Below are 144,179 nucleotides of genomic sequence, written 5' to 3' on the forward strand. Positions count from 1 at the left end.
AAAATTAAAAAAAATTGTCAAATATAGCAGCTTTAGTGAAGTGTTCTGCAAATGTGTAAAATTTATCAGAATGCAACAAATAATGTTCTATTGTGACAGCAATTAGCAAGCAGATTGATTTTATGTATTGCGGACCCCTATGAGCAAATAAAAAACTCTGTACTTCAGGGAAACTATGTAGCTTTAAGTGCCACTTCAAGATCACATTTTCCATTTCAAAAATCATATATGTTTGTTTATGCAAGTCCATCTACAGACCTGCCATTGGGGGTATGGTAGTTAGTAACTGAGCTCCCAGGAACACCTGGGCTTGGACTCTGTTATCAGTGCTATTTATTATTAGATGCTATGTCCAGCTTATACAGTATGTACTATAGATAATTTGCGTCACTTAAAACGACACCGTTTCCCTGAAGTACACAGAGCTAAATTTCTTTTGATTTGCTCCATATCGGTAAGTTTCTGGCCGATATCGATATTTCAGAAATTCCAAATATTGGCCCTAAAAATTCCGATATATCGGTCTATCCCTAATGTTGTGTCTATTTATTTTGTTGTCAAACATTTAGTCCAAACCTTGTGGTTCTGAGGATTGCAATCACCGAAGTCAATGAAGTTTGTGCACTGTATGGATGGAATTTCCTACATCCAATCCCATATTTTTCCAATAAATTTTTTTTGTTATTGATTGAATTATTATTGTCAAAAAGCTTTATCGAGAGCCAAAAAACAGAGGATAAACGCAACTGGCAAGATTACAATCAACTCTATAGTTATATGCGAGCAAAATAATAAAATGCCTTAAGGCCCTATATCTATACCTTTTGAAAATCCATTTGTTTGTGCATACTCACTTCACATGATAATAAACACAATAGTTTCCAAGTTTAATCCCTTAACGACCACGACATACCCTGCTATTATACCCTCCCTCCTGCTGGCCACCGCAAATAGCGCGGTCTCGCCACTGGTAGGGAGACCATGCTATTAAAAATTCAACCTCCACAGAAAGACCAGTGACATACAGGGTATGTCGCTGGTCGGGTTAGTAAACACCAAAAATGTTATTGTTTAAAAAGATAGATAATCCCTTTATTTAACATTCCCCAGTCAGTTTTGCAAAACCAAAACTGTTGGAGAAATATACTTTTAACTTCTGTAATAACCTTGTATCTAAGCTTCTGCAGACTGCCCCCTTATTTCAGTTTTCAGACTTGCATTTCAGGCAATTAGTGCCGACTTTGAAAGTGAAGGTAAAGTTTTAGAAATCTGTACACACTAATGAGTTAGTCATATTCTAAATAACTCAGTAACTAACCCCCCCCCCAAAGGATTAAATAAATATCTAATAAATTACTTTTATTTTTCCCTAAGGGTTTCGTCCCTGACTCCTCCCAACAGCCATTTCCTTGTTTTAGAGACAATGACGCATAGAGCGGTCCCACCCGCTCTATACATGTCAACAATGCGCATTCACGAGGATCCAACGAACTGCGCATGCGCATATTGTCTAATACTTAGCAATGCGCATGCGATATTACTCTAACCAGTTTCCAATGCGCAGGCGTCATTTTTCTCTGCAACGCAGGAGCACGCTGGTGTCACACTGAACAACCGCAAATTATGAACGCATGCGCATATCATATGAGAGGCGGATGACGTTGGTGGACGGCCACCTAAAGGCCAGCATTTCAATAGGCTGAAAATAAAACGTGAACATAGAAGAAAAAAAAAAAATTACGAGTTGAATTTGACGATCTAAAAATTGTGTGTAAAAATGCTAATAACTGTCTTTATAATTAGAATTTCAAAAAGTGATGAATGAAACTCATATTAAATGTGGGGGACAAGTGTTAGTATATTGTGAGATATAGTTAACTTTAATATAAAAAGAGATAGAGACGCACTCAACTGAGACAGAACAAAAGCTAGAAAAACTTCTGTGCTTGTCCACAAGGCCAGTGCCACTCAGGGTGAAGTCTATTTTAGCACACTATGCCTTTCCACAGAGAAAAAATATCCTGTAGCATATCAGTCTGATCCTGCCCAATGACAGTCCAGCGCCGAAATACCAGGCAATTCTTCTCTGAACAAGAGAACCAACAACCCCAGACGATAGTTTCATTTGGACTTTGCTATCCCTTTAAGGGGTTAATAAAAAGTTAAATACATAAGTCAAATCATACCTTCAGACTAAGACTTGTACACAACTATAAAACAGACCATAAAATTGATAGTTGCAGTGAACATTCAAAATACTAATTATAAGTTTTGTGACATTGTGAATTGCACCTGGCAGAAACTGATATTGCTGATTGAAAAAAAACCCTGCAAAAACTTAAGTGTCATCAATCTATCATCAATATTTAATTGGTTAGCTATCACGTTTTGCCTTTGAGACATTTTGTTTTCTTCTGTGCATATCTTTGAAAACTATTGCTACAAAACCACTTGAAAAGCTTATGAAATTACTTTGGGCCCAATGATCTAAAGCTGTCAGCTCTGACGAGAATACCTAAGAGGCATTTGTCAGTACTGTGAGATTCCTCTGTTTTGGAACAGTAATTATTAGCTTGATAGCTGTTTATCTAACGATGCAGTGTTCTGAACAGGTATGTGCATATTTTTGTTTGCAGTATTCTTTTAGTGAAACAAATGCAGAAAATGGCTGTGGTTGTTATTTTCTGTGCCAGATTTATGAAGTGTAAAGTAATAGAAAATACAAAGCACAAAGTGTAAATGCAGCACAACTATTGCATTGGGCTTCACATACAGAAAAGCAGGGAATGCCTCTTGGAGAAGGCCTTTTTCTTATAGGTTTTTGTAAGATAAAACAGATCTACTTGTTATTTTGGACACACAATTTGAGTTTTTACTATTCAAACTACACTTTTTCTAATGGATTGAAATGGTTTAGAAAATGAAGCCACAACAACAAAAAAAAATCCCCCCCCCCCCCTCCATCCCCAATCTTAGTGTTATTGTGTAAAAATTCTAATGGACTGAAACATTTGTAGGTGTTTCCCTACTGCATATGTGTTAAACCAAACCAGTTATTCCCTGCAAGTTGTGAGCTTGCATCCATAGAAAGCATTGAAGCTCACTAAAGTGCAGATTCTTGCAGGGAAGAGTGAATGTGATAGGGTGCACCTGGCATTGAAAGCAACATTTTTTTGAAGCCCATACAAATCAAATTACGCTGCAGTTTCCGTATTGCAGGGTCACTAATTTTATCATTTGCCGAATATTATGGCCCTTTAATTTTACATTTATGATAGTAAACAGTAAATGGTGTACAAATTATATATAGCATATTATAATGCCTATCAGGCCTAGTAGAACTATAACCTCAAGGCCCGCTAGATGAGCTCACTTTGTAAGTAATCAGGGGAGATACGTATTGAAATCCTAACTAATAATCTATATGTACATACACGGCACGGCAGCAGCATGCAGTTCATTTTATATATTATGAACATGAAGCCAAACTACCCCCATAGCGCTCTCAGACAAACCCAGTAGGCGTGGCTATATTATAACCAGCGGGCTGGCCTGGCATCCTGTCAGTTTGAAGGCGCTCACGCTTATTTGAGCTTTTGTAGGTGGGCGGGATCATAATATTTGAGGTTTCATTGGTTGAACCCGGGATGCGGAAGTGGCGTAAAAAACTGTTTACTTTCAATGGCGTAAATACATGCGACGACATTTAATTCTATAGTTGGTAGAGGAACCGTCATGTGTTCTAAAGAGGATTTAGAGAAGATTGATGCGATATTGGCCCTTGTCCGGGCAGTAGCGGCGAAGCGTGGCCCGCAGTGGCTCATAGAGCTCTTTGGGTCGCATATAACTGGACTTCAAGTTGGCAGACACGGTACTCCAGTCACCGGAGTACAGGATGATGAGACACTGTGCCAAGAAGCAGAACAGCGAGGCGGGGATACCGGTCAGCTGGTGGTTAGGGCTTTTGATAGTACCACAAAATGTCTGTAAAGCAAACACACGAACCCTGCGTCATTATACACATTTATAAAGCTTTGCAAAGGGATGCAAGCAGTCACATACAACTATGAACATTTGGTTTTATATTTGGCTTTCTACACATCCATCTAAAAAAAATAAAAAAAAATACTTGCAGACAGGCTGTTGTATGGGCGAGGGGGTACTTTGGACCATTCATTTCTAAAAAAAAAAAAACCCAAAAAACTAGATGACTATATTGATCGGGGTTTATTCTAGGATCCTAGGTTAAAGGCATTTTGAATGAAACATTTTTAAATGTGTGTTTTTTTTTTTTTATCAATATACTTCCAATACAAAAATGCTTCTAGTAAACCCCCCCAGCAGCATACACATGTATGCTGTGAGTATATGTGCAGCAGTATTCAAACACCATGACTGCTCAGAGAGCTGGTGGTGGTATCTATTGTGTCTATGCTATTGCCGACTCTGTGCAGATGTAGGGTTTTAACACTGGTGCATGGTCCCTCACAGCATATGTTGCTGATAAACAAGAATACCTTTTTTACTAGAAGAGTGTTTGCCAATGAAAGTATATTGCAAATCAAAATGCACCCAAGCACATTTTAGTTTTGACTTTTTTTTTTTTTTTTATCCGTTTAAGCAATCAAACTGTATATCTCAACGATAAAGCAAATCACATGAACGTTGAAATGAACTGCCAAACTGAAATATTTAATACAGGAGCCTATTACAAAGTGTTTCTTGTATATAGATTACCATCCTGCATAGTAGGAGCTCTTTTCTATCTGGGTCCTATTTGGCAGAGAAACATCCTGTAGAGACATTTTTTTTAAATTGTACAAACAAGCGGGCATGTCTAAAAGACCATGAAATACAGTAGAATTGCATAATAAAAAGACAACACAATAGTACTTACCCTGAATTTTAAATGATCAGTAGAATTTTCCTGACAAATTTCAAAATGTATTTAAATTTGCCAGCCCCCTGTATCATGTGGCAGCCATCGGCCAATCGGAAACATATGTATACATTGTGAACTCTTGCACATGCTCAGTAGTAGCTGATGCCTCATAAAGTGTGCATATAAAGACTGAGCACAATTTGATAATGGAAGTAAATTGGAAAGTCTTAAAATTGCATTTTCAATCTGAATCCTGAAAGTTTAATTTTGACTTCTATAGTGTCCCTTTCAGATTTCTTGCATTGCAGTTTTTAATTTATGCCATTTGTTTACTTTTACCTTAAAATGATTTCTGGCTTTTCAACCCATTCATGTACTTACAAAAGACAGCCACAAACCGGCAACTGATTGGAATCCTATACATTCCCTGCTATAATTTCTAGTTTGCTGTAGCGGAGAAGTATACAATAAAGTGAATGAGTATGTGATTGCTTCACAGGGTGACGGCTACCATAGCTGGCCTTGTCATTATTGCTGCTACTAACCACTTTGGTCACTGTACCCAAAACCTCTCTTTTATGCATCCAACATTTCACAATTGGGGTTTACAAATCTAAAATACTTTATCGAAAACTATGAAGTTGGTTTCTAGTAGGGATGTGCATTTTTTACATTGGAGCTGATCCGAATACTGAAAATGATGGCTGCAAATCACATTCGACAATTTTCGGAGCCAGATTTATTCTGGTGTAATTGCAACACACTAAGATCTGTGCAAGTCCATATCTTAGTGCGTTGCACATTAATAAGAATAAATCTGGATCAGAAAACTTCCAAAGCGGCTTGAAGCTGCCATCTCCGGCATCCAGATCAGTTCTAATGTCACAAATGCACATGCCTAGTTTGTAGGTTTTAAAATTGTTTTGCAAAAATAAAAGGTCCGCAAAAAAAACAAACACTTTTTAATTTCTTAGTTCAATATGTATATCAACTTAGAGGGCATTTTTTTCCTTTTACGTTTTTAATACTTTGCTATAATAATAATATACAGCATGCAATTTTAAACAACTTTCTAATTTACTCCAATTTTTCTTTGTTTTCTTGGTATCTTTATTTGAAAAAGCAAGAATGTAAGCATAGAACCCAGCCCATCTTTGGTTCAGCACCTGAGTAGCGCTTGCTGATTGGTGGCTACATTTAGAAACCAATCCGAAAGTGCTACCCAGGTGCTAAACCAAAAATGGGCCGGCTCCTAGGCTTTAATTTTTGCTTTTATTAAATAAAGATACCAAGAGAACAAAGGAAAATTGATAATAGGAGTAAATTAGAGCAGGCAATTTTAAGCAACTTTCTATCTGAATGATGAAAGTTTAATTTTGACTAGACTATTCTTTAATGAATTCCGAATATGTCGGTGACCTTTGCTTATTTCCCCCCCCCAGATCTTTGTGTGTTGCCCTTTCACACTAATATATCCGGTGCTAAATGCCACTGTCTGCATCCATATTCAACATTCTTTTAGTACAAATGCCAAATCAACGCCCATGCCTAATTTAAACAATTCAGATAGAGCACACTATTTGAAACAGCTTTCCATTTTACTTCTATTATCTAATTTGCTTTTTTCTTTTGGGATTCTTTGTTGAGAAGCATACCTAGGTAGGTTAAGGAACAGTATTATACTACTAAGAGCTAGCTGCTTATTGGTTGCTCCACGTATATTTATATATATATGCCTTTTGTCATGGGCTGACCAAATCAGCTAGCTCCCAGTTGTGCATTGCTGCTCATACATAATGGAAGTAAATGGGAAAGTTTAAAATGGCATGCTCTATCTGAATCCCGGAAGAAAAAAAAATGGTTTTCATGTCCCTTTAAAGGGACACTGAACCCAAATGTTTTATTTCGTGATTCAGATAGAGCATGACATTTTAAGCAACTTTCTAAATTACTCCTATTATCACATTTTCTTTATTCTCTTGGTATCTTCATTTGAAATGCAAGAATTTAAGTTTAGATGCCGGCCCATTTTTTGGGAACAACCTGGGTTGTCCTTGCTGATTGGTGGATACATTCATCCACCAATAAAAAAGTGCTGTCCAGAGTCCTAAACCAAGAAAAAGGCTTAGATGTCTTCTTTTTCAAATAAAGATAGCAAGAGAACAAAGAAAAATTGATAATAGGAGTAAATTAGAAAGTTGCTTAAAATTGCATGCTCTATCTGAATCACAAAAGAAAAAAATTGGGTTCAGTGTCCCTTTAAGATAGTAAAACTTGTTCTAAAAATTCTATTATTTAACATAGATAACATGGTACAATCGCTCATGCAGATTTTCTACCATAGAATTGTAATTGTTTTAAAAGATAGATAATCCCTTTATTACCCATTCCCCAGTTTTGCATAACCAACAGTTATATTAATATACTTTTTACCTCTGTGATTACCTTGTATCTAGGAACCTTCTTCCAGCCCCCTGATCACTTGACTGTGACTGTTTCTTATCTATTGTCTTAAATTTAGCATTGTTTTGTACTAAATCTTAAATAACCCCCTGTGCCTGAACACAGTGTTATCTATATGGCCCATGTGTACTTTCTGTCTCTTTGTGTTGAAAAGAGATTTAAAAAGCATGTGATTAGAGGCAACCCTCAAAAGATTAGACATTAGCATATGAGCCTACCTATGTTTAGTTTAAACTAAGAATACCAAGAGAAAAAAAGCAAATTTGATGATAAAAGTAAATTGGAAAGTTGATTAAAATTAAAATTCCTATCTGAATAACAAAAGTTTAATTTATACTAGACTGTCCTTTTAAATAGACATTACAACTCCATTTTATATTCTTAGTAAACTTGTTCAGATAAAGGTTTAACAACTACAATCTTATACAACAAATGTGTGTGTAAGTGAACAATATATATACATGTAAACCATAATTTGCTAGCTATCCATTTGCTTTATCATAGTGAATCCTAATAATCTAGTGTCTATAAACATATATTATAAAACTGCACATACACCCACTCCTGTCCCAACTGAGTAAATTATCAAATCGGTTTGTATGCAACTGATTTTCCTTGAGCAGACAGATTGCTGTTACGAATTTATGATGAATATTCACTTATTTCTTCTGTAAAGATTATGGGCGTCAATCACAATCCTTCAGCAAAGCTTATCAAATTATTTATTACAAAAAACCTCTATAGACTATAATGGTAAATTTTGTAGAGCATTCATAAGATAACAAATTGTGATGGACCCATTTTTTTTTTTTTATAGTTGCATATAAAAATGTTTGATGGACTAGAGCAAACCCTTAAAACTGTACTTGACAAACTTATTTCAATTTCATTGAGGAGGCAGCTACAGATTTTATGGCACAGTCAATATTTGTCTAGATATTTGTAGCATATTCTTTAAATAAAAATTGGTGCCAGGAGTTTAGTTACGAGTTGTGGCTCTTGTAATTTTTCAAACTATCTCATGGAAGTACCTGCATAATTATCATGAAGAGAAAACTGCTGTTTTAATTCTGGTGTAGCTCACATTATTATTATTATTTTTGCAGTGGAAGATGATAATGTGGACAAATCTAAAAAGATAGACAGTGAAGGTGAATTTGCAACGGAGGAGATAACCATCACCCATGATATTGATTTGAATCTCAGCAAGAAAGTACTGGAGGATCAACAAACAGACATAACTGAAGGAACAGGACATTCTAGCCTTCAATGCAAAGATACATCTGACTGTATACATGGATCAAAAGAACAGATTAGCTCAGGGTTGATCAGTGAATGTGAAAGGAAAAGTTCTGTCCGAAAGCGTTCTGTAATCTCCTCCTCTAGCTCCAGCAGCAGTGGTCCCAGACGCTCAGTAAAGAAGGGTCAATATTATTCCAGAAATGACAGGAAGTGTTCTCGCAGTAGAAGGCGTTCTCGCAGTAGAAGGCGTTCTTGCAGTAGAAGACGTTCCCGCAGTAGAAGGCGTTCCAGCAGTAGAAGGATTTCACGCAGTAGAAGGCGTTCTTGCAGTAGAAGGCGTTCTGGCAGTAGAAGGCGCTCACGCAGTAGAAGGCGTTCCCGCAGTAGAAATCATTCTCTCAGCAGACGGCGTTCTCACAGCAGATGTAGATCAGACAGCAGAAAAGCCCACAGCAGGTCTAACCAGAGACATTCTGTCAGAACGAGGAATCAGAGATCTTCCAGCAGTTGGAGTTCTTCAAGAAGTCGATCTTGTAGCAGTCAGAGTTCTCGTGGAAGAGATGGTAAGAGAGCACGTGGTAGGACTAAGGGTCTCCATCTGGAGACGCAGAATAGCAAATCATCAGAGAGCAAAACATCACGATCTCTGCTTTTGAACCAGACGGTTAATGCCAAGAAACCACAAATAGAAGAAGATGTGGCTGCAAAAGAAGCACAACAACATGCAATTTTGCAAGATTTTGGTTACTCGCCTATTATTTATCATTCAGAACAGCTAGCTGAAATCAGAGCATCACATAATGCAAATGATGTGGCTTCAAAAGATAGCCTGACTGGTTTGGCTTTAAGAGAACCAGATGGGAAAAAAAAGATGTTGGTGAACTTTGAAGCTCTGTTCCGGAAGTTATGTGCAGCTGCTTGGGCCAAAGGTAAGCAGATTTGTATACAAACTTTTTCAGTACTTGCTACCATCTAAATCTGACCTTATATTTCACTTTATATAACACTGTAAATTGAAATCAGATTCCATAGTGAGGTGGTTAGATTGTGTGATAGATGCCCTAAAGACTGATACAAAAGTTAGATATATATCAATATCTCCGAGTCTTGCAGTCCAGTAAGTTTCCAGTACATTATAAAAGGTGCCTTTTTGTACAAGTTTTTAGAAATTTGTAATAGTGGTTTCAGTGTAATAGAAATGAAGAAGAAAGGAAATTTGTAGACTACCTGCAGTAATTACATTTTATTTCTGATCCATATTATAGTGTTCACTAAGTGTGAATGGCTATGTCCTTGATGTAAGTGCAGTTTATCCGACCACTTCTCCCATCTTAAAGGGCCATGATACCCAAATGTTGAAACACTTTAAAGTGATGCAGTATAGCTGTTAAAAGCTGACTAGAAAATATCACCTGAACATCTCTATGTAAAAAAGAAAGATATTTCAGCTTAAAAGTTTCTCAGTAGCCACATCCCATTGTAACGGACTTCTAAGCAACAAATCAGTATGTCTGTCCCGGGACAGCGGAAGGAGCGAGCTTTCGTGCACGCTCATCTTATTTCCTTATTCAGTGTAAGGAAGTTTACAATGAAATCTCATGAGAGTTAAGTGAAATCTCGTGAGATCACAGTAAAAGAGTTCATGACCTCAGCACTGTTAATGCTGATTGGCTGCTGTTCATTTCTTCATTTTTTTTTTTACCTGCAGCTGGGCTGCAGCTGAGTATAACTTTTTACACAGAACTTACTCTGCTAAGCTGAGGAAATTGTGAGGTAAAATATCTTCCTTTTTTACATAGAGATGCTCAGGTGATATTTTCCTGTCAGCTTTTTACAGTTATGCTGCATCAGTTTCAAGTGATTTAGCATATGAGTATTATGTCCCTTTAAGTCTTAACTGAAATACAATAATTCCTGATAGTACATGTTTTGATTAAAGGAATATAAACATGCAAAAAGAAAATGCTCTTATATGTTTTTATATAACTGTGTGTTTAACATTCCTGATAGTACATGTTTTGATTAAAGGAATATAAACATGCAAAAAGAAAATGCTCTTATATGTTTTTATATAACTGTGTGTTTAACATTCCTGATAGTACATGTTTTGATTAAAGGAATATAAACATGCAAAAAGAAAATGCTCTAATATGTTTTTATATAACTGTGTGTTTAACCCCTGCAAAGGTTTTTAACACATACGGCTAGATTTAGAGTTTTGTCGGTAAAGACCCGCGTAGCTAACGCTGCTTTTTTTCCCAGCGCACCCTTAAGACAACGCTGGTATTTAGAGTTGTCTGAGTGGCTGCGTTAGGCTCAGAAAAGGGAGCGTTGAGCAGAATTTACCTTCCCTTTAACTCTCAATACCAGCGTTGCCTACGGTAGCGGTAAGCTGGAAAAACGTGCTCGTGCACAATATCCCCATAGGAAACAATGGGGCTGAGCTGGCTGGGAAAAAACCTAACACCTGCAAAAAAGCAGCGTTCAGCTCCTAACGCAGCCCCATTGTTTCCTATGGGGAAACACTCTCTAAGTCTGCACCTAACACCCTAACATGAACCCCGAGTCTAAACACCCCTAACTTTACACTTATTAACCCCTAATCTGCCGCCCCTGCTATCGCTGACACTTGCATTTTATTACTAACCCCTAATCTTCCGACCGGACACCGCCGTCACCTACATTATCCCTATGAACCCCTAATCTGCTGTCCCTAACACCGCTGAACCCTACATTATATTTATTAACCCCTAATCTGCCCCCCCCCCCAACGTCGCCGCAACCCAACTACAAGTATTAACCCCTAATCTGCCGACCGGACCTCGCTGCCACTATAATAAATGTATTAACCTTTAAACCGCCGCACACCCGCCTCGCAAACACTAATAATAATAATAAATTGTATTAACCCCTAATCTGCCCTCCCTAACATCGCCGCCACCTACCTACAATTATTAACCCCTAATCTCCCGCCCGCAACGTCGCCGCTACTATAATAAATGTATTAACCCCTAAACCTAAGTCTAACCCTAACACCCCCCTGACATAAATATAATTTAAATTAAACGAAATAATATTCCTCTAATTAAATAAATTATTCCTATTTAAAACTAAATACTTACCTATAAAATAAACCCTAATATAGCTACAATATAACTAATAGTTACATTTTCTCCAACATTGGTGTGTCCGGTCCACGGCGTCATCCATAACTTGTGGGAATATTCTCTTCCCCAACAGGAAATGGCAAAGAGCACAGCAAAAGCTGTCCATATAGTCCCTCCTAGGCTCCGCCCACCCCAGTCATTTTCTTTGCCGTTGCACAGGCAACATCTCCACGGAGATGGTGAAGAGTATGTGGTGTTTAGTTGTAGTTTTTTTATTCTACTATCAAGAGTTTGTTATTTTAAAATAGTGCTGGTATGTACTATTTACTCTGAAACAGAAAAGGATGAAGAGTTCTGTTTGTGAGAGGAATATGATTTTAGCAGCAGTAACTAAAATCGTTTGCTGTTTCCACATAGGACTGTTGAGATGAGATAACTTCAGTTGGGGGAAACAGTTAGCAGATTTCTCTGCTTAAGGTATGACTAGCCATATTTCTAACAAGACTGTGTAATGCTGGAAGGCTGTCATTTTTCCCCTCATGGGGACCGGTAAGCCATTTTCTTAGTCTCAAACAGAATAAAGGACTTAATATGGGCTATAAAACTGGTAGACACTTTTATGGGCTAGATCGATTGCTTTATTTGGGCATTTTATACAGCTTGAGGTTAAAATTCACACTTTATAACTTTGGGGAACGTTATTTTCACGGCAGGCACTGGCTTAGACACCTTCCCAGTCAGGAAGGGCCTTCTTTGTAGTAGGCAGAGCCTCATTTTTGCGCCATTACTGCGCAGTTACTTTTGAGAGCAGGACATGCAGATGCATGTGTATGGGTCTGGAAGTAGTTGAAAAGGTCCCTAGAAGGCTTCATTTGGTATTGTATACCCCCCTGGGTTTGGTAAAGTCGCAGCAAAGGCTGTAGCTGGGACTGTCGAGGGGTTAAAACTATAAACGGTTTTGTCATTTTAAGGGTTAAAGGTCTGAAATTTGGGGTGCAATGCTTTGAGTGCTTTAAGACACTGTGGTAAAAATTTGATTAAGATTGAACAATTCCTTCATATTTTTTAACATATTCAGTAAAAAAGTGTGACCTGTTTAAAATTTAAAGAGACAGTAACGGTTTTATTTTAAAACGGTTTTTGTACTTTATTGACAAGTTTAAGCCTGTTTAACATGTCTGTGCCTTCAGATAAACTATGTTCTGTATGTATGGAAGCCAATGTGTCTCCCCCTTCAAAATTGTGTGATAATTGTGCCATAACGTCCAAACAAAGTAAGGACAGTACTGCCACAGATAGTAATGTTGCACAAGATGATTCATCAGATGAAGGGAGTAGACATAGTTCTACATCATCTCCTTCTGTGTCTATACCAGTTATGCCCGCGCAGGCGACCCCTAGTTCTTCTAGCGCGCCAATGCTTGTTACTATGCAACAATTGACGGCAGTAATGGATAACTCCATAGCAAATATTTTATCCAAAATGCCTGCATTTCAGAGAAAGCGTGATTGCTCTGTTTTAAACACTGTAGAGCAGGAGGGCGCTGATGATAATTACTCTGTCATACCCTCACACCAATCTGAAGTGGCCATGAGAGAGGTTTTGTCAGATGGGGAAATTTCTGATTCAGGTAGAATTTCTCAACAGGCAGAACCTGATGTTGTGACATTTAAATTTAAATTAGAGCATCTCCGCACACTGCTTAAGGAGGTGCTATCTACTCTGGATGATTGTGACAACCTGGTCATTCCAGAAAAATTGTGCAAGATGGACAAGTTCCTAGAGGTTCCGGTGCACCCCGACGCTTTTCCTATACCCAAGCGGGTGGCGGACATAGTGAATAAGGAGTGGGAAAAGCCCGGTATACCCTTTGTTCCCCCTCCTATATTTAAGAAATTATTTCCTATGGTCGACCCCAGAAAGGACTTATGGCAGACAGTCCCTAAGGTCGAGGGGGCAGTTTCTACACTAGCCAAGCGCACTACTATTCCTATCGAGGATAATTGTGCTTTCAAAGATCCTATGGATAAAAAATTGGAGGGTTTGCTTAAAAAGATTTTTGTACAGCAAGGTTACCTCCTGCAACCTATTTCGTGCATTATTCCTGTCACTACAGCAGCGTGGTTCTGGTTCGAGGAACTAGAAAAGTCGCTCAGTAGAGAGACTCCGTATGAGGAGGTTATGGACAGAATTCACGCACTTAAGTTAGCTAATTCATTTATTTTAGATGCCGATTTGCAGTTAGCTAGATTAGCAGCGAAAAATTCAGGGTTTGCAATTGTGGCGCGCAGAGCGCTCTGGCTAAAGTCTTGGTCAGCGGATGTATCTTCCAAGACAAAATTGCTTAATATCCCTTTCAAGGGCAAAACCCTTTTTGGGCCAGAATTGAAAGAGATTATCTCAGACATCACTGGGGGTAAGGACCATGCCCTCCCACAAGATAGGCCTTTCAAGGCCAAGAATAAGTCTAATTTTCGTTCCTTTCGCAATTTCAGGAACGGACCGGCCTCCAACTCTGCAGCCTCTAGACAAGAGGGTAATGCTTCACAAACCAAACCAGCTTGGAAACCGATGCAAGGCTGGAACAAGGGTAAGCAGGCCAAGAAGCCTGCTGCTGCTACCAAAACAGCATGAAGGAGTAGCCCCCGATCCGGGACCGGATATAGTAGGGGGCAGACTCTCTCTCTTCGCTCAGGCTTGGCCAAGAGATGTTCAGGATCCCTGGGCACTAGAAATAGTTTCTCAGAGTTATCTTCTGGAATTCAAGGAACTACCCCCAAGGGGAAGGTTCCACATATCTCACTTATCTTCAAAACAAATGAGACAGGCATTTTTCCATTTTGTAGAAGACCTGTTAAAAATGGGAGTGATACACCCAGTCCCAAATGTGGAACAAGGACTGGGGTTTTTACTCAGATCTGTTTGTAGTTCCCAAAAAAGAGGGAACCTTCAGACCAATTCTGGATTTAAAGATTCTAAACAAATTTCTCAGAGTGCCATCGTTCAAAATGGAAACTATTCGAATGATTTTACCTACAATCCAGTAGGGTCAATTTATGACTACCGTGGATCTAAAGGATGCGTATCTACATATTCCTATCCACACAGATCATCATCAGTTCCTAAGGTTCGCCTTTCTGAACAAACATTACCAGTTTGTGGCTCTCCCATTCGGGCTAGCCACTGCTCTCGGGTCCCTTCTAGCGGTTCTAAGACCAAGGGGCATTGCAGTGGCACCTTATTTGGACGACATTCTGATACAAGCGTCGTCTCTGTCAAAGGCAAAGGCTCACACAGACATCGTTCTGGCCTTTCTCAGATCTCACGGGTGGAAGGTGAACATAGAAAAAAGTTCCCTGTCTCCGTCGACAAGAGTTCCTTCCTTGGGGACAATAATAGATTCTTTAGAAATGAAGATTTTCCTGACAGATGTCAGAAAGTCAAAACTTCTAAACGCTTGTCAAGTTTCTTCACTCTGTTCCACGTCCTTCCATAGCTCAGTGCATGGAAGTAGTAGGGTTGATGGTTGCAGCAATGGACATAGTTCCTGTTGCGCGAATTCATCTAAGACCATTACAACTGTGCATGCTGAAACAGTGGAATGGGGACTTTACAGACTTGTCTCCAGTGATTTAGAAGACCAGAGATTCACTCCGTTGGTGGCTAACCCAGGATCACCTGTCCCAGGGAATGAGCTTCCGCAGACCAGAGTGGGTCATTGTCACGACCGACGCCAGTCTAGTGAGCTGGGGCGCGGTCTGGGACTCCCTGAAAGCTCAGGGTCTATGGTCTCGGGAAGAGTCTCCTCTCCCGATAAACATTCTGGCAACATGACGACTGTTGCTTACATCAACCATCAGGGGGGAACAAGGAGTTCCCTGGCGATGAGCGAAGTGACCAAAATCATAAAATGGGCGGAGGATCACTCCTGCCACCTATCTGCAATCCACATCCCAGGAGTGGAAAACTGGGAGGCCGATTATCTGAGTCGTCAGACATTCCATCAGGGGGAGTGGGAACTCCACCCGGAGATATTTGCCCAGTTGACCCAATTATGGGGCATTCCAGACATGGATTTAATGGCGTCTCGTCAGAACTTCAAGGTTCCTTGCTACGGGTCCAGATCCAGGGATCCCAAGGCGACTCTAGGGGATGCATTAGTAGCGCCCTGGACCTTCAACCTAGCTTATGTGTTTCCACCGTTTCCTCTCATTCCCAGGCTGGTAGCCAGGATCAAACAGGAGAGGGCCTCTGTGATTTTGATAGCTCCTGCGTGGCCACGCAGGACTTGGTATGCAGACCTGGTGAATATGTCATCGGCTCCACCATGGAAGCTACCTTTGAGACAGGATCTTCTAGTACAGGGTCCATTCGAACATCCAAATCTAGTCTCTCTCCAGCTGACGGCTTGGAAATTGAACGCTTGATTTTATCTAAGCGTGGGTTTTCGGATTCTGTGATAGATACTCTGGTACAAGCCAGAAAACCTGTAACTAGAAAAATTTACCATAAAATATGGAAAAGTTATATCTGTTGGTGTGAATCCAAGGGATTCTCATGGAGTAAGATTAAAATTCCTAGGATCCTTTCCTTTCTCCAAGAAGGTTTGGATAAGGGATTATCAGTGAGTTCTCTAATAGGACAGATTTCTGCTTTATCTGTCTTGTTACACAAACGACTGGCAGCTGTGCCAGATGTTCAAGCTTTTGTTCAGGCTTTGGTCAGGATCAAGCCTGTTTACAGACCTTTGACTCCTCCCTGGAGTCTGAATTTAGTTCTTTCAGTTCTTCAAGGGGTTCCGTTTGAACCTCTACATTCCATAGATATCAAGATATTATCTTGGAAAGTTCTGTTTTTGGTTGCTATTTCTTCTGCTAGAAGAGTTTTCTGAGTTATGTGCTCTGCAGTGTAATCCGCCCTATCTGGTGTTCCATTCAGATAAGGTTGTTTTGCGTACTAAACCTGGTTTCCTTCCAAAGGTTGTTTCTAACAAAAATATTAACCAGGAAATAGTTGTGCCTTCTTTGTGTCCGAATCCAGTTTCAAAGAAGGAACGTTTGTTACATAAATTTAGATGTAGTACGTGCTTTAAAGTTCTATTTAGAAGCAACAAAGGTTTTCAGACAAACGTCTTCTCTGTTTGTCGTTTATTCTGGCAAGAGGAGAGGTCAAAAGGTTACTGCTACCTCTATTTCCTTTTGGCTGAATAGCATCATCCGATTGGCTTACGAGACTGCCGGACGGCAGCCTCCCGAACGAATCACAGCTCACTCTACTAGGGCTGTGGCTTCCACATGGGCCTTCAAGAACGAGGCTTCTGTTGATCAGATATGTAAGGCAGCGACTTGGTCTTCCCTGCACACTTTTGCCAAATTCTACAAATTTGATACTTTTGCTTCTTCGGAGGCTATTTTTGGGAGAAAGGTTTTGCAAGCCGTGGTGCCTTCCGTTTAGGTAACCTGATTGGCTCCCTCCCTTCATCCGTGTCCTAAAGCTTTGGTATTGGTTCCCACAAGTTATGGATGACGCCGTGGACCGGACACACCAATGTTGGAGAAAACAGAATTTATGCTTACATGATAAATTACTTTCTCCAACGGTGTGTCCGGTCCATGGCCCGCCCTGGTTTTTTAATCAGGTTTGATGAATTTCTTTCTTTAACTACAGTCACCACGGCACCCTATAGTTTCTCCTGTGTTTTTCTCCTGTCCGTCGGTCGAATGACTGGGGTGGGCGGAGCCTAGGAGGGACTATATGGACAGCTTTTGCTGTGCTCTTTGCCATTTCCTGTTGGGGAAGAGAATATTCCCACAAGTTATGGATGACGCCGTGGACCGGACACACCGTTGGAGAAAGTAATTTATCAGGTAAGCATAAATTCTGTTGTTTCTATTTTAGGATTTATTTTACAGGCAACTTTGTATTTATTTTAACGAGGTACAATAGCTATTAAATAGTTAATAACTATTTAATAGCTACCTAGTTAAAATAATTACAAAATTACATGTAAAATAAATCCTAACCTAAGTTACAATTAAACCTAACACTACACTATCATTAAATTAATTAAATAAATTACCTACAATTAGCTAAACTAAAATACAATTAAATAAACTAATCTATAATACAAAAACAAACACTAAATTACAAAAAATAAAAAAATATTACGAGAATTTTAATCTAATTACACCTAATCTAAGCCCCCTAATAAAATAAAAAAGCCCCCCAAAATAAAAAAAATCCCTACCCTATTCTAAATTACAAAAGTAATCAGCTCTTTTACCAGCCCTTAAAAGGGCTTTTTGCGGGGCATTGCCCCAAAGTAATCAGCTCTTTTACCTGTAAAAGAAAATACAATACCCCCCCAACATTACAACCCACCACCCACATACCCCTACTCTAACCCACCCAAACCCCCCCTTAAAAAAAACTAACACAAACCCCCTGAAGATCTCCCTACCTTGAGTCGTCTTCACTCAGCCGAGCCGAAGTCTTCATCCAATCAGGGCGATGTGGTCCTCCATCCAGTAGAAGTCTTGATCCCCGGCTAGGTGCCAGATGCGGTAACTAACCTTTCCATTTTTGCTTTTAAATCTTAGCTGAGAGCTTGTAAGTGAGTGCTGGACTTTCTCTGTGTGTTGTATTAATTTGTTTTGTAATTTTCCCTATAGTTCTTGTACCCAGACCTGTCTGGGGTTAAATGCCTGTGACTCTGGGGACAGCACAGCTTCCTGTGAGTGCCGGTGAGCACCCAGGGCTGAGCATGTTGCAGGGTAATGGGATGTGTACCCGGTCCGGTATGAGAGTGCAGTCCCCTTCCGTGTTTTGTATATGTCTAGGGTGATTACATAAGCCTGTGCACCCTTCCCTTGTTCCCAGTTTGTTTGGATTTGAGAGCTTGCATTGTGTGGCTGTTTTAGAGTCCCAGGTATTGGAAAGGACCTTGACGGGGTACCTGGGCTTGTCCCATTTGGCCAGATGCGGTAACTAACCTTTCCATTTTTGGTTTTAAATCTTGGCTGAGAGCTTGTAAGTGAGTGCTGGACTTTCTCTGTGTGTTATATATATATATATATATATATATATATATATATATATATATATATATAAATAATCCAGTCAAATGCACTCTCAGGTCTTTTCAATGGGTTCTTTAATGGAACGTTTTCGGGGTTCACAACCCCTTCATCAGCATATATATATGTGTGTGTGTGTACATTTGTGTTTATGTATTTAAAGAAATATATACACATATAAACACAAATATATATGTGTGCTTGTGTATGTATTGGAGCCCTTTGCAGTCAAGAAGATGAAAACATGAAAAATCTTATTTTGGAAAGTTGTTTAAAATTGTATTGTCTATTTAAATCATGAAAGAAATATTTTGGGTTTTATGTCCCTTTCATTCTTGGTTAAATAACTGGTGCAGGGAAAGAGGATTTTGTTTTATTGACCATTATAGCTCGGTTTGGCAAGATACTAGGCTTGCATTTGGATGCTAAAGGAACAGAATATCTGGGAGAGGAGTTCAAACGGTTTATGAGTAGTCATTTAAACTAGTAAAGGGGGTAGTATTAATATATTCACCTGCCCACAAAGCATGCCAAAACTGTTTGTCCAAGTTACAGAAATTATAGTGGAAAAGTTCTACAATCCATAAACACAAATGCTTGCAGCTTAGGAAATAAATTACCTGGACTAACTTCAATAATGACCAGAGACAACTTGAATTTAGTAGCTATAACAAAATTCTGGTACAATGATTCTCATGACTGGGACATAGTCATACATGGATACAAGTTATTTGAAAAATATAGGATCAAATGGTGGAGGAGTTGCTCTGTATGTAAAAGAAAATATAAAGGTAAAAAACAGTAGAATACAAAAAAACCTAAAAGGTACGCTAAAGAATGACAGAAAGTCAAGATAATAAATGGTATAGTTGTCAAAGTCCCAAATCGGAAACTCCAGATCCGTGGAGCAGGCAATGGTCCAAGCAAAAGCTGGTCACATAACAAGTCCTGTAAAACAGAAACACCTCATGGTAACGTTATTCCAAACAATAAACATATAAGGAAAGCAACAAATATACATTCACAAGAGTCGTAGCACACACAGTGGTATAACAGGCAGGCCAAGGCTTCGGAGCCGCCCGGCAGACTCTCTTCTGGAACAATTTGGCCGGTCACAACACAGGGAATCCACCAATCAGAGGTTACTTTGCTGATTGCATCAGAAATAGTGTCAAAGGACGTCCTCCAATCATCCAACCCAGATGGAAGGTGTGTGGCAACCAGGGATTTCACCCAGGAAATATGACTCAAAAGCAGAGTTGGAGGTATATTAAAACACTTTAATAAAAACATTAAAAGACAGCAACACGTTTCTTGGCTCAAACGCCGTTTCATCAGGATGTTAATACACCATTTTCCCTCGCTCTTTTTAAAAACCTTTCAACCAATCCTTAGTGGGCATGACTAGACATCTCTCTCAAGATCCTGCTCCTAACATAATTAGTATCTGTCACACTTGGTGTTGGGTCTGGGGAGTGAAGCTCATTAGCAGAGGCATATTCGGTTACAAGCTCTAGTTTATCCACTGGGGCTAATGTAGCCTTCTTACTTTTAGGCATAATGACAGATTAGGAATACAGGAGGTGGTATCACAGCACGGAACATGGTTTCAGGCAAGCAATAGGTTAACACAGGTCTTGGCAGTTCAGGCAAGAGAGAGGTTAACACAGGTCTTGGCAGTTCAGGCAAGCAAGAGGTTTAAACAGGTATTGGCAGTTCAGACAAGCAAGAGGTTAACACAGGTCCTGGCAGTTCATGCAAGCAAGAGGTTTAAACAGGTCTTGGCAGTTCAGGCAAGCAAGAGGTTAACACAGGTCCTGGCAGTTCAGGCAAGCAAGAGGGTAACAAAGCTCCTGGTAGTTCTGGCAAGCAAAAGGGTAACAGAGGTCCTGGCAGTTCTGGCAAGCAAAAGGGTAACAGAGGTCCTGACAGTTCTGGCAAGCAAGAGGTTAACACAGGTCCTGGCAGTTCAGGCAAGCAAGAGGGTAACAGAGGGTCCTGGCAGTTCAGGCAAGCAAGAGGGTAACAGAGCTCCTGGCAGTTCAGGCAAGCAAAAGGGTAACAGAGGTCCTAGCAGTTCAGGCAAGCAAGAGGTTAACACAGGTCTTGGCAGTTCAGGCAAGCAAGAGGGTAACATAGGTCCTGGCAGTTCAGGCAAGCAAGAGGTTAACACAGGTCTTGGCAGTTCAGGCAAGCAAGAGGGTAACAGAGGTCCTGGCAGTTCAGGCAAGCAAGAGGGTAACAGAGGTCCTGGCAGTTCAGGCAAGCAAGAGGGTAACACAGGTCTTGGCAGTTCAGGCAAGCAAGAGGGTAACAAAGGTCCTGGCAGTTCAGGCAAGCAAGAGGGTAACGGAGCTCCTGGCAGTTCAGGCAAGCAAGAGGGTAACAGAGGTCCTGGCAGTTCAGGCAAGCAAGAGGTTAACACAGGTCTTGGCAGTTCAGGCAAGCAAGAGGGTAACAGAGGTCCTGGCAGTTCAGGCAAGCAAGAGGGTAACAGAGGTCCTGGCAGTTCAGGCAAGCAAGAGGGTAACACAGGTCTTGGCAGTTCAGGCAAGCAAGAGGGTAACAAAGGTCCTGGCAGTTCAGGCAAGCAAGAGGGTAACGGAGCTCCTGGCAGTTCAGGCAAGCAAGAGGGTAACAGAGGTCCTGGCAGTTCAGGCAAGCAAGAGGGTAACAGAGGTCCTGGCAGTTCAGGCAAGCAAGAGGGTAACAGGTCCTGGCAGTTCAGGCAGGCAGAGGTTAAGCACAGGCCTTGGCAGTCCAGGCAGGCAGAGGTTAAGCGCAGGCCTTAGAAATCCAGGCAGGCAGAGGTTAAGCGCAGGCCTTGGCAATCCAGGCAGGCAGAGGTTAAGCACAGGCCTTGGCAATTCAGGCAGGCAGAAGTTAAGCACAGGCCTTGGCAATCCAGGCAGGCAGAGGTTAGAAAACAGGCAAGTAAGAAAATCCAGCAGGTAAGTCAAAATCAGGCTTTAAGGCAAAAGGATTCTTCTTTCACAAACAAAGGCACAGACTGAGTAGACTCAATGTCAGGGCAAAGACTGAATAGCCAGGCAGGTTTAAATAGTCTGTTGGTAATTGCACATCACCAACAGCTGACATGAGGTGGAGCCAGTTAGCCTGAGAGAGAAAGCAGAAAACAAAAAGGAATGCATCCACAACTAGAAGCCCACAGGTGGCTCAGTGATAAGTCACTGGGATACAACCTGAGAGACCAGAGTTCCTTATATGTTTGTTGTTTGGAATAACGTTACCACACCATGAGGCACCTCCTTTTCTGTTTTACAGGACTTATGAAAATATAAAGGTTACTGAAATTGTAGGAACTAATGATGATGTGGAAAGTATTTGGGTGATTGTGGAAACTGGGGATAAAAATGTGTTTAGAATAGGGGTTACATATAGGTCTCCATTGCAAGAAAGACTGGACTATTTGTTGTTAGAAGAAATAACCAAAATTACCATGAAGAGTAAGGTTATAGTAATGGGGGACTTTAATTTGCCAGATATAGACTGGAAGATTCCCTGTGCTAGATTATATAGAAGCAGGTATATTCTAGAAGCCTTGCAAGGGGAATCACTTGAGCAATTGGTTAAGGAACAAACTCAAAAGGAAGCTATATTAGATTTAATACTTTCAAACAGTATCAGATGTGTCTGTATGTGAGAACTTAGGGTCCAGTGGTCATCAATCCTGTTTGGTTTAGTATTCATGTACAGGCACTGTCCACCCATACATGGATGAATACCTAAACAAATATTTAGAAGGGCAAACTCTTATTACGGGGATCAAGTGAGAATTTTTGAAGGGTACCATTTTAGATGCAACCACACACTGTATTAGAACGTGTCTATAAAAGTAAAAGAAAGAGGAAACCAATATGGATTCCCAAATAAGTAGCACATGCTGTAAAAATAAAAAAGATGGCTTATAAAATATTAAATCACAGACTTACAGTCAGATGATGATATGCACATATGGAGACTCCAACAAAAAAAGAAAAAAGCATCTAATTAGGAAGCCTAAAGCTCATGCGGAAGAGAAAATAGCACAGTCAGTAAAACATGATGATAAAACCTTTAGATATATCATTGAAAGAGTTGATGGTAGAATAGTAGAAGGAGATAAGCAAATTGCAGACTGTCTCAATGATTACTTCTGTCTTCACAAAAGATTGTGAAGATAGAATGTCTACATTAACATATGCTACAAAAAATAGAAATGAGCTTAGCACTAATCTTTTTACAGATGATGAGGTTTTATTGGCATTATCAAAAATAAATGTAAAAAAATCAGTCCTGATTATATTCATCCAATGGTTTAAAAGGAACTTTGCTAACTGCCTTATTAACTGATCTGTTTGATCAGTCGCTATTGACAGGAGTTGTTCCAGTTGATTGGAGAATAGCTAATGCAGTACCTCTTCATAAACAGGACAGAAGAGAAGAATCTGGTAACTATAGGCCAGTTAGTTTAACTTTAGTAGTAGAGAAATAATGTAAAGTCTCTAAAAAAAAAAAAGAATTATAACTTACATAAAGATAAACAATTTACAGGACAAAAATCAGAATGGTTTTACTTCAGGGAGATATTGTCAGACTAATTTAATTGACTTCTTTGATTAGGTAACAAAAGTATTAGACCAGGGTGGAGCAGTTGATGTTACATATCTTGATTTCAGCAAAGCATTTGACACTGTCCCACACAACAAACTATTTCACAAACTGGCTTAATAGAACACAGTGTCTTAGTAAATGGAGTACATTCAGCAGACTGGGCAGTTAATAGTGGTGTTCCTCAGGGTCAGTTCTGGGGCCTGTTTTGTTTAACATATTTATCAGTTATATCAGCAAAGGGCTAGAGAGGAAAATATGTCTGTTTGCAGATGATACAAACATTTGTAATAGAGTAGATGTTCCAGAGGGTTAGACAAAATGAGAAGTGATATGCAAAAACTGGAGGATTAGACAAATGACTGGGAACTAAAAACTCTGCAAAGTGCAAGGATATGTATTTAAGGATGAAAAATCTAAACATTCATTACAGACTCAATGACACTTTACTTACTGTTACAAATGAGGAATTGGACTTTGGAGTTATTATTTCAGATGATTTAAAATTTAGTAAACAATGTAGCTAGAGCTGCAACAACTAATCGTCATAATCGATAATAATCAATTATAAAAATAGTTGTCAACTAATCTCATAATCGATTAGTTGGTTTGCAATTAGTTGGTCTGTGCACAACACCAGCTGCTTCACTCCACTGAGCTCCTGCACATGGTATTGTGTTTTATGGTTATGTCCTTAGCCTAAATGACGTCTACAGACGTTTACATTTCACTTTTTCAGGACAGCTTACAACTACCTCTGACTTATGTGCAACCCAGATATAATAGTCATCATTTGGATTGTTTATATTAAATCAGGTGATTTGGAACTATGCTTTGCATGATATAGTGCTGAGCTTGTTGTTTACACCTTGCCCCTAGATTGATGGGAGTTATTTGAATTATTGTGCACTTTTATCAGTTTGCACAATTATTAGCGGATTGCTTGCTATTGCTGATTATATGTACTGTAATGTTATTGATATATAGTTATTAGCGCTTTTGATTTGTTTTTTATTGTTGTTTTATATTTTTAATCAATTGTGAAAATATTTACCAGGTTCAGACTTTATAAGTATAAATTTGTTATTTTTAGAGCGGGCTAGATATTTTCCCCTAACCTTATAGCTGGTTATTTACCATTGCATATAGATGTTCAAGATATTTTTTATGTTAGAATGAAGTCAAGGGTTACTTTATTGAGAGGCCCCTTGCCAAGGTGGACGGTCTACCTCTTTTCAAACTGTTTTTGGTTTTGTTTAATTATAAAACTGTGCTCTGCTGCTTAAAAATTGGACAAACAGTTGTGTTAATGTAAAGTTTTAGTCTGAAGTTTATATTTGTAACACTCAGTATGTGGATTCTATTTAAAATATAGGAAACAATTATTAATTATTTTTTTAGTCGATTAATCGAAAAAATAGTCGGCCGATTAATCGATTATGAAAATAATCGTTAGTTGCAGCTCTTAATGTAGCATTGCAGCAATTAAGGCCAGTAGAATGCTTGGTTTTATTGGTAGAGGTATTTGCAGCAGAAATAGTAATTTTCTTATGCCACTTTACAGAATATTACGGCTGGATTTAGAGTTTTGTCGGTAACGACCCGCGTAGCTAACGCTGGCTTTTTTCTGGCCGCACCTTTAAAATAACTCTGGTATTGAGAGTCCACAGAATGGCTGCGTTAGGCTCCAAAAAAGGAGCGTAGAGCATATTTAACGCCACTGCAACTCTCAATACCAGTGGTGCTTACGGACGCGGCCAGCCTCAAAAACGTGCTCGTGCACGATTCCCCCATAGGAAACAATGGGGCTGTTTGAGCTGAAAAAAAACCTAACACCTGCAAAAAAGCCGCTTTCAGCTCCTAACGCAGCCCCATTGTTTGCTATGGGGAAACACTTCCTACGTCTGCACCTAACACCCTAACATGTACCCCGAGTCTAAACACCCCTAACCTTACACTTATTAACCCCTATTCTGCCGCCCCCGCTATCGCTGACCCCTGCATATTATTATTAACCCCTAATCTGCCGCTCCGTAAACCGCCGCTACTTACATTATCGATATGTACCCCTAATCTGCTGTCCCTACACTGCCGACCCCTATATTATATTTATTAACCCCTAATCTGCCCCCCACAACGTCGCCTCCACCTGCCTACACTTATTAACCCCTAATCCGCCTCACTAACCCTATAATAAATAGTATTAACCCCTAATCTGCCCTCCCTAACATCGCCGACACCTAACTTCAAACATTAACCCCTAATCTGCCGACTGGAGCTCACCGCTATTCTAATAAATTTATTAACCCCTAAAGCTAAGTCTAACCCTAACACTAACACCCCCCTAAATTAAATATAATTTAAATCTAACGAAATTAATTAACTCTTATTAAATAAATTATTCCTATTTAAAGCTAAATACTTATCTGTAAAATAAATCCTAATATAGCTACAATATAAATTATAATTATATTATAGCTATTTTTGGATTTATATTTATTTTACAGGTAACTTTGTATTTATTTTAACCAATAGCTAAAATAGTTAAAATAATTACAAAATTACCTGTAAAATAAATCCTAACCTAAGTTACAATTAAACCTAACACTACACTATCAATAAATTAATTAAATAAAATACCTACAATTACACCTAACACTACACTATCAATACATTAATTAAATACAATATCTACAAATAAATACAATGAAATAAACTAAAGTACAAAAAAGTACAAAAAATAAAAAAATATTTACAAACATCAGAAAAATATTACAACAATTTTAAACTAATTACACCTACTCTAAGCCCCCTAATAAAATAACAAAGACCCCCAAAATAAAAAAATGCCCTACCCTATTCTAAATTACTAAAGTTCAAAGCTCTTTTACCTTACCAGCCCTGAACAGGGCCCTTTGCGGGGCATGCCCCAAAGAATTCAGCTCTTTTTCCTGTAAAAAAAAACATACAATACCCCCCCAACATTACAACCCACCACCCACATACCCCTAATCTAACCCAAACCCCCCTTAAATAAACCTAACACTAAGCCCCTGAAGATCTTCCTACCTTATCTTCACCATACCAGGTTCACCGATCGATCCAGAAGAGCTCCTCCGATGTCCTGATCCAAGCCCAAGCAGGGGGCTGAAGATGTCCATGATCCGGCTGAAGTCATCATCCAAGCGGGAGCTGAAGAGGTCCATGATCCGGCTGAAGTCTTCTATCAACGGCATCTTCAATCTTCTTTCTTCCGGATCCATCTTGTAGACCTCCGACGCGGAACATCCTGCTGGCCCGACGGACTACCGACGAATGAAGGCTCCTTTAAGGGACGTCATCCAAGATGGCGTCCCTCGAATTCCGATTGGCTGATAGGATTCTATCAGCCAATCGGAATTAAGGTAGGAAAATTCTGATTGGCTGATGGAATTCGAGGGACGCCATCTTGGATGACGTCCCTTAAAGGAGCCTTCATTCGTCGGTAGTCCGTCGGGCCAGCAGGATGTTCCGCGTCGGAGGTCTCCAAGATGGATCCGGAAGAAAGAATATTGAAGATGCCGTTGATAGAAGACTTCAGCCGGATCATGGACCTCTTCAGCTCCCGCTTGGATGATGACTTCAGCCGGATCATGGACCTCTTCAGCTCCCGCTTGGATGATGACTTCAGCCGGATCATGGACATCTTCAGCCCCCTGCTTGGGCTTGGATCAGGACATCGGAGGAGCTCTTCTGGATCGATCGGTGAACCTGGTATGGTGAAGATAAGGTAGGAAGATCTTCAGGGGCTTAGTGTTAGGTTTATTTAAGGGGGGTTTGGGTTAGATTAGGGGTATGTGGGTGGTGGGTTGTAATGTGGGGGGGGTATTGTATGTGTTTTTTTTTACAGAAAAAAGAGCTGAATTTCTTGGGGCATGCCCAGCAAAGGGCCCTGTTCAGGGCTGGTAAGGTAAAAGAGCTTTGAACTTTTGTAATTTAGAATAGGGTAGGGCATTTTTTATTTTGGGGGGCTTTGTTATTTTATTAGGGGGCTTAGAGTAGGTGTAATTAGTTTAAAATTGTTGTAATATTTTTCTTATGTTTGTAAATATTTTTTTATTTTTTTGTAACTTAGTTCTTTTTTATTTTTTGTACTTTAGTTAGTTTATTTCATTGTATTTATTTGTAGATATTGTATTTAATTCATTTATTAATAGTGTAGTGTTAGGTGTAATTGTAGGTAATTGTAGGTATTTTATTTAATTAATTTATTGATAGTGTAGTGTTAGGTTTAATTGTAACTTAGGTTAGGATTTATTTTACAGGTAATTTTGTAATTATTTTAACTATTTTAGCTATTAAATAGTTCTTAACTATTTAATAGCTATTGTACCTGGTTAAAATAAATACAAAGTTAACTGTAAAATAAATATAAATACTAAAATAGCTATAATATAATTATAATTTATATTGTAGCTATATTAGGATTTATTTTACAGGTAAGTATTTAGCTTTAAATAGGAATAATTTATTTAATAAGAGTTAATTAATTTTGTTAGATTTAAATTATATTTAATTTAGGGGGGTGTTAGGGTTAGACTTAGCTTTAGGGGTTAATACATTTATTAGAATAGTGGTGAGCTCCAGTCGGCAGATTAGGGGTTAATGTTTGAAGTTAGGTGTCGGTGATGTTAGGGAGGGCAGATTAGGGTTTAATACTATTTATTATAGGGTTAGTGAGGCGGATTAGGGATTAATAACTTTATTATAGTAGCGGTGCGGTCCGCTCGGCAGATTAGGGGTTAATAAGTGTAGGCAGGTGGAGGCGACGTTGAGGGGGGCAGATTAGGGGTTAATAAATATAATATAGGGGTCGGCGGTGTTAGGGGCAGCAGATTAGGGGTACATAAGTATAACGTAGGTGGCGGTCGGCAGATTAGGGGTTAATTATTGTATGTAGCTGGTGGCGACGTTGTGGGGGGCAGGTTAGGGGTTAATAAATATAATATAGGGGTCGGCGGTCTTAGGGGCAGCAGATTAGGGGTACATAAGGATAACGTAGGTGGCGGTCGGCAGATTAGGGGTTAAAAACATTTAATCGAGTGTCGGCGATGTGGGGGGGCCTCGGTTTAGGGGTACATAGGTAGTTTATGGGTGTTAGTGTACTTTAGGGCACAGTAGTTAAGAGCTTTATGAACCGGCGTTAGCCCAGAAAGCTCTTAACTACTGACTTTTTTGTGCGGCTGGAGTCTTGTCGTTAGATTTCTAACGCTCACTTCAGCCACGACTCTAAATACCGGAGTTAGAAAGATCCCATTGAAAAGATAGGATACGCAATTGACGTAAGGGGATCTGCGGTATGGAAAAGTCGCGGCTGAAAAGTGAGCGTTAGACCCTTTTTTGAATGACTCCAAATACCGGCGGTAGCCTAAAACCAGCGTTAGGAGCCTCTAACGCTGGTTTTCACGGCTACCGCCAAACTCCAAATCTAGGCCTCAGTTAGGCCTCATCTTGAGTATTGTGCAGTTCTGGAGGCCATATCTCCAAAAGGATATAATCAAACTGGAATATGTGTAAAGGAGGGATACTAAAATGGTACATGGTCTAAAAAAATAAAACTTACCATGAGAGGCTCAATGACCTAAATATGCATAGCTTATGGGAGAGAAGGAAAAAAGTCGATATGATAGTAACTTTCAAGTTTATTAAGGAGCGTAGTAAATCTTAATATGAGAAGAGTCCACGGCTTCATTCATTACTTGTGGGAATACAGAACCTGGCCACCAGGAGGAGGCAAAGACACGCCAGCCAAAGACTTAAATACTTCCCCCACTCCCCTCATCCCCCAGTCATTCTTTGCCTTTCGTCACAGGAGGAGCAGAGAAGTGTTGGAAGATTCGGAGTAGTCTCTTATGGAGGGTAGTACTCTTCGGAAAGGGTTGGAGTTTTAAGTAGTCTTGTCAGCGTCTCAGTGAGAGCATTGACGAATGTTAGGGTCTGGAGATGCAGGGAGAGTCTTTCTGCGATACCATCCAGACTTGTATTAACAGCTCCTTAATCAATCAGTGTTGACGAGTTTCACTGCCTGCTTCTACCACTCAAGTCCATGTCAGGAACGATGCCACAACACTGTCTCAGGAGCGATGCCACAACACTGTCTCACTTGAGAGGCCGTGTTCCTGTTCCACGGCATTGATTCTGGTAAGATCATTTCATTTTTTATATATATGTAATAACGCAAGAAGACAGGGTCAAAGTGTGACTCCTTTTATCTGTATAGAATCAAGGGTTAATATCTCCGGAAGGGGATTATTGAACAGGGGGGGATTTATACATGATTACTTTATTGTGTTTTTTGCTGCGAAATGTGTGAGATGTGGCTCTGGCAATGTGTGAACAGTCAGGTTTACTTTCGTTTTGATTAACTGCGCAGCTTGTTTAGTTTGGCGCTTTTTTTCTCGGCTGCAGGGGCGGTCCTGCACGGCACTCCATGTGACCGGGTGTGGTCTCATTATCTTCCTTTTTCCTGAATGTCGGTTGCAGGAGACAAAGCGGTTTCTCTGTGATCCTGGGTCATAGGAGGTGGTGAGTCTCCCGGCCATTGGGGTTTAAAGGTGCCATTTATTTTTTCTATAGTCCATATTAAAGGTGCAAGCTATTGTGGACTCTGATGCATTAGAGGTCACTCCCTCTTTGGCTAAATCTAATGCCTGTGTATATTGTGAGAACGAATAAAAAATGATAATAAGAGTAAATTAGAAAGTTGCTTAAAATTGCATGCTGTATCTGAATCACGAAAGAAAAAATTTGGGTTCAGTGTCTCTTTAAAGGACGCTTACCTTTATGTGCCAATACACAAGGATCACTTCAAGTTCCTAAGATTTGCATTTTTGGACCAGCACTTCCAGTTTGTAGCTCTTCCCTTCGGTCTGGCTACTGCTCCAAGAGTCTTTACCCATTAGGGGGGGACGAGAAGCTCCATAGCCATGAGGGAAGGATCTTGGATTCTGGAATGGGTGGAGACTCACAACTGTTCGCTTTCAGCGATCCACATTCCGGGTGTGGACAACTGGGAAGCGGATTTTCTCAGCAGACAATCGATTCATCCGGGGAAATGGTCTCTCCATCCTGAGGTGTTTGTGGAGCTTTGCAACAGATGGGGGACACTGGAGACTCAATTTCAAGCTACCCAGATACGGGTCGCGGTCCAGGGATCCCTAGGCAGCTCTGATGGATGCCTTTGCAGTGCCTTGGGGGTTCTACCTAGTCTACATATTTCCACCGTTACCACTTCTACCTCGAGTAGTGGCCCGCATCAAGCAGGAGCAAGTATCGACTATTCTGATTGCTCCGTCGTGACCGTAAAGGATGTGGTTTGCGGATCTGGTGGGGATATCATTGTCTCCTCCATGGATATTAACCTGTCCCAGAGATCTGCTGGTACATGGTTCCTTTGTGCATCAAAATCTAGATTCTCTGAGGCTGACTGCGTGGATACTGAATGCTTAGTCTTAGCCAAGAGAGGGTTTTCTGAGAGTGGGATTGATACTCTCATTCAAGCCAGGAAGCCGGTCACTTGACGCATCTATCATAAGGTGTAGAGGACCTACTTATCCTGGTGTGAGGCTCGTGGATATCCCTGGCATAAGGTTAGGGTATCCAGGATCCTTTTCTTCCTCCAGGATGGTTTGGAGAAGGGACTTGCTGCCAGTTCCTTAAAGGGACAGATTTCCAGTCTATCTGCGTTGTTACATAAGAAGCTCGCTGAGCTTCCCGATTTACAGTCTTTTGTTTAGGCTCTGTCCAGGATCAGGCCTTTATTTAGACATTCGGCTCCTCCTTGGAGTTTGAATTTGGTTCATAAGGTTTTGCAGAGGGCTCCGTTTGAGCCTATGCATTTGGTTGACATTAAATTACTGTCTTGGAAGTTTCTTTTTTTACTGGCTATTGCTTTGGCACGTTGAGTCTCTGAGATGGCGGCCTTACAATGTGAGCCTCCTTACCTGGTTTTTCATGCCGATAAGGCTGTCCTTCGCACTGGGTTGGAATTTCTCCCTAAGGTTGTGTCTGATCGCAACATCAATCAGGAGATTGTGGTTCCTTCTTTGTGTCCTAACCCTTCCTCTTTGAAGAAGCGGTTACTTCATAATTTGGATGTGGTTCGAGCGTTGAAGTTCTATCTTCAGGCTATGAAGGATTTCAGACAGACTTCAGCATTGTTTGTTGTCTATTCGGGAAAGCGCAGAGGGCAGAAGGCTTCTTCCACTTCTCTATATTTTTCGCTTGGCTTATGAGAAAGCGGGACATAAGCCTTCTCAGAGGATTACGGCTCACTCAACTAGAGCTGTGGCTTCTTCTTGGGCCTTCAAGAATTAGGCCTCTTTGGAGCAGATTTGTAAGCCGGCTACCTGGTCCTCCTTACATACTTCTTCAAAGTTTTACAAATTTGATGTTTTTGTTTCGGAGGAAGTAGCTTTTGGGAGAAAGGTCTTGCAGGCTGTGGTGCCCTCAGAATAAGGTCCGCCTCTCTTTTCCCACCCGTCTTTTTCATTCAGTGTCCTCTAGAGCTTGGGTATTTGTTTCCCACAAGTAGTGAATGAAGCCGTGGACTCTCCTCATATTAAGATGGAAAACATCAATTATTCTTACCTGATAATTTAATTCTTCTGATAATTTTAACTCTTCTGGCACCATTTATACCCTGATATTTATCCTACTGTTGCTTGTTCCCTTGGCAGAATGACTGGGGAATGAGGGGAGTGGGGAGGTATTTAAAAGGATAATAAACCCCAACATTTTCTTTTATAAATCAAAACATACAATTTTAAACAACTTTCCAATTTAATTCTATTATCAAATGTTCTTCATTCTCTTGTTATCCATTGCTGAAGGAACAGCATTGCACTACTGACAGGAAGCTGAAAATATCTATTTAGCCAATCACAAGAGACAAATGTGTGCAGGAACCAATTAGCAGCAGCTCCCACTAGTGTATGATATGTGCATATTCATTTTTTAGCAAGGGATACTAAGAGAACGAAGCATATTTGAAAATACAAGTGAATTTAAAAAGTGTCTTAAAATGACATGCTCTATCTCTATCTAAATCATACAAGTTTAATTTTGACTTTCCTATCCCTTTAAGCCTTTGGCTGGGGTGTCTTTGCCTCCTCCTGGTGGCCAGGTTCTGTATTCCCACAAGTAATGAATGAAGCATGGACTCTTCTCATACAGATGGAAATTAAATTATCAGGTAAGCATAATTTACGTTTTTTCATAAAAATAAACATTTAAGAAAAAGGTGTTATGATTCCAGTCTGAAGTGCAGTAGATTCAGGAGTAATTTGAGGAAACACTTCTTTACAGAAAGGGTGATTTATTACTTTTAGGAAATATCAGGCAGACTTGCTGGGCCTATGGTTCTTACCTGCCATCAAAATCTATGTTTCTATGAAACTAAAAAAATAAAAAAAGGTCCAAATCATTATGGACTTCCAGTGGGCGGAGCGACCAAGCAGCAGCAAGACACCGGAGCTCTGTGTTGACACTGCTGCCTAAGTTAAAATTGGCCACTCCCGGGCATCACTCTTGCTGGCTTCAGCAAGGAACTTGGAGGCTGACGTCTCACCCCACTACCCCAGCTGAGTTTCACGACCCAGAGGACCCAACATCTGTCCTCACCCAAGGAGGGATTTGAAAGCGTGAGAATGGGCGCCATCTTGGATACAAACATTGCACATACCCCTACAGACACTGACGAGCAAGGGATAAGGTGCCAGCAAAACGAGGCACACAAATCACCACCCCTGCACTGCAGCAAGTCCATCTAAGGCCAAAAGACCACAAACCAAGGTGGCAAGCGAAGGAAAAGCACAGTCGCTGGCACCAAGGGCTCACCACACAAACAACATTGGGGATATAGAGCAAGCTACCATCAGAGAGAGAGAGAGAGAAGGGGAATCATTGCTACACGCTGCATGTCTCATTTGAGTGCTGGCATAGTTTTTATTTTTTCTGACCCCTACTATCCTATATAAGTGTGGGACTCTTACCTTCTGTGCCCTCCAGGCATCTGGCGGATGCCTGGAGGGCACAGAACCCAGACAAAAGGGATTATACATGCGTCTCTAAATCACATAACACACTATCTTAACTGTTTACAACAAACAAAAGGGAGGAAGGATTACTGAGTTTCCTTGGAGTCAAATATAATTAATCACAGTACTGAACAATTTAGTCTTTTACAACTCTTTATTGTATGTGAATTGTTCATGCTGGAACTTTTCTAACTTCTGTAAGCCACAGTTATTTGCTTTAAACAAGGTCTGCAGCACCATCTAGTGGCCTATACAACAATTTACAGCTACATAACAAACAGAAAAATAATTATTCTATGAAAGTAGACAAATATTTTCAGAGACTGTCCTCTCCATAAACAGATATCATAAGTCATAAACCTAAAGGCCCTGAAAGGCAACTTGATAACATAAAAGCGAGAACCCGCAAAGTGATTCTAAAATGCCTCAATTACCAGGAAAAATGATCTGTAATGAGGGCATTCAGAGCAAAGCAAGAGGTCAAATTTGAAGATCGTCTTCTGCTATTCCAATAATTTTCTACTGAAGTGTCAAAGAAAAGAAAGGAGTTTTCCCCACTCTGCTCCCGTCAAATGCACATCCACACTTTTACCTATGTAATATGCAATGTTTATGGCCCCAATATATATTGTCCCAATTTCTGGTCCACATTGCTAGCTAAGCTGGCTACATATGACAACTCACCAATAATTGATGAGGGAGATTTTAACCTGGCACAAACCTTGCTATTAGACAGATTCAAAGACCCCATGATAACTACCACAACCAAAAAAGATATCTCACGATATAAGAGAGAAGTACAGTTAATACATTCAAAAAATCCTTGCGCTTGGCGGATGTCTGGAGGGCACAGAACCCAGACAAAAGGGATTATACATGCGTCTATAAGTCACATAACACACTATCACTGATTGATTTCTTCTTAACTTCTACCACTTTGACATCTCAAATTCACTCACCTACAATAGGACAAATAACAATTTCAGATCATGTCCCGATTCATATGAGGCTTCAACCCCTAACGCAGAAACACACAAACAAAACATAGAGGTTCCCCTCTCACTTATACAATAATGTAGAATTCTGACAATATCTCAAAACGTCATGGACACAATATGCAACAGATAACGACCAACATACAGAAGACGGACTTATTTTCATGCCTCCAAAGCAGTCATGAGGGGACACATAACATCCTTCACTGCACATTATAACAAATTGTCCAATAAAATAGATAATCATTTTTTGTCACAACTTACGGAGGCATATAATAACTATCTCTCCAATCCCTCTCACACAACGAGACAAACATACTATGACCTTAAAAAAACTAGGGACACCTTTTTAATACAGCAAGACAACAAATACAATATTCACAGGTCAGGCCAATTTTATAGACATGACAACAAAGCAGGCAAACTATTAGCCAACCTAGTTAAAATACACAACCCTAGATCCTATGTAATTTCCCTTCAAACGCAATCAGGTACTACATCACATACAAAAGAAATCATGGCAGCATTTGTCAAATATTACCAATTCCTATACTCCCAACAAACCATAGATATAGAGAAAAAAGCTAAATTTCTCTTGCAAGGTGTATCCAGTCCAGGGATTCATCATTTACTTGTAGGATATTCTCATTCCCTACAGGAAGTAGCAAAGAGAGCACACAGCAAAGCTGTCCATATAGCTCCCCCTCTAGCTCCACCCCCCAGTCATTCTCTTTGCTGGCTCTAAGCACTAGGGTCTCTCTCGGGAGTGTAAAGTGAATATGGTGTTAGAATTGTAGTTTTATTATCTTCAATCAAAAGTTTGTTATTTTAAATGGTACCGGTTTGTACTATTTACTCTCTAGCAGAAAAGTAATGAAGATTTCTGCTGAGAGGAAAATGATTGTAGCATGTTGTAACTAAAATCCACTGCTGTTCCCACACAGGACTGAGGAGTACCAGAAAACTTCAGTTGGGGGGAACAGTTTGCAGGGTGATCTGTAATAAGGTATGTTCAGTCAATTATTTCTAGACAAGACTGAGATAATGCTAGAAGGACTTACAATATCCCCATGAGGGGAGGGTAAGCTATGTTCACAGACTTAGTAAGGAATTGAATGCTTACATAATAGGGCTAATTATGCTGGTTGACACTTATTCAGGGCAATCGATTGTTTGGCTAAGGAAAAATCGTTTTGCAAGACACTTTGAAAGCCCTTTTGGTTTTTTTCTGGGGTTATTACCACATGGCTGTTTTTTAGTCACTTAGGAGTGATTTACTAGGCCTCAGATGCGCACTTAGAATTGCAGATAAGTTCATGCTGTTTCACATGGAGGGTCCTGCTGATGTTTGAGGGCCAAAAAGAAGCTATATTCCACCAAATCTGATCCCTAAGGGAAGGTAGGGCCACAGCAAGGCTGTGGCAAGGTGCTGTAGTGATTTAACCAGGTGTTGGCTTTAGGCTGCTCCGGTTTGGGCATTAAGGGGTTAATCGTTTTGAAACTTAGGGTGCAATCTTATTAAGGCTTTAGCTACATACTGTGAAAATTGGTGCATTTTTCACCGTTTTGTAAAATTGTGTGCTCTTTTTATCTCTTAAAGGTACAGTCCTACCTTGACACACGACCAAAGGGAAAATTTAAATGCCCCAATACATGTACAAGAAATATCCAGAGCAAATAAACATCTTAAATTATGTAAGGCAGCGAGCCCTGATGGGTTACCAGCTGCATACTATAAACTCTTGAAAGAGGACATCAGTCCCATACTAGCATCTCTATACCTGATGAATAATACCCAGCCCAACCCACGCTTCACAGAAGCCAATATCTGCATCCTGCCTAAATCTGAAAGAAACCCCACACTCACTTCCTCCTATAGGCCAATCTCACTGCTCAACAGTGACTATAAGATACTGACAAAGATACTCGTGGACAGACTGGCACTGCTCCTCCCCATTCTGGTTTACCCTGACCAAACGGATTTGTCACAGGACGTTCCTCTGTAGTTAATTTAATGGATTTAATGGGACCACTTATACACAACCAAGGAACGCTTCGGCATAACTGATACTTTTTTCAATCTCATACAAAAACTATACACAGCCCCTAAAGCTTCGATAATAATAAATGGAGGATTGTCCTCACCTTTCTATTTACAAAGAGAGACCCGACAGGGATGTCCCCTCTCCCCACTACTCTTTGACTTGGCTATAGAGCCACTGGCCTGTTACATTAGGCAACATAGTGAAGGAATAGAGATCAAAGGTCATAGACAATATTTATCATTGTATGCAGATAACCTCCTCTTATTTATTAGAAATTCAGAGTCAAACGTACCCAAACTCCTTGATATCATTGACACATTCGGTACCTTTTCAGGATACAAAATTAACAAAGATAAATCAGAGCTCACTTGGCTGAAAAATTCAAAACATAATACACTTAACAACACTGGCCTTCAAATAACAGAGGGTTCATTCAAGTACCTTGGCATACAAATACACATAATTATTAAACATAGATAAGACAATTTCAAATATAAAAAATTTGCTGCAAGGATGGGATAAACTTCCCCTGTCCCTAACCGGTAGAACCCACCTTTTTAAAATGATAGCCTTACCCAAAATGCTTTATACTCTACAGATGCTTCCCCTCCTGCTCTTGACGCAACAAGACACCAAAACAATACAATCTACTTTAGGTCAATTTATTTGGAAAGGCAAGAACAAAGGATAGGCAGGTCTAATTTGGTCATGCCATTCACTAAAGGTGGGCTGCGCCTTCTGGACATTCTTTGGTACAACTTGGTGACATTGACAAAGATAGTGTTGGACTAATTGGTTGGGAATGAGCATTTTACAATTCCTACTTTAGAAGCAAGTCTTCATCACCCAACACACCTAGCCTTTTTACTACATGCAAAGCTAAACACTTTGCCTCCATAAATTCAAACGCATTTGCTATTCAGAGACCCCTTAAGAGCTTGTGCCAAAGTATGTAAGCTGTGGGGGATACCACTCACTACCAGCAAATTTCTTCCTATCCAGGGTAACTTACACTTCCTGCCAGGGTACACCACAGAAGCGTTTAGAAATTGGCAGGAAAAACACCTCACTAAAATCGGCCAGATCTTTAATCCATTAACTCTTAAAATTCACTCCTTTCAGGAGTTACAAAACACATACCAGCTCCCGAACACACACAGGTTTGCGTATTTTCAATGTTAACACTATATCACAAAACTAAAAACAGATGGTCTTCTCAACATGGAAACCAATAATATTAATACATTATGTGCGTTGGCCAAACAGGGCTCATATAAGATAGCAAATTTATATGACCTCATCCTCAAACACCATGACACTCTTATCACTCAAAAAATATTAATGAAATGTTCCAATTACAGAACCATTGAGATTAACCAGGATCTGCTTGCTGACAGCTTTGAAAAAGTTAGGAACATAACACTATCTGCAAATCTGAGAGAAGCACATACCAAAATACTTCATCAAGCATACATTACCCCAGCCCTTAGGTCCAATTGGATACTCGCAGCAAAGGACATCTGTGTCAAATGTAGCCGAGCAAATCCTGACTGGATCCATTTGCTTTGGGATTGTCCCAAGTTAAAGTGGTTCTGGAGCAAAATAATGTATTGGTTGACAAAAACAACTAAAGAACAGATATCCCTTTCAGCACAACAAATCTTGTTCTTACTCCCTGAGAACCACACAATAAGCATGATAATCTAGTCAACATAACTATATTAACCGCAAGGCAACTGATACAGAATTGGACAGATAGGAGGACCCCACCTTTTTAACAATTACTCACTAAAATACACACCCAGATGCATATAGAATAAGCAGATGTCAAAGGGAAGATTGAAAAGAGAATATCTAGATTTATTTAAAAAATCTTAAGGGGAACTGGTGTTTCTCAAATAACACAACATAAATTATTTCAATATCAGGATTAATTATACCTCATATTTACACTGTCCAAAGTGATAAATCTGTGGCTGGTGGTCTGGGGGCGCTTGGGCTATGTACTGTTTACCCCAGGTTTTCTTGGTGTGCGTTATTTTCTTTTGTTTGTTTATTTATGTTTATTATGTTTGTTTATTATTATTTATTATGTTATTTAACAAAAAAGAGGAAAAAGTGAGAGGAAGGACCATGAGCTATGGTCTCTTTGCCAAATAAATACAGGACTATCCTGAACCACTCATTGGACTTAAGCTGGAGTAATACCTTATCAATGCCTTGTATTTAATACAATGTATACATTTTTCCTATATATGTAACATATTTCTCATTGCTATGTGCTCATGAGAGCTCCTCTCTCATAGCATAAATAAAGTTTAAAAAAAAAAAAAGTTCCGGGGGCGTGGTCTAGAGGCCGACAGGAGCGGTCGCAAATTTGGAAGCTCCTAACTTATTACCTATAACAAGCTGATTTTTCCATCCTCAGACTATCACTAAGCTGAATTTATGTTGTAAGATATTGGTGCTTTGCTCAGAGTGCCTGCACAGTACTTTACAAAGCCTGGAAGCCGGAAAGCTGGATGGTTTATACTGTTAGGAAGCGGCCTAAATATAATCCTAAAAGAACCCCCCCCGAACAAGGAACACATCGCTACAACCTCACAATGGAGGGATACTACTCAAGGCTTTTTACGTTATTGTCAGAGCTGGAGAATCAAGTGGATCAGCGTTTTAAGGATCTCACAGAAATCGTTCAAAATGGCGGAACAGAGGAAGGATCCGAATCTCAAAGTTTGCAGGGGACAATTTCAACTGCGCAGATAGCAGAATGTCCGGTTACTAGTCTGATTGCTGTGCCATTTTTGGAGACCTCACATATGATCCTACCTAGTCCACGGCGAAATTCTTTTACAGCTACAGCAGTGGAACTTACCAGGTACGATTTGCTTTCAATGTCCGCTACAGGGATATATAGTGACCACTCACAGGTTCTCCACTTAGAGCCCGTGATCATGGCGCCAGGTTGTGGGAGTGCGGCCGGCTCCCACGACTGGGTTCAGATGAAGGATTGCAAGCATTACCTACCCAAAGGTAACATCAAGAAGGAGTGGAGAGCATGGTTGTTCCCGGTAGCTTTAAAACTTTCACCTTTCTTCAGTTTCACTTGCGACTGGGATCTCTATCGTAACATATTAAGCTGGATCCGTTTAGGAGTGGGCTAAAGGGGAAGCTCTGGCTTGCTCATTGCAAGCGTTCAGTGGTGCACTGGGACAGTGAGGATTTAACAATATCTCTTCACAATATTGCTTATATGTGACACATAAAGAAACCCTGCTAATAGTGGATAGCTAAATTCTACACAAAAAAGAGGGACTTCTATAATGTCCAATAACGTTTGCCATTTATATAGTGTGTTTATTCCAGTTAGTTAACTGTTTAAGTAATTGTGTATTTTATGATGTTCTCTATCTTAGTGTAAATGTCACAGTGTCTGTGAATCTGTGAAACGCCTAATAGCCTCTGAACAGTTTATAATACCAATGTAACCTAATCTCCTGAAGTTGCTCAGTAGTGGGCTATATATGTCTATCAGGAAACAGGGATCATTGAAATCTTTGGATACCCAAGTGAGCTGATTGGAAAGTCACAGTTTCTAACATAGGTCTCATGGATGTTGCTCTACTCCATTAGATTACATTATGCAGTTACTGCCCACAATGTTTTTCAACTACTTTTGTCCTCCTTCCTTTGTGTTAACGGGTATATCAGGCTTAATGTGTTTTATGTGGGTCCCTTAATATAATAGGCTTTGCTGGACATCTAGGACAGGACAGAGGGGTAATGTACAGCTGGCATAGATCCTGTGGTCACCTTTCTATTTCCATATATTAAAGTACCTAATGCACAACTTGACACTAACGACAAGCATGACACACATCACAGTTTAGTTGGTGTCTGGCATATGTTACGTCTATCTACTATATATATATTTTTTTTTTCACAGGCCCCTCACCAGCCTATCTAAAAGCACTAATGTGTGCTGTGTCTCCACTAGGAAAGCTCATTGACCCTGCTTAGCCAGGCATATATATAAGGATATTATCCAGTGTCTTATGTAATAGTAGTGTCTCTCCCATAATCAGACACATTTATTTCTCCAACATAGGTGTGTCCGGTCCACGGCGTCATCCTTACTTGTGGGATATTCTCTTCCCCAACAGGAAATGGCAAAGAGCCCAGCAAAGCTGGTCACATGATCCCTCCTAGGCTCCGCCTACCCCAGTCATTCTCTTTGCCGTTGTACAGGCAACATCTCCACGGAGATGGCTTAGAGTTTTTTTAGTGTTTAACTGTAGTTTTTATTATTCAATCAAGAGTTTGTTATTTTGAAATAGTGCTGGTATGTACTATTTACTCAGAAACAGAAAAGAGATGAAGATTTCTGTTTGTATGAGGAAAATGATTTTAGCAACCGTCACTAAAATCCATGGCTGTTCCACACAGGACTGTTGAGAGCAATTAACTTCAGTTGGGGGAACAGTGAGCAGTCTCTTGCTGCTTGAGGTATGACACATTCTAACAAGACGATGTAATGCTGGAAGCTGTCATTTTCCCTCTGGGATCCGGTAAGCCATGTTTATTACGATTGTAAATAAGGGCTTCAAAAAGGGCTTATTAAGACTGTAGACTTTTTTTGGGCTAAATCGATTGATTATTAACACATATTTAGCCTTGAGGAATCATTTTATCTGGGTATTTTGATATAATAATATCGGCAGGCACTGTTTTAGACACCTTATTCTTTAGGGGCTTTCCCAAAGCATAGGCAGAGCCTCATTTTCGCGCCGGTGTTGCGCACTTGTTTTTGAGAGGCATGGCATGCAGTCGCATGTGAGAGGAGCTCTGATACTTAGAAAAGACTTTCTGAAGGCGTCATTTGGTATCGTATTCCCCTTGGGGCTTGGTTGGGTCTCAGCAAAGCAGATACCAGGGACTGTAAAGGGGTTAAAGTTCAAAACGGCTCCGGTTCCGTTATTTTAAGGGTTAAAGCTTCCAAATTTGGTGTGCAATACTTTTAAGGCTTTAAGACACTGTGGTGAAAATTTGGCTAATTCTTTCACCCTAGACGCCACTTTGCAATTGGCTAGGTTAGCGGCTAAGAATTCTGGGTTTGCTATTGTGGCGCGCAGAGCGCTTTGGTTGAAATCTTGGTCGGCTGATGCGTCTTCCAAGAACAAGCTACTTAACATTCCTTTCAAGGGGAAAACGCTGTTTGGCCCTGACTTGAAAGAGATTATCTCGGATATCACTGGGGGTAAGGGCCACGCCCTTCCTCAGGATCGGCCTTTCAAGGCAAAAAATAAACCTAATTTTCGTCCCTTTCGTAGAAACGGACCAGCCCAAAGTGCTACGTCCTCTAAGCAAGAGGGTAATACTTCTCAAGCCAAGCCAGCTTGGAGACCAATACAAGGCTGGAACAAGGGAAAGCAGGCCAAGAAACCTGCCACTGTTACCAAGACAGCATGAAATGTTGGCCCCCGATCCGGGACCGGATCTGGTGGGGGGCAGACTCTCTCTCTTCGCTCAGGCTTGGGCAAGAGATGTTCTGGATCCTTGGGCGCTAGAAATAGTCTCCCAAGGTTATCTTCTGGAATTCAAGGGACTTCCCCCAAGGGGGAGGTTCCACAGGTCTCAGTTGTCTTCAGACCACATAAAAAGACAGGCATTCTTACATTGTGTAGAAGACCTGTTAAAAATGGGAGTGATTCATCCCGTTCCATTAAGAGAACAAGGGATGGGGTTCTACTCCAATCTGTTTATAGTTCCCAAAAAAGAGGGAACGTTCAGACCAATCTTAGATCTCAAGATCTTAAACAAGTTTCTCAAGGTTCCATCGTTCAAGATGGAAACCATTCGAACTATTCTTCCTTCCATCCAGGAAGGTCAATTCATGACCACGGTGGATTTAAAGGATGCGTATCTACATATTCCTATCCACAAGGAACATCATCGGTTCCTGAGGTTCGCATTCCTGGACAAACATTACCAGTTCGTGGCGCTTCCTTTCGGATTAGCCACTGCTCCAAGGATTTTCACAAAGGTACTAGGGTCCCTTCTAGCTGTGCTAAGACCAAGGGGCATTGCTGTAGTACCTTACTTGGACGACATTCTGATTCAAGCGTCGTCCCTTCCTCAAGCAAAGGCTCACACGGACATTGTCCTGGCCTTTCTCAGATCTCACGGATGGAAAGTGAACGTGGAAAAGAGTTCTCTATCTCCGTCAACAAGGGTTCCCTTCTTGGGAACAATAATAGACTCCTTAGAAATGAGGATTTTTCTGACAGAGGCCAGAAAAACAAAACTTCTAGACTCTTGTCGGATACTCCATTCCGTTCCTCTTCCTTCCATAGCTCAGTGCATGGAAGTGATCGGGTTGATGGTAGCGGCAATGGACATAGTTCCTTTTGCACGCATTCATCTAAGACCATTACAACTGTGCATGCTCAGTCAGTGGAATGGGGACTATACAGACTTGTCTCCGAAGATACAAGTAAATCAGAGGACCAGAGACTCACTCCGTTGGTGGCTGTCCCTGGACAACCTGTCACGAGGGATGACATTCCGCAGACCAGAGTGGGTCATTGTCACGACCGACGCCAGTCTGATGGGCTGGGGCGCGGTCTGGGGATCCCTGAAAGCTCAGGGTCTTTGGTCTCGGGAAGAATCTCTTCTACCGATAAATATTCTGGAACTGAGAGCGATACTCAATGCTCTCAAGGCTTGGCCTCAGCTAGCGAGGGCCAAGTTCATACGGTTTCAATCAGACAACATGACAACTGTTGCGTACATCAACCATCAGGGGGGAACAAGGAGTTCCCTGGCGATGGAAGAAGTGACCAAAATCATTCTATGGGCGGAGTCTCACTCCTGCCACCTGTCTGCTATCCACATCCCAGGAGTGGAAAATTGGGAAGCGGATTTTCTGAGTCGTCAGACATTGCATCCGGGGGAGTGGGAACTCCATCCGGAAATCTTTGCCCAAGTCACTCAGCTGTGGGGCATTCCAGACATGGATCTGATGGCCTCTCGTCAGAACTTCAAAGTTCCTTGCTACGGGTCCAGATCCAGGGATCCCAAGGCGGCTCTAGTGGATGCACTAGTAGCACCTTGGACCTTCAAACTAGCTTATGTGTTCCCGCCGTTTCCTCTCATCCCCAGGCTGGTAGCCAGGATTAATCAGGAGAGGGCGTCGGTGATCTTGATAGCTCCTGCGTGGCCACGCAGGACTTGGTACGCAGATCTGGTGAATATGTCATCGGCTCCTCCTTGGAAGCTACCTTTGAGACGAGACCTTCTTGTTCAGGGTCCGTTCGAACATCCGAATCTGGTTTCACTCCAGCTGACTGCTTGGAGATTGAACGCTTGATCTTATCGAAGCGAGGATTCTCAGATTCTGTTATCGATACTCTTGTTCAGGCCAGAAAGCCTGTAACTAGAAAGATTTACCACAAAATTTGGAAAAAATATATCTGTTGGTGTGAATCTAAAGGATTCCCTTGGGACAAGGTTAAGATTCCTAGGATTCTATCCTTCCTTCAAGAAGGATTGGAAAAAGGATTATCTGCAAGTTCCCTGAAGGGACAGATTTCTGCCTTGTCTGTGTTACTTCACAAAAAGCTGGCCGCTGTGCCAGATGTTCAAGCCTTTGTTCAGGCTCTGGTTAGAATTAAGCCTGTTTACAAACCTTTGACTCCTCCTTGGAGTCTCAATTTAGTTCTTTCAGTTCTTCAGGGGGTTCCGTTTGAACCCTTGCATTCCGTTGATATTAAGTTATTATCTTGGAAAGTTTTGTTTTTAGTTGCAATTTCTTCTGCTAGAAGAGTTTCAGAATTATCTGCTCTGCAGTGTTCTCCTCCTTATCTGGTGTTCCATGCAGATAAGGTGGTTTTACGTACTAAACCTGGTTTTCTTCCAAAAGTTGTTTCTAACAAAAACATTAACCAGGAGATTATCGTACCTTCTCTGTGTCCGAAACCAGTTTCAAAGAAGGAACGTTTGTTGCACAATTTGGATGTTGTTCGCGCTCTAAAATTCTATTTAGATGCTACAAAGGATTTTAGACAAACATCTTCCTTGTTTGTTGTTTATTCAGGTAAAAGGAGAGGTCAAAAAGCAACTTCTACCTCTCTCTCTTTTTGGATTAAAAGCATCATCAGATTGGCTTACGAGACTGCCGGACGGCAGCCTCCCGAAAGAATCACAGCTCATTCCACTAGGGCTGTGGCTTCCACATGGGCCTTCAAGAACGAGGCTTCTGTTGATCAGATATGTAGGGCAGCGACTTGGTCTTCACTGCACACTTTTACCAAATTTTACAAGTTTGATACTTTTGCTTCTTCTGAGGCTATTTTTGGGAGAAAGGTTTTGCAAGCCGTGGTGCCTTCCATTTAGGTGACCTGATTTGCTCCCTCCCTTCATCCGTGTCCTAAAGCTTTGGTATTGGTTCCCACAAGTAAGGATGACGCCGTGGACCGGGCACACCTATGTTGGAGAAAACAGAATTTATGTTTACCTGATAAATTACTTTCTCCAACGGTGTGTCCGGTCCACGGCCCGCCCTGGTTTTTTTAATCAGGTCTGATAATTTATTTTCTTTAACTACAGTCACCACGGTACCATATGGTTTCTCCTATGCAAATATTCCTCCTTAACGTCGGTCGAATGACTGGGGTAGGCGGAGCCTAGGAGGGATCATGTGACCAGCTTTGCTGGGCTCTTTGCCATTTCCTGTTGGGGAAGAGAATATCCCACAAGTAAGGATGACGCCGTGGACCGGACACACCGTTGGAGAAAGTAATTTATCAGGTAAACATAAATTCTGTTTTTATCAATAGGTTATTGTATTTTATTATCTCATTAATAAAAGAGAAGCATTTCTCCTGTTAAGTGTAGTCAGTCCACGGGTCATCCATTACTTATGGGATATTAACTCCTCCCCAACAGGAAGTGCAAGAGGATCACCCAAGCAGAGCTGCTATATAGCTCCTCCCCTCTACGTCACACCCAGTCATTCTCTTTCACCCAACTAATAGATAGGATGTGTGAGAGGACTGTGGTGATTAAACTTAGTTTTTATATCTTCAATCAAAAGTTTGTTATTTTAAACGGCACCGGAGTGTGTTGTTTTCTTCTCAGGCAGCATTTGAAGAAGAATCTACCTGAGTTTTGTGTATGATCTTAGCGGACGTAACTAAGATCCATTTGCTGTTCTCGGCCATTCTGAGGAGTGAGGTAACTTCAGAACAGGGGACAGCGGGCAGGTTCACCTGCAAAGAAGTATGTTGCAGTATATTATTTTCTAAGGAATGGAATTGACTTTGAAAATACTGCTAATACCGATATAATGTAAGTACAGCCTTAAATGCAGTAGTAGCAACTGGTATCAGGCTCATATGTATGTATGTTTACACTTAAGTATTTCTGGGGAATGGCACTTCACTGGGAAAATACTGTATGCATATAACTTTTAGCCTAACTTGCAGTGTGAGCGACTAGCAGCAGGCTTTTAATGACATTTCATAAATTAGATTTTAAACGTTTGCTGGCATGTTAAATCGTTTAATTATCTGAGGTACTTGGTGAAAAATTGTTTTGGGCGTTATTTTCCACATGGCTGTCGTTTGTTTTGAATTAAAACAGTTTACTGAGCTTCCCTCACTGTTGTATTGTGAGTGGGAGGGGCCTATTTTGGCGCTTTTACTACGCATTAGAAATTCAGTCACAGTCTGCCTTCTTCTCCCTGCATGATCCAGGACGTCTCTACAGAGCTCAGGGGTCTTCAAAACTAGTTTTGAGGGAGGTACTCACTCACAGCAGACCTGTGAGACTGTGCTTTGACTGTGATAAAAACGCTTATATTTTCAATTGTTATCCATTTTTTCTGATATTAAGGGTTAATCATCCATTGCTAATGAGTGCAATCCTTTGCTAAATTTATGCATTTACTGTGAAAATTTGGTTTCTATAACTAATCTGGTTCATTGTTATTCAACTGTGACAGTTTTTTGTGTGCTTCTTAAAGGCACAGTAACGTTTTGCATATTGCTTGTAAATTTAGTTGAAAAGTATTTCCAAGCTTGCTAGTCTAATTGCTAGTTTGTTTAAACATGTCTGACACAGAGGAATCTCTTTGTGCAATATGTTCAAAAGCCAAGGTGGAGCCCAATAGAAATTTATGTATAAAAGCCAATCTGTACATGTTAAGCAACATTCACCAGACAACGAGGGGGAAGTTATGCCGACTAACTTGCCTCACGTGTCAGTACCTGCATCTCCCGCTCAGGAGGTGCGTGATATTGTAACGCCAAGTACATCAGGGCGGCCATTACAAATCACTTTACAAGACATGGCTAATGTTATGACTGAAGTTTTGTCTAAATTGCCAGAACTTAGGGGTAAACGAGATCACTCTGGGGTGAGAACAGAGTGCGCTGATAATGCTAGGGCCATGTCTGATACTGCGTCACAATTTGCAGAACATGAGGACGGAGAGCTTCATTCTGCGGGTGACGGATCTGATCCAAATAAACTGGATTCAGACATTTCAAATTTTAAGTTTAAGCTGGAAAACCTCCGTGTATTACTAGGGGAGGTGTTAGCGGCTCTGAATGATTGTAACACAGTTGCAATCCCAGAGAAAATGTGTAGGTTGGATAAATATTTTGCGGTACCGACGAGTACTGACGTTTTTCCTATACCTAAGAGACTTACTGAAATTGTTACTAAGGAGTGGGATAGACCCGGTGTGCCTTTCTCACCCCCTCCTATATTCAGAAAAATGTTTCCAATAGACGCCACCACACGGGACTTATGGCAAACGGTCCCTAAGGTGGAGGGAGCAGTTTCTACTTTAGCTAAGCGTACCACTATCCTGGTGGAGGATAGCTGTGCCTTTTCAGATCCAATGGATAAAAAGTGAGAGGGTTACCTTAAGAAAATGTTTGTTCAACAAGGTTTTATATTGCAACCCCTTGCATGCACTGCGCCTGTCACGGCTGCGGCAGCATTTTGGTTTGAGTCTCTGGAAGAGACTCTTGACTCAGCTCCATTAGATGAGATTACACACAAGCTTAAAACCCTTAAGCTAGCTAATTCATTTATTTCTGATGCCGTAGTACATTTAACTAAACTTACGGCTAAGAATTCCGGATTCGCCATTCAGGCGCGCAGAGCGCTGTGGCTAAAATCCTGGTCAGCTGATGTAACTTCTAAATCTAAATTACTTAACATACCTTTCAAGGGGCAGACATAATTCGGGCCCGGTTTGAAAGAAATTATCGCTGATATTACGGGAGGTAAAGGCCATGCCCTGCCTCAAGACAGAGCCAAACCAAGGGCTAGACAGTCTAATTTTCGTGCCTTTCGTAACTTCAAGGCAGGAGCAGCATCAACTTCCTCTGCTCCAAAGCAGGAAGGAGCTGTTGCTCGCTACAGACAAGGCTGGAAACCTAACCAGACCTGGAACAAGGGCAAGCAGGCCAGAAAACCTGCTGCTGCCCCTAAGACAGCATGAAGTGAGGGCCCCCGATCCGGAAACGGATCTAGTGGGGGGTAGACTCTCTCTCTTCGCCCAGGCTTGGGCAAGAGATGTCCAGGATCCCTGGGCGTTGGAGATCATATCTCAGGGATATCTTCTGGACTTCAAAGCTTCTCCTCCACAAGGGAGATTTCACCTTTCAAGGTTGTCAACAAACCAGATAAAGAAAGAGGCGTTTCTACGCTGTGTACAAGACCTTTTACTAATGGGAGTGATCCACCCTTTTCCGCGGTCGGAACACGGACAAGGGTTTTACTCAAATCTGTTTGTGGTTCCCAAAAAAGAGGGAACCTTCAGATCAATATTGGATTTAAAGATCCTAAACAAATTCCTAAGAGTTCCATCGTTCAAAATGGAAACTATTCGGTCAATCTTACCCATGATCCAAAGAGGTCAGTACATGACCACAGTGGATTTAAAGGATGCTTACCTTCACATACCGATTCACAAAGAACATTACCGGTATCTAAGGTTTGCCTTCCTAGACAGGCATTACCAGTTTGTAGCTCTTCCCTTCGGGTTGGCTACGGCTCCAAGAATCTTTACAAAGGTTCTGGGCTCTCTTCTGGCGGTACTAAGACCGCGAGGAATTTCGGTAGCTCCGTACCTAGACGACATTCTGATACAAGCGTCAAGCTTCCAAACTGCCAAGTCTCATACAGAGTTAGTACTGGCATTTCTAAGGTCGCATGGGTGGAAAGTGAACGAGGAGAAGAGTTCTCTCTTACCACTCACAAGAGTTCCCTTCTTGGGGACTCTTATAGATTCTGTAGAAATGAAAATTTACCTGACAGAGGACAGGTTAACAAAGCTTCTAAATGCTTCATTCCATTCAAAACCCGTCAGTGGCTCAATGCATGGAGGTAATCGGCTTAATGGTAGCGGCAATGGACATAGTTCCTTTTGCACGCCTGCATCTCAGACCGCTGCAATTGTGCATGCTAAGTCAGTGGAATGGGGATTACTCAGATTTTTCCCCTATGCTGAATCTGGATCAAGAGACCAGAGATTCTCTTCTATGGTGGCTTTCTCGGCCACATCTGTCCAGGGGGATGCCCTTCAGCAGGCCAGACTGGACAATTGTAACAACAGACGCCAGCCTACTAGGTTGGGGCGCTGTCTGGAATTCCCTGAAGGCTCAGGGATCATGGACTCAAGAGGAGAGTCTCCTTCCAATAAACATTCTGGAATTGAGAGCAGTTCTCAATGCCCTTCTGGCTTGGCCTCAGTTAGCAACTCTGAGGTTCATCAGGTTTCAGTCGGACAACATCACGACTGTGGCTTACATCAACCATCAGGGAGGGACAAGGAGTTCCCTAGCGATGATGGAAGTATCAAAGATAATTCGCTGGGCAGAGTCTCACTCTTGCCACCTGTCAGCGATCCACATCCCAGGCGTGGAGAACTGGGAGGCGGATTTCCTAAGTCGCCAGACTTTTCATCCGGGGGAGTGGGAACTTCATACGGAGGTCTTTGCCCAAATACTTCGACGTTGGGGCAAACCAGATATGGATCTCATGGCGTCTCGCCAGAACGCCAAGCTTCCTTATTACGGGTCCAGGTCCAGGGACCCGGGAGCGGTCCTGATAGATGCTTTGACAGCACCTTGGACCTTCAGGATGGCTTATGTGTTTCCACCCTTCCCGATGCTTCCTCGTTTGATTGCCAGGATCAAACAGGAGAAAGTATCGGTGATTCTAATAGCGCCTGCGTGGCCACGCAGGACCTGGTATGCAGATCTAGTGGACATGTCATCCTGTCCACCTTGGTCTCTGCCTCTGAGACAGGACCTTCTAATTCAGGGTCCTTTCAAACATCAAAATCTAATTTCTCTGAAGCTGACTGCATGGAAATTGAACGCTTGATTTTATCAAAGCGTGGATTTTCGGAGTCAGTAATTGATACCTTAATACAGGCTAGGAAACCTGTTACCAGGAAAATTTACCATAAGATATGGCGTAAATACTTACACTGGTGCGAATCCAAGAGTTACTCATGGAGTAAGGTTAGGATTCCTAGGATATTGTCTTTTCTACAAGAAGGTTTAGAAAAGGGTTTATCTGCAAGTTCTTTAAAGGGACAGATCTCAGCTCTGTCCATCCTTTTACACAAACGTCTGTCAGAAGTTCCAGACGTTCAGGCTTTTTGTCAGGCTTTGGCTAGGATTAAGCCTGTGTTTAAGACTGTAGCTCCACCGTGGAGCTTAAACTTAGTTCTTAACGTTTTACAGGGTGTTCCGTTTGAACCCCTTCATTCCATTGATATCAAGCTGTTATCTTGGAAAGTTCTGTTTTTAATGGCTATTTCCTCGGCTCGTAGAGTCTCTGAGTTATCAGCCTTACATTGTGATTCTCCTTATCTGATTTTTCATTCAGATAAGGTAGTTCTGCGTACTAAACCTGGGTTCTTACCTAAGGTAGTCACTAACAAGAATATCAATCAAGAGATTGTTGTTCCATCATTGTGCCCTAACCCTTCTTCAAAGAAGGAACGACTTCTGCACAATCTAGACGTAGTCCGTGCCCTGAAATTTTATTTACAGGCAACTAAAGATTTTCGCCAAACTTCTTCCCTGTTTGTCGTTTATTCTGGACAGAGGAGAGGTCAAAAAGCATCTGCTACCTCTCTCTCTTTTTGGCTTCGTAGCATAATACGTTTAGCCTATGAGACTGCTGGACAGCAACCTCCTGAAAGGATTACAGCTCATTCTACTAGAGCTGTGGCTTCCACTTGGGCCTTTAAGAATGAGGCCTCTGTTGAACAGATTTGCAAGGCTGCAACTTGGTCTTCTCTTCATACTTTTTCCAAATTTTACAAATTTGACACTTTTGCTTCTTCTGAGGCTGTTTTTGGGAGAAAGGTTCTTCAGGCAGTGGTTCCTTCCGTATAAAGATCCTGCCTGTCCCTCCCGTCATCCGTGTACTTTAGCTTTGGTATTGGTATCCCATAAGTAATGGATGACCCGTGGACTGACTACACTTAACAGGAGAAAACATAATTTATGCTTACCTGATAAATTCCTTTCTCCTGTAGTGTAGTTAGTCCACGGCCCGCCCTGTTTTTTATGGCAGGTCTAAATTTTAAATTATACTCCAGTCACCACTGCACCCTATAGTTTCTCCTTTCTCGTTTGGTTTTCGGTCGAATGACTGGGTGTGACGTAGAGGGGAGGAGCTATATAGCAGCTCTGCTTGGGTGATCCTCTTGCACTTCCTGTTGGGGAGGAGTTAATATCCCATAAGTAATGGATGACCCGTGGACTGACTACACTACAGGAGAAAGGAATTTATCAGGTAAGCATAAATTATGTTTTTCTATATAGAGTTCACCCTTAAATAGGTGAACACATAAGCGGTGTTTATCCGCTACTCCTATCATACTGTTATAGGGTGTTCCCATGTTTTGAATGGGAACTACCTGTACTGATTTCTTCTATTATGTAAAGACTTAGATAATGAATACACTTTTATTACATACAAAATATCACTCTATAAGAAGTATAGGTTTTCAAGGTTGTTTAATTAGCATAAAGTTTATTTTGTCTCAACATAGGAAACTAAATGTAAAAGAGGTGAATGTGACTTATGATTCAAATACTTTGTACTCACATAAAATGTCCCTGACTCTCCCTCTTTGTGGTAAATGAGGGGGAGGTGGTATCTGAGATGTTAGTTATATTTCATATAGATAAATGATATGTCATGAGTAAATACATGCTATAATTCTACGAAATATGTATTGTATTTGTTAATTGCATGTTGTTGAAACACCTCAATAAAAAATTCTTGATTCAAAAAAAAAAAAAAAAAAGTTCCAAATCATAAGTAAAACCTAGTGAATTAGCAGAAAGCAGCTAAATCATACTAATCACCTTGAGATTTTTATATAAAAATTAAACACAATGGAAAAACCCTGCAATATATTTTCATGTAATTTAGCCCTGAAAATTGAACAGCTTCTAATTCTAAGAACTTGAAATGCACCCTGCTGACTTCTTGAGGCTATGAGGCCTATTTAACAACGGTCTGTTGGACCTGATCCTACAGTGCAGATCAGGTCTGACAGACCTCGCTGAATGCGGAGAGCAATACGCCAGAAACACGGGGCGTCAAGCTCCATACAGAGCTTGATAGATAGGCCCCTATATATCCTCTAATTAGCTTATCAGATAACAACTGCAAAACAATTTACTTTATACTAACTTTGACACAGGGGGGAAGTCTCTTTCCACTGAAACAAGGGTGTTGGGAAAGAAACTTTGAGCATTGCAGTCAGTACTGTTGCTAGTTTAATCTGGAACAGCCCTTGTCCTGAGGTAGAGGAATCTGTGGCGAAACAATGCATCTGATCTGTGCAATGAGCTCAGCGTGGCTATAAACAATGAATAAGATACAAGCCATGCCAGCATCACATCCTCCTTACAAGTTGTCAACATATGTAGCTCATAGACCAATCAGCCGGAAGGCAGTACAAAGCGCCAGTCTCCCTCACTTAGACTCTACTCATGTTAGTTCTGAATCCTGCTCCCCTTTGTTGCAACATAAATTACTGCAGTCTGACAATGCTAGCATGCAAGCTGCCCTGAGAGAAAGGTCAGGCGCTACAAAACTGGCACCTCCTGTGCTGTGTGTTTCACCCGAGAAACTAGATCAAGAGATGTTGTGTGAAATAAACAAATTTGTTGAAGACTTCAGAATATATGAGTGAGGAGTCTTGTACAGGAAATGATGAAAGAGCTAGAACTTGTGAACCCCAAACCAAATTATTGATAACTTACTGGGGATGTGTTCTATTTGAAGCAGAGTAGCAAAGCTCTTGGATACTTCATAAATAAAGCATTTTGGCATTTGGTAGTGAGCTCAAACTGTGATGCTGTTTTCTGGAAGCGTCAGCATTTTTAAAAAGATGTAAGGCTTCCTCACAGGTCAACAGCTGTAAGCTAAGAGAATCTTGCCCACTGCATAGTGCGCATTAACAGAACTCTGGTTCCTTGTGTGTTAGTGAATAGAGAATAACGAGGAAACTTCCAGACTCTAAAAGCGCTCTTTCAGTGATTGAAGAGCTGAACATATAGAGCAGCTGGCCCACACTTGTTGGCTATGAATGTAACACCACTCAGCCAGATCCCAACAAGGGGATCGGATTCAAGTACAAGCAGCAATATAGTGTTTGATCCACTGTTACTTATCCACATTTATGTGTTCCCTGAAGCTGTGCAATATTATTGTGACTACTTAGGTTCCTGGCAAGAGCTGTGGGTATAATTAGGATTGGCTTTATAAGATTGTCCATGAGTTCAGTGAAAGTGAGATGAGCTCACAAAGAGAGCAATTTAGAGAGATCCAAAGCCTCTTTGCTGTGAAGATGGCGCTGCAAACCCTTAAGCGATAATGTGAAGTTGTCACTAAGGGATGTGGCACAAAGTGTTTCAACCTCTTTGGTGCCAATAGAACAACAAAGTCACCACAGAGAACTGTCGTTGGAACATTCCCAAAGTTATCTAATTTCTCTTAATCAGGATCAAAGTGGTCGATGTTATAGTTGTCCCTTCTTCATCTTCATCAACAGATCCAAGTAAGAAACAGAAAAACCCATTCCTTTCGGTCTTGGCATAACGGTATGAAAGTTGCAGTCCCTTCTCAGATAAAGGGTATACAAAGGAGCGTAGACACAGTCTGGTGAATTAAGCAGGTTAAGAGTCAGAAAATCAGTGGTGGTCAGTGCACAGATCTTGGTTCCACCTTCTGTGTGTGAGCCTTAAATAAAACACAGCAATATTTGTAATCCAAATTGCACTGTTTAGTGTGAGCAAAAATATTATAGGTATTTGTTCTTAGGGTCCTTAGACTCCGTTTGTGGGACAAAACGATATGATTGTAAAAGTACCTGGGAGATCCTGGTAAACCCGATGCTTATCCTTAGATTGAGACAAACTTGTCTTGGAGTCTTTCTTCCTGATACTTTATTTTTTAACTGTCGCTGACTTCTTTGTGTCAGGTGTGTTTGACTCTACGTCTGTCTGTTAGGGTCAAGCATAGAGTGAATCAGTATTTTCTGCAACGCTTTACAGCTGTCTAATGCAGCCTTTTTCAAGAAAATACTGATTCACTCTATGCTTGACCCTAACAGACTGCATATGGTTTATTCCCAAACTCTCTTTTTGTGTATATTAATTTTATCACTTAGTTCTGTGTTTTATAAACATTAAATATTTATTCACTTTTAATCCATTGTCTTTTGCTCATTGGGAGCACCTTTACCTATGGTTTTATATATATCATAGATTCACATATCATACATATTTTAATATTCTATTATTTATAATTAGGCTTCCTTAGTGAGATAGAGCCTTTCTAAGGTGCATCCTCTGTATACCCCTTACCTGTACCCTATTGTCAGTGCTTCTGAGGGAGGTCTTTGCTTATCTCCCACTAGCACAGATATTCTATATATTTCTTTGCTACACTTAGCCCCTTCTCAGATACCAACAATCTGGAATTTCTGTAATAATTAATATGTAAGCCAATATCTCCCATGGGTCTCATTACCCAAAGCAACAGTTTTGACGAACAGAAAACATTAAAATTGCATGCTCTATCTGAATCATAAAACAAAAATGGGTTTAGTATCCCTTCAAATACCCCCTTTCCTTAAACATTGTCTAGCCAAATCCCCCATCTCAAACCACCTTCCTAACTTTTAAACCCCCTTAGTTAACTATAATAAAAAAACCAGTAAAATATCAATTAAAGAATATACAAACTTAAATTAACCTCTCCTTTAAAAGGATAGTAAACACCTTGCAATTACAAGACATATCTGTTGTGTTGCTATAGAATAACATATTAGCTAAGTCTTAACTTTTTTTAATGCAAATTACCATCCTTTTTACTGCAATTATTTAACAACACCCACCATTTACATTATTTGGAGCCAATCAGGGCTTTAGTCCACAGATGACAAGGCTAGCTACAGTAATATAATTAGTATAAAATATATTGTTTTGCAATTGTTGTTATTTGATCAAGCCAATTAGGGAACAATATGTAGCAGTGCGCATTTCATGTTTTAAGTCGTAGAAATTGCTTAATTTTCAGAGCTAAATTGCATGAAAAGTGGTCAAAATAAATAATGAAATTATATTGCAGTGTTGTTTCATTACCTATAATTAATATTTTATATAAAAATCTCATGGCATTTACTGTCCCTTTAATTAAAAAAAGAACAACTTACCATTTGTAGATGTAGCAGCTGGGTGTTCACACAACGATCTCTTGATGTTGTCTGGCTTCTCTTCGGTGACCTATTAATATATAAAGGACTTGCTCAATGTCAAAGTTCAGTTCATTCAGGTTGGTTAGAAGATCTTAAAATAAAGGGACAGTCTAGTCAAAATTAAACTTCTATGATAAATATAGGGCATGCAATTTTAAACTGATTTCCACTTTTATCATCAAAGTTGCTTTGTTCTCTTGGTATTCTGAGTTGAAAGCTAAACCTAGGTAGGCTCATATGCCAATTTCTAAGCCCTTGAAGGCCACCTCTTATCGCACTGCATTTGACAGTTTTTCACAACCAGAGGGCGTTAGTTCACGTGTGCCATATAGATCAAATTGTGCTCACGCCCATAGAGTTACTTATGAGAGGGCACTGATTGGCTAAAATCCAACTCTGTCAAAAGAACTGAAATAAGGGGGCAGTCTACAGAGGCTTAGATACAAGGTAATCACAGAGGTAAAAAGTATATTAATATAAATGTGTTGGTTATGCAAAACTGGGGAATGGGTAATAAAGGGATTATCTATCTTTTAAACAATGACAATTCTGGAGTAGATTGTCCCTTTAAGGGAGGGCTCGATACACAATGTAATTATTTAAAGGTTGGGATCTTACCATTAATCAGCTTCTTTTTTTCTAGGTGAACATCCAATGGACATGTCTCTCAAAAATACAATGCCTCCAACGTGGTTTCACAACAGTGCTGAAGATGCTTCATTGAACCAGTGTGGATCTCATGGAAAAGTGGATATTGTTAGTTATGTTTACCTTGAGCACTTAGTCTGTCTTCTTCTTTCATTTAGCTTTGTCCCTTTTAATAATTATTTTCTTTTTCACTTTTTTCCATCCCTGACTATGTTTTTGCCCCTATTCCCCTAGGTACTTTACATTTCTATGTATCCCTGTTTCTGTCTCTTCATTTTCCCTCTCACTCTTTCTCCTCCCTATGTTTCCTATTCATATTTTACTGTTCCCATCATTCTTACTACCCTTGCTAATCTAGTCTGCCTTTTTTTTGTTTTCAACCTCTTTCCCCTCTACACTCTGTGACCTTTGTTTTTTTTCTTCTCACTATTTTTTTCTTTGCTATTTCTTGTTCCTCTTGAAAAAAAATGTAACTTTCTTTCATGTGCATCCAAAACAGTAGCATCATATCCATAGTCTTGGCCATACATTTTCTAAATCTGCCCACTTACCCCAACAGGAGTGGAGCATGATGTATGCTTCTGGTACTGGAGAACATAAAAGTTATATGGTGGAGTTGGGGCACTTAGAGTATGAAAACATATGTGGCTGGGAAAAAGTCTCTGTGCTTAGTAAGTGGGGGCAATTAGCTCATATTAGCCAGGCCCTGAATGGACCAGATGACATAGACTGGTAGATGTAGAGTTTATATAGTTCCCCTTATTATAAAGGCATCTTTTAAGCAGAGCTTAAAGGGACTGTTTACCCCCAAAAAGTATCCCCTTTAAATTGTTCCCAATTATCTATTTTACCTGCTGAAGTGTATTAAAGGGACACTCGAATCAAAATAAACTTTTATGATTCGGATGGAGCATGCAGTTTTAAGTCACTTTCCAATTTACTTCCATTATCACATTTTGCAGTCTTTTTATATTCACACTTTCTGGGGAACAAGATCCTACTGAGCATGTGCTTAAGCTCACAGGGTATATGTATACTAGTCTGTGATTGGCTAATGTCTGTCACATGATCTACAGGGGGTAGGCAAATGGGAGAAAAAAAATTTGTCCGAAAAAAAAGTCTACTGCTTATTTGAAATTCAGAGTATGTTTTAAATCATTGCCTTATTATTATTATGCACTTGTTAATTATGCAATTCTACTGAGTTAAATTGGTCCTTTTAAATTGTTTACAAGTAGCTTGTTTACCCTTATTTCAGCATTTGAAATAGCAGTGGAATCCCAACCTACACTGAAAGTTTCTATACTGGAGTCTAGGCTATTGACAAGCTATGTAAACACAGCCAGCAGAAGAAATTACACTCCCAGTGGGGTGCAAGATAGTTAATAAAAAATATTAATTTTCCTTTGTTCTCCGTAAGCATTAAAGGGATACTAAACCCAAATATTTTCTTTAATGATTCAGATAGAGCATGCAATTTTAAGCAACTTTCTCATCTACTCTTACTATAAATTTGTCTTTGTTCTCTTGCTATCTTTATTTAAAAAGCAGGAATTTAAAGCTTAAGAGCCAACCCATTTTAGGTTCAGCACCAAGGATAGCGCTTGCTTATTGGTGGCTACATTTAGCAAGCCAATAAGCAAGCATAACCCAGGTTCTCAACCAAAAATAGTCCGACTCTTAAAGGGACAGTCAACACCAGAATTTTTGTTGTTTAAAAAGAAAGATAATCCCTTTATTACCCATTCCCTAATTTTGCATAACCAACACTGGTATAGAAATACACTTTTTATCTTTGTGATTACCTTGTATCTAAGCTTTTGTAGACTGCCCCCTTATTTCAGTTATTTTGATAGGCTTGCATTTTAGCCAATCAGTACTCACTCCAGGGTAACTTGACGTGCATGAGCTCAATGTTATCTATATGAAACACATGAACTAATGCCCTCTAGTGGTCAAAATGCATTCAGATTAGAGGCAGTCTTCAAGGTCTAAGAAATTAGCATATGAACCTCCTTGGTTTAGCTTTCAACTAAGAATACCAAGAGAACAAAGCAAAATTGATGATAAAAGTAAATTTGAAAGTTGTTTAAAATTACATTTCCTATATAAATCATCAAAGTTGTTTTTGGACTTGACTGTCCCTTTAAGCTTTACATTCCTGCTTTTTAAATAAAGATAGCAAGATAGCAAGAGAGCAAAGAAAAATTGATAATAGGAGTAAATTAGAAAGTTGCTTAAAATTGCATGCTCTATCTGAATCACGAAAGAAAAAATGTGAGTTAAGTGTCCCTTTAAGCTTTAGTAAGATAAGGAAACAAGTGTGTGTACATAAAAGTAATAACATAATGAGATCTGATATTTCCTGCAAGCTCAGCCCCATTTCAATAGGCTGTGGTTTCAAAGCACAAAACCAGCTAGTTCATATACACAAATAAACCTGAAAATGCAATTTCTGATACAAGTCATTGCAAATACATTGAAAAGCAATTTTACAGTGTACTGGTATAGCAACAGGTATTGTCTTGTCCTTGAAGCTGGGTATCAACAGGTAACCAAGCAGCCAGTTTGTTCCCTTATCCATTTATTTATTTTAATTTTTTTTTTGGCTTCATAAAGTGCAGTGGCTTTGCCAATTCTTGCTGTATGTGTAGTGTGTCATCAGCTCACATCTCCACATATTTAATTTTGATCTGCCTTCAAGGTATCTTTGACCCCCTTGGTGAGAGAGTCATTGGATGTCATCTCTGACATGGAGCCAGAAGAAGATAATGGAGGTGATACTGTGTCTCTTCAAGAAGTTACCGTAGCTGAAAGCGGAGAACCCAGTAAGTAAAGGACAATCCCAAAAAGAAAACTACCAGTACCAGATTGTCGGTGGGGACCAATCCACCAGTAAGAAAAACAAAAAAGCAATGATCTGAGCAGTCGGAGGGGAGAATAAAAAAATAGACTTTATTAGACAAAAGTTAAAAGATGCATCGGTATGCAAGAATACAAGGAAGGCTGTGTCTTTGCCTGTTCCTGGGTCTAACGCATCAGTATCTGGATCTGGTGAGACTTTAGTTGCACTACATACTGTACTTATAGGATTCAAAAAATCTAAATTTACAAATGCAATTCTTTTTTTTTTTGGAAATAACATTTCTTTGTTTTGCTTTCAATTAAATGTGGAGACATGACTGACAAAAATCAATATTCCTTAGTACATTATTGTAAAATGAAGGCAGAACAATCACTTTAGGCATGTTAAAGCATGTTGTATGGTAAATGACAACATAAAAAAACTTCTATTCTGAAAGAAGACCACATGCTACAGACCATTTTCCTGCTACCATGAAAACTGTATTTCTTTTTAAAGATACGATGAGTCCACGGATTTCATCCTTACTTGTGGGATATCGCCTCCTGGTCAGCAGAAGGAGGCAAAGAGCACCACAACAGAGCTGTATATATAGCTCCTCCTTTCCCTCCCACTCCAGTCATTCTCTTTGCCTGTGTTAGTGATAGGAAGAGGTAAAGTGAGGTGTTAGTTTAGATTCTTGAATCAAGAGTTTATTATTTTTAAAATGGTACTAGTGAGTGCTATTTTACTCAGGGTGTAGCCGTATTCCTTGTCAGCCTCTAGAGAAGAGCTACAGGTGGCTTTTAAGCAATGGGAACTGGTGGGATTTTCATTCTCTCTGCGCCTCCCATACTATGTGCTGCCCTGCAGATGATGGTCTTAGCAGATATTATCTAAGACCCTGTTTGTTCCCACAGATCTACAGGAGGAGAAGAAGGACCTTTTGATCGTGTGGGACAAGTCATGCTGTCGCTCAGCATTGAGGTATGTGCAGTCCTTAATTTCTGGGACATAAATTAACTCAGAACAGACTGTTTTTTTCCCTATCTGACGTGAGGGGTCATTCACTTTTCTTACTCCAGACATGACAACTGTGGGTAAAGGTTCCCCTCATTACTCAATGACTTTTACTGTTAGGACTGTACTGTTATTATGGGCTTTCATGACTAATGGCCCTGTTTGACGGGCAGTGGGAAATACAGGATAGTATTATACACGCTACTTTGGAGCTGTGGGCTAGACGCTGGGGATTCTGCACTTCAGAGTTTTTTATATTATACTCCGGTGTCAGCTACTTTAGCTTGCTCAGTGTGTTTGGTGCATAAGTGCTTCACATTTGCTAGGAAGTTTTTGACCGGCATTAGTTGTTTATAACACGCTACTTTAGCCGGGTTCAGACGAGCTTCAGTTTGTCCGCCCATGAGGGGCGGGGCTTAGCGTTCGCGCGCTTGAGAAGCCGCGCAGTTATTATTCCTAAGAGATCCCGGCACCAGAGGAGCAGTATGCTTGTGGACTCCGGTGTTTCATTAGACCGCATGGTTAAGTGTTAAACATGGACGGTCTTCGGCACTCTGCAGAACGGTGACCATAGTCGGTGTATCGTGGGGGCAGGTAGGCGCCACAGCAGAGCTGTGGCGAAGGGGTGCACTGTTTTATTTCAATTTAGTGACTTAGATTAACGGCCAGATTGTTATTATTATCTTTGCAATCGCAGTTTCTTTTGCTCAGTATTACCGGTCAGAGTGTTGGGGCAGTAAAATTTGAATAAATTATTTTGTGCTTAAAGGCTCAGTTCCACTCAGTTTTTCTTGGATATTGACAACAGTCATATTAGACTGTTTTCATATTTTAAGAGTTTAAATACATCACATATGTAACAGTGCCACAACCAAAATTGTTTGTTTTTTTGTCATGGAAGATCTTCAGAGCATTACATGTTCCTTATGTTTGAATGCCAATGTGGAACCCCCTGTTACTTTTTGTCCCTCATGCACTGAGAGGGCATTACAGTTTAAAGAGCAAATTTTCTTTAATAAGTTTGTCAAAAGCGGATGCTTCTCAGGGTTCTGCTGAGGAGATTCAGAGTATGCCGCAACTTTCTCCCCAAGCGTCACAGTCCTTAATGCCCGCTCAAGCGGCGCCAAGTTCCTCGGCAGCTTTTGCTGCGATCACACTGCAGGACATTGCTGCAGTTATGTCATTTACACTTTCAGAAGCGTTATCTGCCTTTCCCGTACTTCAAGGCAAACGCAGTAGGAAGAATAACCACATGGTCCATACAGCTTCTGATGCTTTGATGGCGATCTCAGATGTACCTTCCCAGGGCTCTGAATTGGAGGGTATGGAGGTCCTATCTGAGGGTGAACTTTCTGACTCAGGAAGTGCCTTACCTCTGACGGATTCAGATGTGGTGTCTTTCAGGTTTAAGCTTGAACACCTCCACCTGTTGCTAAGGGAGGTTTTGGTGACTCTGGATGACTGTGATTCAATTGTGGTTCCTCCAGAGAAATTGAGTAAGTTTGACAGATATTTAGAGGTCCCTTCTTATTCTGATGTTTTTCCAGTTCCTAAGAGGACTTCAGAAATTATTGCTAAGGAATGGGAGAGACCGGGTATTCCATTCTCCCCTTCTCCTGTTTTCAAGAAAACGTACGCTATAGCTGACGCCATTAGGGACTCTTGGCAGACGGTCCCTAAGGTGGAGGGAGCTATTTCCACCTTGGCTAAACGAACTACTATCCCTATCGAGGATAGTTGTGCTTTCAAAGACCCTGTGGATAAGAAATTGGAGGGTCTCCTTAAAAAGATCTATGTTGCTATTGCAACCGGTGGCCTGCATTGTTACGGTTACCACTGCGGTTGCTTATTGGTTTGATGCTTTGGAAGAATCTCTTTAAACTGAGACTTCTTTGGAAGAAATACAGGATAGGATTAAAGCTCTTACATTAGCTAATTCATTTATTACAGATGCTTCTTTGCAGATTACCAAATTGACGGCTAAGAGTTTAGGATTTTCCATCTTATCACGCAGAGCCTTATGGTTGAAATCTTGGTCTGCAGATGTGTCATCTAAGGCTAAGCTTTTGGCTATTCCTTACTAGGGGAAGACCCTGTTCGGACCTGAGTTGAAGGAAATTATTTCTGACATCACAGGAGGCAAGGGTCATCTCCTCCCTCAGGATAAGAAATCCAAACAGAGAGGTTGACAGAGTAATTTTCGTTCCTTTCGAAACTTCAAGGGAATCCCCCCTTCCTCTTCCTCTAAACAGGAAGGTAACTATTCGCAAACCAAGCCTACCTGGAGACCTAATAAGTCTTGGAACAAGGGTAAACAATCCAAGAAGCCTGCTACTGCTCCCAAGTCAGCATGAAGGGTTGGCCCCCGATCCGGGACCGGATCTAGTAGGGGGCAGACTGTCTTTCTTTATCCAGGCTTGGATGAGAGATGTTCAGGATCCCTGGGCATTAGAGATAGTGTCTCAGGGATACAAGCTGGAATTCAGAAATTCTTCCCCCAGAGGAAGGCGTTCTTACGCTGTGTAAGAGACCTCTCCTCCATGGGAGTCATCTGTCCTGTTCCAATTCAGGAACAGGACCAGGGGTTTTATTCAAATCGGTTTGTAGTTCCCAAAAAGGAGGGAACCTTCAGACCTATCTTAGATCTCAAGAGTCTAAACAAGTTTCTCAGGGTTCCATCTTTCAAGATGGAAACCATTCGTACCATTCTTCCATTGATCTGAAGGATGCGTACCTTCATGTTCCTATACACAGAGATCATCACAAGTTCCTGAGGTTTGCCTTTCTGGACAAACATTATCAGTTTGTGGCTCTCCCTTTCGGTCTGGCCACGGCGCCCAGAATTTTCACAAAGGTTCTGTGGTCTTTATTGGCGGTTCTAAGACCGTGGGGAATCGTGGTGGCGCCTTATCTGGACGATATACTGATCCAGGCGTCGTCATTTCACCTGGCAAGGTCCCATACGGACATTGTGCTTTCCTTCCTAAGAACCCACGGGTGGAAGGTAAATCTGGAAAAGAGTTTATTGGTTCCTCAGACAAGAGTACCCTTTCTGGGAACTCTAATCGACTCTATCTCAATGAAGATTTTTCTGACGGAGGTCAGAAAGTCAAAGATTCTGAGTGCATGTCGACTCATTCAGTCCAATCCTCGTCCGTCAGTGGCTCAGTGCATGGAGGTAATCAGATTGATGGTTGCGGCAATGGACATCGTTCCGTTTGCTTGTTTTCATCTCAGGTCTCTGCAATTAAGCATGCTCAGGCAGTGGAATGGAGATTATACATAATAAAATCTGGATCAGGAGACAAGAGACTCTCTTCTATGGTGATTGTCGCTGGATCATCTATCTCAGGGGACTTGCTTCCGCAGACCCTCATGGGTGATAGTGACAATGGATGCCTTCCTGTTAGGATGGGGAGCAGTCTGGGACTCCCTAAGGGCTCAGGGGGTATGGACTCAGGCAGAGTCTCTCCTTCCCATCAATATCCTAGAATTGAGAGCAATATTCAATGCGCTTCAGGCTTGGCCTCAGTTGGCTTTGGCCCAATTCATCAGGTTCCAGTCGGACAACATAACGACTGTAGCTTAGATCAATCATGAGGGAGGAACAAGGAGTTCCTTGGCGATGACAGAAGTAGCCAAGATAATACAGTGGGCGGAGTCTCACTGTTGCTATCTGTCAGCAATCCACATCCCAGGGGTGGAAAACTGGATTTTCTGAGCAGACAGACGTTTCATCCGGGAGAATGGGAACTCCATCCGGAGGTATTTTCCAGCCTGATTCTCAGATGGGGCAGGCCGGAGTTGGATCTCATGGCATCTCGTCCAAATGCCAAGCTTCCGAGATACGGGTCCAGGTCCAGGGATCCTCAGGCCGAGCTGATAGATGCCTTGGCAGTGCCTTGGTCTTTCAGCCTAGCTTATGTATTCCCTCCATTTGCTCTCCTTCCCCGGGTGATTGCTCGAGTCAAACAGGAGAGGGCATCGGTGATCCTCATCGCAGACCTCGCAGGATTTGGTATGCTGATCTGGTGGACATGTCATCTCAGCCACCGTGGAAGCTCCCATTGAGGAAAGACCTTCTCATTCAGGGTCCCTTCCATCATCCGAATCTAGTTTCTCTGCAGCTGACTGCTTGGAGATTGAAGGCTTGATTTTATCTCAGCGAGGGTTTTCTGATTCGGTCATAGATACCTTGATTCAGGCACGTAAGCCTGTTACTAGGAAAATTTACCATAAGATATGGCGTAACTATCTTTATTGGTGTGAATCCAAGGGTTACTCATGGAGTAGGGTTAGGATTAACAGGATTTTGTCTTTTCTCCAAGAAGGATTGGAGAAGGGGTTGTCAGCAAGTTCTTTAAAAGGACAGATTTCTGCTTTATCTATTTTGTTACACAAGCGTCTGGCAGATGTTCCAGATGTACAATCTTTTTGTCAGGCTCTGACTAGAATCAGGCCTGTATTTAGACCAATTGCTCCTCCTTGGAGTTTGAATTTAGTTCTTAATGTTCTTCAAGGGGTTCCGTTTGAACCTATGCATTCCATTGATATTAAGTTATTATATTGGAAAGTTTTATTTTTGGTTGCTATCTCTTCTGCTCGAAGAGTATCTGAGCTTTCGGCATTACAATGTGATTCTCCTTATCTTATTTTCCATTCGGATAAGGTGGTGTTACGCACCAAGCCTGGTTTTCTTCCTACGGTTGTTTCAAATAGAAATATTAATCAGGAAATTGTTGTTCCTTCCTTGTGTCCTAATCCTTCTTCTAAGAAGGAGCGTCTGTTATATAATTTGGACGTGGTCCGTGCTTTGAAGTTCTGCTTATAGGCGACTAAGGATTTTCGTCAATTGTCTTCCTTGTTTGTCGTTTTTTCTGGGAAACGTAGGGGTCAGAAAGCTACGGCTACCTCTCTTTTTCTTTTTGGCTGAAGAGTATCATCCGTTTTGCATATGAGACTGCGGAACAGCAGCCTCCTGAACGAATTACGGCTCATTCCACTAGGGCTGTGGCTTCCTCATGGGCATTCAAAAATGATGCTTCTGTTGAACAGTTTTGCAAAGCTGCAACTTGGTCGTCTCTTCACACTTTTTCCAAATTTTACAAATTTGATACCTTTGCCTCGGCTGAGGCTGTTTTTGGGAGTAAAGTTCTTCAAGCAGTGGTGCCTTCCGTTAAGGTTCCCTGTCTTGTCCCTCCCTTTTCATCCGTGTCCTATAGCTTTGGTATTGTATCCCACAAGTAAGGAAGAAATCCGTGGACTCATCGTATCTTTAAAAAGAAAAGGAAATTCATGCTTACCTGATAAATTTGTTTCTTTTTAGATACGATTCCATGGCCCACCCTGTTTTATAGACAGGTCTTTATTTTTGTTAAACTTCAGTCACCTCTGCACCTTGGCTTTTCCTTTCTCTTCCTAACTTCGGTCGAATGACTGGAGTAGGAGGGAAGGGAGGAGCTATATATACAGCTCTGCTGTGGTGCTCTTTGCCTCCTCCTGCTGACCAGGAGGCGATATCCCACAAGTAAGGATGAAATCCGTGGACTCATCGTATCTAAAAAGAAGCAAATTCATCAGGTAAGCATACATTTCATTTTTAAACATTAAAATCAATGTTCCTCTGTATAGTGTTGTATGATGCACTTTACTCATGTTAAGCCATGCTGTATATTACATGATAAATGTTAAAAGTTTACCTGAGATGTGCTGTGTTGTCAGCCTTTTCTCCACATTTAGTTAAAAGCAAAGCAGTAGTAGCTAGATTGCAAGCAACCTGCTGAACTGACTTCCTGTGACATCACAAGTCTTTAGCAAAATGGAAACTCGATTATTTGTTACATTGTTTTGACACATGCTGGAAATGTAATAAAAAAAAATTGTACCACCAAAAGAAAAAAATGTATTGTATTTCCAAAAAAGAAAAGTGTTCTTCCAAAAAAAAAAAGAATTGTATTTGTAATTAAAGATTTTTTGTTTTTTTTCCGTAAGATATCGTGAGCCCACGGCTTGAGTAATTACTATTGGGAATATCACTCCTGGCCAGCAGGAGGAGGCAAAGAGCACCACAGTTAAACTGCTAAGTATCACTCCCTTACCCACAACCCCGAGTCATTCTCTTTGCCTTCGGTGCATGGAGGAGGTGAAGTTTAGGTGTCTGAAGAAAGATTTTGATTTGATCTACAAGTTTTGGGGTATAGCCGTATTCCACGTCATTCCTTGCAGTCGGGTAGTGGTGGCTTTAAAGCAGTTATGAACTTGTAAAGAGGTACTTGCTGCATTTTCCTAACAATTTCTGCCCTAGTTTAGAAAGCCAGAGTTGGCTACTCTGTTCTTTCTTTTAAAAGGTCTCTGTGAGGAACTGTGTCCTCTCATACCTTGTAACTGTCTACATGGCGGACAGCGGAGCAGGTAAGTGCTTTTTCTTCCAGTTGGGGAGACCATGCACTTAACAAATTAAAAGACACTGCTTTTTTATTGGGACGTATATAATCCTGTTGTATGGGTTACACTGGGGCATGAAGCAGGCACTGTAGCATGTGTAAGACTAACATTTAAATTCTTTTAAAAAGAAAGGGTACATTTTTTTTATTAGGCTTTATTTTCTGACACATATTTACTTGATAAAACAATACAAGTTTAAACTGAAAGTAAGGCTGAATTTTCTATTTCAGCAGCTTATTCATTTCCCCATTGCTTTAAAATAAAACATGCAACATTTGAAACGGTCAGGTTTGAAAAAACGTTTTTTTCTGGTACTCAGTGTACCAGGAAATAGTGCCTCTCTTTGTTGTAGAAGTAATTTGAGCTCGGCAGTTGGTGTCACATGTCCGGCTTTACTTCATAACGTTTCTGAGGAAAAAGTAGTTTTTCTCCATTTCTGGGTGATCTGGTCTTAATTGGTAGCGGTAAGACACCTCAGTAGTTGATGTGTGGGTTTGCCTGATGGGTATTTTAGAAGTTTATTTGATGTTTATTAAATGTTTTTTCTTAACTTTTCTCACATAATTTTAGCTGGGGATCGATCCTAATTTGGTATAAAATTTAAAGTGTGTTTTTTACTTGGCTTATTTTAATTGAATATTAACATCTTTGAAACGTATCTGTACAAGTTTATTTACTGCTTCACAACATGTCTGATATGGAGCAAGAGCCTGCTCTCATGAATTCATTCTTATTATGTTTAGATGCACAAATTGCATCTCCTATGCAATTTTGTTCTTCATGTGTCAAGAAAACCTTGCAACATAAAGGTAACATTTTTGAGCCTAATGTCTCTCAGGATGATGCTGTTAAAATAATACCTCAGCTTTCTTCTGCTACGTCCCAAGCCTCAATGGCGTCACATGCAGTGCCTTGCGGTTCCTCTATAACTCCTAGTGGAGTTTATTTAAAAGCAGAAATTGCTGTCCAGGTATCTTCAGCGGTATCTGCGGCATTAGCTGCCTTTCCCAGATTACAGGGAAAATGAAAGGGGAAATTCAGAAAGTAAGGTGCCTGTCCTCATTTCGGCTTCCCAAGTTGCCCTTTCTCATAAGTCTGATGAGGAAGATACATTGGGCCTTTCTGAGGGTGAAATCTCAGATTCGGACAGTATAATTCCTTCTTCTGAGACTGAGTAAACTTAAAAGTTTCTTTGATGAACCTTCCATTTTGGAGGTTTTTCCTGTGCCGGACCGTGCTAGGGAGATTATCTCACAGGAATGGGAGAAATCAGGGTTGTCTTTTTCGCCATCTCCCATTTTTAAGAAAATGTTTCCTGTTGAGGACTCCATTAAAGACCCTTGTTATACTGTACTCAAAGTTGAAGGGGCCATTTCCACTCTGGCTAAGAGAACCACTATTCCTATTGAGGATAGCTGCTCTTTTAAGGATCCGATGGACAAGAAGCTGGAGGCTTATTTGAAAAAGATTTATGTTCATCAAGGTCTCCAATGGCAACCTGCAGTGTGTATTGCCACCGTTACTAGTGCAGCATCTTATTGGTTCAACACCTTGTCTGATTCTCTTCAAGTAGAGACTTCCTTGGATGAAATTCAAGATAGGATTAAAGCTCTTAAAGGGACATTGAACCCAAATTTTTCCTTTCGTGATTCAGATAGAGCATGCAATTTTAAGCAACTTTCTAATTTACTCCTATTATCAAATTTTATTCTGTTATGTTTATTTGAAAAGCAAGAACGTAAGTTTAGATGCCGGCCCATTTTTGGTGAACAACTTGGGTTGTTCTTGCTGATTGGTGGATTGATTTAACCAACCAATAAACAAGTGCTGTCCAGGGTACTGAACCATAAAATAATTTAGATGCAAATAAAGATAGCAAGAGAACGAAGAAAAATGTATAATAGGAGTAAATTAGAAAGTTGCTTACAATTGCATGCTCTATCTGAATCACAACAAATTGGGTTCAATGTCCCTTTAAGTTGGCCAATTCCTTTATTGCAGATGCCATTTTACAGGTTGTTAGACTAGGAGCTAAAACTTCTAGTTTCGCTCTCCTAGCCCGCAGGCCGTTATGGTTGACATCCTGGTCTGCGGATGTTTCCTCTAAAGTCAAGCTTCTGGTGATTCCTTACGAGGGCAAAAACTTGTTTGGACCTGGTTTGGCAGAAATTATCTCTGATATTACGGGTGTAAGATATTACCTCAAGATAAGAAGAATAGGCCTAAAGGACGTCAGAGTAATTTTCATTCCTTTCTTAACTTTAGAGGAAAGCCTTCCCCTTCTTCCAAGCAGGAACAATCCAAGTCTTCTTGGAAACCCAATCAGTCTTGGAACAAGGGAAAACAATCAAAGAAGGCTGCAGCTGATTCCAAATCAGCATGAAGGGTTTGCCCCCCAACCGGGATCGGATCAGGTGGGGGGGGCAGACTTTCTCAGTTCTCTCAAGCCTTGATACAAGATGTCACAGATCCCTATACTGTGGACATAGTATCCCAGGGTTACAAATTGGAATTCAAGACTTTTCCTCCCAGAGGCAGATTCCATCTCAAGATTATCTGCAGACCAGATAAAGAGAGAGGCGTTCTTGAAATGTATACAACATATTTCCTCCCTGGGAGTGATAGTTCCAGTTCCAGTGCAGGAACAGGGTCTCGGGTTCTACTCCAACCTATTTGTGGTTCCCAAAAAAGAGGGAACTTTCCGTCCTATTCTAGACTTAAAGTGTCTAAACAAGTTTCTCAAAGTTCCATCCTACAAGATGGAGACTATACGCGCCATTCTTCCTTTAGTACAACTGGGTCAGTTCATGACAACCATAGGCCTAAAGGATGCATATCTTCATGTTCCTATTCACAGGGACCATCACAGTTTCCTGAGATTTTCCTCTCTGGACGAACATTTCCAGGTTTGTGGCCCTTCCATTTGGTCTAGCCATGGCTCCCAGAATTTTTTCAAAGGTTCTGGGGGCTCTTTTGGCAGTAATCCATTCTCGTAAAATTGCTGTGGCACCCTACCTGGATGACATATTGGTTCAGGCGCCATCTTTTCAGCAAGCAAAATCTCACACAGAGATATTGTTGTCTTTTCTTCGTTCCCACGGATGGAATGTGAATCTGGAAAAAAGCTCCCTTTCCCCTGCTACAAGAGTAGTGTTCTTAGGGACTATAATAGATTCTCTATTGATGAAGATTTTTCTGACAGAGGTCAGGAAAAACAAAATCATTTCCTTTTGTCTCTCTCTTCAGGCTTCTGTTTATCCTTCAGTGGCTATGGAGGTAATCAGTCTGATGGTGGCTTCCATGGACATCATTCCTTTTGCTCGATTCCATTTGAGAGCTCTCCAGTTGTGCATGCTTAGACAATGGAATGGTGACCATGCGGATCTATCTCCGAGAATAGTTAGATCAGTCGTCAAGGGACTCTCTCCCGTGGTAGATTTCTAAGGAACATCTGTCTCAGGGCACATACTTTCAGAGACCTTCCTGGAAGATCTGGACCACGGACGCCAGCCTGCTGGGCTGGGGAGCAGTCTGGAACTCGTTAAAAGCGCAGCGCCTTTAGACTCGGGAGGATTCTGCTCTTCCCATCAACAGCTTGGAGTTGAGGGCGATTAACAATGCTCTATTGGCTTGGCCTCAGTTATCCTCAGCCCAGTTTATCAAGTTCCAGTCAGACAACATAACCTCTGTGGCTTACATCAATAACCAGGGAGGAACTTGGAGTTCCTTAGCCATGAATGAGGCTACTCGGATTCTTCAGTGGGCAGAGACCCACAATTGCTGTCTATCTGCCATTCACATTCCAGGAGTAGACAACTGGGAAGCGGATTTTCTGAGCAGACAGACTTTTCATCCCGGGGAGTGGGAACTCCATCTGGAGTTGGAGGTGTTTTCCACCTCAAATGAGGGGTGCCGTCAGAACGCCAAGCTTCCAAGTTACGGTTCAAGGTCAAGAGATCCGCAGGCCGTTCTGATAGATACTCTGGCGGTTCCTTGGGTTTTCAGGTTGGCATACCTGTTTCCTCTGTTTGCTCTTCTTCCACGAGTCATTGCTCGTATCAAACAGGAGAGAGCGTCTTTGATTCTAATAGCCTCGTGGCCTCGCAGGATCTGGTTTGCAGACCTAGTTGAGATGTCATCTCTCCCACCTTGGAAGACTGCCTTTGAGGAAGGACCTTCTAAGGCGTTTCTCTGAAGCTGACTGCTTGGAGATTGAACACTTAGTTCTGTCTAAGCGTGGATTTTCTGAGTTGGTCATTGAGACCATGATCCAGGCTCGCAAGCCTGTTGCTCGAAAAATCCACCATATAGTAAATACCTTTATTGGTGTGAATCTAAGGGCTACTCTTGGAGTAGGGTCAGGATTCCTAGAATTTTGTCTTTTCTCCAGGAAGGTCCTGAGAAAGGGATGTCAGTCCGTTCTCTGAAAGGTCAGATTTTTGCATTATCTATTTTGTTTCACAAGCGTTTGGCGGATGTGCCAGATGTTCAATCTTTTTGTCAGGCTCTGATCAGAATCAGGCCTGTGTTTAAACCTGTTGCTCCTCCTTGGAGCCTTAATCTTATTCTTAAAGTTTTGCAGCAGGCTCCGTTTGAGCCAATGCATTCCATAGATATTAAGGTGCTATCTTGGAAGGTTTTGTTTCTTATTGCTATCTCTTCTGCTCTGAGAGTTTCGGAATTCTCGTCTTTGCAGTGTGATTTGACTTACCTTATCTTTCATGAGGATAGGGCAGTTCTTCGTACCAAATTGGGGTTTCTTCCTAAAGTGGTTTCAGATAGAAATATTAATCAGGAAATTGTTGTTCCTTCTCTCCTTCTTCTCATAAAGAACGTCTGTTACACAACTTGGATGTTGTGCATGCTTTAAAATTCTACCTACAGGCGACTAAGGATTTTCGCCAGTCTTCTGCACTGTTTGTTTGTTTCTCAGGAAAAGCGTAAGGGTCCAAAAGCTACTGCTACTTCTCTTTCCCTCTGGTTGAGAAGTATAATTCGTTTTGCTTATAAAACTGCTGGACAGCTGCCTTCTGAGAGAATTACAGCTCATTCCACTAGGGCTGTCTCCTTTTCTTGGACTTTCAAAAATGAAGCTTCTGTGGAACAGATTTGCAAGGCTGCAACTTGGTCAATTCTGTATACTTTTTCCAAATTTTCCAAAATTGATACTTTTGCCTCGGCTAAGGGCCTCTTTTGGGAGAAAGGTTCTTCAAGCGGTGGTGCCTTCTGTTTAGGTCTGCCTGTCTTGTTCTCCCTCCCTGTTCATTCTGTGTCCTCTAACTTGGGTATTGGTTCCCACTAGTAATTGAATGACGTTGTGGACTCTCCATATCTTAGGAAAGAAAACAAAATTAATGCTTACCTGATAAATTTCTTTCTTTCCGAATATGGAGAGTCCACGACCCCACCCTTTATTAAGACAGTTATTTTTTTACTCAACTTTAAGCACCTCTACACCTTTGTGTTATTCATTTTCCATTTCCCTTCGGTCAAATGACTGGGGATTATGGGTAGGGGAGTGACATTTAACAGCTTTGCTGTGGTGTTATTCATTTTCCATTTCCCTTCAGTCGAATGACTGGGGATTATGGGTAGGGGAGTGACATTTAACAGCTTTGCTGTGGTGATCTTTGCCTCCTCCTGCTGGCCAGGAGGGATATTCCCACTAGTAATTGAATGACGTTGTGGACTCTCCATATCCAGAAAAAAAGAAATTTATCAGGTAAGCATAAATGTTATATCTCTATTCAGTTTAAGGAGGTTTACTATGAAATCTCATGAGAATTAAGTCAAATCTCATAAGATATCTACACAACAAAAGGGTGAGCGCTAATAAATAGCTAATGATAACCTCAATGATATATAAGCATGTAAATACAATTAGAATTGCCAGCAATTTTGCATGTTAAAGGAAAGTTAAATTTCAGATTAAGAAGTGTATCTTTCTTCCCAACTATGGCAGCCTCCTCCTCACCAACAATGGTCCAGAGATGCTATATAAAAGACAAAACAAAGGGGCGCCTCATGTGTAGTATCATCAAATAAGCATAAAGCCACAGAAAAAAGGGACTTTTCCTTAGGATGCAATATCCAAAAGTGGCAGTGTGTTAGGTTCCACTGCAAGCAGGTGCAGGCAGGTAAAATCACTCACAAGAGTTTTTAAAAAAATTAAAAAGTTATATTTATTATAAACAAATAAAAATTATTGCATGAGCCGAGAAACGCGTTGCATTTACAGGGGGCTTGACTGTATGCCCCTAGTTCACTCCATTTGTATATGTATTTTAATTTGTTTTTAATAAATAGAACTTTTTAGTTTTTAAAAAATACTCTTGTGAGTGATTTTACCTGCCTGCACCTGCTTGGAGTGGAACCTAACACACTGAAGTCTGCCTATTTTGGATATTGCATCCTAAGGAAAAGTCCCTTGGTGGTGAGCTGACACACCTTACCATAATATGCCAGCTTGCTCCTACTAGCACATAAGTGTGCTCATCTAATATGTGAGTACCCAATCTTTCTTTGTGCTAAGTCAAACACCATATCCTTTGTGATCTGCACAATTTGGTGCTTTTCCTGTGTTTTATTTTCCTACTACAGTTAATGACTGATATCCTCTGTGGGTGAGCTGTCACACCTGATAAAATCTGCAGCCTGTCCCTACAAGCACATAGGTGTGCTCCAGAGCCTTGTGAGTACCCATTTGGCTTTTTTCTGTGGCTTTATGCTTATTTGATGATACTACACATGAGGCGCCCCTTTGTTTTGTCTTTTATATAAAATCTCATAAGATAAGAGTAAAAGAGTCCATGATTTCAGCACTGTTGATGCTGATTGACTGCAGTTAATTTCTTCATTTTTTTTTTTTTTAACCTGCAGCTGGACAGCAGCTGAAGTATAACTTTTTACACAGCTGAGGAAATTGTGAGGTAAAATATCTTCCTTTTTTACATAGAGATGCTCAGGTGATATTTTCCTGTCGGCTTTTTACAGTTATGCTGCATTAGTTTAAAGTGATTTAGCATATGAGTACTATGTTCCTTTAAACTTCATCATGTAGAATCTCCAGTGTTAATTGCTTTCTTTTGGATTTTTCAATTTTTGTCGTGAAATTATAAGTTGGGCATTGCAATTTTAAATTCCTGATTTGTACAACCTACGCAGGTTGATGAGGAGCTTTGTCAGATAATGTTATTAGCAGTCTTATATTATGCTTAGGCTGAAGAAAGGGCTACCTGGAAGATGTTCATTCAGTTTTCTGATTAGGTATCGCTTTTGTTACTGCAGCCCATCATATAAGTGCAATATGTGTCTAGTTGTCAAATTTAGGTTACTTTTGTGAGGTCTGTTGCTTGGTATAAGATGTTTAATACAGTAAGTGTTATGGTTCAATCAGATAATTGACAGGTTTTCTTTAGAAATGGTTTCCTGCTATACATTTTATTTTATTCTATTTTTTTATTTGTTTTTTGCAGACACACAGCAAAGGGCCATTCAGATATGGATAATGGGACATTCCTTTATTCACCGAGCAGCCAATCGGGCAGCCATGTCACCAGGTGGACAGCAGCTAGGTTTCTCAAAAGACTTCATATGTATCAGGTGGCTTGGACTTAGGGGAATGAGCTGGACAGATCTTGCTTTTGCTATTCGTCTGGCTCAGAGTCTCTGGGGCAGGCCGGATATCTTGGTCCTTCACTTGGGGGGGAATGATTTTGGCCGTATGCCCGTTGCTGATCTTATTGCTATGATGGTTTCAGACCTGCATTGTGTGCATTCCATCTTTTGCGGGGTCAGAATAGCGTGGTCTAAGGCAATCTCATGCCGATCATGGCCATTTATAGACTCAAAACCTGGTTATCGAACAAGGCGTAAAGTGAACAGTGAATTAAGCAAAGCCGTGATCTCATTGGGTGGCTTTGTAGTGGAACATGGCAACATTCAGGCAAGCTTAACTGATCTGTATAGCAGTGATGGGTGTAGCCTCTCTGATAATGGCTTAGATCTGTTCTTAGGAAACATCAAATCTGCTTTGGAATCTAATTTAAAGAGCAGTTAAAGGGCCGTTCTAATGCACAAAAAATACTCTAATCCATTAGAGCATTTTACTTTTTGTTCTTATTTGTGCACCTGTGTTTAACTTCTAAAGGTCCTTGGAAGTCATGCAGCTCCTGTTCAGGATATGGCTGATAATTGGGGACTACATAAGTATGCCACTTCTGATTGTCTTACAGACCGTTTCCTGCTCAGGAGTGGGTCCTTTGCTATGTGTTTAACATTTTATGGTGGGTTAAACACATAAGGGCGAGCATGAAGGATAAATAACATCTTCGAGAATTTTATGTTTGCACCAGTATGTCTCTTTAAAGGGACATGAATCCTACATGATTCAGACAGAGCATGCAATTTTAAGCAACTTTCCAGTTTATTTTTATCATCTTATTTGCTTAGTTCTCTTGGTTTTCTTTGTTGGAAAGCATAACTAAGTAGGTCCAGGAGCTGGGATCTATCTGCTGATCGGTGGCTGCACATGTATGCCTCTTGTCATTGGCTTTCCGATGTGTTCAGCTAGGTCCCAGTAGTGCATTGCTGCTACTTTAACAAAGGATACCAAGAGAATGAGGTATAATTGATAATAGATGTAAATTTGAAAGTAGTTAAAAAAATGTATGCACTATTTTTAATGGCGGAAGAAACATTTTGGGTTTCATGGTTGACAGTAATAATTAAGTATACGAGTCCCATATTTTTTGGAGACCATTGTCCTTACGTTGGTTAATGGTTAGAAATAAAGCTTCCTGTGAAACTTCTTTTAAATGGTGTCTGTCTCATTTATAAATGCAGTTTGTCTTCTGTCGTGTTAATACCATTAAAGGGATACTAAACCAAGATTTTTTTTGTTTTATGATTCAGATAGAGCAGGCAATTTTAAGCAACTTTCTAATTTACTCATATTGTCAATTTCTTTCCTAAGATATGGTGAGTCCACAGCGTCCTCAATTACTATTGGGACTATCACTCCTGGCTAGCATGAGGAGGCAAAGATCACCACAGCAAAGCTGTTAAGTATCACCCCCCCTTCCACAAACCCCAGTCATTCTCTTTGCCTTCTGTGCAAGGAGGTTGTAAAGTTTTGGTGTCTGAAGAAAATTGAATTGCTTTGTTACAAGCAAGATATTATTTTAAAAGCCAGAGTAGGTTTGCTCTGATCTTTCCTGTGTTCTGGGTATAGCTGTAGTCCACGTTAATCTTTTCAGTAGAGTAGTGGTGGCTTTAAAGCAGTCAGGAACTTGTGAGGTGGACCTTGCTGCGTTTTCCTAACATTGTTGCTGCCATTAAATAGAAGCCAGAGTAGGTTTACTCTGTTCTCTCTTTTTTTCTACAGGTCTCTGTGAGGAGTGGCATCCTCTCATACCGGGTAGGCAGTCCTCCTGCCGGACGGCTAGATGCAGTTAAGTGCCTTTTTGTTGTCTTCTAGAGAGACTGGCACTGAGGGGGTAGAAATCCCTGAGTCTGCAAGCATTTGTGGGGCTAGAACCCTGTGAGAAGGGTTAATTGGGCAGTAGCAGGCACTTTGCATGTGAGAGAGATAAGGGGTTAAACTTTTTGGACAACTTTGCTTGGAACGCTAAGGGTTAATTTTGGCTGACTTTAGACACTTATTTGGTTCCGTCTAGAAACTTAGCTTGGAGCACATTTATGTGGAGGCATTTTTTATTTCCTCTGTTTCGTAGCTGAGTGCTACAGGAAACTTTTTCATTTTGGCCCCTTCTTTTCCGGCTGGAAGCGCGCCTATTGCAACTAGTGGCGCAACTCAGAAGCCGGTCACATGATCCCTTGCCGGTTCCGGGTTAGTTTGTGCAGACACTGAGAAATAAGCAGTCACACTTCAAGGCTGAGAGTGTAGTTTTCTCCGGAGCCCGGCAAGTGTACTGGTAGTCCGTCTCACTTCGAGAGGGCAGGTAAGCACTGCATTTATAGACTGAGGTGTGGAGGTGCTTTTTAGGCAAGGTTTTCAAAATAAATTAATTTTGACTTGGCAAACATTTTTTTTGTAGGGGATTATGTGTGCAAACACATCGTTCTCACCGCAATTAAATTTAAAGAAACAATACTACAGAAACTTTTTTTTAGTTAATTGGTTCCGTTTTTCCATACATGATGGATCAGGATCTTAATGTTATGGACTTATGTAGCCTTTGCTTGGATAGTCAAGTGTTGCCACCTATGCAATTCTGTTTTCTTGCATAGAGAGAACTTTAAAAAATAAAGATAAGCTTTTTGTGTCTGAGCCAAATGTCTCTCAGGATGATGCTGTTCAGGCTTTGCCACAGCTTTCTCCTCAACAGCCCCAAGCCTCAATGGTATCACATGCAGTGCCATGCGGTTCCTCTCAATCTCCTGGAGGAGTTTATTTGCAAGCAGAGATTGCCGCCCAGATATCTTCTGCAGTACCCGAGGCTTTAGCTGCCCATGCTTCAGGGAAAACGCAAGAGGAAAGTTAAAGACTTGGATAGTAAGGTGTCTGCTCCAGTTTTGGCTACACAGATTGCTCTTTCTCATAAGTCAGATGAGGAAGATACGTCAGTAGCCTTTGAGGGTGAAATCTCAGATTTAGACAGTGTAATTCCTTCATCCGATGCTGAAGTTGTATCCTTCAGATTTAAGCTTGAACACCTCCTTGTCCTGCTAATGGAGGTTTTGGCTGCTCTGGACGACTCCAATACCTCTGTCGTTGTCAACCCTAAGAAACCTAGTAAACTTAAAAAATACTTTGATGTTCTTTCCCCTATGGAGATATTTCCTGTGCCAGGCCGTGCTATGGAAATTATTGCATGGCAATGGGAGAGACCTGGGATTCCTTTTTCCCCGTCTCCTGTCTTTAAAAAGATGTTTCCTGTGGCTTACTCCTTTAAGGAGTTGTGGCAAGCGGTGCCCAAGGTGGAAGGGTCTATTTCTACCCTGGCCAAAAGAACTACTATTCTTATTGAGGATAGCTGTTCATTTAAGGACCCAATGGACACAAAAACTGAGTTTTATTTGAAGAAAATGTATATTCATCAAGGTCTCCAATGGCAACCTGCAGTGTGTATTTCTACTGTGACAAGTGTGACCTCCTATTGGTCTCCAATGGCAACCTGCAGTGTGTATTTCTACTGTGACAAGTGTGACCTCCTATTGGGTCTGCTATACTGGCGCGCAGAGCTTTGTGGCTAAAATCTTGGTCAGCGGATGTTGCATCTAAATCCAAACTTCTGGCAATTCCTTACAAGGGTAAGAACTTGTTTGGACCAGGTCTGACAGATATTTTTTATTACCAAAAATACTAAGATTTTAGAGAAAACTGAATTTACCCCTGCCACTATGGGGCGACCTAGTGGATAAAGAGAGCATATAACAAGACAGACAGTTAAAGCTAGTATTATTTCAGAGAAATTTAAAGAATCTTTGATTGAAAAGAATCCAATGAGGCCTGTTTTATATGTACTGCCGAAAATCCATAAGGATGAAAATCATCCACCATAGTGGCAGGGGTAAATTCAGTTTTATCTAAAATCTTAGTATTTTTGGATAAGGTATTACAACCTCATCTCCTTAAATCATCCTCATACTTAAAGGGACACTGAACCCAAATTTTTTCTTTCGTTTTTTAGCAACTTTCTAATTTACTCCTATTATCAAATTTTCTTCATTCTCTTGGTATTTTTATTTGAAATGCAAGAATGTAAGTTTAGATGCCGGCCAATTTTTGATGAACAACCTGGGTTGTTCTTGCTGATTGGTGGATAAATTCATCCACCAAAAAAAAAGTGCTGTACATAGGGCTGAACCAAAAAAAAAAGCTTAGATGCCTTATTTTTCAAATAAAGATAGAAAGAGAACGAAGAAAAATTGATAATAGGAGTAAATTATACATTTTCTTAAAATCGCATGCTCTATCTGAATCACGTAAGAAAAAAATGTGGGTTTAGTGTCCCTTTAAGGGACACTAATGATTTTTTTAAACTAAATTAAAGGATGCAGGACATATTGGTGATAAGTGTATTTTATTTACGTTAGATGTAACAAGCCTATACACTTCGATTAAACATACGAGTGGCATTGCTGCAGGGGCCAATATACTTAAAACAGATAGTGGATATGGTAATGATGAAATACAATTTTTGGTTGATCTGTTATCTTTGATTCTTTATCAAAATTATTTCTTGTTTCAAGATCATTTCTTTTTGCAAAAACAGGGAACGACAATGGGCTCCAACGTCGCCCCAACATATGCTAACATTTATATGTCAAATATTGAAGAAAAATTTGTATACCCACATAGGCTATTTTTGCGTTATGGCGCTGCCTGGGGGAGATTCATCGATGATATATTTGGCAAATGGTTGGGGGACGTTGGAAGCCTATTGGAGTTTGTTGATCATTTAAATACAGCAGTATCGGGCCTTAGGTTTTCTCTCAATATGAGTGAAATGGGTGTTCATATATATATATATATATATATATATATATATATACAGTATATGTATATATTGATAGAGGATTTCTTAAAACAGATCTAGTAGCCTACAGACAAGAATAAAATTCCTCAATATAACAGCTTTTAACCACTTAATACATTAGAGGCTATACCAAGGAGTTAGTTTATGCGAGTTAAGAGAATTGTCACTGATGAGAGGAGATGTAACCTGAGGTTAGGTGAGATGACAAAGAAATTTATAGCCAGAGGCTACCCTGAAAAACTAATAAATTATCAACTTGAATTTGTAAATAAGAATAATGAACACAAAGTTAGAAAGAACAAGAATAACAAAGGAGACAGAATAATATTTGTAACCCAATATAATAACTTGGGTCCAAAAATTACAAATATCTTGAATAAATATTGGTATATTCTAAAAGATTGTAATCCCCATATTTAAAGTTTTCAAGAGAAACCAATGACAGCGTATAAGAAAAGTAAAAGTTTGAAGGATACTTTGGTACACGCTGACATAGGTAGCAAAAAATTTTATACAAACAAGAATTGGATCAAATAGAACAGGGTGTTATCCCTGCCTACACTGTAGTCATTGTAGCTCTATAATTAGAGGTGAAAATTTCTTTCATCCCATTAATGGGACTAAATACAAAATAAAACACTAACGTGTAGGGTTACATATTCAAAATACATTATCAAGTGTCCTTGTGCCAGAATTGATGTGGGTGAAACGAGTGGGGAGGTCAGAGAAAGAATGACTGAACATAAGTCAAATATTCGGACAAACAATAAGGGTGCTCCTCTTTCTTATCACTTCTCTTCATGCGTCACAATATAAGCCAGTTGCGTTTTCAAGTGATAGAACATGTGGCTAGACCCAGGAGGGGAGGTTATAGGGAATTAATGTTAAAGAAAAGAGAGATGTTTTGGATTAGGAAACTAGACTCCCTATATCCCAAAGGGCTTAATAAAGATTTTGACTGGTCGCTGTTCCTTTAAATACACCTGTAAAAAATTCAGTATACTGATGTATAATTCTGATTTTGTTTTAATTTTATGTAGTAGGTTTGTCAAGTTTTAATATTGATTTTAATTATATATATATATATATATATTTAAAGGTATGCATGTGATAGCTATACATTTATATACTACGAAATGTATGCAAGACTGTCAGTGTTATTTAACCTGTTTTGCAATAGTGTTGTCATACACATGCCTACTGCAAAATGTACACAAGATGGCAGTGTCATTTAGTCTGTTAATTATTTGATAGGTATAAAAGGCACACCTGCACATAGATTCACTGACATGACTAAGAACCAATTTCTGGTTTGAAACGTTGTTGCTGTATTATGGGCCCTGTGTAAGCGAATAAAGGTTTTTTTAACTTACAAATTGGAGGCTGGAAATCTTTTGATTATTGATAGTCTTCTTAGGGACCATAATAGATTCCCTGTCGATGAAAATATTTCTGATGGAGGTCAGAAAAGCCAACATTCTTTCCTCTTGCCTCTCTCTACAGTCTACTGTTCGGCCATCAGTGGCTCAATGTATGGAGGTAATTGGTCTGATGGTTTCTTCCATGGACATCATTCCCTTTGCTCGAGTCCATTTGAGAGCTCTGCAGTTATGCATGCTCAGGCAATGGAACGGGGACTATGCGGCTCTGTCTCAGAGGATAGATCTACATCAGTCGACAAGAGACTCTCCCGTGGTGGCTTTCTCAGGAACATCTCTCTCAAGGAACATGCTTTCAGAGACCTTCCTGGGTGTTTGCGACCACGGATGCCAGCCTGCTGGGCTGGGGGGGGCAGTCTGGGACTTGTTAAAGGCGCAGGGACTCTGGTCTCGGGAGGAGTCTGCTCTCCCCATAAACATCTTGGAGTTGAGAGTGATTTTCAATGCTCTGATGGCTTGGCCTCAGTTGTCCTTGGCCCGGTTTATCAGGTTCCAGTCGGACAACATAACCTCAGTGGCTTACATCAACCACCAGGGAGGAACTCAGAGTTCCTTAGCCATGAAAGAGGTGGCTCAGATTATTCAGTGGGCGGAAGCTAACAATTGTTGTCTATCTGCCATCCACATTCCTGGAGTGGACAACTAGGAAGCGGATTTTCTAAGCAGACAGACCTTTCATCCCGGGGAGTGGGAGCTCCATCCGGAGGTGTTCTACAGCTTGACCTTCAGAAGGGGGATGCTGGAGCTGGATCTGATGGTGTCTCGACAGAATGCCGAGCTCCTGAGGTACGGTTTGAGCAGCTCTGATAGATGCTTTGGCGGTCCCTTGGGATTTCAGGCTGGCATACCTGTTTCCTCTGTTTGCTCTCCTTTCACAAGTCATTGCTCGTATCAAGCAGGAGAGAGCATCAGTGATTCTAATAGCTCCTGCGTGGCCTTGCAGAATCTGGTATGCAGACCTAGTGGAAATGTTGTCTCTGTCATCCTGGAAGGACCTTCTACTTCAGGGTCCCTTTCTTCATCCACATCTCGTTTCTCTGAAGCTGACTGCTTGGAGATTGAACGCTTAATCCTGTCTAAGCGTGGATTTTCTGAGTCGGTCATTAAGACCATGATTCAAGCACGCAAGCCTGTTACTAGGAAGATTTACCATAAGATATGGCTTAAATATCTTTATTGGTGTGATTCCAAGGGCTACTCTTGGAGTAGGGTAAGGATTCCTAGGATTTTGTCTTTTCTCTAGGAAGGTCTGGAGAAAGGTTTGTCGGTCAGTACCCTGAAGGGTCAGATTTCTGCCTTATCTGTTTTGCTACATAAACGTCTGGCGGATATGCCAGATGTGCAATCTTTTTGTCAGGCCCTGGTCTGAATCAGGCCTGTATTTAAGTCAGTTGCTCCTCCTTGGAGCCTTAACCTTGTTCTTAGAGTTTTGCAGCAGGCTCGGTTTGAGCCGTTGCATTCCATAGATATTAAGTTGCTATCTTGGAAGGTTTTGTTTCTTATTGCTATTTCTTCTGCTCGGAGAGTCTCAGAACTCTCAGCTTTGCAAGTGTGATTTGCCTTACCTTATTTTTCATGCTGATAAGGCAGTTCTTTGTACTAAGTTTGGTTTTCTTCCTAAAGTTGTTTCAGGTAGAAATATTAATCAGGAAATTGTTGTTCCTTCCCTATGTCCTAATCCTCCTCATAATGAACGTTTGTTGCACAACCTGGATGTTGTGCGTGCTCTGAAATTCTACCTTCAGGCGACTAAGGATTTTGTAAAGGTCAGAAAGCTACTGCTACTTCTCTTTCTCTCTGGTTGAGAAGTATGATTAGTTTGGCTTATTAAACTGCTTGTCAGCAGCCTCCTGAAAGAATTACAGCTCATTCCACTAGGGCTGTCTCTTCTTCTTGGGCTTTCAAGAATGAAGCTTCTGTGGAACAGATTTGCAAGGCGGCAACTTGGTCTTCTCTGCATACTTTTTCCAAATTTTCCAAATTCGATACTTTTGCCTCGGCTGAGGCTTCTTTTGGGATAAAGGTTCTGCAATCGGTGGTGCCTTCTGTTTAGATCTACCTGTCTTGTCCCTCCCTAGTCCTCTGTGTTCTCTAGCTTGGGTATTGTGTCTCAACAGTAATTGAGGACGCCGTGGACTCACCATATCTTAGGAAAGAAAACAAAATTTATGCTTACCTGATAAATTTATTTATTTCCGGATATGGTGAGTCCACGACCCTGCACTTTATATTTAAGACAGTTTTTTTTTTACTAAACTCGGGCACCTCTACACCTTGTGTTACTCCTTTTTCTCCATTTACCTTCGGTCAAATGACTGGGGTTTGTGGGAGGGGGAGTGATACTTAACAGCTTTGCTGTGGTGCTCTTTGCCTCCTCCTGCTGGCCAGGAGTGATATTCCCAACAGTAATTGAGGACACCGTGGACTCGCCATATCCGGAAAGAAAGAAATTTATCAGGTAAGCATAAATTTAGTTTTTTTCTTAATTCTCTTGCTATCTTTATTTGAAAAAGCAGGAATGTAAGCTTAAGAGCCATCCCATTTTTGGTTTAGCCCCTGAGTAGCATTTGCTGATTGGTGGCTAAATGTAGCCAGCAATCGCTACCCAGGTGCTGAACCAATAATGGGCCGGCTGCTAAACTTAGATTCCTGCTTTTTCAAATAAAAATAGCAAGCACACGAAGAAAAAATGATAATATGAGTAAATTAGAAAGTTGTTTAAAATTGCATGCTGTATCTGAACGATAAAAGAAAAAAATGTGGGTTTAGTGTCCCTTTAAGAGGAATTGGAAATCAACCCACATGTGATAATGACACAAAATGTTTCCAAAATTAAACTTTCTTGATTCAAACAGGATCCGCAATTTAAAGAGATTTCATTGTACTGGTATCAAATTTATTTTATCTTTATACAGGGAGTGCAGAATTATTAGGCAAATGAGTATTTTGACCACATCATCCTCTTTATGCATGTTGTCTTACTCCAAGCTGTATAGGCTCGAAAGCCTACTACCAATTAAGCATATTAGGTGATGTGCATCTCTGTAATGAGAAGGGGTGTGGTCTAATGACATCAACACCCTATATCAGGTGTGCATAATTATTAGGCAACTTCCTTTCCTTTGGCAAAATGGGTCAAAAGAAGGACTTGACAGGCTCAGAAAAGTCAAAAATAGTGAGATATCTTGCAGAGGGATGCAGCACTCTTAAAATTGCAAAGCTTCTGAAGCGTGATCATCGAACAATCAAGCGTTTCATTCAAAATAGTCAACAGGGTCGCAAGAAGCGTGTGGAAAAACCAAGGCGCAAAATAACTGCCCATGAACTGAGAAAAGTCAAGCGTGCAGCTGCCAAGATGCCACTTGCCACCAGTTTGGCCATATTTCAGAGCTGCAACATCACTGGAGTGATGGCCAAGGTAAGAAAGGCTGAAAGACGACCACCACTGAACAAGACACACAAGCTGAAACGTCAAGACTGGGCCAAGAGATATCTCAAGACTGATTTTTCGAAGGTTTTATGGACTGATGAAATGAGAGTAAGTCTTGATGGGCCAGATGGATGGGCCCGTGGCTGGATTGGTAAAGGGCAGAGAGCTCCAGTCCGACTCAGACGCCAGCAAGGTGGAGTACTGGTTTGGGCTGGTATCATCAAAGATGAGCTTGTGGGGCCTTTTCGGGTTGAGGATGGAGTCAAGCTCAACTCCCAGTCCTACTGCCAGTTTCTGGAAGACACCTTCTTCAAGCAGTGGTACAGGAAGAAGTCTGCATCCTTCAAGAAAAACATGATTTTCATGCAGGACAATGCTCCATCACACACGTCCAAGTACTCCACAGCGTGGCTGGCAAGAAAGGGTATAAAAGAAGAAAATATAATGACATGGCCTCCTTGTTCACCTGATCTGAACCCCATTGAGAACCTGTGGTCCATCATCAAATGTGACATTTACAAGGAGGGAAAACAGTACACCTCTCTGAACAGTGTCTGGGAGGCTGTGGTTGCTGCTGCACGCAATGTTGATGGTGAACAGATCAAAACACTGACAGAATCCATGGATGGCAGGCTTTTGAGTGTCCTTGCAAAGAAAGGTGGCTATATTGGTCACTGATTTGTTTTTGTTTTTGAATGTCAGAAATGTATATTTGTGAATGTTGAGATGTTATATTGGTTTCACTGGTAAAAATAAATAATTGAAATGGGTATATATTTGTTTTTTGTTAAGTTGCCTAATAATTATGCACAGTAATAGTCACCTGCACACACAGATATCCCCCTAAAATAGCTATAACTAAAAACAAACTAAAAACTACTTCCAAAACTATTCAGCTTTGATATTAATGAGTTTTTTGGGTTCATTGAGAACATGGTTGTTGTTCAATAATACAATTAATCCTCAAAAATACAACTTGCCTAATAATTCTGCACTCCCTGTATGTTTTGTTAAAAAGAATACCTATATAGGACCAGGGCATCAGTTCACTACTGGGAGCTAGCTGCTGATTGGTGGTTTTTATCATTGGCTGTCCACGTGTTCAGCTAGGCCCAAGTAGTGCATTGTTGCTCTGAAGCTGACTTTACGTTTAATTAATTTGCACAAGTAAAACTTATATGCAATAATATGATGCTCTAATTCATTATCTTATTGTAAGTCTTAATATTTGTAAATACCATTTAATAGCTCTAAGTCCAAATATGATCAATCATTAGTTAAAAACAGGTGTATGCCAGTAAAAGTCAGCCCTCTAAGAAGGGACTCCGGTTGTATGAGCTGGGGGATAAAATGTATCCAGGAAATCACAAGTATCATGTAATAGATCTCCTGTCTGACAAGTTTATGAAAACTGATGTCATGACAAGTTTTCTAGATTACTGGCACATTCTAGGTTTTGCTTGTTCAGTGGTTTCACAATTAACATAGGGGTTGCTTGGCATGGTCTTTTAAAGGGATAGTCTGTTTCAGAATTTGTATTGTTTAAAAAGATAATCCCTTTATTACCCATTCCCCTGTTTTGCATAACCAACCCTGTTATATTATTATAGTTTTTACCTCTGTGATAACCTTGTATCTAAGCCTCTGCAGGTTACCCCCTTATCTCAGTTATTTTCACAGACTTGCATTTAAAGCCAATCAGTGCTGACACAAATAACTCAACGGGAATGAGCATAATGTTATCTATATGGCTGAGATATGAGGTGTCCTTCAAGGCCTTAGAAATTAGCATATGAGCCTACCTAGGTTTAGCGTTCAACAAAGAATACAAAAGAACAAAGCAAAGTTGATGATGATAAAAGTAAATTGGAAAGTTATTTAAAATTGCATGTCCTATCTGAATAATATTCCACATGCCTTGATAAAGTTACGACATCTAAATGTAAACGGATGTCTAGTACTACTGAGCCGTCCACCTCTGAGGGTTCCCTGTCCCGTGAGGTGCATTCCCTGTTTTCATCTCCAATTGCACATGCAGCACCCCATGGTCCAACCGTTACTCCTTTGGGAGAGATTCATTGGCCTTCAGACTTTGCGGACCAACTGGAAATGGCGGTTTCGAAAGTGATCCATGCCTTACCACGTTCTGCTAAGCGCAAGCGTAGGGTGTATCATGGCGGACCGACCCAGGGCTTGTCTACGCCAATGGAAATTCCAGAGGCTTTATACGATGAAAAGGCCCACTCCGACTCTTCGGAGGAGGCTCCATCTGGTTCGGAGTCCGTGTCATCTAAACCTCCGGCCGCGGAGGAGCCTGATTTTACGTTTAGGATAGAGAATTTGCGCTTTTTGCTGAAGCAGGTGCTTGCTACTCTGGAGGTTCTGGAACCTAAGCTTCCGGAGGAACCTTCGATTCCTAAGCTTGATAAGGTATACGAGGATAGGGTAGTACCTCAGACCTTCCCGGTTCCCGTTAAGATGGCTAATATTATTAAGAATAAATGGGAGCGATTTAGCTCTTCCTTTAAGAAACTGTTCCCCGTTTCGGACTCTCAGCTTAAACGGTGGAGAACTGTCCCTAAGGTGGATGGTGCTATCTCCACGCTCGCGAAGCGGACAACTATTCCCCTTGAAGATAGTTTGTTGTTTAAAGAGCCCATGGATAAAAAGTTGGAAAACATGCCAAGATGTTTCAGCACACAGGGTTTGTTTTTCAGCCGTCAGCAGCCGTAGCCGCGGTTTCCGGAGCTCTGACATATTGGTGTGAATCCCTGTGTGAAATGGTCGAGGGGGAGACTTCCATCGACGAGATACGTGATAAGATTAAGGCGCTAAAGGTTGCCAATTCTTTCATCTGTGATGCCAATATGCAAATTATTTGCCTGAACGCTAAGGTTTCCGTTTTAACTCGCAGGGCTCTGTGGCTTGGTCGGCGGACATGACTTCTAATGCGAGGCTGTTGTCCCTGCCTTTTCAAGGAAAGATTATTTTCAGTCCAGGATTGGATTCAATCATATCCACGGTTACGGGAGGCAAGGGAGCTTTCCTACCGCACGATAAGAAGGCTAAGCATAAAGGATCTACTTTTCGTCTCTCTCGTGCGGACAAGGCCCAGCTGCAGCAGCCCACCACAAAAGCGGACCAGTCCAAGGGAGCTTGGAAGCCGGCTCAATCTTGGAATAAGTCTAAGCAGAGCAAGAAGCCCGCCGGGACAAAATCATCATGAAGGGGCGGCCCCCGACCAGTCTCCGGACCAAGTAGGGGGCAGATTATCTCTCTTCTCAGAAGTCTAGATGTTCAGGACCCCTTGGGTTCTGAAAGTTGTCGCCCAGGGTTACAGGATAGGGTTCAGATCCCATCCGCCCAGGGGCAGATTCCTCCTGTCAAACCTGTCTTCAAGACCAGAAATTAGAGAGGCCTTTCTAGAGTGTGTGAGGGATCTCTCCTTTCTCGGTGTTATCGTACCAGTACCCTAAGCAGAAAGGGGTCTAGGGTACTATTCAGATCTTTTTGTGGTTCCAAAGAAGGAGGGCACGTTCCGCCCGATTCTGGACCTAAAGTGTTTAAACAAGTTTCTGAGTGTTCCATCGTTCAAAATGGAAACAATCAGATCTATTCTGCCCCTAGTTCAAGAGGGACAGTTCATGACGACTATAGACTTGAAGGATGCTTACCTTCATGTGCCAATTCACAGGGACCACTTCCAGTTCCTAAGATTTGCGTTTCTGGACCAACACTTCCAGTTTGTGGCCCTTCCCTTTGGTTTGGCGACAGCCCCGAGAGTCTTCACGAAGGTTCTGGGGACGCTATTTGCAGTGTTCAGATCCAGAAGCATTGTTGTGGCGCCCTATCTGAATGACATCTTAGTCCAGGCGCCGTCGCTCAGTCTCGCAGAGGATCATTCGAGGGCTCTTCTTCTTTTGCTCCAATCTCACGGTTGGAAGATCAACTCAGGAAAGAGTTCCCTGGTTCCCACCAACAGGGTGGAGTTCCTGGGCATGATAATAGACTCTATGTCCATAAAAATATTTCTCACAGACCATTGACGCAGGAAGATTGCGTCCTCTTGTCTTGACCTTCAGTTCTCCTCAAGCCCCTCGGTGGCTCAGTGTATGAAGGTGATCGGACTCATGGTTTCCAGCATAGACGTCATCCCATTCGCCAGGTTCCATCTCAGGCCTCTTCAATTGCGCATGTTGAGACAGTGGAATGGCGATCATTCAGATCTATTACAGCGGATATCCATGAATGCTCGGACTCGGATCTCCCTCTCTTGGTGGATCCGTCCGGAGCAACTGTCCATTGGGACATCCTTCTTGAAACCGTCCTGGGAGATTGTGACCACGGACGCGAGTCTGGCAGGATGGGGAGCTGTTTGGGGTTCCAGGATGGCACAAGGAAAATGGACCCAGGAGGAGTCTCTCCTTTCGATAAATATTCTGGAACAACGAGCAATCTACAATGCTCTGAAGGCATGGCCTACTCTGGGGTCGTTCAGCTTCATCAGATTCCAAACTGACAACATTACCTTGGTGGCTTACATCAACCATAAGAGGGGTACGAGGAGCTCCCTAGCCATGAGTGAGGTGTCTCGGATCTTGGAGTGGGCGGAGTCCCACAGCTGCTTGCTCTCAGTGATTCACATTCCAGTTGTGGACAACTGGGAAGCAGACTTTTTCAGCAGGCAATCCTTCCATCCAGGGGAATGGTCTCTTCACCCCGAGGTGTTTGCAGAGATTTGTCTCAGATGGGGAACGCCGGAGATAGATCTCATGGTGTCCAGACTCAATTGCAAGCTACCCCGATACGGGTCGAGGTCCAGGGATCCCCAGGCAGAGCTGGTATATGCCTTAGCGGTGCCTTGGGGGTTCAGCCTAGCTTACATTTTTCCACTGTTACCACTTCTACCTCGTGTAGCGGCACGCATCAAACAGGAGCGAGCTTTGGCCATTCTGATTGCTCCATCGTGGCTGCGGAGGATGTGGTTTGTGGATCTGGTGGGTATGTCATCCTCTCCGCCGTGGAGGTTACCCTGTTGCAGGGATCTGCTGGAACAGGGTCCTTTTCAACATCAAAATCTTGATTCTCTGAGGCTGACTGTGTGGAGATTGAACGCCTAGTCTTGGCCAAGAGAGACTTTTCTGAAAGTGTGATTGATACTCTAATTCAGGCAAGGAAGCCGGTCACTCGTCGCATCTACTATAAGGTGTGGAGGACTTACTTGTCCTGGTGTGAGAAGCATGGATATCCTTGGCACAAGGTGAATTTATCCAGGATTCTGTCCTTTCTGCAAGATGATTTGGAGAAGGGTCTTGCCGCCAGTTCCTTAAAATCAGTCTTGTTGCATAGGAGACTCGCTGAGCTCCCTGACATACAATCTTTTGTTTAGGCTCTGTCTAGAATCAGGCCTGTCTTTAGACAGTCTGCTCCCCCATGGAGCTTAAATTTGGTCCTGCTTCAACTGGCTGCCTTGCAAAGTGAGCATCCTTATCTGGTTTTTCATGCGGATAAGGCTGTGCTTCGCTCTGGTTTGGGGTTTCTTCCCAAGGTGGTGTTTAACCATAACATTAATCAGGAAATAGTTGTTCCTTCTTTGTGTCCTAAACCTTCTTTTAAGGAGAGGTTACTTCATAACCTGGATGTGGTTCGTGCCTTAAAGTTCTATCTTCAGGGTACAAAGGATTTCAGACAGTCTACATATCTTTTTGTTGTGTATTCAGGGAAGCGCAAGGGACAGAAGGCCTCTTCTACTTCTTTGTCCTTTTGGTTGAGGAGCTTGATTCGCTTGGCCTATGAGACATAAGCCTCCTCAGAGGATCACGGCTCATTCAACAGTGGCTTTGTCTTGGGCCTTCAAGAATGAGGCCTCTATGGAGCAAATTTGTAAGGCGGCTGCGGCTACCTGGTCCTCCTTACACACTTTTACAAAGTTTTACAAGTTTGACGTTTTTGCTGGAGAAAGGTTTTGCAGGCCATGGTACCCTCAGATTAGGGTACGCCTTTTACCCTCCCGGTTTCATTCAGTTCCTCTAGAACTTGGGTATATGTTTCCCGACAGTAATGAATAAAGCCGTGGACTCTCCTCCTCTTTAGATGGAAAAAAAATGAATTAAGCTTACCTGATAATTTCATTTCCATGGTGGGGAGGAGAGTCCACGGCTCCCGCCCGTATCTCTGATGGGCTCACCTAAATTTAATTAATCTTCTGGCACCATTTATACCCTGATATTTCTCCTACTGTTCCTTGTACCCTTGGCAGAATGACTGGGGGATGTGGGAAGTGGGGGAGGTATTTAAGCCTTTGGCTGGGGTGTCTTTGCCTCCTCCAGGTGGCCAGGTTCTTAATTCCCAACAGTAATGAATGAAGTCGTGGACTCTCCTCCCCACAATGGAAATGAAATGATCAGGTATGCATAATTTATGTTTTTAAATGCCTTCTTAAAATTGTAAGCAAATATATTATTTACGCTTAAACAAAGGTCGTAAGAGTAGGTGATCAACACTTCCTCATTAAAAATTTCCCCTGTTCTCAGTGAACGTGCGTTTCGCTAAAGGTTTGCAGCACGTCACCTCTTAGTTTTGCACAATAGTATATAATATACTATATCATAAAATTACTTTTTGGTCATGATTTATTAGATATCAATTACATTACACACAAAAAAGAGAATAAATACTAAATAAAAAGTATTGTATAAAATTAATAATTTTTATATGCTTTTTATGATGGTCACATCTTATGTTCTCCTTGTAGTTATAAATTAATTTTTATCACAATTCTAACTTTGTCCATGTTTGTGCATTCAGACTTTTTTGTTTTGTTTTACATTGCACTATTATTGTTCACATTTAATGTTTTGACATCTGTAGTTCCACACGATAATTTATATCTACCATTCACAGCAAACAATTGGTGACCAATCAGAAGACAGATTGTGAAACTTGATGACGCAATTGATGATATTTATATCTAAAATCTTTGATTAGGTGAAGTTAGGTGAAAAGCATTAGGGGTTCACAGAGAACGGGGAGATTTTTCACCTATTATAATTTTACTTACAACTTTTGGAAAGATGTAAGTGCAGAAAAGAACAAAGATCATTGTTTATTCGGAGCTTGCAAAGTTAGTTTTACAATTTTAAGTGTTAATCTATTAGAACACATTTATACGTTTTGCTATTTTGACACCGATAATTTGAAACTAACCTTTATATAGACAACAATAATCTTCTTCATAGACTAATATCTTATGATTTGCAACACTGATGAGTTAGTGCCTAAGCAATACACATTTGCTTACTTATAGGTCCTTATTTAAAGGTGAAACTATCTGAATAATAAGGGGATTATAATAACGGCGGTTTCAGACCATTATTAAAAAATATTGTGATTGTATTAAGAGCCATCCCTGAATTTTTTTTCATATTCATTAACATTGTGTGAACCACATCTGTCCCGGGTTTTTAATTTTGTCACCCCAGTTTATTTATTTGAATAAAAGTTATGATTTAGATTTCTTGCCTTTTTGAGTTCAGAGACTTAAAATGCTGTAAGGGTATTACTGTTTTTCTTCATTTCTATCTGTTTGTTCCCAGCCTTATGCTGCAGTGCCTGCTATGGTTTGCTGTTTCTACTGCTACAGTTATTGTGCACATTTATATTTGGGTCTAACTGCTTACACTATTCTAATCAGTGGATCCAGTACCACAGTTTTACAAGTGTATTTCATATCATACAATATGGTACAGAAACAACGAAGTATAGTATATAAAACGCTAGGTGAAAAGTATAAACTTCCCTTGCAATATGTCTGGATAATGCGTTGAAATACTTGGTTACTACTCTTGAAAATGGTGGTTGATCCACCAAAACCGGTAGCGTTTTTTTTTATATCTGTATTGAGCTTTCTTCCTATGTAATAAAAGGCCAAGTATGTTTATCCGATGCAGTCATGCGTAGTAGAGACTGCACGAGGACAAACATACCTGGCCTTTAGAATCTGACAGCAGAGCAGAGAGGGTGTGCGGAAGCGGCCGTTGTGGGGGCGTGACCGGGCAGAGCAGATGTGACGAGGGGGCGTGACTGATGGGAGTGCAGTGATGGGGCATGGCCGGGAGGGAACTGGTCCGGTGGGCGTGTCCGGGGCATGGTTTGGCGGAGCGGCCGTGACGAGGGGCATGGCTGGCGGGAGTGTCGTGATGGGGCGGGAAAGGGTTGGGCGGAAGTGGGCATGTCCTGAGAGAGCGCAAAAGAGAGGGAGAGCACAAGAGAGGGGGAAGAGAGAGATTGCAAAAGAGAGGGGGAGTGAGCAAAAGAGAGGGGGAGTGAGCAAAAGAGAGGAGGATGAGAGCAAAAGAGAGGGGGAGAGAGAGAGCAAAAGAGGGTGAAGAGAGAGAGCAAAAGAGAGGGGGAAGAGAGAGCAAAAGAGATGGGGAAGAGAGATTAAAAGAGAGGGGGAAGAGAGAGAGCAACAGAGACGGGGACGAAAGAGAGCAAAAGAGAAGGGGGGAAGAGAGTGCAAAAGAGACAGAGACAAGAGAGATCAAAAGAGAGGGGATAGAGAGCAAAAGAAAGGGGCAGAGAGAGAGCGCAAAAGAGGGGGAGAGAGCAAAAACATAATTTATGCTTACCTGATAAATTTATTTCTCTTGTAGTGTATCCAGTCCACGGATCATCCATTACTTATGGGATATTAACTCCTCCCCAACAGGAAGTGCAAGAGGATTCACCCAGCAGAGCTGCTATATAGCTCCTCCCCTAACTGCCATTACCAGTCATTCGACCGAAAACATGCAGAGAAAGGAAAACCATAGGGTACAGTGGTGACTGTAGTTTAATGGAAAAATTACCTGCCTTAAAGTGACAGGGCGGGCCGTGGACTGGATACACTACAAGAGAAATAAATTTATCAGGTAAGCATAAATTATGTTTTCTCTTGTTAAGTGTATCCAGTCCACGGATCATCCATTACTTATGGGATACCAATACCAAAGCTAAAGTACACGGATGACGAGAGGGACAGGCAGGCTCTTTATACGGAAGGAACCACTGCCTGAAGAACCTTTCTCCCAAAAACAGCCTCCGAAGAAGCAAAAGTGTCAAATTTGTAAAATTTGGAAAAAGTATGAAGAGAAGACCAAGTTGCAGCCTTGCAAATCTGTTCAACAGAAGCCTCATTCTTAAAGGCCCAAGTGGAAGCCACAGCTCTAGTAGAATGTGCTGTAATTCTTTCAGGAGGCTGCTGTCCAGCAGTCTCATAGGCTAACCGTATTATGCTACGAAGCCAAAAGGAGAGAGAGGTAGCCGAAGCTTTTTGACCTCTCCTTTGACCAGAATAAACGACAAACAGGGAAGACGTTTGTCGAAAATCCTTAGTTGCCTGTAGATAAAATTTCAGGGCACGGACTACATCTAGATTGTGTAGCAGACGTTCCTTTTTCGAAGAAGGATTAGGACACAAAGATGTAACCTCAATCTCTTGATTGATATTCCTGTTAGTGACCACCTTAGGTAGGAACCCAGGTTTAGTACGCAGAACTACCTTGTCTGAATGAAAAATCAGATAAGGAGAATCACAATGTAAGGCAGATAACTCAGAGACTCTTCGAGCCGAGGAAATCGCCATTAAAAACAGAACTTTCCAAGATAACAACTTGATATCAATGGAATGAAGGGGTTCAAACGGAACCCCCTGTAAAACATTAAGAACTAAGTTCAAACTCCATGGTGGAGCAACAGTTTTAAACACAGGCTTGATCCTAGCTAAAGCCTGACAAAAAGCTTGAACGTCCGGAACTTCTGACAGACGTTTGTGTAAAAGAATGGACAGAGCTGAAATCTGTCCCTTTAAGGAACTAGCGGATAAACCCTTTTCTAAACCTTCTTGTAGAAAAGACAATATCCTCGGAATCCTAACCTTACTCCATGAGTAACTCTTGGATTCGCACCAATATAAGTATTTGCGCCATATCTTATGGTAAATCTTTCTGGTAACAGGCTTCCTAGCCTGTATTAAGGTATCAATAACTGACTCAGAAAAACCACGTTTTGATAAAATCAAGCGTTCAATTTCCAAGCAGTCAGCTTCAGAGAAATTAGATTTTGATGTTTGAAGGGACCCTGGATCAGAAGGTCCTGTTTCAGAGGTAGCGACCAAGGTGGACAGGATGACATGTCCACTAGATCTGCATACCAAGTCCTGCGTGGCCATGCAGGCGTTATTAGAATCACTGATGCTCTCTCCTGTTTGATTCTGGCAATCAATCGAGGAAGCATCGGGAAGGGTGGAAACACATAAGCCATCCCGAAGGTCCAAGGTGCTGTCAAAGCATCTATCAGAACCGCTCCCGGATCCCTGGATCTGGACCCGTAACGAGGAAGCTTGGCGTTCTGTCGAGACGCCATGAGATCTATCTCTGGTTTGCCCCAACGTCGAAGTATTTGGGCAAAGACCTCCGGATGAAGTTCCCACTCCCCCGGATGAAAAGTCTGATGACTTAAGAAATCCGCCTCCCAGTTCTCCACTCCCGGGATGTGGATTGCTGACAGGTGGCAAGAGTGAGACTCTGCCCAGCGAATTATCTTTGATACTTCCATCATTGCTAGGGAGCTTCTTGTCCCTCCCTGATGGTTGATGTAAGCTACAGTCGTGATGTTGTCCGACTGAAACCTGATGAACCCCCGAGTTGTTAACTGGGGCCAAGCCAGAAGGGCATTGAGAACTGCTCTCAATTCCAGAATGTTTATTGGTAGGAGACTCTCCTCCTGATTCCATTGTCCCTGAGCCTTCAGAGAATTCCAGACAGCGCCCCAACCTAGTAGGCTGGCGTCTGTTGTTACAATTGTCCAGTCCGGCCTGCTGAATGGCATCCCCCTGGACAGATGTGGCCGAGAAAGCCACCATAGAAGAGAATTTCTGGTCTCTTGATCCAGATTCAGAGTAGGGGACAAGTCTGAGTAATCCCCATTCCACTGACTTAGCATGCACAATTGCAGCGGTCTGAGATGTAGACGTGCAAAGGGTACTATGTCCATTGCTGCTACCATTAAGCCGATCACCTCCATGCATTGAGCTACTGACGGGTGTTGAATGGAATGAAGGACACGGCATGCATTTTGAAGCTTTGTTAACCTGTCTTCTGTCAGGTAAATCTTCATTTCTACAGAATCTATAAGAGTCCCCAAGAAGGGAACTCTTGTGAGTGGAAAGAGAGAACTGTTCTTTTCGTTCACCTTCCATCCATGCGACCTTAGAAATGCCAGTACTAACTCTGTATGAGACTTGGCAGTTTGAAAGCTTGAAGCTTGTATCAGAATGTCGTCTAGGTACGGAGCTACCGCAATTCCTCGCGGTCTTAGTACCGCCAGAAGAGCACACAGAACCTTTGTGAAGATTCTCGGAGACGTAGCCAATCCGAATGGAAGAGCTACAAACTGGTAATGCCTGTCTAGAAAGGCAAACCTTAGATACCGGTAATGATCTTTGTGAATCGGTATGTGAAGGTAAGCATCCTTTAAATCCACTGTGGTCATGTACTGACCCTTTTGGATCATGGGTAAAATTGTCCGAATAGTTTCCATTTTGAACGATGGAACTCTTAGGAATTTGTTTAGGATCTTTAAATCCAAGATTGGCCTGAAAGTTCCCTCTTTTTTGGGAACCACAAACAGATTTGAGTAAAACCCTTGTCCTTGTTCCGACCGCGGAACCGGATGGATCACTCCCATTAATAAAAGATCTTGTACGCAGCGTAGAAACGCCTCTTTCTTTATTTGGTTTGTTGACAACCTTGACAGATGAAATCTCCCTCTTGGGGGAGAGAATTTGAAGTCTAGAAGGTATCCCTGAGATATGATCTCTAACGCCCAGGGATCCTGGACATCTCTTGCCCAAGCCTGGGCGAAGAGAGAAAGTCTGCCCCCCACTAGATCCGTTCCCGGATCGGGGGCCCTCGATTCATGCTGTCTTAGGGGCAGCAGCAGGTTTCCTGGCCTGCTTGCCCTTGTTCCAGGACTGGTTAGGTCTCCAGCCTTGACTGTAGCGAGCAACAGCTCCTTCCTGTTTTGGTGCAGAGGAAGTTGATGCTGCTCCTGCTTTGAAATTACGAAAGGAACGAAAATTAGACTGTCTAGCCTTAGGTTTGGCTCTGTCTTGAGGCAGGGCATGGCCTTTACCTCCTGTAATGTCAGCGATAATTTCTTTCAACCCGGGCCCGAATAAGGTCTGCCCTTTGAAAGGTATATTAAGCAATTTAGATTTAGAAGTAACGTCAGCTGACCAGGATTTTAGCCACAGTGCTCTGCGTGCCTGAATGGCGAATCCGGAATTCTTAGCCGTAAGTTTAGTTAAATGTACTACGGCATCTGAAATAAATGAGTTAGCTAACTTAAGGGCTTTAAGCTTGTGTGTAATCTCATCTAATGGAGCTGATTCAAGTGTCTCTTCCAGAGACTCAAACCAAAATGCTGCTGCAGCCGTGACAGGCGCAATGCATGCAAGAGGTTGCAATATAAAACCTTGTTGAACAAACATTTTCTTAAGGTAACCCTCTAACTTTTTATCCATTGGATCTGAAAAGGCACAGCTATCCTCCACCGGGATAGTGGTACGCTTAGTTAAAGTAGAAACTGCTCCCTCCACCTTAGGGACCGTTTGCCATAAGTCCCGTGTGGTGGCGTCTATTGGAAACATCTTTCTAAATATCGGAGGGGGTGAGAACGGCACACCGGGTCTATCCCACTCCTTAGTAACAATTTCAGTAAGTCTCTTAGGTATAGGAAAAACGTCAGTACTCGCCGGTACCGCAAAATATTTATCCAACCTACACATTTTCTCTGGTATTGCAACTGTGTTACAATCATTCAGAGCCGCTAACACCTCCCCTAGTAATACACGGAGGTTTTCCAGCTTAAATTTAAAATTTGAAATATCTGAATCCAGTTTGTTTGGATCAGAACCGTCACCCGCAGAATGAAGCTCTCCGTCCTCATGTTCTGCAAATTGTGACGCAGTGTCTGACATGGCCCTAATATTATCAGCGCACTCTGTTCTCACCCCAGAGTGATCACGCTTACCTCTTAGTTCTGGTAATTTAGCCAAAACTTCAGTCATAACAGTAGCCATATCCTGTCATGTGATTTGTAATGGCCGCCCAGATGTACTCGGCGCTACAATATCACGCACCTCCCGAGCGGGAGATGCAGGTACTGACACGTGAGGCGAGTTAGTCGGCATAACTCTCCCCTCGTTGTTTGGTGAAATATGTTCAATTTGTACAGATTGACTTTTATTTAAAGTAGCATCAATACAGTTAGTACATAAATTTCTATTGGGCTCCACTTTGGCTTTAGCACATATAGCACAGATATCTTCCTCTGAATCAGACATGTTTAACACACTAGCAAATAAACTAGCAACTTGGAAATACTTTTCAAGTAATTTACTATAATATGAAAACGTACTGTGCCTATAAGAAGCACAGAAAAAGTTATGACAGTTGAAAATTAATAAACTGAAAAGTTATAGCATCAAATCTTTGTAAAAAACACAATTTTAGCAAAGGATTGCTCCCATTAGCAAAGGATAACTAACCCTGATAGCAGAAAAAAAAAGAAAAAAAAAAATACAGAAATAAACGTTTTTTTTTTTTTTATCACAGTCAACTACAATCTCATAGCTCTGCTGTGAGTGATTACCTCCCTCAAAACAAGTTTTGAAGACCCCTGAGTTCTGTAGAGATGAACCGGATCATGCAGGGAAGACAATAAACTTCTGACTGAATTTTTTGATGCGTAGCAAAAGCACCAAAAAAGGTCCCTCCCCCTCACACATAACAGTGAGAGAGATCAGTAAACTGTCATAAATTAAATAAAACGACTGCCAAGTGGAAAAAAATAGTGCCCAAAACATTTTTTCACCCAGTACCTCAGAAAATTAAACGATTTTACATGCCAGCAAAAAACGTTTAACATTAATAAATTGAGTGTTATTAAAAAGCCTGTTGCTAGTCCCTGCAAATTAGGCTAAAGTTTTATGCATACAGTATAATTCCAGTGAAGTGCCATTCCCCAGAATACTGAAGTGTAAAATATACATACATGACAGCCTGATACCAGTTGCTGCTACTGCATTTAAGGCTGAGTTTACATTATATCGGTATGGCAGAATTTTCTCATCAATTCCATTGTCAGAAAATAATAAGCTGCTACATACCTCTTTGCAGATTAATCTGCCCGCTGTCCCCTGATCTGAAGTTTACCTCTCCTCAGATGGCCGAGAAACAGCAATATGATCTTAACTACTCCGGCTAAAATCATAGAAAAACTCAGGTAGATTCTTCTTCAAATTCTACCAGAGAAGGAATAACACACTCCGGTGCTATTATAAAATAACAAACTTTTGATTGAAGGTATGAAACTAAGTATAATCACCACAGTCCTCTCACACATCCTATCTATTTGTTGGGTGCAAGAGAATGACTGGTAATGGCAGTTAGGGGAGGAGCTATATAGCAGCTCTGCTGGGTGAATCCTCTTGCACTTCCTGTTGGGGAGGAGTTAATATCCCATAAGTAATGGATGATCCGTGGACTGGATACACTTAACAAGAGAAATAGAGGGGGAAGAGAGAGAGCAAAAGAGGGGGGAAGAGAGAGAGCAAAATAGAGGGGAGAGAGCAAAATAGAGGGGGGAGAGAGAGAGCAAAAGAGGGGGAAGAGAGAGAGCAAAAGAGAGGGGGAAGAGAGAGAGCAAAAGAGGGGGAAGAGAGAGCAAAAGAGGGGGAGAGAGAGCAAAAGAGGGGGAAGAGAGAGGAAAAGAGGGAGAGGGGAGAAGAGGGTGGAGAGAGAGCAAAAGAGAGGGGCGAGAGAGAGTGCAAAAGAGAGGGGTAGAGAGAGCAAAAGAGAGGGGGAAGAGAGCAAAAGAGGGGGAGAGAGAGCAAAAGAGGGGGAGAGAGAGCAAAAGAGGGGGAAGAGAGAGGAAAAGAGGGGGAAGAGAGAGGAAAAGAGGGAGAGGGGAGAAGAGGGTGGATAGAGAGGGAGAGAGAGCAAAAGAGAGGGGCGAGAGAGAGTGCAAAAGAGAGGGGTAGAGAGAGTAAAATAGAGGGGGAGAGAGATCAAAAGAGAGGGGGGAGAGTGAGCAAAAGAGAGGGGAGGAGAGAGATCAAAAGAGAGGGGGAGAGCTTAAAAGAAAGGGGGGAGAGAGAGTAAAAGGGGGGGAGGAGAGAGTAAAATAGGGGGGAGAGAGCGCAAAATGGGGGAGTGAGTGAAAGCAAAAGAGAGGGGGGGGGGGAGAAAGAGAGGGGGGAGAGAGAGAACAAAAGAGAGGGGGGAGAGAAAGAGAGGGGCGAGAGAGAGAGCAAAAGAGAGGGGTGAGAGAGAGTGAAAGAGAGAGGGAGAGAGAGAGCGAAGGGGGGAAGAGCAAAAAAAAAGGGGGAGAGAAAGAGGGGGGAGAGAGTGCGCAATAGAGAGGGGGGAGAGAGCGCAAAAGAGAGGGGGGAGAGAGAGCAAAAGATAGGGGGGGGGGGGAGAGAGAGCAAGGGGTGGGACCGCTGTGCTACAAAAAATGGCCCGTGTACACGGACTTTAGGACTAGTTAATAATATTTAGATACGTACGGACAAACTGGAACTTGATTTTTTTTTTTTTTTTTTTTATTGATATTTCATTTTGGATACAGAAAAAAGAAAAAGGGTGAGGGAGACATTTTCTTTAACTTTACATGCTTGGGGGTTAATGCAAAACCAATTTTTGGCATATATGAACCACAATTCCCCAAGCTATAGTAAATAAATGTAACACCTTATTGATTAACTAAAACAAAAAACAAAAAGAAAACAAAAAAATATATACTTTGGTTACAGTATTATCCCCTCTGTCTTAAGCTACCAGCTGTGCTTACATCCTCAAAGAAAAAAAAAAAGAAAAAATAATTTAAAGTATATAAAATAGGAAAAAAAAAAAGGGGGGGGGGAAGGAACAAAAAAGGGAAGGGAGGAAAAAAAGGGGGGGGGCGATTACCTCTAATTACCAAACTCCTAGTAGAATTAATTCTGAGTCTCTAAACGGGTGGATTATATATTCAATTTCACTGTCAGGGAGAGATTTTATAAATATAGACCACTTTGAGAAAAACCTCTTTACATCTTCGTCATTTTGTAAATCAGTATCCACTTGCTCAATAATACACTGTTTAGGTGTCTACCAGCCAGAATAGTCAGGTTAATAATTTTGACCTCTTTAGAGGATAAACCCTCATCCTGAACAAGTAAAACTACATTTGTTGAAGAGAAAGACAGAGAGGGAAGGCCTAAACTGGTATTTAACCAGTACTGTGTCTTGAGCCAAAAATTATGAATTTTTGGGCAATCCCATAAGATAGGCAATAGACTAGCTGAGGGGAGAGAGCATTTTGGGCACTTATTAAAACTGACCTGACACGAGCGCCTTTTTTCGGTGTAAAATGTGACATATGCAGGATCTTAATGTGCGATTCCCTCCAGGTTGTGGACAGGGTTACCCGAGAAACCTCTTGTATTGAGAGAGTAAGTGTAGTAAGAGTGAGAGAATCTTGTCTTAGCATATCAGCCCATTTATGCCAAATTTTTCCAATGTCTCTGGGCCTTTAAGTGAAACTAATATTTGATAGATATAGGAAATTGAAGTGAGCCCATTTTTTTGCTAAAAGAATGCAGTTATCAATACTCCCGAGTGACCAATCCCAACCATGCTCACTTGTTAACTTAGTAGCATAATGTCTTGCTTGAAGGTAAGCAAAGAAATTTTTATTAGGGATACCAAATTCCTCTTTTAAAGAGTTAAATGTTCTAATACATCTAGTTTCGGGGTCTATCAACTGGTGAACCTTGCTTAAACCTTGAATCTGCCATTGTGCGAATAGAGTCGATTGCATCCCTGCTGTGAACTGTGGGTTATTTAAGAGTGTGTTATATCTTGATACCTTAGATTCAATAGATAATTGTTTACACATCCTCTTCCACATTTGAATTGGGTTACAGATCAAACTTATTTTTTTTAGTTCAAGGGGATAACGATTGTTATTACAATGTATTAGAGCCCTCAACTCAATTGGATAAAGAATATCGGCATCAAGTTCAAGATTCGTGATATAATCCCTATTAGTTAGCCAGTCTACTATGATCCGAGCTAGGAATACTTGATTATAACTCCTTAAGGCAGGAAGAGATAAACCTCCTAGTTTTGAAGGTAATGTTAATTTAGCTAATGAGATTCTAGGCTTCTTACTCTGCCATATAAATGAGCGCAGAGCTATATTAAATGATAAAATATCTTTCCTTTTAAGGATCAATGGGGTATTCTGAAGAACATAGAGTATTTTCGGCAGGAGAGTCATTTTATATAAGGCAATACGTCCTGACATAGAGAGGGGGAGCTTCTGCCAGTTTTTAAAGGCTTCTTTGACAGTCTTAAGTACTGGAAGTATATTCAAATAATACCAGTCATCAGGGTTATATGATATCCATATACCCAAGTATTTAACTGAGTCTTGCACTATACTGAAAGGGATTTCTGTTGCTGAGTCCTTTGTCTGTTTGATCCAAAGCAACTCTGATTTTGCTGTGTTTACCTTATAACCAGAGAACGATCCAAACTGACCTATTATCATGAGGAGCTTAGGTTTATTAATAGCCGTATTTGATAAATATATTAGAACATCATCAGCATAAAGTGCCATACGCATCTCTTTTTTTTTTACCTTAAATCCTTCCAATTGTTGGCGAATTGAGATAGCCAGAGGTTCAATCGCCAGGTCAAATAGTAGGGGGGAGAGAGGACACCCCTGCCTGGTTCCCCGTTCTAGTTTTATGTCCTGAGTAAGGTCTCCATTTACTACGATTTTCATGGAGGCGTTTTTATACAGATTATTAAAAAAACGAAGAAAGTTACCACCTAGGCCGAATGTTACAAAAGCATTAGTTTTCATTGTGTACCATTAAGTGCTATGTGACAGACCCTTCGGTCAGAACTGAAAGAGTTAACTTTGTTCAGCTTCAAGAAGCTATTTTCTAAATACAAGTTTGCTGGCATCAGCTCTAATTAAGTTTAGTGATAAACATTCCCATTGTCTAATCACCTCCAGAGTCAGACTGCTAGTTAATAAGATGGACTGCATTGTTCTCTTGTGTGTAACTTGTTATCTGCTGAAGTAATGTAATTCTATTGTGGCCTGTCAAAGGGCGTTGTCTCTCTATCTAAATGTACCAAATGTGTGATTGGTGATTTTATGCCTCCCCCTGAGAGTGTCCTGTTTGCATGTAACCTCAATAAAAAGCAGGCTGGGCATCCCAGTCCTGAGTTTTTGGTTGACCCTCAATCGCAGCGTTGACTCGTTTTTGTGGGCAGAAGGGTATCCTAGCTGTACTACAGCTAGGGGGATTATTCTACATTTGCGAGACTCGTATAGAATACTATGGAAAGCAGCTTCTCCCCTCTTCAGCAGTAGGAATCCAGGCTACTAAGCGGTCCAACTCTCAGCGAGACTAAGGGTAACCGTAACATTTGGCGGCAGCAGTGGGATTATCCTGGATTTCCTAGGAGAGGTACAGAACGGATGGAGAGCGCTTACGAAAAATTGAAGCGTACCACCCTAAAGGATTTACTTGAAAGCAGAGGGGGGTACGCCAGCAACCGGCCGAGGAGAGAGCTGATCGCAGAATTGACCGAACTGGATCAGAGCTTCACAATGGCGGAAACACCGACCACGATTAGTGACGAAAAAAACAGGATTGTTCGGGAGAGGCTCTCACTATACGGGCCGAACCCCTCCATGGAATTGGTACAGCAGTTGATTGCGGAAGCTGACGAGGATATACGAAAGACTCGAGCCCACAAACTCAACCTAGCGAACGCACACCGCAATGCTGAAGCCCCGCAGGTAATCATCCCTGTTGAAAATGCTGGGAGGCCCAAGATACCCTATGCGGCATTTCGACCCTTCCTAGAGAGCGAGACAGGGATTGATGAATATTTGGCGGACTTCGAAAGGCAATGTGCCCTGCACCAGATTCCCAACAGAGAGTGGCCCACGATATTGTCTGGGAAACTATCCGCGCGAGTTTTGGAAGCCTTTCGTACTCTGGGTGCTGAGGAAGTGACACAGTATGAGCTAGTTAAGGAGACACTGTTACGACGGTACGCGGTAACTCCGGACACGTATCGCCGACAGTTTCGGGGCACGAAAAAGAAGCCTAACGATACCCATATGGAATGGGCGCACCGAATGCAGAGAGCGGTAAATCACTGGATGAGCGGAAGTAAAGCGGTGACTGGTGAGGAAATTTTACAATTGTTTCTCTTAGAACATTTTTATAATGGCATGGAACAGCAAGGGAAGGAATGGCTGCGAGACAGGCGACCTTCTACCTTAGAAGAAGCAGTCAAATTGGCCGATGAACATTATGACTCCCGTCTTCACGAACCCACGAATTACCGAGCTCCAGCACGGTTCGAACCCAGAGAGGTTTACCGTGCACCCCCTCATGCTGAATTCTGAGCCCCGGTGCCCGCAGGGCCCGCCCGACACTCAGGACCACCCAATAACAGCTCTGAGCGTCCCAGACCGACTTGCCACCGATGCAAGCAACCAGGGCATTTCATGGCTAGCTGCCCCCTTAATACGCACCAGACACCCAGGAATTACAATTACCCCTCTGGGTCATATCGTCCGGCCCGGGCCCTCTGTGTTAACCAAGAGGCCCCTATGGAGGAATATTTGGGGCCGCTTCACGAGGTGGACCCTGTATATGCTGCCTCAGATAACCGCCAGCACCATCGGCAGAAGGTATGGCTCGAGGGGCGATCTACCGAGGGATTGAGAGACACAGGGGCTACTATCACGCTGGTACAGAGTCATTTGGTGCCGGAGCACAAGCGATCCGGACAGACTGTGGCCGTTAGAGTGGTGGGGGGGGATGTGTACAAAATTCCAACAGCTAAAGTGCATCTTGATTGGGGAGTGGGAAAGGGGGCTGTGAACGTGGGCATAATGGATAATTTACCTGCCGAAGTACTACTGGGTAACGATTTGGGCCCCATGACTTCTGCCTATGCTCCAGTATACAACAACGAGGCGGACCCAGTGACTACACGAGCCCAAGCCCGGACGGAGCGAGAACTCTCACCAGTGCGGGAGACACAGGTAAGACCTACCCCGACCTTGCCTGACATGTTAGGCTCCATACCCTGGGACACCCCAGATGCTTTCGAGACAGAGTCTAAGACTGACCCGACCTTACAAAAGTACCGGGAACGAGCAGAGACCGGAGGGGGCAGGGCAGATAACGAAACATTTTTATGGGAAAAAGGGAAACTATACCGCGTAGGCGACAGCTGGTAGTGCCCCACAAATACCGTCAAGAAATCCTCAAGATAGGCCACGACATCCCCTTAGCAGGCCACCTAGCCGTAACCCGTACCCTACACCGCATTACTCACATGTTCTTTTGGCCAGGGGTACACGCTGACGTTAGAACTTACTGTAATACCTGCGATGTGTGTCAACGAGTAGGAAGGCGAGGCGATCACCCTAAAGCCCATCTAGTAAATATGCCCATTGTAGCCTTCAGCCGGGTTGCTATTGACCTAGTGGGACCATTGGCTACCCCTAGTCCCTCCGGTAAGCGCTACATTCTTACCGTAGTGGACTACGCTACCAGGTACCCAGAGGCTGTCGCCCTATCCAACATACAAGCGGATATGGTAGCGAATGCACTAGTACAGGTGTTCTCCCGGGTAGGATTTCCAAAAGAAATCCTATCCGACCGAGGCACCCAATTTACGGCTGAATTGACCCAACAACTCTGGCAGGTTTGCAAAATTAAGTCCCTCCTGAGCTCCCCATACCACCCCCAGACGAACGGGCTGTGTGAGAGGTTCAATGGAACTCTCAAGCAAATGCTCAAGACGTTCACTCAGGAACACCAAGACTGGGAACGCTTCCTGCCGCACCTCCTATTTGCTTATCGGGAGGTGCCCCAGGAAACGACAGGGTTCTCTCCCTTCGAGTTGCTCTACGGAAGAAAGGTACGGGGACCCCTAAACCTGATCCGGGAGCACTGGGAGGGAGAGATGGACACTGACGGTGTCCCCATTGTGCCATACGTGCTGGAACTCAGGGACCGAATGGAGCAATTAGCCAAATCAGTGCAGGCTAATCTCCAGTCGGCCCAGAGAAGACAGAAAGTATGGTACGATCGGGGGGCCCGAAAGAGAATCTTCACCATAGGGCAAAAGGTGTTAGTACTTAAGCCGGTGAAGACAGACAAATTGCAGGCGTCCTGGCAGGGCCCCTACCAGATCATAGAGAAAAGGGGAGACGCCACTTATGTGATAGCTAGCTGCCACGACAACAATCTTAGAAAGACATTCCATGTAAACATGCTCAAGGAATATTTTGAGCGACCAGAGAACGTGACGGCCGTATGTTGTTCCCCTCAGGAAGACCCCGACAGTCTACCCATTCCAGACCTATTAGAAAAGAGTCTCCCCACAGGTATAGTAGCTCAGGTTCAGATAGGAGACCGACTTAGCCCCACTGAAAGGGAGCAGCTCAACCAACTCCTACAGTCCAAACACCTCACCTTCTCCCCGAAGCCAGGGTACACTACCTTAACCACCCACCAGGTAGATACTCCGGGACAAGCTCCCTTACGCCAGGCTCCGTACCAAATCCCCGAAGCAGTAAGGACAGGAATGAAGAAGGAGATCGATGAGATGCTCCAACTCAGGGTAATTGAGCCCTCCGATAGTCCCTGGGCCTCCCCAGTTGTCTTGGTGCCCAAGAAAGATGGGACAACCCGGTTCTGCGTAGACTATCGGAGGCTCAATGAAAAGACAGTGACGGACGCTTACCCTATGCCCAGGGTAGACGAGCTACTCGATCGTATAGCCAGGGGAAATTACCTGACCACTATTGATCTCTGCAAAGGTTACTGGCAGATTCCCCTGGCCCCGGAGGCTATCCCCAAGTCGGCCTTCGTCACCCCATTGGGCTTATATCAGTTTAGGGTAATGCCGTTTGGGATGAAGAATGCCCCAGCTACATTCCAGCGCTTGGTGGATAGGCTCCTGGATGGCTTCCAGAGTTTTGCTTTCGCCTACCTGGACGACATAGCGATCCACAGTGAGTCCTGGGAGGACCACTCAGCTCACGTAGGAATGGTTCTGGATCAGATCCGGGCTGCTGGCCTGACTCTGAAGCCAGAAAAATGCCACTTTGGGATGGCCGAGGTACAGTACCTGGGTCACCGGGTGGGGTGTGGAAAGCAGCGACCAGAGCCGGCCAAGATAGAAGCTGTCGCCAATTGGCCCACCCCCATCACTAAGACTCAGGTCCTAGCCTTCCTGGGCACGGCAGGGTACTATAGACGGTTCGTACCAGACTACAGCACACTTGCCAAACCCCTGACGGACTTGACCAAGAAGAACTTACCTCGACAGGTCCTGTGGTCTCCCCACTGTGAAACGGCTTTCCAGGCTCTCAAAAATGCTCTAATTAACGCTCCTGTCTTGGCGGCCCCAGCCCTTAACAAACGTTTTATCGTCCATACAGATGCTTCCATGTTCGGGCTGGGAGCCGTCCTCAGCCAAGTAGGCGAAGACGGAGGGGAGCATCCAGTTGCCTACATCAGCCGGAAGCTCCTGCCCCGCGAAGTCAGCTATGCAGCGGTCGAAAAGGAGTGTTTGGCTTTGGTGTGGGCATTAAAGAAATTGACTCCCTATTTATATGGGCAGGAGTTCACTCTGGTCACCGACCATAACCCGTTGGTGTGGCTGAACCGGGTCTCTGGAGATAACGGCAGGCTATTACGTTGGAGTTTATCGTTGCAACCCTTCAATTTCACCATTACTTACAGACCTGGGAAACAGAATGGCAACGCCGACGGGTTGTCCAGACAAACCGACCTCAGCCCCGCATAACCAGCGGTCTGGACAGCCTTAGTCTGCCCCGAAAAGGGGTCAGACCGTGTCTGCCAGAGTGTTCCACAGAAAGGGAGCACTGTTACAAAAGCATTAGTTTTCATTGTGTACCATTAAGTGCTATGTGACAGACCCTTCGGTCAGAACTGAAAGAGTTAACTTTGTTCAGCTTCAAGAAGCTATTTTCTAAATACAAGTTTGCTGGCATCAGCTCTAATTAAGTTTAGTGATAAACATTCCCATTGTCTAATCACCTCCAGAGTCAGACTGCTAGTTGATAAGATGGACTGCATTGTTCTCTTGTGTGTAACTTGTTATCTGCTGAAGTAATGTAATTCTATTGTGGCCTGTCAAAGGGCGTTGTCTCTCTATCTAAATGTACCAAATGTGTGATTGGTGATTTTATGCCTCCCCCTGAGAGTGTCCTGTTTGCATGTAACCTCAATAAAAAGCAGGCTGGGCATCCCAGTCCTGAGTTTTTGGTTGACCCTCAATCGCAGCGTTGACTCGTTTTTGTGGGCAGAAGGGTATCCTAGCTGTACTACAGCTAGGGGGATTATTCTACATTTGCGAGACTCGTATAGAATACTATGGAAAGCAGCTTCTCCCCTCTTCAGCAATAGGAATCCAGGCTACTAAGCGGTCCATCTCTCATCGAGACTAAGGGTAACCGTAACACTGAATTTCTTCAAAGTATAGGAAAGATGATCGTAATGTACGGAGTCAAATGCTTTTTCAGCATCAATAAAAATAATCGCCATATCAGGGGTTTCCTCTCTCCTCCCAGTCCACATCTCCTCCATTATCTTGAAATATTCAATTGTAAGGAATAGTTCCCTAATTTTAGCTGAGGAGTTCCGTTTCGATATAAACCCTGCTTGATCTTTATGAATAATGGAGGGGAAGAAGGATTGCAACCTAGTTGCCAAAATAGCTGCTAACAGTTTGTAATCAGTATTCAGAAGTGCTATAGGTCTATAAGATTCTTTCCTCGCTGGGTCCTTCCCTGGTTTTAGAATAAGAGTTGTGTTAGAGGCAACAAAATCTGGTGACGGCGTACCCCCTCTAAGATAAAGATCATTAAATAAAGAAGTTAAGTACTTTGTTATTTCAGGTGACAGTATCTTTTAAAATTCGTTCGGGAGGGAATCAGGTCCTGGGGCTTTATTACAAGCTAGTTTATGGATTGCTGTAAGAGTTTCTTGCTCAGTAATAGAAGAGTTTAAGCGATCGATAGTTTCATGCAAAAGCAATGGGTGCGTAATTTTTTTCCAGAATTCTTCATGCTGTGTAAGATTTGACATCTTAACATTATAAAGAGTTCTGTAATAATCCTCAAACACTCGAAGAAGTTCTGCTGGTGTTTTGAATTCCCTACCTTCCGATACTATATCTTCTATTATAGGAGATGCTTTCTCACGTTTAACCAAGTTTGCCAGAAGTTTGCCTGTTTTGTTCCCGTAGTGGTATAACTTAGCCTGTAGTCTAAGGTCCTTTTGTGATGTTTTATAAAGGTAAAACGAATCTCTGTGTGCTAGCGCAGATATATATCTGGACCATGTTACTGCAGTTTGCTGATAAATGTGCCTGTTATATTCGTTTGTTACTGCTCTAAGAAGCTCTCCTTCCCTCTTCTTGTATTTTTTAGTCCTAGATATAGTGTATGCGAGTATTTCCCCTCTTAACACAGCTTTGGCTGTTTCCCAGAATAGTGCTGGTCGTGAGATATGTTCCTGGTTGAGCTGGGCATAATCATGAAATTTTGCTATCAGCCAGTTTTTAAATTTATTGTCAGTGGTTAGATATCTTGGAATATAGGTGGCTTAACATCCCCTATTAAGCGAAAAACAGTATTATCCCACCTAAAGAAAAATAGTACAGATATTGCTTTTCTGCAAGAAACCCACCTAAAACCTGAAGAAGTGCTTAAACTCAAAACTACATGGGTTAAAGAAGTATTATTCTCGTCCACAACTAAGAGGAAAAGTGGGGTAGCAATTATCTTAGGGAAGAAGCTTGCTTACAAAGTCACATATACAGAGACAGACAGAGAGGGAAGGTACTTGATTGTAAAAATCAAAATAATGAAAACAATGTATACACTTTGCAATGTGTACGCTCCTAATGTTTTTAGTCTCCCGTTTTGGGAAAACGTACAAAACAAACTTATGTTACTCACAGAGGGATACCTGACTTTGGGGGGGGACTATAACATGGCACCCAAATATCCACTCGATTGATTGAGACAGAACCCCACCTCTCGAAAAACGAAGAGAGATAATTTAGAATCAAAACTATTCATTAAACTAACTAATAATTTGAAGATCTGTGACATTTGGAGGACACAAAATATGGAAGTAAGGGAGTATACATGTCACTCCCGTGCACACAAGACACTCTCTAGAATAGACCTTTTTTTAATTGATGAGAGATTATGTAAATTTAAAGTTATAGCTGGAATTCTTCCAATCACTATATCTGACCATGCCCCTATTTCTCTAGTATTTCAGTCTAACTATTCAGAGGGAGGGAAAAGAGGGTTTAACCTTGTGCTGAAAGTTTAAATTTTTTGCGATAATTGGTCTGGGTCTTGTATTCATTCTACTTGAATTAAATGATCCAATTCTATGTGCCCTTTCAATGATTATCTGAGGGTGAGAATCAGGAATTTGGAGTACCCGGGGTAGAATGTTTGACATAAAGTTTTCTAAGTCCTCATATTTTTTTCCCTCTGGGACCCAAATAACCCTTAAGTTATTTCTTCTTGACCTGTCTTCTAAATCTTCGATTTTACTCTGCATTTTTAGTAATAAACTATTTGTAGAATCAAGGATAGATTTATAAGATATATTCTGGTCCTCAAGGTCTGAGATTCTTTGTTCTGCTTCAGAAATTCTATGCGCAAATTGTTTGACTTCATTAGATAGGTATGCAATATCCTGTTTTATTTCATCTTTCAGTAATTCAAACTTAGGGGTTAGGGCTAGCGAGATACTATTAACCAATGTTTGAATATCAAAAGTTTCCAACGTGGTTGGAGGGTTTACCGTTAATGATTGTGACTCTGTTAAAGTTTCAGGAAGAGGTTTATTCTTCTTCTCTCTCTGCCTCCCTGTCATAGTTAAAGGAGGTGTTTTGGGGTGACCATGCAAATATTTGTCCATGTGCGGTTTGATTTAAAAAAAAAAGTGCTACGTGAGCTTGTGAGATGTTTTAAAAAAAAAAATTTAAATGGGGGGGGGGTAGAAGGGGAAAGTGAGGGGAGTGAGTGAAAGTTTGGTGAAGTGATCTCGTGTGTTTTGAGGAAGAGGGTCAGTGAGAAAAAAAAAAAAGAGTTATATGGGGTGTTTACCACCCAGTTGTTTCATTAATATTGTGAAAAGATGGTGAACAATTATTTTGTGATGTGAGTGAAGGTTGTGTGGTTATGTGCGTATTGTCTCCTTTGATCCTATGAGGGGAAGCAGACTTTAATTTTATTGAGTCCAAATTTTTTAAGTTTTCCACTTGGTGATCCCCTACTATCCTTTTTATTACAATGAAGAGGAGTATTTAACTCTTATTTAATCCAACTAAGCTTAGTTAAACCCTTCAGTTGCTATGCTTGTTCGATTTTAGAAAGCTCTGTCAACTTGAGACTTGCGTTTAAGGCAATTGGAGAGGGAATTTGTTATCCTTTTTCCTCTCTCCCTCCTCCCTTCCCGTCTTCTTCTCCCTTTTCCCCTGTCCCTCTCCCTTACTCTTCCTCTCCCTGAGTCGATTTTTAAGGAGTTTGTGTTTATATGTCACCTCTCTTTGTCAGTTTCAGTCTATGATGGCGCTAAGTGAAAGTAATAGTCTTTTCTTTATTTTACTGTCTCTTTTCCCTCTTTCTACTCTGCTCCTTACCCTCTTCTGGACAGGGATTGGCCTATGTGTTTAATTAGTTCCCTGTATCAGTGAATTCTCTTCCTTTCTCTCTTCCCCTCTTTCCTCCCCTGCTTTCTCCCCTTTCCTTCTTTGCCCCTCTCTTTCCTATTTAAGTCCTACTAAGAGAGGCAGAATGCTATGTTGTATAAGGATTTCTACTTGTGGAGTTTTATAAATTACTCAATTAGGTACTATTTTTTTCCCCCCACTTAAGCCCACACATCCCGTTTCATCTGGACATTTATACGCTTTTAGTTTTGTTCCCCTGATGATAACTAAAGGAAAATAATCCACCTAGGCAAGAGGGCAGACGGCAAATGACTCAGAAGATAATGAAAAGAAGAAAACCATGAAACGGAGGAGAGAAAAACCCTGCATATAGGGCTTAATAATTATTTTCAATACAGTTCTCTTATAACCTTGGCCACAACAAAGAAAAAACACAGAAACCCCTCGCAACTTAGGAGATTTCTCTCTTTTCTATGAGAGGTAGATTAGTTTTCTTGTTTAAAGGTAAATAATTCCCTTATCTCTATTTCACCCTCCCTCTGAGTTATTTCCCCCCCCCCCCTCTCCCCACTCTGGCTCCCCTTCCCTTTTTGTTACAGTAATATTATAGCTCTTAGCAGCTTAACAATAGTTCTGCAAAAACATGCATTTATATCAAACAAATTAACCAGCAAGCTACAATGTTGCTTTTAGTATCCTTACAGTCCTGTATATATAGAGAAAGAAAAAACTCGTGTTGTGAGCTCTGTTATCCCTGTGCAAATAGGGTTGCTGATTTTTATACAAATATTCACAGTGAGAGTTGAAAGTGATTCTTCCAAGGCTTTTCAATATTTCTAAGAGATTGTTTTATCCCTTATGAAGGAAATGTCTTTTTCCTGTGTTGTGCTTAAATGTAGAAAGAGTGTTCATTGCCACCGATCCCCCCTATGTGTTAACTTTTCTGCTTTAACAATGTCTCTGTTAAGGGACTGTGGGTTAGCCGAACTCACCTCAGCTTCAACTGCTGTCTGCTGCAAACTATTTGCGGGGAGCGTTACCTCTTCTTACAGGTGTGCAGTGTAGTCCGCTAAGGGAGAAGGCTGCCTCTAGCCACAGTTATTCGTGCTTTGGAGACTTGATTGGAGCACTTGAAGTTCTCTCCTCCTCTCATGCAGCATCGGTGAGAGAGGAAAATCTGCTGTCTGCCTATTGTGAATATGATCTCCAAGATTTGTACCCCCCCGCTCTTGTGTTTACAGCCCCCCAATCCCTCTCTCGCAGCACCGGTGGGAGAGGGTGGGGCCACGCAGATACCTTCATCTTTGCCGAAGTGACCTCACAGGAGATATCGGGGGGGGACAGACTCTGATGCCATCCAGCGGGGGGGGGGGGGGCCCGATCCGTCCAGACAGTGCCAGTTACAGTTAGAGACCCACCAGAAGCGGGCCTTTTTCTCTCTGATGGTAGATGCAGCCCTCCACTCCCTCGCGTCAGTAGATCTGTTCCCCACCTCCAGACAGCACCTGTCAGCCGGAGGGGGGGAGGCCGTTCCGTCTGGGGTGAAAAGGAGAATCTTGAGCAGGTAGTGGTTATGTCTTCAAAAACATTGAGAGGTGAGTTCCGTGATCCTCCCGGTGGGAACCTCAAAAAGGAGCCGCAGTTGATGTAAAGGAAAAGGTTCCCGGAGACCAGGTTTCTCAATACCTTATTACTAACTTATGGGGGGAGCAGGGAGGTATTCCTACTTGGGTAAGGGAAAGATTTTTGTTCTGTTCTCCAGCTTTCTCTCTTTGCCGGCAATTGAGTGGTGTTTGCTCGGAGCAGTGAAATGTTTTTCAAATAAGGCTTTACAGTTACTAGCAGACAGGATACGTGGAATTATGAAAAAAAAACTTTCAGGCAAAATAGCTTCCTTTTACTTCCCCATATCCCTTGGCTTGCTATTACAGCGAGATGTAAGAACGCTGGATTGGTTCCAGTAGCGTTGTCTCAGGCTAACCAGGTAGCTATCCCAGTAATTGGGGTATGGCGGGAAGGTAACCGCCAGCAGCTGTAGGGCAGGAGCTGGAGCTCAGCAGCACTTACTATGCTCCTCCTCCACCGGAACCCAGGGCATGTCCCTGGAACTTGATTTTATTAAACTATAATACTTTCAATGTAAAGAAAATTCTGGCTGTCTTTTAATAAAAGCACAACATTCACACACCTGCTCATGAGTATATTCCATTTAGTGCACTTCATTCTCAGCTGTATTGCACTATGTTGACTGTCTCTTTATTGAGGCTGGGCTGATTGAAGATTTTACCTGTAAATAAAGAGTCCGGAGTAGACTGCGCTGCCATATTTGAGAAATTACAAGTGTATTTGTCTCACAACCAAAGACCATTCATACTAGACCTTAGATTCCGTAGGATGGGTCCTTCTAACCTGATGCTACACAAATGCTGACAAATGTAAAGAATCATTGAAAACCAGGTCCCTATTTAATTATCACATCAGATTTTTTCAAAATTCGATGTTTAAATATTTTTTATTATAATTTTTCAATAAATACAATCTTACAGGAAAAGAGATGAGTAACATATTTGTATATCAGCAACAACAAAAAAAGATTGTAGAATCATACATTGGAATATATTGTGTCCAAACAAATGTCTCCTTATAAATATATTCAAAGAAAGAAAGAGAACAGCACAATTTTGGAGGGGTGCACGTAGGACCTGAGGACACTGCCAAGACCCCAAACAATCCAAATGTATCAATAATGATCCTCAGCACTCAAAAGTTCAATTCAGGCAGTTTATTCACATGTAATAGCAACTTTTCGGGATCACAGCCCTTTATTCATGCTTAATACTGTTATGGTAACAAAGTGTATTTTCAAATGCTTTCATTTTGGCACCATTGCGCCTAGAATGGAGACCTAGCTCTCTCTAATGGCAACTTACTAATATTACACCCATGAAAATCCTATAATACCTATACAATTACTGTATTATGACTCTTATATTATTCAATAACACATTAAAAATAACTGACTACAATTAAAAACTGAACAGAGATGCTGCTATGATCTCTAAATATACCTAATTAAGGAAAGAAATGCATTTAAACCATATCACATTTTAGAAATAACAGGACAGGTCATACTCTCTATTTAAACCCCTAGGCGTCAATGTTTCCAATTTGTGTATCCACCACATTTCTTTTTGTTTTAAGAGGCGTTCCCTATCCAGACCACTCCTATTGGGTTTAATGAGATCACATTAAACCCAATAGGAGTGGATAGGGAATGCCTCTTAAAACAAAAAGAAATGTGGTGGATCCACAAATTGGAAACATTGCATGTGACGAACCAAGGTTATCCAACCCTGCGCCAGTCACTTATTTGGCACAGAAAGGGTTATCAGCCCTCCTCTCTGCCACCAATAGGTCACAATCTAGCCACACCAGACAAGCTTGTGATTCAGTTTAGTGGGTGCAAGAGTTAACCGCACTCCCTTAATCTGTACTAGACGTAAGAGAAATGCCCAAAACTCCCTTTTAATGCCGCCCACAATAAACTATCAATCCTATAGCTCCAATACTGCCACAACTTAAAATATATTAAAGGGAAAATCCTAAGAAAAAACCCAGACTTTACACATTAAATCTAAAAATACAATTTAGCAGAAAATAACCTAAATTATTCAGTTCTAATATTCCAGTCTCTTTCAGTAACGTGGTTCAATTATTAGACAAAGGCCAAACTTAATAAAGGAATTATTTATTATCCCAAAAATATTATGCACAATGCATTATTAATAAAAAGTTGTTACAAATAAAATTACACACGCAAACAGTGTTTTAAATTAAAAAGGAGAAAATAACAGACCTAATATTTCACTAGCTTATGAGTCTGCCCCCAGGGAGATGGGCAAGGAGAAAAGTTGTCACTCACGCTGTAGCAAGCAGCCTCCCATGTAGAATGAACATCTTATTGTTAAGAAATAAGATTCTTAAACCTTCTTTTCAGAGATCAGGTTGCCCAACCACACCCTTCTGGGCCAGCTAAGAAACCCCCCTGTCTTTATGACCTTCAATAGACTAATTTCTTGCCCGAATTTATACAATCCATTATAACTCCTGCTAGGTAAGAAATTTCTATATTTACATATCTAGAACCTTTTAGTTTTATTGGGAGAATCGGTTTGATATCAAATATGCCATAGGTTGTCATATTTACCTTCCTTTAAGGTTATAACAGTTTTAACACACATATGTACATAATATACCAATGTCCTGTCAGTGACCTGGTCAGTTTTTGTAATGAAGGGCCTGTTTTGCATCAGGCATTCTATTGACAGCTTAAGCCATAAACTTTATCCTGTGTATCTCTGGGACGAAGAGCTTGAGTGGTTTTATGACTCAATGCATACACAATAACATTTGGTGGGCTATTTAGGGGGTTCTGGCACTTCAAAGAAAATACAAACACAATTCTTCTTGAAAACAAATAACTGTTTTGAGTGCAAGCTACACAAAGTTAACTCCTTAGCAGCTGAATCCTGAGATATTTGTGACATTGACACCTAGGGGTTTAAATAGAAACAGACTTGCATTTTAGCCAGTGCTTACTCCATGGTAAATTCACGTGCATGAGCTTAATATTATCTATATGAAACACATGAACTAATGCCCTCTAGTGATGAAAAACTGTCAAAATGCATTTAGATTAGAGGAGGCCTTCAAGATCTAAGAAATTAGCATATGCACCTCCTAGGTTTAGCTTTCAACTAAAAATACCTAGAGAACAAAGCAAAATTGGTAATAAAAGTAAATTGGAAAGTTGTCTAAAATTACATGCCCTATTTGAATCATAAACTTTTTTTGGGACTTGACTGTCCCTTTAATTCAAATGTGTACCAAATTGAAAATCTAAGTATATATCTGTTATTTTAAGTGTGGACTAGATATTTTTTCCCTGACCTTATAGTTGGTTATTTACCATTTCATATAGATATTCCAGCTATTTTTATAGCTTACTTTGTTAAGAGGCCCTTTGAATTGGTGGAGAGTTAAAGGGGCACTTAACCCAAATGTTTTCTTTCGTGATTCAGATAGACCATGCAATTTTAAGCAACTTTCTAATTTACTCCTATTGTCAAATTTTCTTTGTTCTCTTGCTATCTTTATATGAAAAAGAAGGCATCTAAGCTTTTTTTTTGGTTCATACCTCTCAGCAGCACTTTTTTATTGGTGGATGAATTTATCCACCAATCTGCAAGAACAACCCAGGTTGTTTACCAAAAATGGGCCTGCATCTAAACTTACATTGTTGCATTTTAAATAAAGATATCAAGAAAATGAAGAACATTTGATAATAGGAGTAAATTTGAAAGTTGCTTAACGCGTTTCGTTCGCCCTGTGCAAACTTTTCAAGAGGAAATAATTGTAATTGTGATCACAATTATTTCCTCTTGAAAAAGTTTGCACAGGGCGAATGAAGTGCGTTGGGGCGGAGCTTGATGAGGCTCCTACGGACAGATTGAAAAGAGAGAAGGATCAAGGCGTCTAATAACTGGGATGTGACAGAGATACCCCTTTCTGAATTGGACCTGGACTCTCCTTTCTTCCCTATGTTGGGATACAGGCTTGTTACTATTTTTATCTTGTAAGTGTTTTTAACCGTTGTGTGCAAATAAAATTCAAAAACGTCTACCTTGATGTGTGTTTGCACTCTGTTCTTCATGCTATAGGATTTCTACGTGTAGAGAGTGTTTGGTGACACACCTCTGAAAGCAGCTGCAACCCACAGATTCGGACCTTTTGAAGTGCTTTGGAAGTTTATCCTAAAAGACTATTGGGACTATCTCCTGTAATCAACACCACAGGATGTGGTAAATGTATCATTTATTGATCATTTGATAATTGCAAATGTCTTAAATATATTTATATATACAGGTGTGATACAGTTTATACGTAATACTGCCCTTGACTGGGTATTAAGGAAAGTATTATATATAAAATTTCTGTCTTTGAAATTGACATTTTAATACCAGCATTAACCCAAATTGTATAATCCCATTTATCAGCTGTCATCCATTTAGTTGCGCTGTAAATACTCTTTTTTGGATTTATTTGCAAAGGTACGTTCGGTGATGCAAATTCGTAATTTCCAGGCATCTTAGTTGACGCCAGGTTTCCTTGCACAAGGTTGCGTCTGCCATGACGTGAGTTGCGTCATTTCCGGATGTTGTTAGCGTAAAAAAAAATCATATTGCGTTGCGCATCATTCTTGGCGCCAAATAATTTAATTATTTAAACCCCTCTTCCTATATGACTCTTGCCTCTTTTTATGCTCAGAGGGCTATGCTGTTTGCATTTTTTTCCCCATTCCTGAAACTGCCATATAAGGAAATTGATAATTTTGCTTTATATGTTGTTTTTTTCTCTTACATTTGCAAGATGTCTCAATCTGATCCGGTCTCAGAAACCACTGTTGGAACCCTGCTGCCTGATAACAGTTCTACCAAAGCTAAGTGTATCTGTTGTAAATTAGCGGAGATTATATCTCCAGCTGTAGTATGTAACAGTTGTCATGATAAGCTTTTACATGCAGAGACTGTATCCATCAGTACTAGTACAATGCCTGTTGTTCCTTCAACATCTAATGTACATGATATCCCTGTGAATATAAAAGATTTTATTACTGATGCGATTCAGAAGACTTTGTCTGCTATTCTAATAGACTTCTAATAAACGTAAAAGGTTTTTTAAAACTTCTCATAAAGTTGATGAAATTTCAAATGACCGACAACATACTGATTTATCCTCCTCCTGATGAGGATCTATCTGTTTCAGAAGATCCTACCTCAGATATTGACACTGACAAATCTACTTATCTCTTTAAGATGAAGTATATTCATTCCTTATTAAAAGTAGTGTTAATTACTTTGGATATTGTGGAAACTAGTCCTCTTGATACTAAAACTAGTAAACGTTTAAATTTTGTTTATAAACCTCCTGTGGTTATTCCAGAGGTTTTTTCAGTTCCTGATGCTATTTCTGATATGATTTTAAAGGAATGGAATAGGCCTGGTGGTACTTTTATTCCTTTTTTTAGGTTTAAAAAGTTGTATCCTTTGCCAGCAGTTAGTTTGGAGTTGATGGGGCTATTTTTACTCTTGCCAAACGTACTACTATTCCTATGGAAGATAGTACTTCTTTTAAGGACACTTTAGATAGGAAACTAGAATCTTATCTAAGGAAAGCTTATTTATTTTCTGGCTACATTCTAAGGCCTGTTATATCCATGGCTGATGATGCAGCTGCATCAACTTTTTGGCTGGAAAGCTTAGTGCAACAGGAAACAGATTCTGATTTGTCTAGCATTGTTCACTTGCTTCAACATGCTAATCATTTTATCTGTGATGCTATTTTTGATGATATCAATATTGATGTTAAATCTATGTCTTTAGCTATTTTAGCTAGAAGAGCTTTGTGGCTCAAATATTGGCATGCTAACATGGTATCTAAGTCTAGATTACTATCTCTTTCTTTCCAAGGTAATAATTTATTTGGTTCTCAGTTGGATTCAATTATTTCAACTGTCACTGGGGGAAGGGAGTTTTTTACCTCAAGATAAAAGATCTAAGGGTAAATCTAAAGCTTCTAATCGTTTTCGTTCTTTTCGACATAATAAGGAACAGAAAGACAAACCTTCCCCCAAAGAATCTGGTTCCAATTGTAAACCTTCTTCAAGTTGGAATAAATCCAAGCCTTTTAAGAAACCAAAGCCTGTCCCAAGTCCGCATAAAGGTGCGGCCCTCATTCCTGCTCAGTTGGTGGGGACAGATTAAATTTTTTCCAAAACATTTGGGCATATTCTGTCCAAAATCAATGGATTCAGAGTATTGTCTTTCAAGGGTATCGAATAGGATTCAGAGTAAGACCTCCTGTGAGAAGATTTTTTCTCTCACACGTTCCAGCAAATCCAGTGAAGGCTCAGGCTTTTGTGTGTTTCAGGGGTAATCATACCAGTTCCGTTTCAGGAACAGGGTCTGAGGTTTTATTCAAATCTATTCATTGTCCCAAAAAAATAAATTTCATTCAGGCCAGTTCTGGATCTGAAAATTTTGAATTGTTTTGTAAGAGTGCCAACTTTCAAAATGGTGACTATAAGGACTATTCTGACTTTTGTTCAGCAAGGTCATTATAGGTCCACGATAGACTTACAGGATGCATATCTTCATATTCCGATTCATCCAGACCACTATCGGTTTCTGAGATTTTCTTTTCTAGACAAGCATTACCAATTTGTTGCTCTTCCATTTGGCCTAGCGACAGCTCCAAGAATGTTTTCAAATGTTCTCGGTGCCCTACAGGGTATTGCAGTGTTTCCTTATTTGGACGATATCTTGGTACTAGCTCAGTCTTTACATTCTGCCAAATCTCACACAAATCAACTAGTGTTGTTTCATCAAAGACATGGTTGCAGGATCAATTTACCAAAAAGTTCTTTGATTCCTCAGACAAGGGTCACCTATTTAGGTTTCCAGATAGATTCAGTATCCATGACAAGAGACGAATACAATTGGTTTTAGCTTGTCGAAACCTTCAGTCTCAATCATTCCCTTCAGTGGCTATGTGCATGGAAGTTTTAGGTCTCATGACTGCAGCATCGGACGCGATCTCCTTTGCCCGTTTTCATATGAGACCTCTTCAGCTTTGTATGCTGAATCAATGGTGCAGGGATTATAGAAGGATATCACAATTAATATCCTTAAATCCCAATGTTCGACACTCTCTGACTTGGTGGTTAGATCACCATCGTTTAGTTCAAGGGGCCTCTTTTGTTCATCCAACCTGGACTGTAATCACAACAAATGCAAGTCTTTCAGGTTGGGGAGCTGTCTGGGGATCTCTGACAGCACAAGGGGTTTGGAAATCTCAAGAGGTGAGGTTACCAATCAATATTTTGGAACTCCGTGCTATTTTCAGGGCTCTTCAGGTTTGGCCTCTGTTGAAGAGAGAACCATTCATTTGTTTTCAGACAGACAATATCAGAACTGTGGCATATGTCAATCATCAGGGTGGGACTCGCAGTCCCCTATCTATGATGAAGTATCTCAGATACTTTCTTGGGCGGAATCCAGATCTTGTCTAATTTCTGCGGTACATATCCCAGGTGTAGACAATTGGGAAGCGGATTATCTCAGTCGTCAGACTTTACATCCGGGGGAGTGGTCTCTTCATCCAGATGTGTTTTTTTAGATTGTTCAGATGTGGGGTCTTCCAGAAATAGAGCTGATGGTTTCCCATCTAAACAAGAAGCTTCCCAGGTACTTGTCCAGGTCCAGGGATCCTCAGACGGAGTCGGTGGATGCGTTAGCAGTTCCTTGGTTTTACCAACCTGCTTATATCTTCCCGCCTCTAGTTCTTCTTCCAAGAGTGATCTCCAAGATCTTCATGGAACAATCGTTTGTGTTTCTGGTAGCTCCAGCATGGCCTCACAGGTTCTGGTATGCAGATCTTGTCCGGATGTCCAGTTGCCAACCTTGGCCACTTCCTTGAAGAACAGACCTTCTGTCTCAAGGTGCGTTTTTCCATTAGGATCTCAAATAATTAAATTTGAAGGTATGGAAATTGAACGTTTAGTGCTTAGTCATAGAGGTTTCTCTGACTCAGTAATTGATACTATGTTACAGCCTCGAAAATCTTTTTCTAGGAAGATTTATTATAGAGTTTGGAAGCCTTATATTTCATGGTGTTCTTCTCATAAATTCTCTTGGCACACCGTACCAACTGGAAATGAGTATACCATTTGATCAGGATATCCAGGAGAACATATTTCAGATCACGCAGCAATGATTCTAAAAGCTATTCTGTTTATTGAAAATTGAGAGGCACGTCTTATAGACGACAGTTACAGCATATAGGGTTCACAAGTGACGTATTCATAACTACATCATCTTACATAGTATTTCTGCAAGAACAAAGAAGCTCATTAAAAATATAAGCAAAAGAAAAGGAGTGTTAGGGAGTCATTTCTACAGAAATACCTAACTTCAGATAACAATAAATCTGAGCCTCATAGCCCAGCACAAATCAAGGCCGTTTGACATCTTGTAGAGATAACAGCGCATCCAAGCACATTGTCAGGGCTATTCTAGCTATGCAAGTCTCCCTAACAGCATATTTCTCACTACATAATAAACCACTATAATAAAGGTTATTGAGACAAAATGGAAGCCAAGAACAAGATGGCGCTGGTCATGCTAACAATAATTCCTAACAGTCCGTATCAAGCCTGTCATTAAATCAATATCTCCTCCTTGGAGTCTTAATTTTGTTTTGAAGGCTTTACAGGCTCCTTTTGAGTCTATGCATTTTTTGGATATTAAACTACTTTCTTGGAAAGTGTTGTTCCATTTGGCTGTCTCTTCTGCTAGAAGAGTTTCCGAATTTTCTGCTCTTTCTTGTGAGTCTCCTTTTCTGATTTTCCATCAGGATAAGGCAGTTTTGCGGACTTCATTTAAATTTTTACCTAAAGTTGTGAATTCTAACAACATTAATAGGGAAATTGTTGTTCCCTCTTTGTGTCCTAATCCTAAGAATTCTTTGGAGAGATCCTTACATTCTCGGGATATTGTAAGAGCTTTGAAATATTATATTGAAGCTACTATAGATTTAAAGAAGACTTCTAGTCTCATTGTTGTCTTTTCTGGTTCTAGGAAATGTCAGAAAGCTTCTGCCATTTCTTTGGCATCCTGGTTAAAGCTTTTGATTCATCAGACTTATTTGGAGTTGGGTCAGGCCCCGTCTCAGAGAATCACAGCTCATTCTACTAGATCAGTTTCCACTTCGTGGGCTTTTAAGAATGAAGCTTCAGTTGATCAGATTTGCAAAGCAGCAACTTGGTCTTCTTTGCATACATTTACTAAATTCTACTGTTTTTATGTATTTGCCTCTTCGGAAGCAGTTTTTGGTAGAAAAGTTCTTCAGGCAGCTGTTTCAGTTTGATTCCTCTGCTTATGTTTTAAATTTTTTCTTTTCAATTATGAGAAAAACTTATTTTTTTGGATGTGGATTTAATTTTTTCAGCAGAAAATGGCTTTTTTTTAGTTTTATCCCTCCCTCCCTCTCTATGAATTTTCTGTGGAGTACCACATCTTGGGTATTACTATCCCATACGTCACTAGCTCATGGACAATTACATGAATTTCATATTGGCAAGAGTCCATGAGACCCACCCTTTTTATGGTGGTTATGTTTTTTTGTATCACCCCACTACTTGGCTATTCGTTAAACTGAATTGTGGGTGTGGTGAGGGGTGTATTTATAGGCATTTTGAGGTTTGGGAAACTTTGCCCCTCCTGGTAGGATTGTATATCCCATACGTCACTAGCTCAAGGACTCTTGCCGATATGAAAGAAATTAATTTATCAGGTAAGTTCTTACATAAATTATGTTTTTTGCATTTGAATGCAAAGTTTCTGAGAGAATAAATAACAGAATGTTATAAGCAGTGATAGTCTACCTCTTTCTAATTCTACCTCTTTTCAAACAGTCAGTGTGTTTTTTTGCGCGGTTACAAAATTGGACTAACAGTTGTGTTAATGTAAGTTTTAGTCTGAAGTTTATATTTATAACACTCAGTATGTGGATTTTATTTTAAATATAGGATTTTTTTTATTAATCCAATTAGTCGATTAATCGAAAAAATAAACAGCCAATTAATCGATTATGAAAATGATCGTTAGTTGCAGCCTTAAAATATAGCAGCTTTGGAAGGATTACCATCTTTCTAACAACCATCTTTTCATAAAATGAAATCTTATATGAAGACCATTTAATTTTTACATCTCTTTTTTTTAAATGTGTAAATAGAGGGGGGTAATTGAGTTCATGCAGCTCTTCTAAATTACTAGGTATTAGAACTCCCAAATATTTGATCGCAGGGGATGCCCATTTAAAGTTTAAATTAATTTCTAGTAGTTTTTTTTGTGGGGCATGTAAGTGTACCTCAATTTCTTTGCATTTATCGTTATTGACTTTATATCCTGACAATACGCCAAACTCCGAAAGTAGGTTATATAGGGGTGGCAAAGACAACAACGGTCTAGTGATTGTCAAGATGATATCGTCTGCATAAGGATAGTTTATGATTTGCGCTACTAACTGGGATGCCGGATTTATCGTGATTATTTCTAATGCTTACAGCTAAAGGCTGTATACAGAGTGCAAATATTAGAGGTGAAAGTGGGCACCCTTTTCTATTCTCATTATTTTTATTCTCTTTGATTCATAACCTGCTATTTTAAGGAATGCTGAAGGTTTTGTATATATAGTTTGAATTGCTGCTGCATAGTTACCTATTATACCAAAATGAGCAAGAGTCCTAAACATAAAGTCCCATGAGACTCTATCAAATGCCTTCTCCGCATCCAATGAGAGAAACAGAGAAGGCATTTTTTTTTTACTGTATAGTCTATCAAATCTATAACTTTGCGCACATTGTCTGGAGCTTCTCTCCCTTTAATAAAGCCAACTTGATCATTGGACACTAGTCTTGGCATATAAGAATTGAGTCTGGAAGATAAAATTTTAGCGAGAAGCTCAAGGTCCTGATTTTTAAGCGAAATGGGTCTATAATTTTTACAATAAAATTTGTCCTTTCCTGGTTTTGGGATTACGCTTATCCTGGCTGTTAATAAATCGGGGGGGGGGGGGGGGGGTATTTCTCCTTGCATTATATGATTAAAAGAAATAACTAGCTGTGGAATAAAATCCACCTGAAAATCCATCCAGTCCAGGAACTTTATTGATTTTAAGCTGTTTTATGGCTATAGCTATCTCTTGTGAAGTTTTTGGAGCATTAAGGATATCTGCGGCTTCCTTATCAAGCTTTGGCAATTTACAATTTTCTAGAAAGGTTTCAATCTTACTTTCTCTATTTCCATTTTGGTTCTGTTTTAAATCATATATTTTTTTTTATAAAAATCATCCAAGGTATTTGCTATATGATAGGGATTGTTAATAGTTTCCCCTTCATGTGTTTGAATTTGGGGAATAGATGTAGACCTAGTAATGCTTCTATTTTTTCTAGCTAGCATTCGGTCTGGCTTGTTAGCATATGTAAAGTAATGAGCGTCTATAACCCTTAGGGTAGGGATGCCAGAGCTTCCTCATCCAGCTGTTTATCTAGTTCTCCTTTCTTCAATTTTAATATACTAGCTATTTTAGTGGATTTGCTCTCAATATGTCTTTTGTGTAACTCTTCTATTTCTTGTTTTTTTTTTTGCTTAATTAAGTTTTGTTTTATCTTGGTCATAGAAGCCTTTTCTTGGATTAAAATTCCCCTAAGGAATGCCTTAAATGCTCCCCAAATATATAGCGGGTTACTTGTAGAGTCTTTATTATCAAACCGAAAATTGCTGATAAGCCTTGTAATTTTTTGACATGTTATTTAATTCATCAATAAGGATGAATCTAGGGTACAAGATCTATCTCTTAAAGGGTCAAAGCAACCTCGCAAGGAGATTTCAACTATGGCATGATCTGACCATGTGGTTTGGTTTATAGATGTATGTGCTAATAGTGGACATAGTATTTGGCTAATAAATATATAATCGATCCTTGAATAGGAATTATGGGCCGCGGAGTAATATGTATAATTTCTAACTCCTCTGTTACAAATTCGCCAACCATCAATAAGATTATGGTCTAGTATAAGGTCACTCAATATTTTCTTAGAGGAGGAATTTGGGTCTGGGAATCTTTCAATGTTATAGTTGAGGGTCAAATTAAAATCACCTCCTAAAATAATCTCATATCTTTTCCAGGAAGTTAATAATTTGTTAAGTTTTTAGATACATTTTTCTTGATTTTTATTTGGTGCGTATATGTTTCCTAGCACTACTGTATTCCCCTGTATTTCCTTCTTAATATGAGAAGAGTCCATGGCATCATTCCTTACTGTTGGGAAATACTGAACCTCGCCACCAGGAGGAGGCAAAGACACCCCAGCCAAAGGCTTAAATACTCCCCCTACTTCCCTCATATCCCAGTCATTCTTTGCCTTTCGTCACAGCAGGTTGGCAGAGAAGTGTCAGAAGATACGGAGTAGTTCCTTATGGAGGGTATCTACCCTTCGAAATGGGACTGGAGTTTTAAGTAGTCTTGTCAGCCTCTCAGTGAGAGCATTGACGAATGTTGGAGTCTGGAGATGCAGGGAGAGTGATTTCCTCTTTCCTGACCGTGCGGTTTATCATAGAAGAAGCAGTTCCTCTGGCCTGGGTCATAGGAGGTGGTGAGTGCCCCAGCAATTGGGGGTATAAAGGTGCCGTTTTAGCTTATTATTCAATAGTCTGCTTTATAAGCGCAAGCTATGGAGGATTCTGATGCGTTAGAGGGTACTCCCTCTTTACCTAAGTCTAATACCTGTCTATATTGTGAGGAGGCCGCGGTATACCTGCCTGCTCAATTATGTTTCACATGCCTTGATAATGTAATCATGTCAAAGAAAGTTAATATGTTTGATACCACTGAGCCTTCCACCTCTGAGGAGTCTCCGTTCCGTGAGGTGCGCACCCTACAGTCATCTCCCAATACACATGCAGCTTCCCGTAGCACTCCTAATCCTCCATCTGGAGGAGCCCTTTTACCACCAGACTTTACTGAGCAGTTACAAATGGCAGTGTCTGCAGCCTTTAGTGCTTTACCTCGCCCTGCTAAACGCAAGCAAAAGGTCAAATATTGCTGTCCTTCCCAGGGGTCATCTACTTGCTTATTGGATTTATCTGATACAAGATTATCCGATGATGAAGACGCCTCTGATACTTCAGAGGGTGCTCTTTCTGGGTCGGAATCTGCTGTCTCTAAGCCTCCAGCTGCGGGGGAACCAGACTTTAGATTTAGGATTGAACATTTTCAAAAGGAAGTTTTGTCTACTTTAGAGGTTCCAGAGCCTAAATTGCCTGAGGAACCTTTGATTCCTAAATTAGATAAGGTCTACGAGGACAGGGTTGTATTACAGACTTTCCCGGTTCCCGTAAAGATGGCGAACATTATTAAGAATGAATGGGAAATAATTTTTTTCCCCTTCTTCTTCCTTTAAACACTTGTTCCCGGTTCTGGACTCTCAATTGGAGTTGTGAGGTTCCATTCCCAAGGTGGATGGCGCTATCTCCGCGCTTGCTGAACGCACTACTATCCCGCTTGAGGATAGTTCTTCGTTTAAAGAGCACATGGATAAGAAAATAGAAACTCTGTTAATAAAGATGTTTCAACATACAGGATATTTGTCTCAACCGGCAGCGGCTGTTGCTGCGGTTGCTGGTTGCTTAGTTGATCGAGGTGGAGAGTCCCCTCAACGTGATCCAGGAAAGAATTAAGGGTGGCTAATTCTTTTATTTGTGATGCAAATATGGAAATTATTCGCCTAAAGGCTTTAGGTTTTTCTGTTCAAGCCCGGAGAACACTGGCAGAAGTCCTGGTCTGCGGACATGACTTCAAAGACAAGACTTCTTTCCCTCCCATTTAAGGGAAAGATTTTATTTGGTCCAGGCCTGGACTCAATTATCTCCACGGTTACTGGAGGCAAAGGTGCCTTCCTTTTTGCCACAGGATAAGAAGAACAAACCTAAGGGACAAGTTCCTAATTTTCGTTCCTTTCGTTTGGATAAATCCCAACTTCAGCAGCCCTCCGAAAAGCTTGAGCAATCCAAGGGGACTTTGACCCTGGCTCAGTTCTGGAATAATTCCAAGCGAAACAAGAAGCCCGCCGAGACAAAGTCGGCATGAAGGGGCGGCTCTGGGTCTTGTAGGGGGCAGACTGTCGCTATTTTCAGACGCTTAGTTTGGGGACATGCAAGACCCATGGGTCCTGGAGGTCATCGCTCAGGGATACAGGATAGTTTCAAGTCTCATCCACCCAGAGGCAGATTCCTCTTGTCAAACCTGTCTTCAAAGCCAGAATAGAGAGAAACCTTTCTGGGGTGCATGAGGGATCTCTCCTCCCTGGTGATCATTGTACTGGTACCTCTATCAGAAAGAGGTCTAGGATACTACTGAAACCTTTTTGTGGTCCCAAAGAAGGAGGGAACTTTCTGCCCGATTCTGGACCTAAAGGGCTTAAACATATTCCTAGCTGTCCCCTCGTTCAAGATGGAGACAATAAGGTCTATCCTTCCCTTAGTTCAGGAAGGACAGTTCATGACCACGATAGATCTGAAGGATCCTTACCTTCACGTTCCAATACACAAGGAACACTTCAAGTTCCTAAGGTTTGCGTTCCTGGACCAGCACTTCCAGTTTATTGCACTTCCGTTTGGTCTAGCTACTGCTCCAAGAGTTTTTACGAAGGCTTTAGGGGCTCTGCTTGCAGTGGCCAGAACCAGAGGTATAGCAGTAGCACCATACAGACCATATTCTGGTTCAAGCACTATCCTGTCATCTGGCAGAAGACCATTCAAAAGCTCTTCTATTTCTTCTTCGATCTCATGGATGGAAGATAAACTTAGAAAAGAGTTCTCTTATTCCCAGTACCAGGGTGGAATTCTTGGGTACTATAATAGACCCCATATCATTCCTTTTGCCAGATTTCATGTCAGACCACTTCAGCTGTGCATGCTGAGACAGTGAAACGGTGATCATTCGGATCTGTCTCAACAGATTTCTCCGGGCAACCGGTCGAGAGAATCACTCTCTTGGTGGCTCTGTCCAGATCACCTGTCCCAAGGGACATCCTTCTTGAGACCATCCTGGGAGATTGTGACTACGGACACAAGTCTATCAGGATGGGGAGCTGTTTGGGGTGCCAGGAAGGCACAGAGCCTATGGACTCGAGAGGAATCCCTCCTCCCGATCAACATTTTGGAACTTTGAGCGATCTTTAATGCTCTGAAAGCTTGGCCTCTTCTGGGTTTGTACAAAAATTAAAAAAATAGCAGTGCTTAAAGCTTGGAAATGATATGCTAGTATTACGGTTTGTATACCAAACAATATTTTTTTTATTATTTTTAAAAATTCTGTAATGACAGCCTATTCATCAATGCAATCTAAACAATAACTTTCTTTAAAATTAAGGGACGTCTCCCTATTAAAAATAAGAATGAATAGATAAAAATATCCTTTGTAAAAATATGAAACAAATTACCACAAAATTTTATACTTTAAATACAAATAATTTTGAGATCCATTTTCCCAATCTTGTATTTTTGGTCAAACTTGAATCTTTACAAATCCTTAAACTTTGAAAAACAACTTTTAGATCTTTATCTTAATTGTATTTATATAGTTAGGAAACCTACTATATTGCGATATCTCTAAATGAAGTCTAAAACCTCTAAAAGTGTCCTTTTTGATTGACGTAAATATTACAAAGTATCATTTCTCCTAAATTAGGATGTAGTTCCGATTGTGTAAATACTTTATACAAAGACTTGAATAATCGCTTCCCCCGCTTTAAAATTCAGCTGACTGCTGTTAGTTATCCCCGGCAATCTTGGTGCCTCAGGCCAGGTAAATAGGGAAGCAAATGTCTGTTTTTAGAATGGTTTAGGACAGCTTTTTGGGTTTGTCCCAGTTTATCAGATTCCAATCAGACAACATAACATCAACCATCAGGGGGGAACAGGGAGCTCCCTAGCAATGGGGGAAGTATCTCTGATTCTGGAATGGGCAGAGACCCAAAACTACTCGCTGTCAGCGATCCACATTCCGAGTGTGGAAAACTGGGAAGCGGATTTCCTCAGCAGACAATTCTTTCATCCATAAAAATTGCCTCTCCATCCCGAGGTGTTTGCGGAGATTTGCAACAGATGGGGGACACCAGAGATAGATCTCATGGCGTCCCAGCTCAATTCCAAGCTACCCAGATATGGGTCGCGTTCCAGGGATCCTCAGGTGGAGCTAATAGATGCATTAGCAGTGCCTTGGAGGTTCAATCTAATTTACATTTTTCCACCATTACCACTTTTTCCTTGTGCAGTGGCCCGCATCAAGCAGGAGCAAGCATCAGTGATACTGATTTCTCCATCATGTGGTTTGCGGACCTGGTGGGGATGTCCTCATCTCCTCCATTGAAGTTACCTTGTCGCAGGGATCTGCTGGAACAGGGTCCCTTTGTTCATCAAAATTTAGATTCTCTGAGGCTGACTGCGTGGAGATTGAACGCTTAGTCTTAGCCAAGAGATGTTTCTCTGAGAGGGTTATTGACACTCCCATTCAGGCTCATAAGCCTGTTACTCGTCGCATCTATCATAAGGTGTGGAGAGCTTACTTGTTCTGGTGTAAAAAGCGTGGTTTCGCCTAGCATAAGGTCAAGGCTGCCAGGATTCTTTCCTTTCTCCAGGAGAGTCTAGAGAAGGGCCTTTCTGCCAGTTCCCTGAGGGGACAGATTTTGGCCCTTTCTGTTTTGCTGCACAAGAGGATCGCAGAGCTCCCTGATGTGCAATCTTTCGTTAAGGCTCTGATCATGATCAGACCTGTGTTTAGATATAACGCTCCACCTTGGAGTTTGAATCTTGTTCTTAAGTTTTTACAACAGGCTCCGTGTGAGCCTATGCATTCGGTTGACATTAAATTGTTGTCCTGGAAGGTTCTTTTTCTATTGGCTATTGCGTCGGCACCCAGAGTTTCTGAAATGGCTGCCTTGCAATGTGAGCCTCCTTATCTGGTGTTCCACTCTGATAAGGCTGTCCTACGTACCCGCTTGGATTTTCTACCTAAAGTGGTGTTTGATCGTAACATCAATCAGGAGATTGTGGTTCCTTCCTTATGTCCTAATCCTTCTTCGAAGGAACGTTTACTTCATAATCTGTATGTGGTTCGAGCTTTGAAGTTTTATCTTCAAGTTAAGGATTTAGACAAACTTATTCTTTGTTTGTTATCTACTCTGGGAAGCGTAAGGGTCTGAAGGCCTCTTCAACTTCCTTATCTTTTTGGTTGAGGAGTGTTATACGCTGAGCTTACAAGTCAGCGGGACTTAGACCTACTCAAAAAATAATGGCTCATTCCACTAGAGCGATGGCTTCCTCTTGGGCCTTTAAGAACAAGGCCTCTATGGATCAGATTTCTAAGACGGCTACCTGGTCCTCCTTACATTATTAAATTATGCTTACCTGATAATTTAATTTCCTTCTGTATGAGGATAGTCCACGGCCCACGCCCGTATACTCAGATGTGCGTGCCAAAATTTTGTTTTCCTCTTCCGACTCCATTTATACACTGATATTTATCCTACTGTTCCTTGTTCCCTTGGCATAATGACTGGGATATGAGGGAAGTAGGGGGAGTATTTAAGCCTTTGGCTGAGGGGTCTTTGCCTCCTCCTGGTGGCAAGGTTCAGTATTTCCCAACAGTAAGGAATCATGTCGTGGACTCTCCTCATACAGAAGGAAATGAAATTATCTGGTAAGCATAATTTATGTTTTTCCCTTTTAAAATGAGAAATCTCCCTTCTGTATCTCTAATAATCTCCTCCTCCTGAAAATTGAGAGTTGAATATAAAATTATGGAGACCCCTCTTTTTTTCTTTTGCCCAAAGGCATGATATTGAATTGGGAAGGCAGTATCCCAATATTTTGGTGTATATTTAGGGGTAAAGTGTGTCTCTTGTAGCATGATGATATGTGCTTTATTAGTCTTATATTCCACAATCGCTTTTTTCCGTTTGATATGAAAATGTAACCCCCTTACATTATTGGATATTATTTTTAAGGACATCTAAATATATAATATAGCTTATGCAGCAAGGATATGAAATATTTATATTCAGCAAGTAGCATTGCAAGAAACCAGCAAATGTCCTCCAGATTTCAGTTCTGACAGGGAGTTTATTTAAAGTATTAAACCCATTTTGAAAACAGTCTTGGAGTAGACCGCTAGTGACTGAAGGTAAAGTTGAAAGTATTAAGAACAACAAAAACATAAGATTAAACATATCAACAAAATATAACAAGAGTATCTGTATGTAATACCTGATTATTTAGTAACACACAATAAAAATATTAGTCTCCTGGTGTGAATAATATATATTGACATTGCTCAGTTGTGTGTAGCAACAAACCTTTATAACTTAATGTGCCTTATCTAGTGGAACTATTGTAATCTTACATAAACTTATGTTGTGACATAATGAACCATCATTAAGCAGTATTCATTTTATGGCCTTTTACTAACCTACCTCAGGTATAAATGTCTTTATGATATATCCATGGTTTATATGAGTTGTATAAAATAAATATCATGAAATCATGTTATATAACTGATTTGGGATATTTCCAGTTCTGTTACTAGATCTTCCACATTCTGAGAATAGTGTAATGACTGTATTAACAATTTGTCTAGAGGAATCAGTATAAATCAGTTCTAAAATGTAATATTCTATATTGAAGAACTGATGCAAATAAGCAAATAGGCCATTATATTTTAGCATAATTTATCTGTAATAATCCCTGTGGTCTGTCTGAAACTGCCAATGTATCCTAACGAACCATCAGAAATCATCATCCACCATATATTTCCTCTTTTTTTTTACTCCTTTCATAGCCATTCTGGTGTTATATCTGTATCTTAGGTGAGTTAGGGAGAATATGTAGCTTACCTTAATATGAAACCATATGGTCTATGACCACATAAGAAATGTATCCAAACAATACTATGTTATCTGTATCTAGATTTCCTATGTATGTTTGGACGGTATCACTAGGACTATATGGTCAATTTATCTGAATGCGATAGATAAATTATGTAATTCGGTGTGTTATAATAAATAGCTAAAGCGGTTAGGCAAATAGGCCTTTGTCACTTAATATATCTTATCTGACTAAACCATTGTAACCTGTAAGGGTTTTTTCTAGACATGTGCGTTTCGTTTCGTTCCGAATGTCAAATTCGGAGATTTGGATTGATTCGAATTTCCAAATTACCGTAGCACCGAATCTAACGAATAAATCCGAATTAGTTTGGATTTATTCGTAACATTCGGATGGCCATGGACTAATCACAATTACACTAGTATTGTACTGTATATTAGGTTATATCACTCTGCTTTGGATTACACCTAATATTACAGTACATAATACTAGTCTAATACAAAGCACATCCCACCTAACACATACCGAACTTCTGAATTTACTAATCGAATCCGAACCGAATACATCTGAATTTATATGAATCCGAATGAGTCCGAACAAATCCAAAACTAATGCATTCAAATGTATCCGAATTTGAATCGATCCGAAAACGAAATTCGAAAATTAAGCAGTATTCATTTTATGGCCTTTTACTAACCTACCTCAGGCATAAATGTCTTTATGATATATCCATGGTTTATATGAGTTGTATAAAATAAATATCATGTTTCCCCTAATATGAAATCATGTTATATAACTGATTTGGGATATTTCCAGTTCTGTTACTAGATCTTCCACGTTCTGAGAATAGTGTAATGACTGTATTAACAATTTGTCTAGAGGAGTCAGTATAAATCAGTTCTAAAATGTAATATTCTATATTGAAGAACTGATGCAAATAAGCAAATAGGCCATTATATTTTAGCATAATTTATCTGTAATAATCCCTGTGGTCTGTCTGAAACTGCCAATGTATCCTAACGAACCATCAGAAATCATCATCCACCATATATTTCCTCTTTTTTTTTTACTTCTTTCATAGCCATTCTGGTGTTATATCTGTATCTTAGGTGAGTTAGGGAGAATATGTAGCTTACCTTAATATGAAACCATATGGTCTATGACCACATAAGAAATGTATCCAAACAATACTATGTTATCTGTATCTAGATTTCCTATGTATGTTTGGACGGTATCACTAGGACTATATGGTCAATTTATCTGAATGCGATAGATAAATTATGTAATTCGGTGTGTTATAATAAATAGCTAAAGCGGTTAGGCAAATAGGCCTTTGTCACTTAATATATCTTATCTGACTAAACCATTGTAACCTGTAAGGGTTTTTTCTAGACATGTGCGTTTCGTTTCGTTCCGAATGTCAAATTCGGAGATTTGGATTGATTCGAATTTCCAAATTACCGTAGCACTGAATCTAACGAATAAATCCGAATTAGTTTGGATTTATTCGTAACATTCGGATGGCCATGGACTAATCACAATTACACTAGTATTGTACTGTATATTAGGTTATATCACTCTGCTTTGGATTACACCTAATATTACAGTACATAATACTAGTCTAATACAAAGCACATCCCACCTAACACATACCGAACTTCCGAATTTACTAATCGAATCCGAACCGAATACATCTGAATTTATTTGAATCCGAATGAGTCCGAATGAATCCGAAACTAATGCATTCGAATGTATCCGAATTCGAATCGATCCGAAAACGAAATTCGAAAACATCTGAAACTAACCAAAACTAATTTTTTTGCCGCGCACAAGTATAGTTTTTTCCCTGCTTTGTTTGCCATGTGCTGCTGGCAGCTATTTTACTCACCTCTCTTGCTGAATCTGGTGCAGAGTATGTGATGCTGCTCATTTCCTGCACGCCCTCTTATGGCCAGACTGGTGTACATCATCCGTGTGAGACAGGTTGTAGTCTCAGAATTGTGATGTCATCACTTATTATTTAAAGGGCCTCTGTTCAGTATGCTTTGCCCTTGCGTTGTCTCAAACCTATTTGTGAGTTCCTTTGTTCCAGTTCCTGTCTATTACCTGGCTGTCTGACGTCCCTCCTGATCCCTGGCTTGTTCCTGATTCTGCTGTTCTCCCTGTTCCTGATTCCGGCTCGTCTGACTACTTGCTTTGACTCCTGACTCGACTCGTCTGACTATTCACTTTGGCTCCTGACTCGGCTTGTCTGACTACCAGCTCTGGCTTGTTGTTTGACTTGTGGACTTTTTCTGCCCCATTGGGCTTTTCCTTGATAATGTTCCATGGTGCAGTAATAGGCGAGTGTTGAGGTTTCCTCAATATCTAATCACATTGCAGGAATTCCAGGCTCATCTGGTTTAATGCTGGAATGACTTTCATTCCATCAATTCACAGCACCTTAAACCAGAACTATTCTGGAACACTGCTACAGTGGTGTTGTGTGGGACCATTATAGCCTATATGTCGCATTTGATACATTTGGCTAAGCCGAACATTGACACATTGTGAAATGAATTGTCAGCAGCATATTTAAAAGGACAGTGTACATCAATTTTCATACAACTGTATGTAATAGACAATACTATAAAGAAGAATATGCACAGATGCTGATCTAATAAGTATAAAACCTTTAAAAACTTACTTAGAAGCTCCCAGTTTAGCACTGTTAATTATTATTATTATTATTATTATGCTGGGACACCAAGTGAAAGGGGTTGGGAAAGCAGGAAGAGCAGATACTCCCTCCTCCCCCACAGCCAGCAGGAGTCTGTATACGCATGTATACATCTGTGACTTGGTTATGAGTCTGAAAATCAGCACAATGTTTTTAATAAATAAGCAAAACTATACATTTTTTTCAAAAACACTACCAGATGGGCTATATAAATGGATCATATGCAAAACATTAATGCAAAAAAATCTATTATACAATGTCCCTTTAAGCTATTTAAGCTATTGTACTTCCCCCTAATATTATTATTATACTTTATTTATAAAGCGCCAACAAATCTGCCGTTCTGTCCATTTGTACAAAAGATAAAAGTACAACGATGATACAATATTTTTAAGAGACAGGAAAACATTTTTCATGGGGATTTACCATCTAGAAGGGTAGGAGGGTGAAAAACAAGAGGTGGGAACTGCAAGGGTGAGAATGATGTTAGTACAGAGTTAGATGAAGGCAATTATTAGGTAAGTGGAATTCATTTGTTACTGAGTTGGGTGGTAGGCTTCCTTGAACAAAAGTGTCTTTAGGGAGCGATTAAAGGAGTACAGATTATGGGACTGTCGGACAGCTCGAGGAAGTGTGTTCCAGTGGGTTGGTGCTGCACAAGAGAAGTCCTACAGTCCAGCATGGAAGGAGGTGATGGTAGAAGATGCAAGAAGCATGTCATTGTTGGACCTTAGAGGGCAGGCTAGAGTATATTTTTTTATTAGTGAGGAGAGGTAGTGGGGGGCAGGGTTGATAAGGGATTTTTAGGTGAGAATTTTGAATTTAATTTTGTGAATGGAGAGCAAGTGAAGAGACTCATAGCAAGGGGCAGCAGAAAAAGAGCAGCAGTAAAGGTGGATTAGCCTGGCAGAGGAATTTAGGATGGATTGAAGGGGGGAGAGAGGAAAGCCAGCTACTAGGTTATTACAGTAGTGAAGTTGGGAAATTACATGGGAGTGGATTTGTTGCTTAATGGTGTCATCGTTAAGAAATGGAAACATTTTTTGAGATATTGAGTAGGGGGGTTGCAGAAGGATGAAGAGAGCAATTGAATGTGGGGGATGAAGGACAGATTCAAGTCAAGTCAACTCTGAGGCAGCAAACTGGGTGATGGAGAGATAGTGGTGTCGCCAACAGTGATTGAAAAGTCAGAAATTGGAGTTGAGCCAGAGGGGGGATTAGAAGGTGCTCAGTCTTGGACATGTTAACCTTTAGGTGGTGAGTGGTTATCCAGGAAGAAATGACAGATAAGCAGTCACTGACATGAGAAAGAACAGAGGGAGAGAGCAGGGGTGGAGAGGTAGATATGAGTATCATCAACATAGAGGTGATATTTGAAGCCATAGCTGTTGATACATTTATCCAGTGAAGAAGAATAAATAAAGAAGAATTGAGGATACAGGACAGAGCCTTGAGGTACTGCAACCGACAGAGGGATTGAAGAGGAGTCGCCGCCTGCAAATGAGACAGAAAAAGACCTGTAAGAGAGATAAAATTGAATACAAGAGAGGGCGGTTTCATAGAGACCAAGAGAGCTAAGAGTCTGTAGGAGTAGGGGGTGGTCAACTGGGTCAAAGGCATTTGAGATGTCAAGTTAGATAAGTATAGAGTAGTGGCCGTTATTTCTTTCATGTAATTAACAAGAGTCCATGAGCTAGTGACGTATGGGATATACATTCCTACCAGGAGGGGCAAAGTTTCCCAAACCTTAAAATGCCTATAAATACACTCCTCACCACACCCACAAATCAGTTTTTACAAACTTTGCCTCCAAGGGAGGTGGTGAAGTAAGTTTGTGCTAGATTCTACGTTGATATGCGCTCCGCAGCAAGTTGGAGCCCGGTTTTCCTCTCAGCGTGCAGTGAATGTCAGAGGGATGTGAAGAGAGTATTGCCTATTGAATGCAGTGATCTCCTTCTACGGGGTCTATTTCATAAGGTTCTCTGTTATCGGTCGTAGAGATTCATCTCTTACCTCCCTTTTCAGATCGACGATATACTCTTATATTTACCATTACCTCTACTGATTCTCGTTTCAGTACTGGTTTGGCTTTCTACAAACATGTAGATGAGTGTCCTGGGGTAAGTAAGTCTTATTTTCTGTGACACTCTAAGCTATGGTTGGGCACTTTATTTATAAAGTTCTAAATATATGTATTCAAACATTTATTTGCCTTGACTCAGAATGTTCAACTTTCCTTATTTTCAGACAGTCAGTTTCATATTTGGGATTATGCATTGAATTATCATATTTTTCTTACCTCAAAAATTTGACTTTTTTCCCTGTGGGCTGTTAGGCTCGCGGGGGCTGAAAATGCTTCATTTTATTGCGTCATTCTTGGCGCGGACTTTTTTGGCGCAAAAATTCTTTTCCGTTTCCGGCGTCATACGTGTCGCCGGAAGTTGCGTCATTTTTTGACGTTATTTTGCGCCAAAAATGTCGGCGTTCCGGATGTGGCGTCATTTTTGGCGCCAAAAGCATTTAGGCGCCAAATAATGTGGGCGTCTTATTTGGCGCTAAAAAATATGGGCGTCGCTTTTGTCTCCACATTATTTCAGTCTCATTTTTCATTTGCTTCTGGTTGCTAGAAGCTTGATATTTGGCATTCTTTCCCATTCCTGAAACTGTCTTATAAGGAATTTGATCTATTTTGCTTTATATGTTGTTTTTTCTCTTACATATTGCAAGATGTCTCACGTTGCATCTGAGCCAGAAGATACTACAGGAAAATCACTGCCTGCTGGATCTACCAAAGCTAAGTGTATCTGCTGTAAACTTTTGGTAGCTATTCCTCCAGCTGTTGTTTGTAATAATTGTCATGACAAACTTGTTAAAGCAGATAATATTTCCTTTAGTAATGTACCATTGCCTGTTGCAGTTCCCTCAACATCTAAGGTGCAGAATGTTCCTGATAACATAAGAGATTTTGTTTCTGAATCCATAAAGAAGGCTTTGTCTGTTATTTCTCCTTCTAGTAAACGTAAAAAGTCTTTTAAATCTTCTCTCTCTACAGATGAATTTTTAAATGAACACCATCATTCTGATTCTTTGGACTCTTCTGGTTCAGAGGATTCTATCTCAGAGATTGATGCTGATAAATCTTCATATTTATTTAAGATGGAATTTATTCGCTCTTTACTTAAAGAAGTACTAATTGCTTTAGAAATAGAGGATTCTAGTCCTCTTGATACTAATTCTATACGTTTGGATAAGGTTTTTAAAGCTCCTGCGGTTATTCCAGAAGTTTTTCCTGTTCCTAATGCTATTTCTGCAGTAATTTCCAAAGAATGGGATAAATTGGGTAATTCATTTACTCCTTCTAAACGTTTTAAGCAATTATATCCTGTTCCGCCTGACAGGTTAGAATTTTGGGACAAAATCCCTAAAGTTGATGGGGCTATTTCTACCCTTGCTAAACGTACTACCATTCCTACGTCAGATGGTACCTCGTTTAAGGATCCTTTAGATAGAAAAATTGAATCTTTTCTAAGAAAAGCTTATCTGTGTTCAGGTAATCTTCTTAGACCTGCTATATCATTGGCTGATGTTGCTGCAGCTTCAACTTTTTGGTTGGAAACTCTAGCGCAACAAGTAACAAATCGTGATTCTCATGATATTATTATTCTTCTCCAGCATGCTAATAATTTTATCTGTGATGCCATTTTTGATATTATTAGAGTTGATGTTAGGTTTATGTCTCTGGCTATCTTAGCCAGAAGAGCTTTATGGCTTAAGACTTGGAATGCTGATATGGCTTCTAAATCAACTCTACTTTCCATTTCTTTCCAGGGAAACAAATTATTTGGTTCTCAGTTGGATTCTATTATTTCAACTGTTACTGGTGGGAAAGGAACTTTTTTACCACAGGATAAAAGATCTAAAGGTAAAAACAGGGCTAACAATCGTTTTCGTTCCTTTCGTTTCAACAAAGAACAAAAGCCTGATCCTTCGTCCTCAGGAGCAGTTTCAGTTTGGAAACCATCTCCAGTCTGGAATAAATCCAAGCCTGCTGGAAAGGCAAAGCCTGCTTCTAAGTTCACATGAAGGTACGGCCCTCATTCCAGTTCAGCTGGTAGGGGGCAGGTTACGTTTTTTCAAAGAAATTTGGATCAATTCTGTTCACAATCTTTGGATTCAGAACATTGTTTCAGAAGGGTACAGAATTGGTTTCAAGATGAGACCTCCTGCAAAGAGATTTTTTCTTTCCCGTGTCCCAGTAAATCCAGTGAAAGCTCAAGCATTTCTGAATTGTGTTTCAGATCTAGAGTTGGCTGGAGTAATTATGCCAGTTCCAGTTCCGGAACAGGGGATGGGGTTTTATTCAAATCTCTTCATTGTACCAAAGAAGGAGAATTCCTTCAGACCAGTTCTGGATCTAAAATTATTGAATCGTTATGTAAGGATACCAACGTTCAAGATGGTAACTGTAAGGACTATATTGCCTTTTGTTCAGCAAGGGAATTATATGTCCACAATAGATTTACAGGATGCATATCTGCATATTCCGATTCATCCAGATCATTTTCAGTTCCTGAGATTCTCTTTTCTAGACAAGCATTACCAATTTGTGGCTCTACCGTTTGGCCTTGCTACAGCTCCAAGAATTTTCACAAAGATTCTCGGTGCCCTTCTGTCTGTAATCAGAGAACAGGGTATTGTGGTATTTCCTTATTTGGACGATATCTTGGTACTTGCTCAGTCTTTACATTTAGCAGAGTCTCATACGAATCGACTTGTGTTGTTTCTTCAAGATCATGGTTGGAGGATCAATTTACCAAAAAGTTCTTTGATTCTTCAAACAAGGGTAACCTTTCTAGGTTTCCAGATAGATTCAGTGTCCATGACTCTGTCTTTAACAGACAAGAGACGTCTAAAATTGATTACAGCTTGTCGAAACCTTCAGTCTCAATCATTCCCTTCGGTAGCCTTATGCATGGAAATTCTAGGTCTTATGACTGCTGCATCGGACGCGATCCCCTTTGCTCGTTTTCACATGCGACCTCTTCAGCTCTGTATGCTGAACCAATGGTGCAGGGATTACACGAAGATATATCAATTAATATCTTTAAAACCGATTGTTCGACACTCTCTAACGTGGTGGACAGATCACCATCGTTTAATTCAGGGGGCTTCTTTTGTTCTTCCGACCTGGACTGTAATTTCAACAGATGCAAGTCTCACAGGTTGGGGAGCTGTGTGGGGATCTCTGACGGCACAGGGAGTTTGGGAATCTCAGGAGGTGAGATTACCGATCAATATTTTGGAACTCCGTGCAATTTTCAGAGCTCTTCAGTTTTGGCCTCTTCTGAAGAGAGAATCGTTCATTTGTTTTCAGACAGACAATGTCACAACTGTGGCATACATCAATCATCAAGGAGGGACTCACAGTCCTCTGGCTATGAAAGAAGTATCTCGAATTTTGGTTTGGGAGGAATCCAGCTCCTGTCTAATCTCTGCGGTTCATATCCCAGGTGTAGACAATTGGGAAGCGGATTATCTCAGTCGCCAAACGTTGCATCCGGGCGAATGGTCTCTTCACCCAGAGGTATTTCTTCAGATTGTTCAAATGTGGGGGCTTCCAGAGATAGATCTGATGGCCTCTCATCTAAACAAGAAACTTCCCAGGTATCTGTCCAGATCCCGGGATCCTCAGGCGGAGGCAGTGGATGCATTATCACTTCCTTGGAAGTATCATCCTGCCTATATCTTTCCGCCTCTAGTTCTTCTTCCAAGAGTAATCTCCAAGATTCTAAGGGAATGCTCGTTTGTTCTGCTAATAGCTCCGGCATGGCCTCACAGGTTTTGGTATGCGGATCTTGTCCGGATGGCATCTTGCCAACCATGGACTCTTCCGTTAAGACCAGACCTTCTGTCGCAAGGTCCTTTTTTCCATCCGGATCTGAAATCCTTAAATTTAAAGGTATGGAGATTGAACGCTTGATTCTTAGTCAAAGAGGTTTCTCTGACTCTGTGATTGATACTATGTTACAGGCTCGTAAATCTGTATCTAGAGAGATATATTATAGAGTCTGGAAGACTTATATTTCTTGGTGTCTTACTCATCATTTTTCTTGGTATTCTTTTAGAATTCCGAGAATATTACAATTTCTTCAGGATGGTTTAGATAAGGGTTTGTCCGCAAGTTCCTTGAAAGGACAAATCTCTGCTCTTTCTGTTCTTTTTCACAGAAAGATTGCTATTCTTCCTGATATTCATTGTTTTGTACAAGCTTTGGTTCGTATAAAACCTGTCATTAAGTCAATTTCTCCTCCATGGAGTTTGAATTTGGTTCTGGGAGCTCTTCAAGCTCCTCCGTTTGAACCTATGCATTCATTGGACATTAAATTGCTTTCTTGGAAAGTTTTGTTCCTTTTGGCCATCTCTTCTGCCAGAAGAGTTTCTGAATTATCTGCTCTTTCTTGTGAGTCTCCTTTTCTGATTTTTCATCAGGATAAGGCGGTGTTGCGAACTTCTTTTGAATTTTTACCTAAGGTTGTGAATTCCAACAACATTAGTAGAGAAATCGTGGTTCCTTCATTATGTCCTAATCCTAAGAATTCTAAGGAAAAATCGTTACATTCTTTGGATGTTGTTAGAGCTTTGAAATATTATGTTGAAGCTACTAAATCTTTCCGAAAGACTTCTAGTCTATTTGTCATCTTTTCTGGTTCTAGAAAAGGCCAGAAAGCTTCTGCCATTTCTTTGGCATCCTGGTTGAAATCTTTAATTCATCTTGCCTATGTTAAATCGGGTAAGACTCCGCCTCAGAGGATTACAGCTCATTCTACTAGGTCAGTTTCTACTTCCTGGGCGTTTAGGAATGAAGCTTCAGTTGATCAGATTTGCAAAGCAGCGACTTGGTCCTCTTTGCATACTTTTACTAAATTCTACCATTTTGATGTATTCTCTTCTTCTGAAGCAGTTTTTGGTAGAAAGGTACTTCAGGCAGTGGTTTCGGTTTGAATCTTCTGCTTATGTTTTTCTTTAAACTTTATTTTGGGTGTGGATTATTTTCAGCAGGAATTGGCTGTCTTTATTTTATCCCTCCCTCTCTAGTGACTCTTGTGTGGAAAGATCCACATCTTGGGTATTCATTATCCCATACGTCACTAGCTCATGGACTCTTGTTAATTACATGAAAGAAAACATAATTTATGTAAGAACTTACCTGATAAATTCATTTCTTTCATATTAACAAGAGTCCATGAGGCCCACCCTTTTTTTGTGGTGGTTATGATTTTTTTGTATAAAGCACAATTATTCCAATTCCTTATTTTATATGCTTCGCACTTTTTTTCTTATCACCCCACTTCTTGGCTATTCGTTAAACTGATTTGTGGGTGTGGTGAGGGGTGTATTTATAGGCATTTTAAGGTTTGGGAAACTTTGCCCCTCCTGGTAGGAATGTATATCCCATACGTCACTAGCTCATGGACTCTTGTTAATATGAAAGAAATGAATTTATCAGGTAAGTTCTTACATAAATTATGTTTTTTAGCAGAAGATCGTTAGTAACCTTGGTGAGGGCAGTCTCAGTTGAGTGTTTCGGACAGAAGCCAGATTGCATGGGGGTCAAGGAGTTGGAGGACAGGAATCCGGTTAGGTGGTCGAAAACTAGTTTTTCCAGGAGTTTTAAAGTTAGTTGAAGCAGTGATATGGGGCGGTAGTTTGCAGGAGAATTGGGGTCGAGGAATGGTTTTTTGAGGATGGGGTTAGCCTTTGCATGTTTGAAAGAAGATGAGAATGAACCTGTAGAAAGGGATAGGTTGAACATGTGAGTAAAAGCTGTAGTGAGAGTCGAAGACAGAGAAGGTATTAGATGTGAAGGGATAGGGCCATGCGGGTAGGTAGTGAGCTGTGAGGAAGACAATAAGAAACCCACTTCATTCCCAGTGGCTGGGGGGGAGATGCAAAAAGTGGCAGAGGCAGTGACTGGGGTGGATATTGAAGATTGAAGGTTTATGTTGGGCTGTTGCTTCGGATAGTATGTGTTTTGTTTAAAAGGCAGATGAAGGGGGTGGTGCAGGTGGGAAGAGGAGAAAGTTGAAAGTAGAGAAGAGTCGTTAAGGGTTTGAAGAGTGAGTAGATAGAGATGTAGGTGAAGGGCAGATGTGTAAGAATGAACTTATAGTGAGGTTAGAGATGTCACAGGGTTTCCGGTGAGAAGGCGGAGCTTTGTTACATGCTGCTCCAGGTCGGCGTATGGACCGATGGTTGTTACCTGAGCCTTCATTCCTTGCCCCCTATTGCCGCTGATGTTTGGGGCGCTTAGCGAGGCGTAAATCACGCCAGCAGGAATAGGAAACCCTAAGGCCGTGTGGGCCGCGGAAGATACCGCAGCTAAGTTGTATTTCTGGAGAAAGTTGTAACCATAAAAAAGAAGGAAAAAACTCTTTACACAGACCTATAGCAAAGTTAAAAGAAGCTTGACCTACCGTGCTGATGTTGCCTGACTGACCTGGGCGATGTGGAGAGCGGTCGAGTCAGCGCTGGATTGAGAGCTGTTCATGTTCGGTGCTGGTGGTACAAAGTGACTCTTTTCACTGGAGGGCAGTGTTGAGCTAGTGTGCTCCTAAGCGGACGGAGGAGGTAGCGGTGTGTGCTATCTGGAGGGCGGGTGTACAGCTGCCCGGGAGAGCGGTAGGCGTGCGGAGGGATCCGGGCGTCACGCTCACGCAGGGCAGCAACGCCGAAGTCCCGGCTACAGCCTCCGTGCTGGATATTCTGAAGTCCCCTGGAGGAAACTGGATGTGAACGCAAGGAGCGGCACATAGAAACACCCTAGCTGAAGTATCCTGACCCCGCTCTGTGCCCAGTTATCGCAAGTATTCACAGTATTATTTCAGCATTAAAATTGACATCTCTGTGGTCTACCCAGGTCAGTTAGACTTAGTATCTGTTGGATATCGATATGGTCGGCAAGCTATATTAAATTGGGACTGTGAATAAGTAATGGTGATATCCCCTGCATTTTCAAAGAGCCGAAGAGGTCATTGTGTTGCAGATATAGTGTTCCTATTAGAGGAGGGAGAAGCGGGGAGGAAGGAGAAGGAAGAAAAGAGGGGGGGAAAAAAAAGGGAGAAACAGCCTGATTCTTTGATGATACAGTAACCCTTGGTACTTTAAATCCAGGAACTGGACATACACAAGGAGTTAAAGAGTTACTGTTGTGAATATCTGGACTTGGGTCTCTAGACTGTTTGTTGAAATACAAGATCATTTTTTTTTTTTCTCTTTTTTCCAATCTAAGGGTGACTTGAATTGTCACCTTCACAAAGTATAAGGCTGGGAGGTCGCTGAATAAGCCTCTGACCAACGGTCTGAGGCACTTTTTTTTTTTTTTTTTTTTGTTTTGCCCGGTATATTTCAGAGTATCATGTAGAAAGATTTGTATTTTTCAACAATGTTGCTAGGGCACATAAGTATGTAAATTACAGTATTAGAAAGATATGGTGTGATAAGTTGTCCTGAGACTCAGCCCAACTTGTTCTTTTTTTTTTTTTCCTTAGTCTTTTTTTTCATTTATTTTTCCGGGCTTGTTTTTTGTGCACTCATTTGCTCTCATTAAGTCACGAGTTTGTTTATTGTATAGATAGTCTGTATCAAGTTATTTCACAGACCACACTCCCAACCAGGGATATTAGTTTGATCACGATTTAGATCAGTTAAAAGGAAGGGAATCACGATCATTGTCTGTTCAGTTCAGGAGGTCCCCATAGAAAGGAAGCAGCAGCTACAGGGTAGGAGAGGGATCAGAGAAGCCTGAACCACGCACATATCACAATTATTTGTCATAGGGGATTGTCTTTTGGGTTTTTTTTTTTTGTTTTTTTTTAAATTCTACACTTGATGGAAAAGTTTATCACACACGGGAAAAATAATTCACCTAAAATGCCCGTGAAATCTAGAGAAAAGAAGAATACCAAGTTGGGTGATGTTAGTGTGGACTTACCATCTGAAAATGTATCAGCTATTATTGATACCCAGGTGTTAATAGGTCAACTCACAGCCATTTTTGCTCCCCAATTTGAAGGAATCAAAAAGGAACTTGGCGCTATCTCTACGGAGATAGCAACACTTTCTGCTGAGGTCAAACAATTTTCTGTAAGAATAGGGGAAGCAGAAAATAGAATTTCTACAGTAGAGGATAAGGTGTCGATTCAAGATGGTATTATCCAAGCCCATGAGGCTAAATTAAACAACATGCAATTACGTCTGGAGGATCTTGAGGATCGCTCCAGGCGTAATAATATTAGAATCATTGGCCTACCTGAGTCCTCAGAATTTGAGGATCTTATTAAATTCACTTCTATCACTCTCCCCCAGGCAATTGGTGTAGCGCCCCA

At 41.0% G+C, this 144,179-nt stretch overlaps 1 protein-coding gene across 2 annotated transcripts; it reads left to right on the forward strand.

Annotated features, from left to right (window-relative positions):
• Nucleotides 1-3,642: 3,642 nt before the first annotated feature.
• LOC128651055 (arginine/serine-rich coiled-coil protein 2) lies at nt 3,643-75,083 on the forward strand. 2 transcript variants are annotated; one of them, XM_053704473.1, is made up of 6 exons: nt 3,643-3,943; nt 8,452-9,516; nt 55,956-56,068; nt 58,665-58,788; nt 73,146-73,195; nt 73,742-73,780. In XM_053704473.1, exons 1-5 carry the CDS (start codon nt 3,736-3,738, stop codon nt 73,181-73,183), a joined length of 1,548 nt encoding a protein of 515 aa, XP_053560448.1. In that variant the 5' UTR covers nt 3,643-3,735; the 3' UTR covers nt 73,184-73,195; nt 73,742-73,780. The 2 variants fall into 2 exon arrangements, with proteins under 2 accessions (XP_053560448.1, XP_053560447.1); XM_053704472.1 differs by lacking the exon at nt 73,146-73,195 and having other exon boundaries at nt 73,742-75,083.
• Nucleotides 75,084-144,179: the final 69,096 nt, after the last annotated feature.

This window comes from Bombina bombina, chromosome 1 (genome assembly GCF_027579735.1).
Source record: "Bombina bombina isolate aBomBom1 chromosome 1, aBomBom1.pri, whole genome shotgun sequence".
NCBI lineage: Eukaryota > Metazoa > Chordata > Amphibia > Anura > Bombinatoridae > Bombina > Bombina bombina.

Bases quoted from the DNA above. Each gene is read 5' to 3' on its own strand.
- LOC128651055 (XM_053704472.1), top strand. From the start codon at position 3,736: ATGTGTTCTAAAGAGGATTTAGAGAAGATTGATGCGATATTGGCCCTT. The intron at 56,069-58,664 runs GTTAGTTATGTT...TCTGCCTTCAAG, and splicing joins CTCATGGAAAAGTGGATATT to GTATCTTTGACCCCCTTGGT. The intron at 58,789-73,741 runs GTAAGTAAAGGA...TGTTTTTTGCAG, and splicing joins AGCTGAAAGCGGAGAACCCA to ACACACAGCAAAGGGCCATT.